Raw genomic sequence first — 135,448 nt, 5'->3', positions numbered from 1 at the left:
CTGATAGGAAATTTGATTTAGAACAATTTTTATTCCCCCCATTTTTGGGCTAGGGCCACAATTTCGGGAGGTATGGGTGAAAAACCTCTGAAAAATCTCATTGGGGCTAAAATCCAGTAATCCACATTAGGGGGAAAAATCACTTGGGATAGGTGGGGATACCAAGGATTCGTGTTTAGGGTATAAAAATAGGCCAGTATACCAAATATTCAGCTTGCCCTCTAGCGTTTCCCTGTGGCCCCCTTTTTTCGACTAATTTTCTTAGGCTACTTGGAATGGTCCAGAAGAAAGGTGGTTAGTATCATGACGATGGCTCTGATATTTTCTTACGTCATATTATTTTGCTGAAAGAAGATTGAAAAAAACAACAGATTGGGCAAATCCAACTTTCTAACCAGGCTATGAATTTAATTCTTTCAGTCCTTGTGAGTTGTGTTCAATTTCGGGGCAAAAAATTTATGGAACCTACTATTTGAAACCTGTAACGAGACAACGAGTCCAATTATTATCATCACAGTCAACCATGATACTACTTCCTGAGTTCCAAAAAAAATAATAATAATACTAGGTTAGAAAAATATGACAAATCAACACACATATTCATATATTTCGGAAAGTTTTGCAAAAATCACATCACAAATCGGAAACATAAATAATTAAGTAACACAAACTATACAACCAGTGATGCGAACTTCAATTAAATTCCATACAATAGTTTATCAAAAAAATATCTACACAGAACACACCACATAAACATTTCATGAAAGCAAAATGATTCTCGAATTAATTTTTTAAAAAAGGTTCACAAACACGATCTATAGGTACTCCACATCGCCATTTCGACTGGTAACTGCTATCACATACACACAGAAACGCATTTACCAAATACCCTGTATAATTTAAGTTACAACAAGAGCTCGTATTGATAAGCAATCGTATACTCCAATAAATAAGTAAATAAAATAAATACAAAAGAAAATAGTACCAACTAACGATTAAAACGAAAGTTTCCAAACAGGAGGCCAGCTCCAAGAACACACGAGTCATTTCCTACAGGTTGGTAGAGTATCGTACGACATGTTGTACGACAGTGTTATGCTCATATCACGTCATTCCTCAAGTAGGTATTAACTGAATAACGTCAACGAGGAGAATTTTACCCCACAATAAACTAATAATCGGTAAGGTAAATCCGTTTCTAAATGTACAACTTTTTTTTCCAAAAAAAATCAATTAAAAAAAGTATAAATTAAAATTCAGTTCATAGTAAAAACAATATTCATTCAGACTATCGACTAGGGTGGTTGAAAATTGAATTTTTTTTTAAAACAAGGATAAAATGATAATTATACGACTACAGCTTAAATAAAATAATAAAATTTGGCTTAATTTTCAATCGGGGTAGGTACAGGTAGGAATTACGAATGTATTTTAGAATGAAAACTCCGGTTCCCGCTCCAATCACCGGTCGGTATAATTGTACGGTAGTATCGCGTCGAATTCTTATTGAATATGGGTAGAAGTTCATTTGCTTCGTTCGATAACGCCTATAAAAACAAAATAATTAGTTACGCGTAATAATGTTTAATTGAAATTCGTTCGTAATGTATTATTTTTTAATTAGGATATTCGACAGTGTTACCAATTCGAGAGAAAAAAAAACACTCATCCTATTATCGACTTGAAACTTGAATTTTAATCATTTCGACGACCTTTACCAACGCGTGAATGCAAATTTACAATTCAAAAGCAATTATACGTATTAAATTATCGCATTTTATCTCGCAGTAAAATGCAATACAACTTCTGTCGTCTACCTACAAACCACTTTCACGTATCTATTGGCAAGGTCGTTGATTTGGCGAGCTTTGCAAAATTTAACTTATGTATGTAGGTATCGTAAATACATATTGATCGTGACTAGAAAATATAATAAAATTGCAATAAAAATTTACTTTTAAATATATGATTGCGTCTGTACCAAGTCCATCGCACGACAATAAAGATAAATCACCGTGGAAATAACGTGCATATAAACGTGAAATAGGTAATCCGTAACCGTAACCTGTAAAAATTCGACAATCAATTTATTACAACTTGGTCAAGAATACATAAAAGGAAAATTTCATTTTCTCGGCCCTGCGTTGAAAAATTTCCTATAATCCATTAAGCTGATGAGGGTGATTATGAGTTTAATTTTTTTTTTTTTAAATCAGTGATGCAAATTTTGAGCAATAATGCCCAGATCGGATTATCGGTTGAAAGTGAAGATACGTTACCCAAAAGAAAAATAGTGCATTTTTCTTTTATTTAACCTCTAACCACCGAGTACTGAATAAGTACCTAATTAGTACTTCAGGTAAAAGAAGTGGAACAAAAATTACATGTAATCAGAATCGAAATTGTTGAACATTGTATAATTTTAGCTCGGTCACATTCGATTATCTTCGGAGTCGGATGTTTACCCAGATGCACGAATAATTCAATTTTTTTGGGGCAAACAAGAAATTAAGATTACAACTTTCAGCTTATCTTTGGCGTAAAATAAATTTTCATCTTGAATCATTAAACCTAATTAAAGCTGGCCTATTTTCATTTGTTGAGACGATCAACTTCAGTAGATTAAATCAAGGAAACGAAAATCATCTTTTTTTTTCAATCAAACAAACAAATAAGTGGTTTATGAGCTAAAAAACTCGAAATGTAGAATTAATCGATAAAATTTTAATTTATTGTTCAAAAAATTGAAAAATTTCGAAAACATTTTTTCCCTTTAAATTAGTTTACCGTCCATTTTTCGAAAAAAAAATAAAATGAAAAGGGAAATTGGAGAAATGTAAAGATAACATGAAAAAAGCTCAAGTATGGAACATGATTTAGCTCCTCAAATTCAATTCTGTTTCATTGTCAATCAATTCCAAAAAAATTTGTGAGCCAAGTTTTTTTTTTCAATTGCAAAAGGAAGTTTTTGACTTTTCTAATAAGTGGAAAAAATTAGAACATTCAAAGCTTTTTTTTTTAATAAATCATAAAAAATTAATTAAACCAAGTTATAAGTCAAAATGTTGAATTTTTCCTAAAATTCCACAGTTTGTACCCCTTTTTTTTCGAGGAAATATATTGCTCGAAATGTTTTGAAATTTTTCTGTTTGATGAAAAAATACTCAACAGGATAAATTTGGTTGAAATAAATTTAGTAAAAATCATAGTTCTTCAAAAAGATGATTCAAAAAAATTTCAAGTACCTAACCTAATTTTTTAAAATTTATAAAAATAAAACAAATTATGTAATTTTTGAGATCATGAAAAAAGAGGGAAAAAATCAAAAAATTATCTGTACGAGTAAGTATACACGTTTCTTTCGCAGTTTGATCATTTTTTTCAGAAATTAAATTTGATGACTCAACACCCCAATTTTGAATATTCATCAAAAAAAGATCAACATGTTCATTTTTTTTCAAATATAAGTATGTACCTATTAGTTTTTATTTAAGTGTAGCAGGGAGGAAGGAAAACAGAGACAGTGAGAATAACCAAAAAAAAAGAGAGAGAAGAAAAGGAAAATTGATCTGAAATTCGAAATTAGCACCACAAAACTCCGAACAAACCTCATGTCGCACGATCTTTACGATTTTTTCGAAATCTGAATCACCATAGAACGCATGGGGGGGGGGGAGGATTAGATTAAATAAGTGAGTTGAAATTAAAAACCAGCACCATCAAAAATCTAATGAACGATGTGCCACATGATTTTAAACTTTCCTCCCAAAACTTCATCAAAATGGGGGGAGGGGGAGGGAGAGTCATATTTCAAAAAACGTTGAATTTGATCGATTTGGTGCAGAGTACGCAGTTTTTCTGAGAAATGATTCGCTCAATTTTTCCGATTCTGAATTACTGAAGACCTATTTCATGACGTATTAAATAAAAAAAAATCAACATCAATTTCTCAACAAAAAAAAAATTGTAATCTCAAAGACTTGTAAAATCTACCAAAAATTATATTTAGAGGACACTCTCCTTTCCCTCTATTTTTTACCGAATAAAATTTGATTGCACATAAATTTTTCAAAAAGTTTAAATCCAATTTCATACACTAAATAATTTTTAAAAAAATGTTTGAGAAAGATTATTCTGATTTTAAGCTTTAATGTCATAAAATTTGTTGGAATTGCAACAAAATTCATTTCTAACTGTTTCACAGATTGCCCAAAGGCTGAGTTTATCAGATTTTGCAATAAGTCCGTTGGAGACTGAAGAGCAGAGAGCAATTTATCCCAAGTCTCAACTTTGTAGGAGGGCCCGACGACGTGTTCGAAAGTTCATAAAATATTCAAATTCATCGAAAAATTTCAATGTTCATAATCTCAAGTTTTCAATTTTGTAATTTTTCGAGGACTAGGACTCAGTTTTTCAGGGTGGAGAGGGGGGAGGGAACAAAAATGAAATTTTCTTTGGTCCTATTGTGGCTTCCGACGGCTCCATTCTGTAGAAATGGAGGGGAGGTAATGGGCTTCGATCATATTATTAGCATAACCCTTAAACCATAAAACTTTCAATGCTTGAATGAAATTCACGCAGCCATAAGCAGCCTCAAGCAATTAAAAGTTGATCAAAGTTTTTAATACTGTGCATCACCGTACCTGCCAGTGGTACGGTGTTTATATCCGAAGCAGCCGGTTTCGGTGCGGTTGAGTACATGTACGTAAACAAACGATCGGTAAGACTTCTCGGAATACCTCCACCACGATCTGAGATCTGTAAATATTACAATGTAAATGACAAAATAAGGACGACATCGAATATATAAACGAGGTTGTTAGTCGTTACTCTATACAGTAAGAGTAATTCTATTAAATGTGACAGTCACATCATCAATCTATTAAATTACACGATAGCGTAACATGATAGGCTGTTATTCAATTAAAAAAAAAAAAAAGACCTATTTACTGTAAACCGGTAATAATTGTAATCGAGTACTACTAGTACATGCAGTCATTACTCGATATGGTATTTACATCGAGACAATTCCTTACCTTGATGCAAATGTCTTCTTTGCCGCATACAACGTACACATTGATCTCTGGAAGATCATCGGCTTCTTCATGATGTTCGACTACGGCTCTCATTGAGTTTTTAAATAATTCAAAAATCATATGATACAAATGAGACGGAACGTAGACGATTTTTACAGGAACATTTGGTTGTAGAGCTGCACATAAAAAACACAGATATTCGGTATATTATAGGTACCTATAGCTTAATTAAAATCATACTAATTAGTGGCTCAATTATTGATTACTCACCATTAACTTCTTTTACAGTCAATTCGGGCGATCTCAAATAATACTGATCACATAATAGTCGAGCATTATCGTAAGCATCTTTAACAACGGCTACAATATCACATTGCGGATCAATGCAACCAATATGTCTAGTTTGAGAATCACTGAGTATTTCATTGCCAAAAAGAAGTGCTGAAAAATAGAAAAAAAACAATGTTGGCGAAATCGCACAAGTTGTGCCGTAGCATAATTTACTTTTATTACGGTAACTTGTATGTACCGTACTCACACATATTTGTAGTAAAAATTTAGAAAAAAAAAACGTGCTTAAACTTGTAGTCATGAGATCGTACGTACATTTTTTCCAAGCAATTACAAGAATTTAATTGTCATAATAAATTGCTTTCTGCATTGCGAGTGCAATTTTGAGAACTACATATAGAATGTAGAAACGTGGAAATTTCCTAATCTTCTTATAAAATAAAAGCAAGTAGGTAGGTAATAAAATTTCCTACGATATTCGTAAATAAAACTCAATTTTTCAAAAGAGATGCTGAGAATCGTAGATTTCAAATCTAAGACTAGAGGATGTCAGTACTTGGATCGAATAAGGAATCAATATGGACAATTTTTTTACAATTTTTATGCCAAATGGACTGATGGAGGAAAGACAATAGGAAAGAATACGCTAATCATGCGAGGAATAACAGGAGAAAAAATAATTATGCCTAATTTTTTCACATAACTATGCTAGATTTCTGGAACTTTTTTTGCTGGTATGAGTTGATTTTGAAAATTTTTGAATGTCAAAGAGAATTTCTGAATTTTTTCTCTCGCTCATTTCACGTTAAATTATGCCAAAATCACAACTGAATTGTTCTAGAAATGTATGCCATTTTTATTTGCATTGTGTATCAGGATTTTTAATCGAGTTCACCTAAAAAAAATTTCGAAAAGCTTTTCAATTTCAAAATCTCATCGAAAAAATAACTGAAAACTACACAAAAAATTATTGTAACTTGAAAACCATTAATGAAAAGCTCGAAATCAAAGAATTTTCGTCCAATTTTTCAACTAAATTCATCTGTCTGTAAACGTTTTCGTAGAGCAGTCAAAATAATGCTAAATTGTTTTGATGCCAGAGGTAAAATTTCTCATGTGAAATGTATTTCAAATTATGCTAGATCTGACCATATTTATGCCCAGATAGCAACACTGAATAAAAAGAAAAGAAGGGTTTACTATCTTCTCCACTTTTGCTGAAATTTTTATTGATATTTTTTCATTAAAAAAAATTTTTTGGACCATTTTTCTACTTTTAAGAGGTTTATATGATAAGTATTTTTCAATTCTTCAGGTTCTTTCTCAATTTTTCCTTTTTTGTTTTTTTTTAGTTTTTAGTTTTTTCTGCTTTTTTGGTTTCGGTTATTTTTTTGAGGGGGGGGGGAGGGAATGTGTCAAGAAATTTTATTGATTTTTATCGTTATTCTTTTTAGGTTTTTTATGGTATTTTTTCGGTGCTTATTTGAACTTTTCTGAATTTGTCCTGATCTTTGGTAATATTTAAAAATTCTTTCCTCTGTCTTTTTTCACTTTTTCTCTTTTTTTTATCATTATCCTACTTTTTAAAAGTTTTAATGTTATTTTTTCGTTTTTTTTTCAGTCATTTCTGCTTTTTGGTTAGGTACAATAATTAATCATTTTTTCACTGTCTTCATCATTTTTGGTTTTTCAAAAAAATTTCATGATTTTCTTCAGCATTCTTTTTTAAATTTTCCTACTTTTAAAAAGGTCTAAGATATATTTTGTCGGTCCAATTTTACTTTTTTCACCTCTTTCCATTATTTTTCCATTTCTTTTTTTTCAATTTTTATGATTTTTATCAATACTCTTTTTCAATTTTTTGCTTGTTTTCTAGTTTTTTAAAGCTATATTTTCAATTCTAATAAATCCTAATAAATATTTTGCAGATTATTTTTATTTCTGTTTTTTTTTTTTTTTTTTTTTTTTCAACAGCACTTTGGAATCAATACGTAAGATTAAGAAAACTAGGCCAATATTGAGTAGGTACATAACGGAAACAAAAAATTGAAATGGATTATTCAAAAATCGAAATAAAATCGAAACAAGAACTCAAAAATTCTGTTCATTTGTACGCTGATTTAGAAGTTTGAAAAAATTTAGGTCTATTGCAAAAGAAAAATAAATTTTTTCAATACTCAAGTGGGTATTTGGGAGTTTTGTTCAAAAATTGGAAAAAGTATGAAAAAATGTGCCTAGCTAATTTTTCAAGAGCTTCTAAATACATACAACCGAACTCTTCGATTTAAAATATTCGTACTGAAATAATTTTCATTAGTTTTTGCATTTTTCAACCCTACAAAAGTTGGGTAGTTACCTAGCTACCTACAGATCATTGCAATTCTGGAATTTTCAAAAATTATTCACACAGAATTTCAGCATTCAAAAAAAATATTCGATGGGTAAATCCGATTTTTAATAAGGTTATTCCTACATTTTTTTCATTTCAGACAGCAAGTATCAAAAATTTTCAGAATATTTTCCTATTTTGTGGACAGAATTTGTCGAGAATTTCTTATTTTTCTCATTCTTCTGTAGAAAGACAATTTCTTCAATAAAATGAAAAAATTCACAACTCTCAAGTCCTCAACACTCCACAAGAATGGGAAAATAATGTTAACACGTACCCACGTAAGCTACACTGAAGTCTCAAATCTGAAAAGTCAAAACATGATAATAATTTCTTAACAGTGCACTTATAACGCGGTACGCCCTTGAACAACAAGTTTTCAGTAGCAACATGAATCATAATGTGTTATTATTTACATGCATTCATTTCCTAAGAATTCTGTGGTTCGTCAGAATTGAGAATACGTATTTCCCGCACGTCAGTCATCGCAATCAACGAATTCGAGTGTGTTTAGACTAGAGACAGAGAAATACAGTACAAATTCTCGACTATCGAAAGTAATCAAGAAAACATCTCTCTTATTGTTTCAACTGATAAGAATAAGTCAAGATAAAAATGAAGTTTCATAAAAAAAAATAATGAAAACGTTACACGTACAACAATGTAACCGAGTTCATTTCCCCTTACGAAAACATTCGACGTAGATATCAAGTACAGGGTGGGGCAAAAAAAAGTTCGTCAATACCTACGTAATTTATTACTATAATTTGCTGAGAAAGCTGAGAAATAAAATTTCCACTTTTGGTAACTCGTATCGAGTTACCAATTATTTTCAAAAAAAAATGACCAATTTTTGACACTTGAAAGAAAGTTTAACTTTTTCAAGAAGTGAACTCGAGTACCTACTGTTTGATTTTTAATACATAAGAAGTTTTGATACGTAACTCTTTCCCATTTGAAAAAAATTGAATCGTTTGAAGGTAGTGGAGAATTTAAAGTTTTATAATTTCTCAAATTCCCTAAAAAAAATTACCTATGCGTCGTAAAATTTATTTCTCATTTTTGTAAAAAAAAAAAAAAAAAAAAAAAAAAAAAAAAAATGGTTTAAAAAGACTCTAGATTCTTTGCTTTTTAACATCATAAGTTCCTAATGTTCTAATTATAAATGAATGTGGAAATTTTGAAACAAAATCAGCAGAATATTTCTTATTTTGAGACAGTTTTTAATCTATGAAAGTTAAACAAAACGTGAAACTTTTTTTTGCCCCATCCTGTACATCTATATAGTCACCAACTACTATTTAGGCTACAACCATTATGTATTTTAATTGAATATACTTCAAGCCTCGATCGAATTTCATTACTTATGTATGCACCAAAACCATAATTTTTCGAATCAGGTTTATTTTTTCTTTGATCTTTATTACGTCATAGTTGATATAGCTCAACTTCTAACGGAGGTGTGGTCCCGGCGAGCACATAAAATTCACGTTCACGTATTTTTTATCTTTTATTTTCTTTATGAAGCAACAATCGACGCTAATTAGGTCATTAAATTTTCTATTTCCTTTTTGTGTTGATGTTGGCGAGCATTTTATTTTTTCACGCATTTATCTTTCAAGATACAAGGATTAGCCATCAACGATAAATAGGCGAGGAAATTCTATGCAAGCAGCTTATTTCAAGTGATAATAATTTTTTAAACTTTACAATCAAGTAAGCAGAGTAGTGAGAGTATTGAAATAATATACGAGTAGGTACTTTGGAGTGAATCTTGAGCCTCCCACTTAAAACCCCTAGCCCTACCTATTTCAAGTACCTATAGGCTGGATCTCTTTGGTCAGGATTGGCTGAAAAACAATCCCTATATTTGGTCCTTCGGGCCGGATTCGATATTTTAATACATCAATTGTATAATAAATGGACCAAATGTGTAAAAAAATGGCTTATTAGAGCGATTTCGCGAAGTAGAGAATATTTCAAGGCAACTTTTTGTATAGTAAATGGTTTCTAAGATCATTTTATTCGACCCTCAGGCCCTCCTTTTTTTTTTTTTGCAAAACATAACTTTCAAGACCATTCTTCAATATTTTGCGAAGGACATTTCAAAAAGTATCCAGTCAAAGAAACACTATTTGTATATAAGTATTTTATTAGTCGAAATCTAATTCCATTTTGGTTCAATCAGAGTCAGCTTAATTTTATTCAGACTCAAGTCAGAGAGAGAAGCCTAAAATAGTATGATGTAGGTATTTCCACTTTCAGTTTTTCCCCCATAGGAATCTATAGGCAGGTACAGCCACTCCCACTCATTCGGTTTAGAGAACAAAAAACCTATTATTTTATCAAGTTGATCGTCTTACAAGGCTCTGACGAGACAGTATTATTTAGCTATTAAAAAAATGACAACTTTCGCAGGAATTTCGCATTGCATACGTATACAACAACGATTCATAACAAAAACAAACAACACAGATGATTCGAGCCAAGGTTGTCGATACTAGGTAATTACATACAAGTTCGAACGGGTACTTCTACTTACGCCGTATAATTAAAAAAAAAAACGAATACACATTTGCCCTCGACTCGAATACACCGGCCAACTATGATCTCGTGATACGTTCGAAAATTAACGAGTATTTTTTTTTTCGAGAATTGTACTTCATTTCACCACAGATGGCAATTTTTCTACGAAAGTACGTAGGCCTACAAGTTCGAGCACGAATTGAATTCTTCGAATTGACATAATAAAAAAAAAAATATTTCAACGTACTGTGCTGATTGATCAGCATACGAATGCTGATACGAGACATGTAAAATCGATCGAGAAAATACTGTATACTGTGTTCGGTTTGATAATCAATTTCGTTGGAATCTTTCAACTCGAGTACACCGTGAGCCATGGTTTGGACGACGTCGGCATGTCTGTTACGTATTTTCACCAAAGACTTACAAAATCTAGATCAACAAAATACATTGTAAAGGGTTATAAAGGTCTGCTAGGATGCGAGTAATTATCGTCATGTCCGGTATGTGACGTAGGTTCGTTTATTTATACTTGTACGATGTATTATTGGCAGTGTTTTCGACTGGGAAAAAACTGAGAAAAAAAATTTCAAAGAAAACGAATAATTAGTCGTCTACCGCGATTAAGGTGAACGAACGTGATCATAAGAAATTATTACGACAAAAATTACACGAAAACAGCGTTGCATATACGTGTAATTACCTGCGTCATCGGACATGTTTCTGTAGGCATAGCAGGGGAATCTCGCGTTATCAGCTGAAATCGCGAGTTTATTTTCCAAACAGTACTTTGAGAAGAAAATCCTTTCTCTTTCAACACGTATCTATGTACTTGTTGTGTTTCAAAACGAGTAAAAATTCAGTCTCAAGCTTGAGATAAAAGTTCAAAGTTTAGCGTAGATAATTTTACGTAATACACACTCGTAATCTCATCATTACACCTCTGTCGCTAGATGCAAAATGTACGTCATTATGAGCGACCTAATGCCGGGTCAAACACGTACATAATAGCCGTATTATGTACGTGGTGTTATGTGGCAACACCGCGAAACTCCTCATTACATACGCGTTACGTTTGGACAAAATTTAACCGGTGAACTGGTGAAGTTTGGTCACTCATAGACGCACATTTTTTGCATCTAAACAACAGAAGTGTAAAATGGTGAGGTTACGAGTGTTTATTATGTAAAGCACCTTACATTACGCGATTAATAAAGTGTGTGATTATGAACTCGTGCAAAGTTACAGCGCTCGTCTTCGACTCGCGCAGTAACTTTGCACTCGTTCATAATCACCCACATTATTAATCTAGTAATGTAATGTACTATTTTTTTCGCGTATGGGTTGAAATTAAAAACCGACCTAATTAAGTATAGTACACGGTTCTTCGTGTATAATTACATATTAGCAAAACATTTTTGCAAAGAGTGTAATCTTTTGGTAGAAATGTATAACGTATCTACCTGTCGAGTGTTTCAGTATCATCAGCATCTGCTTTCTCAAATTCTAATATTTCGGTGAAAGACTGAGCGTACCAATCGTTCAATCGAACTACCGACGGAGTTTTCAATAAATTTTCCGGCAATAAGAGAATCTCCTTCATAATGTTTGCCAATCGAACTGGTAACTCTTTCCTTAGAAACAGGAATGATTTTCTTTCACAGGCACTCAAACCTGTCAAATTAAAAATTAATTAACACAGAGGAATATTACTAGATTACTTCTTGATAGACAATTTAATTTATAGTGGCTTGCTAAACATAGAAAAGAGAATATTACCGAAATCGATGAACTGCTTGATGGAAAGTGACGAAGGACTGAATTGCGAATAGAAGTCGATCATTTTCGATAATGTTGAAATTGTCCTTAATGCACAAGTAAACCTCATTTTGGATAAAATAAGCGGCAAATTTATAACAGAAGAGATATTATGCGGATTACACGATCACTAGAACTACAGCATCATTTTTACAAGAACACGATTAGGTATCTTAAAATATGTATATCACACACATAGAATGGATATGAAGTAGCACGTCGATTAGGTAAAAATACGATCTGAGAGAACAACAAACGAGAAAAATTTCACCGAATCTTGATCCGAACCGAATTGAACTGAAGAAAAATTTCAATTTCTCTGCCCGCTTGCTGATAATCAATTTTTATAAACACAACTTCACGAAAAGCTCAGGTCGGATGTGCGCATGCGCTGTATAGAAATAGCTGCATATGACGTAATAACAGCACAGTTGTTTTTTAATTTTTTTTTTTTTTTTTTTTAATAAAAATTATATTATTTATATATTGCATTTTTGCATTTTTGGTTTTTGATTTGATTTTGATTAAAGTCAAACAAAATTAAATAAGCAATTACATGGTTGGATTATTAATAATTAATGATTATAATTAATAAAATTGAGTAATTATTAATTATTGCGATTATTTGTTGAACATATGTGACGCGGTGAGCGATACCATACCATATGTCGGCAAAAATTTTTTTCGTTTTATTGTGGTTTCTGGTAGTGTTTTTCTTCCTCTTTTCAATGGTGCAAACAGATTTTCAAAATATTAAAATCTGACAAATTTTCAAAATTTTAAAGTTGCGTATTTTTTGAAATTCAAAAACCAAAATTCTGAGAAAAACGTGTTTGAAAGTTTGGGTTATTTTTGTAACATTTTTAAATTTTTTTTTTTTTTTTTTTGATTTTCTTCATCTTTTACTTAATGGTTTTACATCATAATATTTTTTTTTTTTTTTTTGACATTTTTTTATGAAAAGCACTTTTGTAAAACCGGTTTTTCACCACTAAAACGACGTGTTTGAGATCGGTGGGTACACCCATTCCAAAGTATAGGCTTCATAGTATATGAATCGACAAAAAAATTTTTTTTGATATTTTCTGACTTTTTCCATGAAAACGCGATTATCTCAAAAAAAAGTTTTCCGACATATGGTATGGTATCGCTCACCGCGTCACATATTTTAAAATTATTATCTGTCATACGCTGTCATATAACATATGGGTCAATGGGTCATGATTGAAGTTGAATAGATGATTATTTTCTTGAAGAAACTAGGAAAAAGCTGTAAATGAAAAGAGCCACCCTGACGAAAGTCGAAAATATGCGCATCGAACAAACTGAAAGTCAGGACCGATCGACCGATCTCAATCTCAATCTCAAAACTCGAAGATCTTGGTCGTTTGTAATTTGTACCCGTATTTTGAAAATTATGATTGACGAGCTGCCGATCCGCAGCTAGCTACTGGCTACTGCTTTATTATAACACACAGCGAAAGCTCGAAACTTCAAAATTTTGAAGAACTTTTGGTCCAGAAAACTGATGGTTCTACTTCTACACTAAAAAAAAAACGGTGTCAAATAACGCGCAATTTTCAATACCATGAACCCGAATTTGAACCGAATTTGTCAATTTTCTCTATGTTTTAATTGAAGAAAGACGACTTTAAAGTTTAAAGGTTCATAAGAGCGATGTGGTAAGCGGACCACTAGATCGAAAAAAATGAAATTACACAGCCATCATAATCATGATCAATTTTAGAAAAAGATTGGTACAATTTTTTTTTCTGATTTTTCACTCTCCAATTTGCCAAACTATTGGCTAGTTTTACTTTTAAAAAAACATCACATTTGACTCTCCTTCTTTTTTTAAAATCAACCTTCTGATTGTGCTGATTGTGCAATATGGTAAAATTATCTATAAAAATCTAAATTAAAGTAAATTGTAGATTTAATTTAAGTTATGCGATGTTCGAGTACGTTGAAAATAAATTTTTGTGTCGAATTTGAGATAGGTAATTGATTTTGGTAAATATTTTCATCATCTGGAGGTTTTTTCAAACGATTGGATGAATTGATGATACCTTATCACTTTCACGATAGCAAGAATATCAATTTCTCGGAACTACCTACCTATACAAGTTAATAAATGAAAAGTTTATGCCTTCCTCATTGAACAAATTCGTTCATTTGAAACGCGATCGTGCATGAGATGTAAGTAAGGATCGAACCTATCACGAGAACAAGAAACGTGTTATCAACTTTTGCAAACGTAGCAGAGTAAGCATTATTTCAACCGATATACCTATCGTTTATTATTTTTTTTGCAAACATATGTTTACTGTGAATAGATCATAACCGGTTAATTGATAAGGAATATCGTGACTCACATTCACAAATATTTGCAGGGGTATGTGTAAATATGGTATACTTATGCCTCTCACATTAGTCATCGCGAATTTCATTTTCATCCCTGTTATTATGAAAAATATCTCGAAGTTCAAAGGTTGAGGGAACCTATTCGCTTTGTTTTCTCCTTTAAATTAATCTGCTGCCGTTATTGTGCTAAAATATATTGTCAGTTGCGTTTTCTTGAAACAAATATGTGTTCTCATTCAACCGGTTCTTGAAGTTATCGAATTCATCATAAGTTTGAATTTGTTAATTGATCGTTGTCTTCTTTTCAGAATCCGCAAACATGTCCGACGATTACAAATATTTTTCAATCGAAAGTATCTTTCATTGGAAACCGACTCTGAAGAGGGAAAACCTACACGAATTCGAATTCGAACCCCAAAAGGACAACGATTTCAACTTCTTCAAGTAAGCATCATAATCTCTATGAAAGTATTTTGCCTTATTCGTATTCGTTTGTTCATACAGCTAAGTACATGGATAATTTTAAACATACGCATGTAAATTAATGATATGGTTATCTTTGTCTCGTTCGTGATTTTTATCACCTACACCTATCTACTTTTAGTTTTGCAATTCGTCAAGTGAAATGTTATCATATACACGAGGACGATCTGAATTCAGCTTTAGATATAATATCTGATCTGGAAACGGAAGCACTGAACTGGAGCAAAAATAAAAAAGAAGATTTATTCGCGAAAATCAAAGAAGCGTATATTCATTTGATTTTCGCCAGCAAAATGTATCTGTTGAAGAAAAATCCGCAACAAGTGTCTAAAGTATGCAGAAATTAATTACCTAATCAATCTTACGTTTTCATTTTAATTTATCGATACGAATTTTTCTTCGACAGATTATCGGCAAGATAACACCTATAGACGATATGGATAAATTCAATAAGGCAGCTATTTATGCCACGCGGTCATTGGTTCTCATTTTATGCAGCAATGAAGGAATTGAAAAATCCATAGTTTACATAGACAAAGCTTTAAATTTGGACGCAGAAAATGCACAATGGATCTCTTTGAAAGCGTTATATTTACGGAAACATCGTGAAAGCATTAATCCCATCGAACCTCCATCGATGATGGAGAAAGAACTATTCGAATCAGCCTACAAAAAAGAACCAACGAATATTGTCTATAAATTACAAGTCGCCGACATGTACGTTGAATTATCTGAGCATATTTTGAAACAGTCGTCCGATCAATACGATTACGTTTTTCCAAATAATATCTCTCTCAATGATCATACTCGATTTGAAGCTGATTCGAAAATTGGCAAAGCAGTAGAATATTATGAGTAAGTGTTAGCTAGGTTTCATGCCTTCGAAAAATATCGTAATAATATGTTTACATTTTCTACGTACCTATCTTTCAACAGAGGCGCTGCGAAGAAGTATCCTGAAGAAAGTTATGTTTTATTTTGTTGTGCCAGAGGTTTTATTAGACTTCCTTCTCAACACCAAAATATCAAATTAGCTCGAACTTTATTGCATGAAGGATTAAAAAAGAATCCAAAAAGTATTAAAGGGCATCTGACCATGGCACTGATCCTCGAACAATATGATGAAGTAGGTACCTACCTAAGTATTACAGAAACAAACTAAACTTTAAAAAATGTTGATAGGTATTAATTTTAAAAAAAATTTACCTAATTGTTGTTTTAAAATGATATACCTACACCTACTTATGTAATTTATTAATTTTTCATTTTGTCATTTTGTCATTTTTTCACAGAACATTGAAAAAGCAAAATGGCATTTGGAAATCTGTCAGAAGTTGGATTCGTTCGATGCAGATCTTGTCATGATAAGAATTTTGCATAAAACCGAAGATTTGGCATCTTCTGGATTCAAAGCTCTTCAAGCTCTGGCTGAAAAATACACTGAAAAGCTGAAACTCGCTGTTATATACAGTCAAATGGTTTCGTTTTATCTTTTTATCAAGTATGATTTGATAAAAGCATGCCATTACACGGAGAAATTTTATCAACTGAATTCTGCTAGCACTTGTATGAAAGTAAGCCTGCTTTAAGACCGAGTAGGAAATGGCGATGATTGAAATAGGTACCTATATCGAACACTTTTCCAACTGTTTTCAGATTCATCGCAGCATTTTCTTGGACTATCCTACACCATTTTGTCTAATTGACGTTTTAATGGACGAAATAAAGTACAAAAAACGTACTCCACGGAGTCCAGACAGCATTCGTCAAATTTGCGAAGACTTTGAGATTTTCATGTGCTATCAAAATGTGCCCATGAAGAATGGTTTTCCGCTAAACCTTCGCTGGAAAATCCTACAGGGCAAATCGATCTCCAGCAATAGCAATTTTAAAAACGAAAATAATAATTATGATCGGAATACGAATTCAAGAGGCGAACCCAAGAGATACGATACTAATGGCGACCAATTAAACTATCGTTACAGTAATGGCAATCGTTTGCGCCGAGCGGAATCTATGAGTGAATTTCCTCGAGCATTTGAAAATAATAAATCTCAAAACGGTAATAGATTTTCGTATCAGGAACAAAAGAAAAGGAACTCGGAGGATAATTATGGAAATCATTTTTCCAATGAAAACGGCTCGAACCAGAGATCTCGATGGTCATCAAATGAACCTATCAGAGAATCGAATAGAAATTCACCTGTAAACAGTTCCAAATGTGATACATGGTCACGAAATGAACCCATTAGGGAATCGAATAAAAATTCGCCCGTAAAAAGTTCCATATGTGAAACATGGTCACGAAATGAGCCTATCAGAGAATCGAATAGAAATTCACCTGTTAAAAGTTCCAGATATGATAAACCATCGATTCAACCAGATGTTCTTTCAGCTCGTGCCACACCCTCGTGCGAATCATTGGTTGAAAAAAGCCTTCCTACAGAAAAAATCGAAAAGAATTCTAAAAAAGAAAAATCACCCGAACCGGATAAACGTTTAAAAGAGAGTTCGAGAGCTCAAAGCAGCGAATCGATTAATTCCGAAGATGAAAAGTTGGTTAAAATGATCCTGAAATCGCTAAAGAAGATAAAATCAGTTCGAGGAAAAAAATCCAAAAAATCCAGCAAACGTCACGAAAGTAGTTCTAGTTCCGAATCAGAAAGTTCATCAAATGCCAGAATTACCAAAGAAGTCGAACGTGCTGGAAAAAGAAGCAGTCGTAGGAAAGAATATCGCTCTGAAAGTGATTCTCAATCTAGCGATCGAGGTAAAAAAGACCACCACAAAGAATATTCGTCCAGAAAGAAATATCATGCTCATGTGGATTCTGATTATTCATTCGCTGAAATGAAAAAAGTTAAAGGTAAACGTCGAGATTCGCCACGTTCAGAACGTGAAAAAGTGAGGAACGAATATGATTCCAGGGACAAACAGATTGAGAAGAAGTCGTCGAAATACGAAGCTAGGAGTGAATATTCCTCACATAATGAGGACGAGTCTCGAGCAGATAGTCGTAACCCTCAAAAAAATAAACGTAGTTCATCGCGATACCATTAAAGTTTTTAAATAGGTATTTATATATAAGTAGGTACTGTTATGCTTAGCTATTAGTTGTGTTGTGTAGTATAAAAATATGTCATGAAAATTGTACTTTGTAGGTAAAAATGCGTAGTATACTTTACTTGTTGAAATCTCTTCATTTTTTTGATGCTTTTATTGTTCTGTACAAATATTTGCTGTTTCCAAATTTTTTTTTAGAAAGGGCTCAAAATTTTAGAAATGGAAATGGAAGGGTGAGTAGGGTGGCATCGCATCCGGCCGACTACCCTTTGACACCTTTACCTACTAACCTAGGTTTAATGTTTAATTCTTCTTATCACTGCGGTTACCAAGCAACCATTTCAGAAAACAATTATATACTATGAATATGAATACTACGAAAATAATATTCTCGATAATTAATTGACAATAGAAAAACAAAATGAAATTCGAAATAAAATGGAGCTTTCAAAGACTAGATACACATTAACATTAACCATTCAAATTGGATTAATATTCTGCGATTTGTTATTCAACACATTTTCTTATCATTTTTCCTACAACAATGGATTACTCCTGTTGATATTTTTGTAAGTTGCATTAATGCATTTTTCAATTTTATTTTTTATTTTTCAAATGCTTCCTTCATGATTTTTTTTTTTAGGTTACAAGATTTTATTCAATTATTTACTTTCGTTGTAATGTTAATAACTTTTTTCCAAACTAATGTGTTCCAAGTAAGCGTATCATCGACATTACCTACCAACACTGCACCTTTCGTTACACCATATTAAAATTAAATTCGAATTCTAGGCTGGTTTTATGACAATACTATGCGAAAAATTCTGGACAGTTTTAACAGCATCTCTTCTCTATGTGATTCTTACAATCGTATTACACGCTTGGACGTTGATAATTCGTTGGAATGGCGAATCAATTGTGAATTCGTGGCCGCTCGGTTTCTACATATGTTTTACACTACACAGACTAAGTAAGTTTTGATCATCTACACATTGTTCGAGTAGGTACATAAATAACACCGATATTATTACAGTTAGTGTCATTTACTACTACATTTACAAAAGGACAGCTCTTCGAATCAGTGACCAACGGTTGTACGAAGACGAATGGATTAATCATATCGTTCACCATCGGAATTTATAATGACCTTAATAATTAGTCACGGTGGGCTCATCGTGAATAAATCTGAACGCGTAAAGATATATTCTGTAATATACGTAAACGTATGTATATGTGAGGTAATACTTCACGAATGAGTAACATAATTGTATAAACAATAACGAAAAAAAAGACCAAAAAACAGCATCGTTCAGGAAACACTGGAAGTTATAAAATTTTCTAAAAGTACAATTTTTTACGAGTAATATACTTACTACATAATATAGAAACTTTTATATTAATAATACGCATTGGTTCTTAGCAGGTAAAAAAATACCTGTAAATAAATTTTTAAAGCGATTTTTTTTCAACTATTCTATACGTAAAATGAAAGACAAAATAATAAATATCAAGGTACAATAAAACAAATGACGATATAAATATGTAAAACTATCTACTACTATGTCCATTATAACAACTGCAGATATGTCAATTAAAATTTATCATTAAAACTAGATTGTCAACTAATTAAACGAGTAATTAAACTAACAATCATTTAAAACTCTATATTGTCGACATGTATAGTAAAATGGAAAAAAGTAACATGATTAAGTAATGGTAATTTTTGGGGTAGGTACAACGAGGAAAAAAAACAAAAATAACTTGCCTAATGAAAGGAATAGTAAAATATTTTTTTTTTACTAAAAAGATATAAATGGAATTAATGCTATATTAAAATATAAAAATTAAACAATAAGGAGAAATAAATACATTACGCATGTCCTGATGGTATGTACTTATGCGAAAAAGTTGCGAGGTTACTTGCAAGTAGTAGCCCATTGTCTTTCATCTTGAATTCTTTGAAAGCAATCGCTTAAAAATGCGAACTGTACCAACAGATAAGATAGACATTGTAGCGTAAAATAAACAAAACGATTAATGCAGGCTTACGACGATGCACGATAATGCATCTTTGTAATGCAAATATACTCACATAAGGCGTATAGAATTTTATCGATAAGAGATTATCGTTCCTTTTATATTGGAAACTAAATGTACCCCCTTCGTCATCAACTTCCCAGCTTTTGATAACAAGCCAGGTGAACTCGACAGTTTGATTCTGCAGCATAAAAAAAACCATACGCGTTAAGTATACTAATTATATGATGTTTTTACAAGTGTTTGAATGTTCAAACAATAATGGTGACATTGAAAATTGACACAGCAGATAAAAATATGTGTACCTGTGATGCACCATCTTCGGTACAAGCTTGCAGTTTTAAGCCAGCTTCGCCTATAGATATTATGACACGTCCGTATTTCCTCGAATCACAAGCACAATGAGGAAATACTACTTCTCCGTAACCCGGTAATGTTCTGGCCATGGCTAGGTACTGAAATATGCACAAATTAGAACGTATTTCTACTTTGAAAACGTACACCGGAAATACGTACTTCGAGCTTTTTGCCTGATTCTTGTAAGGCTTTCAATTGGTATAATTTATCATTGGCACGAATGTGATTCCGTTCAACGGCTTCTATAGCGTTCCAAAATATATAGGATTTGGCCAGTTCGTCATTTTTTATTAGCTCTTTTTCTATACTCGAAGAGAATAACCATCTTTGTAAACTAAGACAGGTCGCAGTTGCTGTGGTGTAGTTCTGTATGTATAAAGGATGAGGAAATTCTTGTGGATGGAGTTTACGTTCTGTAAGTAATCAAATCGAAACGAATAATTTAATAAAAGACGAACACGATTTGGAAAAAAATCACAGAAAAGTAGATACTTACCGAAATTATATTCTGAAATTTCAAACAAATAAAAATACTCTGCGGAGGACTTGGGTAATTTAATTTTTTCTATCAACTTATTATAAACTTCATCGGCTGTGGAACTTTTACGGATAGATAAGGCAACAATTTGTTTATCTGGTAGCAAAATTTTCACTTCAACTGGAGTAGCATTCTTCTAGAAAAAATGCAATCAATAAATAAACTTCCAAGACTAAGATTCGTTCCGATGTATATACCTGCTGTTCGTCCGTATCAGCGAAAAATTCTTGCATTACGTCGCTTTCAGCTATAACACGTACTGCACAAACCACTTCTAAATACTGTTCTAATACTCTTCGTCGAGAATCTAATTGCTGTTCGTTTAACCTACACATAAAGATATATAAATAACTAGAAAAATTAGTCGAACTTATTATCTAACGAGTGCTCACATAAATGGCCATTTTCCAGGAAATTTTGGAAAATTAAAGTCGAAAAATTCTCTTCTAAGGTTGGCATTTAAATCGGCAAATTCTCTATATCGTCTAGAACAAAGGTGTCTACCAGCCATATAGATATTGTACACCTGCACAAACGTAATAAGATAATGTCATTGTACTCGAAAAAAGGCGTCCAAGATAACACTTTAAACACTTACAACAAAACGTTCGCCGTTCCGTTCTATGTAATGATAATCCGGTATCGAAACTGGTAAAGATCTCTTCTCTGAGTAATCTATGTATGGATATGTAGTATGAATATCTGGTTCTAATTTTTCAGCTTCCTGTTGAATCAATGGAAATTGATAAGTGACCAATTGTTAATTATTATCTATTCCAATACAGTATAGCATACGTACTTGGGTTGTAACTGATAATACCACTAGTTTAAGAACATCGCCGCCAGATTTAATCAAATCCACGACTTGCTTATGCGTAGATCCTTCAACATTTTGCCCATTTCTAAAAGATAAGAAAATTATGTACAATCACTAGGTAAAGCTCCGAGGGAGTACTGTAATCAATCTTACACTTCGAGGATGCGATCTCCCTTTCGTATACCAGCTTTATGAGCAGCGCCTCCTTCCAGTACAGCACTGACATGTTGTAGAGGAGCATATAATTCTCCATTAATACTTTTCAATTGACCGCCTTCGCTGATCTGTCCGCGTACATTGAATCCGAAACCAGATTCTGTTTTATGAATGACAACGACTCTGGGCCCAGATGGCACTTCCGAATTATCGTTCGATATCATTTTGAATCATATCAAAGCTGGCATATTTCTAGTCAAAACATCACACATTTATCAGTATGCAGAATTTCAACGCGTCAATTCACTAAACATCGCGAACTTATTACATAAATGAATACATCATAAAAAGAAAATCACATTACAAAAAATACAAATCGTCGTAATCAAAATAAATAATGCATTTGGTGGTCCTGCCTACATGTAAACAATGACGTCAAAGTCAGCCAACCAATCAGCGGTCGTGTTATGAAAAATCCTACCTGGATGCATAATGAAGTTGGTAAATCACCAAAAACTAAAAAGTAAACAAGAGAATTTTTTTCTTACGTTTTATAACTGAATTTCACAATGTTCACGATGATTTTCTTCAATTTTTAAATTGAATTTTATACGTAATTCTTTCAAAATGATTTATATTTACTCCTCAATGTTACTTACATTTCATATTTCAAATATTGTTTCGTGTTTTTGTCAAATACATTGTGAACGTCGGATCTAACTTCGACTCTGGATCAATGGTAAAATTTGCACTGCTGATTTCGTTTCTCACATCGCTTACATTCCTACGCTTTTCGACTATCGGTACTTTAACGTAGATTAGCCACGGAATAAATACAACTATCCTCTTATATTCCAAGTGCTTCTTCGTATATAAACCACTAATCCATAAATTTTCTTATCTTTCAGTTGTAGATATTAATTTCTTCAAGAAAGAATTGTAACCATGAAACCTTCGAAAGTTGTAAGAATACTCAGTATATTTGTGTTTGAACTGTAGAATATTGATTAATTTTCTTTCTTTTATTCCCAGCTCGACAACTTATTTAGCAGGCCGAAGAAAAATGGCTCTGCTCCTAGGTGTTCCAGTAACACTCTTCCTCATCCAAAATCTGAATCTGATTCAACGGAGGCTGAAGGAGTTGCTAATTACTTTCAAAACATGGATGAGGATGCGGTTGATATAAAATTTGAAGAAATGCTTGTATGTAGATGAATACAAAGTATCTACCTATCACATAATTTTGAGTTGCATACTCAAGTAGATGTTTTTTGTAGAATGACATGAATTTAACCGAAGAGCGTAAACAACCACTGCGTGATAAGACGATGGAATACAGAAGAGAATTATTGATAATGCATCACAGAGGACTTATGCTGGTAAATTGAATTAACAATATTGAAAAAAAAAAAGAAAATTAAATTGAAAACTAAAGCGTTTGTAATATTATAGGAAAGTCGAAGTAAATTTGAAAAACCCAGCGAATATGTTCAGTATTTAAGCCAACCGGATTTAAGTCCAAATAAAATATATGGCTGTGTGGAATCGTTACGAATAGCTTTAACTAATAATCCGCTAAGTTGGGTTCATGAATTTGGTACCAACGGAGTCAAACAACTGCTATCAATACTTAACGATTGTTACATAAAGTAAGAGTCATGATTTAAATGTTTTGAAATCGATTTCACAATCGTAAATATACGTATGTACTTTGTTATTGTTTCAGTCGAGATCCAAAATACGAACGTATACAATATGAATGTATTAAATGTTTAAAAGCGATTATGAATAATACCGTCGGCCTGAAAGAAATATTTGGCCAAGGGGAAGCTTTACCTATCATAGCAAGATCGCTAGATCCTTCAAAACCAGGAGTCATGTTAGAAACCGTAAAAGTTCTTGCTGCTGTTTGTTTAATCCCACCGAATGGTCATGAAAAAACTTTAGAAGCCATAACCTTGAGCGCAGATTGTAATAATAGCGAACGATTTAGACCCATTTTACAAGCCCTTCAGAATACAACTAACGAAGCCCTGCGAACTGCTTGTCTCCAATTCATCAATGCAATCGTGGAAACTCCTGATGACCTGGAATTCAGATTGCATTTGAGGAATGAGATCATGAGAACGGGGTTGTATGATATCTTAGATGTTAGTATTGTCTTCTATTAATTTAATGCTTTGATTTTCGATGAATTCGTCGACTAAACATTTGATATTTTTTGTAGACTTTGGAAAAAGATGCGAATGAAGATTTAATGGTCCAGCTAAGAGTGTTCCTAGAGCATAAAGATGAAGATTATTTCGAATTTATGCAAAAATTTGACCATATTCGTTTAGAATTCGATGATTTATCAGACTGCTTTGAAGTTGTGAAAAATTTAGTTGCTGACACGGCGGCCGAACCTTACTTACTGTCTATTTTACAGCATTTACTATTTATTAGAGACGATGCTCTGGTTAGGTACGTGATTCATAATTATTGGACGGTTTTAGATAATATTTTACTGTTAAGTATGTAATATATCGTTTATTTGCAGGCCATCGTTTTATAAATTAATTGAAGAATGTGTTTCTCAAATTGTTCTTCATCGGAATGGTTGCGATCCTGATTTTCGGGTTTCCAGACGATTCAACATCGATGTCCAACCGCTAATCGATACTTTAGTCGGTACGTGTTGACGTTTAATTAGAGATTTTTAAAAAATACGGAAGTGCATTTTCCGGTTTAATCAGAATGATTACTTTATCTTTGCAATTCCGTGAAAAAATTGCATGGATGAATTTCTCGATAAAACTCGTGATTTGAGCTTACTATTCAACCTGTTGCTCGAGTATTTCTGATAACAACGATGAGTATTTCTTTTTCACAGAACAATCGCGACTAGAAGAAGAAAAAAAAGCAGAAGAACTTTCGGCCAAATTAGAACAAGCCATTGCAGCTCGTCAAGAAATCGAAGCTGAACTGAACCTTGCAAAGAAAACTATTCAAGAACTTCAAAATTCTCCGTCAGGAGTACGTACTCCTCAATTAATTCTTCATTACCTCGAAACAATCTCCTAATTTTTTTCTTCATCTAGGGACTTGGTCCCGGTCGGCAAAGCATCATACCCGGAGGCCCCGGCGCACCACCACCCCCTCCTATGCCTCCTCCGATGCCAGGCATGGGCCCACCGATTGGTAAACCTGGTGGTGGACCACCGCCACCTCCACCTCCTCCTCCACCTATGATGGGAGGAAGAGGAGGCCCACCTCCACCTCCGCCACCACCTATGCCTGGAGGAAGAGGCGGTGGTCCTCCTCCGCCACCTCCGTTTGGTGGTTTTGCTCCTCCTAAACCACCGGATACGCTGCCTCACGGATTAAAACCGAAGAAAAAATGGGAAGTCGAAGGAATCAAAAGACTTAACTGGAAAACGGTAATGAATTCGCAATGAAGCAATAGCCTCGTAACATAGATTGCAAATAAAACGTGTTTTTTCTTGCTCGCATGTAGATTGTTCCTCATAAATTATCTGAAAAATCATTCTGGGTGAAAGTTGACGAAGAAAAGTTAGCATCACCTGAAATATTAAACGGATTAGCTCAAAGATTTTCTTCGAAGCCGGCTCATAAAAGAGCCAATGATGTCATCGATAAGTAAGTATTATCGTAATTCCCATCAGTTCCACTTTTTCATCATTTATTCATATCTGCCATTCTTATTTGTGGGTTGAACAGAGCTGGAACGTTGAAAAAAGTGAAACAATTACGTGTGATCGATTCCAAAGTTGCCCAGAATTTATCCATTCTTCTCGGTGGACCGTTAAAACATTTAAAATATGAAGACGTTAAGAAAAGCATATTTAGATGCGATACGAGCGTACTATCGGCCAATATTTTAGAGCAATTAATTCTCTATTTACCTCCACCGGATCAACTGAAACGCCTAGAGCAATTCAAATCTGAATACGATGATTTAACTGAAGCGGAACAGTTCGCTGTTACGGTTTGTGAATTTTTTTATTGTAGTTTTCCTCTCAAAATTTATGTACGAACCGGAAGTTTTTAAGGATTCATCATTATAATTATTTTCAGATATCGGAAGTAAAGAGGCTGTTACCTCGATTAAAGTCAATTAGTTTTAAGCAGCGGTTTTCCGAAATGATAAACGATATTAAACCAGTACGTATTTGTCAATCAATTTCACTCTGGAATGTTTTTCCATTATGGTGTCAGATTTGGCAACGATATGTCAATTCATGAATATCATTCACCCAACTTTACTCTCATATCGGGAAAGTGTGAATTACTCAAATATCGTTATGATGGGCTAATTGTTGATGATCACGAAGGTAGGGGAATTTCTTAAAATTGTTTTCCTAAAATTTCCCTTTATAAGATTTTTTGTGAAAATTTGATGCCGATTTATCCTACCTTCTTAGGGTTTGCTCGAGTATATTCACACTTTCTTAATCTACACGAGTAAATGATACGGTTCGTGTTACCGATATGGCGTGAATTCTTTCTAATTGCCAGTTGATTCGTGGAAATTCCATTCTCGATAATGGCACGTTCGAACACTAATTATGCTTGTTATCACGTTTAGAATATCGTTAATGGAACGGAAGCCTGCAAAGAAGTTAAACAAAGCAAAAAGTTCAATAAAGTTTTAGAGTTGATTTTATTGATGGGAAACTTTATGAATAGCGGATCCAAAAACGAACAAGCGTTTGCATTTGAAATTAGTTTCTTACCAAAGGTATAATAGTTTGTTTCATTTGCAAGTCTAATTAATAAGTTCGTAATTCAGAACACGGCTGAATAACTCGTATCTCATTTTGTTCGTATAGCTCTCATCTACAAAAGATGTTGAGAATAAATCTACTATGCTGCATTATTTGGTCGATATCATCGAGAAAAATTTCTCCGAAATATTGGATTTCCCCAATGAACTAACTCACGTCGAAGATGCTGCAAAAGTGTCCATCGATACCACTCAAAAAACGTTGTACCAAATTGAAGTGAATGTGAAGAATTTAATCACCGATTTAAATAACAGCCGAAGTCCGCAGTGCGATGATGATAAATTCGAAGAAGTTATGAGCGTATCCTTTGATTCGACTGACATTCTAACGATATGTTTTTTATTTTTTTTTACACTTTTGATGATTTTTCCTTAATTAAGCCATTACAGAATTTTTCCGAATACGCTCAACAACAATGTTCCGTTTTGCAGAGTATGTTCAAGATTATGGAAAGTAATTATCAAATATTAGCCGAATATTACGCTTTCGATAAGACTAAATATACCTTTGAAGAATTCTTCGGTGATTTGAAAACGTTCATTGTTTCATTTAGAGTAAGTATCGATCCAGATCTAATGTTATGTGACAAATATTTGTAAAAATAGCGTCGATAAATAATATAATGTTTAATAAATTAGGACCGCGATTTAAATGAGGGAAAGGCAAAGGGAAAAGCTTATTGTAACAGGTAGTACTACGAATCTGTCTGAATGTGAGCACCGCTTGTAGATATTTTAAGTGGTACTCATCTCGATCGTGTCACGAATTAGTTTAATGCAACGCTTTTTCTTTCCTTGTAGTCCTCGTAGTCGTAGTCCGGTTGATTCGGCGTTTTTTCTGTCAAGTAAAAACTAAGTTTAATTTTTTGACTTGTATGTGTTGTGTACCAAGTCCGAAATTGCAGTCAATTTTGTACCATCTCCGAAGTGTCCGGACCAAGCGTGAATATTACTTTTTCATCGGACTTGGTTTGTACCATGCCCGGAGGGTCCGGACAAAGTGTTCGACTTGGTACAATTGTGTTGTGCAAAGTCCGAAATATGGTTTTATAATGAATGAATTCGATTTACACCCCTTTATACCACAAATATTGAACCAAATAAAAGGAAATTTAAAGATGACTCTAAAATACACCAATGCACCAGCAAAATTTTCAGGTGCTGAAATTCATTTGTTGATTTTTGGGGAATTTTTAAAGATTCAAATATCGCTATGTTCACTTCTCAAGAAAAAAAAATGAAAAGATCAAATTGAGGTACCTAATACTTACTAACTAAAATGCTGAAATTTGGTTTTTACTCTCTATTTTCAACTTCTCGCCGAGTCGTGAAATTCTCGTGCACTAAAACTTAGATTCCAAATTCATTTTTTAATGGATTTTTCAAAGTCAAAATTTTACCAAATTGTCGTGAAAGGCTGAAATTTGGTTTGTACCATTTTTCTGAGTTAATAGTTGATTTCTCCAGTAATTTTCAATGATTTAAAATATTTCGAAAAACTTGAGAAATGAGATGCATGTTTCGTTTTGTTTAGTCGATGATGCATTTCAAAGTCTTGCTTCGATCTTTTGTGAACGTTTTTGGTATCTTCTTGTTCAAGATATTCAAATATTAGTGTTCTCAAACATCTAAGTTTTGAGCTCATGCTTTGCAAATCAAATCAACTGGACTGTTTCCCCTCAGTTTACGATAATTTGTGTTTCAGTGTTTAAAGAAATGTCGTAGTTTATGCATGAAACAGCATGAATTTCAACTTCCATGTATATACAATACTCACTCGTTTCAAGATTCATGGAAACGAAACGATTATTTTATAATTGTGAATTTTTGCGATTTTGCTCAGGATGCGTATAAAGAAAACGTCAAGATACGCGAAACCGAAGAGAAGAATAGGCGAATGAAAGAAGCTCGAGAAAAAGCCGAAAGGGAGAAAGCCGAACGTGCCAGTCGTAGACAGGCGGCGATGATCGATTTCACTGATCAAACTCAGGATGGAGTTATGGATAGTCTTTTCCTAGCCCTTCAAACTGGTTCAGCTTTTAATCGTAAACCAAGAAATAGGAGACCTCCACCAGTCAATGGCCCCCAAGGAGGTTAGTGCACGTTTGTTGTGAATGATTATGATGGAAGTGAACTGGAAATATTAATCAGAACTACCTTATGTATTTACAGGAAGAACGCGATATTCTATAAATAAGCTAGCATCTTCAAGAGAGTTAACTGCGTAAGTATAAGTAGCCTATCCAAGTTGTACATAAAATACCGTATGTGTGAAATACTATTCGATCGATTTGATAATATATATTTTCTATAATATTATTTTAGTGAAGCTCACGCGAATTCGTAGTATTTGCACTCGTGGAGGTTAATTAGAGATTTATGTATTTTTAACGGCTGTTATACGAACGACAACGTCGTAGGCGGTCAATTTGACTTGTACTGTGGTAATATTTCTTACATCATATCATCGAATGATACAATCAAACAACGTTTTCTAGTTTATTATCCGCGTTTCATCGAATTCTTATTAATAAGGTGTTATGGACTTGGAAATCCATGAGATTTTCAATTTAATTCAATTCGTTGCTCAAAGTATCTTAAGATGAAAACCTGTAAGGAAGAAAAGTTCTCCATGATAATTCTGCCAATTTGAAAGTATTATCATTTGTTCCCCTCTTCTTCATTGATTTAATCCGTCTTTCAAAATAGTTGTGTGTTACTTTGTATATTACTAACATGTACAAAATTTTATCAGTATGTGTATTTATTATGTTAATAATTGTGATGTTATCAAAACAATTCCCATTGTTTTTTTTTATGTATTCAAATCCATGTCCGCATGTAACATCATTCATATATGGTATTGTTAAGTTGAATATGCAGTGGTGTTTTGTATTACATTACTTTATTGTGTGAAGTAACTTGATGGATAAAGAAGGCGAGATATTACCAAAGCCTCGAGACTAGTTTTTTTTTTATCGACTGGTACACGAGTGCAACGTAATTAATCAACTCGTCAATATGTTACCATTTTTTTTTTGTCGAATTCAGTTTGCAGTTTTATAAATTGAGATTTATACTCTATTTTATTTATGGAGAAAGTACAAACACCAGTGAAAATAATTGCATTTGTTTTTTAATTCTTTTTTTTTTATCATTATTTTATTTAATACCTACCAAATACAATAAACAGATTTTAAGTTATTTATTTATACCTAATTACCTATTACGTAAATTTTTTTGAAAACTTATGACAGTGAATACGTATTTATTCATCAGCAATCTAGCATTTGTACGTTGTTACCGGTTGCCATTTTTACTGTATCGTTTCGTTCATTCAAATAACTTCATTTACTGTTTTTTTTTTTTTTTTGATAATTTTTATACTTGCATTTGTAAAATTGTTATTGTTATTGAACGATATCGAATACAAGTCGAAACGTGAAATTAATATTGGTCATTTATTGCCTACGATGATGATAGTTAATTTTAATTCAAAGCAGGTCCTAGTAGGTACGAAGTAGGTGCGCGATACTAATCAACGAATACAATGTGATAAGGTGAATGCACCTTGTTTGGCAGTACATTAAAATCTGATTTTATAAGTGATCGATGAATGGAGCTATTTCAGTTCAATATGCTCGATTATGCTGTCGATAAATGATCTTGGCTTTATATGTGCACGTTGGCCTATCGTGTTGATTACGATTTTTAAACTAAGCCATGTTTGACGTTAAAGAAAAAATAGAAATGTGTGAAGGGCGCAAGTTTCACCATCAAATTATTATTCAGTTAAACCGACATAATTGCCAAAGTGTCTGACTTGAAAAATTCCTTGTTTTGAAAAAATTAATACCTACGAAGGAGGTAGAAGGTAGAAGAATTTCACAACGAAGGTAAACAAAGGAAAGGAATGTTTGAACCTTGTTTGAACAGCTGTCTTTCGTGTAGTGTAGCCTGTAGGAGTAAATTGAGAACTTCATTCTTGGAAATTTATGCTGGGGCAGGCTCAAATAATATAATGAACACATTGACTGAATAAATTGACCGATCATTGCACCCACATTATAATTAGCATTAGGTATCTAAATAATTCTAAACCTAAATTAAATAAATTCCAAATCCATAGTCGACGGGTTTGTGGTTCGCCCTTGGACTGAAAATCAATTCAGAAATGTGATATCTCGCTCTGTTTATTTGAAGAGAATTCAAATTTCGAAAAAAATTTTTAGGAAAATTCAAAATGCACCCTCCTCATCAAATAAAAACCATCAAATTGTTCAAAATATCCAGAATCCGTGCTGCAAACTACATCAAAGAAATAAGTAGGTAAGTGAAATTCAAAGATAGGATACGCTTTTTCCTCACCCCGCAGCGCGAAAATCGTCATCAGCCACGCCCCTTTTTCGTAATACTCGGTAATTTTCGCGGTAAAAGTAAACCATTTTTTTGTGGTGCGATTTCGCGTAATGACGTGTACGTGTGTACGAAGTGCGACAATGTATAAAAAATTTTATCCAGTTGAAATGGGTCCGTTAACCGCCGTGTTAGTCAAAGTGGTTTATTTACATTTTGTTTGATATTCCGAGTAAAGAATTGTGATTTTTTATGAGTTAAATTGGAGAATTCAAGGTCTTATGTGTTGGTTGCCTTTAGATCGATAAATTAAATGAAATTCGGGTGATTACATTTAGAAATTCAATCAACGATGTGTATTTCATGATGTCCTAAAATTTGATATTGAATTATGGTAAGAATGGTTTACATTTGGTTTTAAAACGTGTAATTTATCGCGCGACACGGACGTCGTTACGGAATCAATGATTCATTAGCTGTATTTCCCATATTAATCGATGAAGTATTGGAAAATAATCTCATTTCGGTTATCGCGTCGTGATCGTGGAATTTCATAGGTTAAGAACCAGAGTAGCTCTAAATACACGACGTATTCTTATCTGTGGTGCTCCAAACTACCAAAAAATATTGTAGGTGGTGAACTAGAAATACCTATGGTATACTCTTTCATTAATTATTTAACCGCGGGTGTAGTTTTTATACGTTCGAAATACGAAAACATTGTAGTGTAGTTGAGAGGCAGAGGGTCTAAATACGAGAAAGAACGAAAGACGATCATTCAATCTGGATTTTTAGAACTATGAGCATGAAGAGCGTTTTATTAGTTAGCAAAGTGTCGCATACGCCAAATTAAAGAACAGTAGTGTTTGATTCGATAAATACGAGCATGGGAGTTATGCGTTTTTATTGGGTAATTATTTTGAAATTTATTAGTTCGCGGTATTAAAACTCGACACGATGTTTCGCCTTCGCGCAGCATTTGTGTCGACGATCATTTGGTACGTTGGTATATTGGAAATAAAACTCACTAATAAAATCTAAACGAAGAGTGATATGCCTCCAAAGATGAGTACAACCTTCGATTACAAATCGATTTAAAACATTTAGCTTTTACATACACACCTACCTACGAGTATACAACTATAAACCTATGTATTAGCTGTATTGTAACATAGACTTTTGATTTCGATTTACAGATGTTGGGATATGGCGAACAAATTACCCGCGAGTGGAGATTTATTACAGTCATTGAAATCTTCTGCTGGATCAGAAAAGTGTTCTGTTTATCTTTTTCCGATGGCAAACAAAGAATTGCCAGTTCGGAAAATCGAATTAAGTAAAGGCCATTCACGTAGCGCCAGTCACAGTGGCGTTGAAAGTACCATCTCGCCGTCATTCACTGGCAGGCCTTCGGCTCTAAAAAAGGGCCACCAAAGAGCCTTTTCGCAAGGCCAAATAATCGACTCGAATGAATTACTTCTAAGTAATTATCATACTCGTGCACCATCCAAGACAGATTTCATCTTACCGGTAGGCCATCGAGATGCTGATTCCGATTATAATCTATTCGACCGGCATAAAGGACACTCCAGACAAGCGTCCCGGTCCGAATCTGTATACACGCTCAGACATACCACTCCGCCGTCAACGTGGAAACAATACCTGTGTTTTTTCTCGCGCCAAAAACAGGCCTTCGTCGACGACTCTAGAAGTAGAACCATAGTACCGAATCATCTCACTAAGACTAAACGTAACAATAATCAAAAATCCGGCCCGTGCCAGAATAACAAAATATGTACCACGAAGTACACTTTTTTATCATTTTTACCCAAAAATCTGCTGGAGCAGTTTCACAGAGTGGCCAACCTGTATTTTATATTCATCGTGTTACTTAACTGGTACCCGTCGATTAATGCGTTCGGCAAAGAAGTCGCCATGATCCCGGTGTTGTTCGTATTAGGCGTTACTGCAGTCAAAGATTTGTTCGAAGATCGACGAAGGCATGCCAGCGATAAGAGAATTAATAATTCCACGTGTCACGTTTATATCGGGTAAGTTGTTCTTCTCAGATTCATTTGCGATAATTACCACACATTCCGATAATTTTTCCTATCGGTGATGCGAAAAATTTGAATGCATTGTACGCATCATTGGCGAATTTATCGAGCGGCGATAACATAATATGACAGTGACGAATACAGTACGTGAGAAGTTGTTTGTTTGTCCGTTTTTGGTCCGTTCGAATGCAGATTTACGAAATATTGTTTTCTTAGAATATTATTCCAATTCGAAGAATCGAACTAATTTCAAAGTTCTGATCTCATTTATTCTCCTGAGACAGGACCTTGACGCTCAGAGCTATTTTTTTTTCAAAATCTGCGCTAAGAGAGTATTTTTGAATTGTTTTGTAAGAATTGCCCACTAGGCGTCAATTGGCCTATGGTATTATTTGGAGCTCCCAAATGCTGGAAGGGTCTTGAAGGATCACAAAACGTTGTATCAAAAGTCCTGGCAGGGCTCTCATTATTTCAAAGATATCAATGATTCTATTCTCCGAGACGTTTGATTTTCGAAATATTTTGAGCTAAATTAAGAGAGCTCTCATTTACTCTTTAATGAGCCACTATGTTTGATTCTGAGTCTGAGACAATCTATCCCCAAAATTCATTATCTTGAACTGTCATATCATATCACTCCAAGCGACCATTTCTCTAGATGAATGTTTCCTGACCTCTGAATTCTCATGAATTTTCTCCGAAAGATTAATCTCCAAGTGTAAGAATTATTTCTAGGTCATCAAAGTCATCAAAAAGTCATCCTTTTGGTGATAAATTAAACGGAATTACTAAAAATTAAACGAATATTCTCAAAATTGAATGACAATTTGTCAAAAATCCGGGAAGTATTGCAATCATAAATTGATAAATAATTAGAATACGAGTACCTATGGAACAAATTTTTTTTTCAAAAATTGTTTGAAAATTTGTTGAAATAAAATTGGCCAAAAATTGATGAATCAAAGTAAAAATGGAGCAGAATTTCGCAAAAGTGCTCAGTTAGGTACCTATGTAAAAAAAAAATTGTGAAAATTACGAAAAAATGATCAAATATCAAAACGAAATGAAATTGTAAAAAAAATCAAACGCGCAAAGCATAATATTCATTGTAAAATTATCATAAAAGTTGGTGGAATTTCAGCGATATTGAGTAGCGTCATCAACTCTGAAATTTTGAAAAGTCCTGACGTGGTGGAATTTCTTCGTTATTTTTCCCGTAATCTGCTCGAAAAAATTCTATAAAAATCATCCATCAATGTGGAATTTCAAACCTACGTAATTTTAAAAATAGGTCGTTTAAAAAGGGGAAATTTAGTCATTCTAATAAAGGTCATCCTCTTACTTTTTCGATTTAATAGACACCTTGTTCTTGCAATTTTAGTACAGGGTGTCCACAAGCCTGGAAAACCTGGAAAAGTCAAAGAATTTCGTAAATTTCACGCAAAATCCCTGGAATTTTGAAAAAACGATTAATTGCAAATTTTGGATCAGGACCGGTGATGAAAGAAAAACATTATTTTTTACTTCTCGAAAGACAAATTTTCAAAAGCTTTTGCCCTCGCTTCGTTCGGGCTTGTTTTCTTTTCTTTTTCACAGCAAGATGAACATTATTCTAGATAATAAAAATCAAGTTTTGAAACCAAAAAATGAACCCTTAAAAAACCATCGTTTTTATGCATCTCGAAATATAAATTTACAAGAGCTTTCGTCCTCGCTTGGGCGTGTTCTGTTTTCTTTGTCAAAATCAACTTCCTTCGAAAAAAATATCATTCAAATTCTAAAATTTTAAAATCCAAAAAAAACTACTTGTCCTCACATGAAAAAACCTCGATCGTTTTTATGCCTCTCGAAATGCAAATTTTCAGAAGCTGCGCCTATTTTTCAAAAGTAACTTCTTCCAAAAAACATCATTCCAATATTAAAATTTTAGAAACCAAAAAATAAACTCTTCGCATTAAAAAACCTCGTTTTTAGGCATCTCGTAATGAAAATTTTCAAAAGTTTTAGCCCCCGCTTCGCTCGGGCCAATTTGTTCCTCATTTTGAAAAACACAAATTTCACATTTTCAGGCCTCCAAAAATCCAAAAAACAGAAGAAAAATTTTCATAAGTCGTATGAATATTGTATCAATTGGCCAAAATTGATGCATGTTTTATTTATTATTATTATTTATTTATTTTTGATTTAAAAAGTTAATAATTGAAGTTTAGCTGTTTTTTATATCCAAAGATGTATCCAGGTCGAAGAGAAGCTGATGAAATAAAATCACCCCCCCCCTTCCCCGACAAATCCTCTTCAATTAAAGGTTGGGGTAAGCATAGAAAAAGAAATGCCCTGGAAAAATGGGAAAATTGGTCTGGAAAACCTGGAAAAGTCAGGGAAAATCGTAATAGAAGAGAGGGGATTTTTTTTGCAATTTTGACAAACCATGGGCAGATTATCACCAAAAAACTATGTTTTTGAGATTTTTCAAAAAAAAAATGCACGCGCAATTTTTGCAAAAAAGTGCTAGATTTTTTGGCAATTTTTGTCGAGGTTTTTCTAGAAATTTTGGCAAAAAACAGGACTTTTTGACAATTTTGATTAAGCTTGGGTCTTCTTTAATGATTGGGATTTTTTGCAGATTTGGTAAAACTGAATTTTTTGTGACAAAAAAACCAAGAATTTCAGTTTGAAAAAAAAGAAGAACTTCGGCTTTAGGATTTTCAAATGAAATGCAATTTTTGAAGCTCAATTGAGTAATTAGTTTTCTTAAACCTGAAAAATTCAAGAATGGAAGAATTTTTGTTCCAAAGTTCAAGATGATTTTGAAAATGCCAAAACTGATTTAGAAATGCCAAGAATATAATTTTTTAGAAAATGATGCGAGGTTTTTCGTCTCTACTCCCCCTTTCCTGTCAAGGTCGTACAAACTGAAAAAAAATGTACCTATAGGCTTGAAAATAATAATTAGGAATATCACTTTTGAAAACAGGGGTTTTTTATTGACTTTTAGTTCAACATTCAGCTTATGGCTCACGTTGAAAGAGAATAAAAAGTAGGTACTTATCATTGGCACTTTTTTGAAATTGCTCGATTTCAGTTTTAAAAATGTGAAAATCAGCAAAGAAATAAAAAACGGAAAAAAAACTTTGGCTTGTGACATATTGCCTTCATTTTCTGTTACTAACGGAAACATGAAATTTTTTAATCGGTTCAGGAGTTGATTACACATTTCAATTTTTTTTGCAAACAAAGTTAGATATGATGAATTGACGAGAGGATTGAATGGAAGTTGATAATTCTATATTTACACGAGAAAGATTTTGAGTACTTTTGCCGGTTTCTCTGCGAGATAGGGAAAAAATTGCGTTGTAAAAATAAATGTCGACCCTTGAAATTTTGAACAGATGTGTTGACTTTTACTTATCTATAATTTTTAAGTGGTTCTGGAAGTAATTATCAGTATTTTTTAGGATCAAACATATCATTGAAAACTTATTCTATCACTCCAAATGGTGAAAAAATAATTTTTCTCGAAATTCGTTTAATTAGAGTTTATTTTTTGGACATACATGCTATTTGAATCACGCTGCATCGCAGTATTAGTCATTTTGTACATACTTAATGAGCTTCAACTATTGATAAAAATAATTAATCATCTGAATTTTCTCAATTTGTGCCGAAAAATTCATCAATTCGTATTTTTCAACTACCTGTTTAATTTGTATAAAAAGAAAATGAGTTGATTTTTATTAAAGGAATGAATTCGATGATTTGAAATAATTTTGTAGAAATACCATTTCATTTTTTCAAATAATTAGACTGAGCTATGATATCAGTTAAGCAGTTATCATACCTAATCTAATTAAAAGAAAACACGATAAAATCCCCAAGACGAATGTTCGATAATCTTGTAAAATTATTCCGATGAATCATATATCTTCCAAAAATAGACCTATCGATTTCAATAGGTTACGATACGTTTCGATATTTCGTTCATATTGCTGGTTCATATTCTGTATCCATAAATACTACCCTATACACGAATTTGAATATAAATCTGCAATTTCGTCGAATTTATACCCTTATTTTATTTCCCACAGCGAGGAAGAATGTTTCAGGAAAGTTCTATGGCAAGACGTCAGGCCAGGTGATATCGTTCAATTACAAAACAACGAAGTGATTCCAGCCGACATATTGGTGCTGAAATGCAGCGACCCTCATGGTCTATGTTACATCGATACTTGTAATTTAGACGGCGAATCTAATTTGAAACAAAGACAAGTCGCATCTTGTTTCGTGAACAAGGTAAATTGAACCCTGCTCGCTGTATAAGCTTTCGAGCCAAACATTGCTTTTGTTTTTACGATTCATTTAACGTATAAACTTTGCTAGTAAATTGATTTTTTATATGTGCAACCAAATTGATTAGATATGAATAGTAATTTACGAAAGAGAAAAAAAACGTAGCTTAGCGGCGTTAATTACGCCACAGTTGGTTTATCGAATCACGTGCTCTTGTTGAAAAGTTCACGTCACCGAGTTACATAATTATTTTTGTTCTGTTCATATTGTACCTAATCGATTTTTTTTCCTTATCTGAATTTCAGCATAGGACATTTTCACCTTCCCTGTTTCGCAGCAGTATCGAAGTCGAATCACCTACTACTAAAATTTACCGATTTCACGGCGCCATTATTCATCCGAGTGGTGAAAAAGTACCCGTGTCTACCGAGAATCTCCTGCTAAGAGATTGTATCCTAAAAAATACCGACTTCGTCGAGGGAATCGTCGTGTATGCGGGTAATTAAAGCTTTTCGCATTGTTTTTCCCAAACTGCACTGACACAGACTAACCCTACTACCGAAACAGACCGACCGAGTCCCATGTGTGATGAATATTTCTCATTCTGTCAAGGTGTGAAAGATAACGGCGGTTTTTTTCCACCTATCTTTCTGGTTGAAGTTTATGACGCAATATCGATTGTCGGGTGAAATGATGTGTATAGTTTATGTAGTTTAAGGACGTAGGTGTCGGTGGAGAAGTTTATGTGCGTTTGAATAACGTTTCAGTCTTTCAGGGAATTGGATTTCAAAACGAGATGTGATTGGTTTATAGTTAAGAGAAATATGATTCTAAGAATGAATTAAATTATGGGCGTTTTCTTGTACACAAAGAGGCTACAAAATGCCTTCGATATTTGCAGACAGGCGATCTACCTTTGGCGTGTGCTTAACCAAGGGGTCAGATGACGGCTGAGAAAAATGTCGAAACCAATTTTGACCATGCGAGCTGATGGTATTTTGAAAATTGAATGAAATTTTACCATCGTACGTTTTTGCCTACTCTCGAAGTTGAAGGGATTGTGAACTTTGATTTGTTAAATAGTGGGGTAAAAACAATCATGAATATGGGTAGAGTTATAAAATTCTAGGAAGATGCTATTATAATTTTTCTGCCTACTTGACGTTTTCTTAGAATTTGGAAAACAGGGTACCTAATAAGGCCTACAAATTATGGTAGTGTTGAAAAGGTGGTGATAACTTTTTTCATTCAATCTATAAGTTATGAATTTTCTAAATTGAAAAAATGTCAAGATTTGAGTGAAATGAAATTGAAGTCTCCTCTCCCAGAAAAGTTTTAAATCATGGATATGGTTTTTGTTTATATCAGCTCACTGCTTAGAATTCCACAAAAATGTTTGACAAAATATCAAAAAGTGAATTTTAAAAATTTGACTTAATTTAGAAATTATTTATTCCCCCCCCCCTCCAAGTTCTCAAAGTCTGACAAATGACAGAAATTGATTTTTGAAAGTTCCACAATCCACATGTCACTAGATTTATTCTTTTGTTTGACACCCTAGGTCAGCTGTCTGTTTGCCTGTCTAGCCTTTCAAGGTCATTGACCCGTATGTCTGGCTTCTCAGAATCGACTGTGTGTCTGTTTGTCTGTCTGTCTGTCCTCTTAAGGTCATTGGCCTGTCGGTATGACCTCTTGAGGTCATTGACTTATCTAACTAGCTTCTCGAGGTCGCCTGGCTGCCTTATCAAGGTCATTGACCCGTCAATATAATTTCCCAAGGTCGTCTGACCCCGGCATATTAAGGTTATTGACACGTTTATACGCGCCTGTAAGGTCAGTGACCTACCTGTCCAGCCTATCATGGTTCTCTGACTGTCATGGCCTCTTGAGGTTGTCTACATGCCTGTCTGGCTTTCCTAGGTTATCTGTCTGCCTGTTTCTTTGGTCTATTAAGGTCATTGCCTCGCCAATATGGCTTTCCAAGGTCGTCTGTCTGCGTTTCTGGGCTCTTGAGGCCACTGACCTACTTGTTTAGCCTCTCATGGTTTCTAGCGTACAGGATATGGCGAAAATGAATAGAACCCCCCCCCCTTTCAACCAAAAAATCATCAAAATTCTTTTGAAGGAAATCGAAACGCTCGATTTTGAGAATATTGATTTTCTTGTTCGACTTGATGAGGAATCAAATGGCCGGTCAGTTCTGAAGAACTTTGGAAAAAATTCTGCAGATGGAAACCCCCCGTTACCATTCAATTAATACAGTAAGGCATTAAAAAAAATTCCAGTTTTCTACGAATTTTTTTGGAGGAATTCAGAAAAAATAATTTTTCAGGTACCCCTGAAAAGAGAAGGAAGAGTAAATTATCTTCAATAATAATTATTGATGGCTTCAACTTGAATAACAGCATCATTTCTAACATGAAATTCAACATTTTTTTTGGTTGGCATTCCCATTTGGTTGATGCAGGGTTCAAATTCGGTGTTGAAATTTTTTGCTCTGTTTTGAACTCCATTGTCATAACTTTTTTCAAGAAACGTGGATATTTTTTTTGATACTTACAGCAACCCCTTTAATTTGAAAAAAAAAACAAATTTATTTTCAAAAATTATTTTTTTCCTCATATACATATTTCTGGATTGAATGTTAAAATCTAGAGTTACATAGTCTTTTCGTACAATTCATTTGTCCAATTTCATAAAAATTGTTCCTCGAAAAAAAATGCACTGAAAGCTATTTACATTTACGACACGATCCGCCGAAGTATTACGTTAAAAATAATAATGCAACGTCGAACGAATAATTCCTCGATTTGGCACCAACCAGTATATTCTGGATGCCTCTTTCCCCCGCCTCTTGGTTACCCTACTGCTCTTGAAACCACGTCGCGGATTAATTAATCTCTAAATTAAAATGATTAAAAAAACTCCACCCCATGGTGAAATTTAGTTCAACAGAGTAGGTAAGGTACCTAATTCGTGCTATCAAAACGACAGTTGAAAACTGAACGTTTGTAACACCTTCACTGCGTACCTCTATGCTGGAGGGAATTAAAATAATAAGAAAAACGTTGGGAGGAGTGGGAAGGTAGAAGGGCCTCGACACTGGTGACGGTATAGTGTAGCTGCAAATGAGCAAAAACGCCCAATACTCGTACGTCTACATAATTCTCTCGTACGAGCTGGTTTATTAAGCGCCTACATAATTAAGGAATGAAGAGAGAGAGAGAAAGAGAATCGCGACATATCACGCATTTAAATCTAATTACAAAGTAAACGAGCATCGTCGTGTGCGTGTGCATCGTTCGACGACAATGATTACGATGATAATGGAGACCAGAATTATTTTATGGCACGTTGTCGCGATCAAATTTGGGTAGAGTTGAGTGGGTTTGATAGCAAACGTGGGGTACGTCTGGGATTCCAATTTGAGTATATTAATGTGGGTGTTTTGGTTGAGTTTTTTTATTTTTTGGTGGGGTCTGTTCGTTAATTTGAAAGTATGGGAGAAAAAGAAAACTTATTTAATGGTATTTATTATGAATAAAAAATTGTTTATTTAAATTTTGAAAAAATTAAGGTAAAGTTAATTATATTAGGTACATGGCTTCGCGCTTCGATAATGACTTTTCATTGAAGTGCTGTGTAGATTCTCAGGAAGAAATGATTAGGTGGATTATTATGGCAATTTATTCGAATATTGGTAAGATTATAGAGGGAATGAAATATGTATGATTCGATAATACCCTATGGAAATGACCAATTTTGAAAGATAATAGCTGGAAGTATCCATTAAATTTATGATCCTATGATTTGCGAAATTATGGAGAGTGAATTTAATGTTAAAAGGATATGTACAATTTCGTTTGAATGAAAATGGCTTAATTTTATTCACGTTGATCAATTTTATTTCAATTTTTTTTTTCATTTTTATCAGGTCACGAGACGAAAGCGATGTTGAACAATAACGGTCCACGATACAAGCGGTCGACGCTGGAGAAACAAATGAACGGTGATATAATGTGGTGCGTTGTGATATTGGTGGTGTTATGCCTCTTCGGATCGATCGGAAACACCATATGGTTCAAGTCTTTCACATTGTCCATCAAAAATATACCATTTATCCCGTTCGAGGAAGAAGCTGATGTTCCACGATTCGAAGGATTGCTGACTTTTTGTACATTTATTATTATCTTACAAGTAAGTCGTGCATGTATATGCGGTTTGCTTACGACCAAGATACGTGTGCTAACATTGAGCACGATGCAACGAAAGACACAGTCCTTCATGGCGATTAATTCGGTCTTTTTTTTCTCATTCTTTCTTTCTTCCTCGAGAACGGATGATAATTGACGTTGTGCTATCGCTGTCTCTCCATACGCGTTTGACCTTGCGGTTTTTTATTACATTGTTGTACTTTGTTTCGCATCGTGCGCGGTGCCGCCGCTGATACCCCTTCACTCGCTATTGGTTTTCCCTCTTTTCTTACATTTGTATTGTATCGTGTCACTTGAACCGCACGGTGTTCCGAAAATCATTACGAGGGACAGGAAATCAGCTGTTATACGATGACGGATCTGTCGGAAATCGTCTATGTACCGTGAAATTAAACAGACGCCCTACGATATTGTTATTTGATTTATTTTTTTACCGGTCTCGTTTGAGGTGTTTTCGGAACACCCTGTGTATTTATGTATATCGAGAAGAATTTTTCAAAACGAGGAGTTTAACGCTTACGTTCGTGTTACAGGTTATGATTCCTTTGTCGCTGTATGTTACCATTGAAATGACGAAATTGTTACAAGTGTATCATATACATAATAATAGTAAATTGTACGACACGGAAACTAATAAAAGAATCGAATGTCGAGCTTTGAATATTACCGAAGAGTTAGGACAGGTTGGAAATTTTATCCGGAATATTATTATTTTATAAAGCGAGACGAATTTTTTTATCGAAATATCTTGATTCTAGGTTCAATATGTATTTTCGGATAAAACCGGAACGTTAACGGAAAATAAAATGCTGTTTCGGCGGTGTACCATCGCTGGAGTGGATTATAATCATCCAGCACCTGTTCTGGTAAGTTCTAGAAGGTGGCAGTGGAAATTTTTGAGAAATTGTTGCCCTGCTGGAAGGTATGAGGGCCAACAGTAGTTTTAGTCAAAATTCAAAAAAACTTGAAAAGCGATGTGATCTATTGACTGGTACTGATTTGAAGGCATTGAGTTCAATAATTTTTTCGATCCAATCCCACTGAACCTCTCCCTGGTGCCTTTCAACACGATCATCCAAGTTTTTATATCTTCTGATTTTTTGGATACGACTCTTGAAAATCGAAAAAATACTGAAAAATTCCTCTATTTGACTCAGAAGCCTTGCATTTTTCACTTACAATCGACTAAAAATTCATTCAAAAATTTCGATTCGATGCTAAAAAAAATCTTTAAAAATTCATCATTTCAATTTGGAGATTATCTTAGACATCCTGTATCGATTTTTGGAAAAATTCTCCGAATGTTTCGTAAAGGCTATAAAAATAATGTTTTATTAAAAACTGTCAAGTAGCCAGGCGTTTACATATGGGAATTGAGTAACCGGTAGTAATGTATTTTTTTTATCGATTTTGTTCGTTGGTTTTGGCAAATAGCCCAATAATAACACAATTTCTTCGTATCTAATTGCCCTTTCAGTCGGAAATTAAATTACGCCATAATTTGATCCTGGTAAAAATAACTCTAATCTATTGTTTTCTCGTGTTTTTCTTTCTTTCCAGAATATGTTGGCGAAAACGGAATGTACTCCTTTAAATTTAAACCAAAAATTGCTCGAAGACTTGAATAATGTCGATACCACCGAAGAATACTCGCCCAACGAAGGTGAAATGGCTTTCTTTCCGATGAATCAAAATTACCCGCCAAAACCAAACGTGATCCATTCGAAAAGAGTGCAAGAATTTATGTTAGTCTTAGCGCTGTGCAATACTGTTGTGATATCTTCTCATTCCCATAAAAACGAGGTTCGTATAGAAAAAATGTGACGAGTAAAATAATGAAATGAACATTTTTCAACAAGATATTTTCTCTTCGTACAGCTCAGCGTCGAAGAAGAAAAACTAGAAACCAGCAATCAAGACATGGTGATAAGCGAAGAGCAATCATCTAACGTATCTTTTACTTCGAGTTCGGCTCCATTTTCAACATTTCCAAATTCGCAATCGGTTGAAATAGCCGAAAATTTACGATACAAGAACCAAGGAAAAAGGGTTCGGAAGAATCCTTTTCGAAACCTAATGCTGTCCAGCAAAAGTCAAGATTTAACCGATAACGCGGCTATACAAGAAATATGCATGAGTGAAGATCTCGGATCATCGCGTGCCAATCAGAAATTCTCGCATACGGCACCACCTGCCACGTCGTCGTCAGAATCGTCTCCTTCCTCAAGTTCGTTAAGGCAGCGTATCTCAACTTTGGAAAATTTCGGCAGAAATACCCTTCTGAAACCGAAATTTCTCAACATGCCATCTATGCTGATATCGAGCGCTAATCGTAGATGGGGTAGTAGTAAAAATGGTTAGTGGAAGAGATTTGAATTTGAAGAAATAATTATTTGTTACGGAAATTGTAAATGGTTGTAATTATTTTTATTTTGTGTGCAGGTATATCGAAAACCAAGATTAAATCGCCCAACGTAGTTAAACCTATTTTCGAGGCTGAAAGTCCAGATGAGTTAGCTTTGGTCGAAACAGCGTATAGGTATAATGTCAGGTTGATTAAAAGATCTCCTATGATGGCCACAGTCATTATGCCAGGTGAGTTGTTGTTTTATCAAAAAGAATTAAATTGAAAAAATGTATGAATTGTACAAGATTTTAATCGGTTTTATGACGATTGTTACAGGAAACAATATTGCAGAATTCGATGTATTAAACATTCTGCCGTTTGATTCGTCTCGTAAATGTATGTCAATTATTCTACGGCACCCAGTTACCAAAGAAATCACTGTTTTCTGCAAGGGCGCCGATTCCACCATTTTACCTTTGCTACCACCGACCAGTAAGTTTCAATAATGTTTTTCCACAACTGGTTTCGTGAGAATTCTTTTGTTCATTTCTATCGTGCTCTTGTTTAGGCAATCCAGAAACGCAGAAGATAATCCATCGAACCCAGCAGCATCTAAACACATATGCCAAACAAGGTTTACGTGTTTTGGTGATGGCCAAACGAGTCATGTCCGAAAAAGAATACAACGATTGGGCTAAACGTAACCAAGAAGCTGAACTTTCGATGAATGATCGCGAAAAGAAATTAATGAAGTCGTATTCGGAGGTCGAGAAGAATTTCACTCTCCTTGGTAAATTATAATTTTTAGAAATCACATATAAAAAGCACATCGAGGCTGTTTCACTTACATATATTTGGAAAATTTTCAATTTAGGCGCAACTGGTATCGAAGATCGTCTGCAAGAAGGTGTTCCTGAAACCATTCATGCCATGAGGTCGGCTGGTATCGTCATCTGGGTTCTGACCGGTGATAAACCGGAGACAGCTATTAACGTAGCTTACTCTTCGAAACTGTTCAGCGCTCAAATGGAGATCATCAAGTTGACCGCTCGATCGAAAGACGCCGCCGAGAATTTAATAACTTTTTATTTGAAAGAGATCGAAAACTCGGTTGTGATGCGAATGCAAGACGAAAGGTAACTAGCTTCATCGAAGAGTAGTTCTTAATTATAGCTATATTACAGGCATGTACATAGCTCATAAGCATAGGTTTCGATGAAACGCTTATATTAGAATGTAAGATTAGTACCTCGTTTTTTTTTCTTAATTTTTTTCTCTTCTGAGCCGAGGTACCTCGACTTTAGGCCACCATAATTAGTGTAAACATTTTCTTGATTTTAGTGCTGATAGTGCAATTAGTAGTAAAAGTGATTCTGGATTGTTGTCGTTTGTACCCTTATTAAAAAAAACGAAATCGAAAACGTTACCATTTTTGGATCATTCCTCGTCCAGTCGGATTACTGACAAGCAACGAGCTTTGGTAGTTGATGGTAAAACTTTAACGTAAGTAGAATATTGAAAATTGAACCTGTTCCTTTTTTTACGATTTTAGTTTCGGCCAAGGTATTCTTTACTTTTGTCGAATAACCGGATGTTGAAGTAATTCGTGTTATTTCTCTTTTTCAAACAAATGTTACAGATTTATTTTAGATCGACGTTCCAATTTACAAGTTCCTTTCTTAAGATTGACCAAATATTGCACGTCTGTGTTATGCTGTCGATCGACACCGTTGCAAAAAGCATATATAGTGAGAGTTGTGAAAGAAAAGTTGCAAATGCGCACCTTAGCTATAGGTAAGGCAACGAATGAACTATGAAATTAGACCATTTCACGATCGAAGAATTACTTATTCTATTGTTCGGTATATTTCAGGTGATGGAGCTAACGATGTATCAATGATCCAAGCCGCTGATGTCGGTATTGGTATTTCCGGTCAAGAGGGTATGCAAGCTGTGATGGCCTCAGATTTCGCCTTATCTAGGTTTAAATATTTGGAGCGATTTTTATTGGTTCACGGCCATTGGAGTTACGACCGATTGGCCAACATGGTGCTGTATTTTTTTTATAAAAATGCTGTAAGTATACCAAAAAAGGTACTGGTGAAAATTGTCGACGATTGCAGTATTCTAATTTAAAATTCGTTTTGAATTGTTTTTCGCAGATTTTCGTATTTTTAATATTTTGGTACCAGTTATTCTGCGGATTTTCCGGAACTGTGATGATTGATCAAATGTATTTAATGTTATATAATTTATTTTTTACCTCGTTTCCACCGCTTGTGATAGGTAAATAAGATTTCTTGAATTTGCCGAAAACGAGAAGCTTGAATTTTTTCAATAACTCGAATTTGTTTTGCAGGAGTATACGATCAAGATGCACCTGAAGAGTTACTATTAGCGCAGCCGAACTTGTACAATAAAGGACGCCTAGGATCGGTTTATCGATCGTATTCATTCTGGTTAACCATACTAGATGCTATTTATCAGAGCTTAGTGATATTTTATTTCGCATTTTGGGTAATTGGATTGTATTTTGAAATACAAACACGGTACTCGGACAAGATTTACATTGATAAAATTGTTACAGTGTTACGATGGTTCCGATATTGGTATATGGGAGTTCGGTATGTCGGTGGTGACTTCTTGTATGTTCACTATGTTACTACAAGGCTGCCTAGAAATGAGATCTTGGGTGAGTAGGAATTTTTAAAAAATGAATTACGAGTTGTGGCAATCAACTTATGGAAGTCTCTGGGTGGAATTTTGGTGAAAATCAACCAGCGCAAAAATGTCCAGTTTTTTCTGCGAACTGAGACTCCGAGACTTATTTCCAAAATTTGATTACCTACCACATCTCCTACACATGTTTTATATTTGAAATTTCACCAATATCATGGTTGTTTACAGAACATTATTCATTGGATTTCCTTGATAGTTTCCTTGGGCTCGTTTTACGCATTTACTTTTTTTTATAACGCTGTTTGTTTTCAATGTATCGACCTCCCGTCGAACACGTGGGTATTGAAAAATACCTTGGGCACATTTTCTTATTGGTTACTGATCCTCATATCGACGTTATTCGCATTATTACCTCGGTAAGTTACGATTTTTACATTATTAGTTGAAATGCTTAGAATGTACAATATTTCATCACTCGTTTGTTTTTCAGATTCATATTTTATAGTTTGAAAAATTCTTTAATGCCCGATGATGTGACAAAAGCTGTGATTGATAATCGTAGAGCTACTCGGCGTAAAGAGAATTTCCTAGTGTCGTGGTCCAGATCGACTTCGGCATCTTCGATATACAGGTATGATTAAATTTGGATTAATTTTTTACGTCTTCAAGTGATCAATTTTCATGTTAAGGACAGTATTCCTCCTTGAGAATAAAGTCTTGATTGAATGGGAAGGAAATGAAGTCCCTCGTTGAAAGAATGTATCACGTTTTTAAGTTTTAATACTTTTAAGAATAGTTTTATAACGTTTTTCTTTATACGACCGTGTCGAACTGAATGAAAATTTTTTATATCACATAGAGCTTATAGACGTTTATTCGGAAAAACAAAAGCAGACTTGGTTACCCAATTAGATGGTATGTATTCGGTTGAGAAATTATCTACATAGCGTTCTTTTTTTTCTATTTAAAACGTAGTTGTAGCTAATTTTGCGTGTGTTGATCGCGGGTTGGCTTTTTCGAGACAATACCTAACCGAAGTGTGGCTTTTCTTGGTACATGAATATACTTACCTATTAGTATCGCTTTCTAATTCTATGTACATTGACATTCTATCTAACTTATTCATTCTTCAGTGTTCAAATGATCAAAGATAAACAATGCTTGGCTTGTTTTTTGTTTCTTTGAGATAATGCGAACAAAATTATTTTCGTATCAATATCAAAAGATACCGGTAGAGTTGCAAACGTAGAATAAGATGAGTTGGCCACAGCCTTCATTGTTTGCACCGGTTTAGCTCTCAGAAAGTACATCTATTTTACCAAGCTTATTACGTTCTTGATAGAATTTCTACTGATTAGATTTTTGAAAGGTGTCAGATGATTATTTGAGTGTGGTTTGGTTTTTTGTTTGGTTTGAAAGTTTATTTGCATGTGATTTGAATGTACCTACTATTATTCTATTACTACTATTATGCATACTTAATCAAGTTTGGTAATTTTAAAATGATTGGTATTTTAAAGAATGGTTTGGTATTTAATAGAATTACTCGTAATGATTCTTGTAGCTAAAAGGTAGATGGTTGATACTTGATACATCGGTCTCGGTGATGGGTTGATCATTTTCATGTTTTGTTAACTTTTTCGAATTGTAATTGCCTACCCGCGTATGCCGGCTATATTATTAGATGGCAATAGTGAATTTTCAACGTCTGCTGTCCTTCGTTGAAATTTTTCTGTTTTTAGGACCTTTTCTCCCGTCTGTTTTTGCGAATGAGGCCAATTTAGAATGTGTAGTAGATATCAAATGTGAAAATATCTGAGTAATTTCCTGGCAAAACAAAACAGAATATTATAAAAAAAGGAAAAATTAGAAAAAAAAATGAATCTACGCAGTTTCATCAACACTTTGATGTGATAAAAAAATATTTTGAAGCAAAAACTTTTTGGAAAATTTTTTGAAATGAAATTGGTTGAAAATTGATAAATCAAAGTGGAAGTTGACCAAAGTTTTGCAAAAATACTCAGTTACAAAAAAAATCGTATTTTTTTAAAATTTTCATCTCAGAAATTTTGAAGGAATTAATTTTTCGGTGTTGAGAATTGAAAAAAATGGAATGATTTGTAAGTTACCTTTCTTTGTTTTCATTTTTCGATTTTCTAAATCTACTAATTAACCCACTGATGTACTTGATGATGAAGGTCGCATTTTCATTCCGCATAGATTACGTAATCGATGCATATTCATGATAACCTATACCCCTCCCCCCCTATATATTTCATTCCACTCATTTCCCTTTCAAAGTTAACAAAACATCGTACATTTATGTATACCTACGATTGTACATACATATTACATACATGAAATAAACATACCAGTATTTTAGCATCGGTAGTAACGTGGTATTCTGTTATTTGGTTGATTTTCAGCTCCTGACTAGCTTTATTGGTTGAATGTGTTTCAATATTTTTACCCCTAATGCTTCGGTAATTAGTAGATTTTTCTAATTTTTAATTTTTAATTTTTTTTCTGTCCACCTCAGAGCGTCTGAGATGATTGGTAAAGAAAAGAAGCCACCTGGTATTCTGACGGCTGTTGGTTGAATACGTCACACAGGAAGAAGAAATGAAAAGTTACTTGACAATTTTCTAATGTTTGAAAATATTAAAAAACAAAAAAAACTCGGATTTAAATATGTTGAATTGGCTGTGATTATTTCCTGGAGGTATCGTTTCGCTTTATACTTATACTATAAAAATACTCTTCGTATTGTGTATATGTATGTGGGTGTACGCGTATCTGTCTGTGTGAATGTGAACGCTCCCTTGCGATTTTTCAATCAAAAAACTCACCTCCTATAATATTTTTTTATTTACATTTTTTTTTCGTTTTGTTATTTTACTTGTACATGTTTTATCATTTCATTTAAATTATTTATTTATCATCGAAAAGAATAAAAAAAAGTTGTTATAAATGTTTTTATCAACGATATCTTTTACTAGTATATCAAATTTGTATTTGATAAGTTATCGTTATTCTGTAATGTTTTTATTGCGATTTTTTTTCATTATTAAGTTTTTACAATAATTAAAGGGACATTATAGCGTGATATAGGATATACTTTCGGCATTTTTATTTTCATTCGCTCGTTTTAATTTCAAAAACATTAAATTCTCAAGTCTGTGAAAATATAATGAATCACAGTTACCTCTTGGAAGTGTGTGTTTTTTATGTGTTCAAAAAAAGAAAGGAAGGAAAAAATCGAACTTTTTTCGTGTTGCATGGTAATGTTATGTTTTCGTGATGCTAGAGACTCAAAAGGTTAAAGCGAACCATGTCTTTTCGTATATTTTTTTTTCGTCGATTGCAGTTCATTTAATGTTCTGCAATTTTTTTCTCTTTTTTTTTTTACGTAAACCTACCAAGTGTTTTTAAAACTCGGTGCAAATACCTCTTTACAGTGTAGTTCACCTATCTACCTGTATTACATCTAATTGCCTTATAAAGTTACACATGTTGTAAAAAATTTTATTGTTTAGTTATTCGAGATTTAGTCTGTACTGAATAGTGATATTTTTCAATTGTGTATTTTACTGTTTAAAAAAGTAAATATGTTAACCATATCGTTGTTCTAATTTGTCTCCAGATCTCGTCGTCGTCGTCGTCGGTTGAGTTATTCGAAGTAATACGATTTATCGATATTCGCGAATTGTTGGCCGGATCGAAGGAATTGATTTCGTTTCGTCGTCGTGATTTTCGAAGCGTTGTCGTCGACTGAAGAATTTTCTCGCGTGATATTGAAATTCAAATGATCGTCGGTGTTGCATGATCGATTATACGTGTTGAGTCGAGTCGTCGTTTGGTTGAACTTGAGATTGATCGTCGGTTTGAGTCTTCGTTTATACAACCTGGAAAATACGAAGTTACGCGATTGTGTAATTTTAAAAATTGTCGTCGAAAACAGTCGAGGTAAGTTGATTTTCGTGGTTTTCAAAGTGCATGCCAATTGCGTGATTTTTGGTGGAGGAATTGAAGTATTTTTTGGTATATTAAGCATTGTTTTCGTCGATGACGACTACAACTAGGTATAGGTATTTTAATGATTGAAAAGCGGTTTTTTGAAATTGTTTACGAACTTGATTGGAATTACGTCGATCAATAATGATGAAATAAACCGACCAACTGTTCGCGTCTGCTAATTGGATAATTTTTATAGGTTTTAATAATTACTCTTAATTAACACGTTGAAACTTTCGGATGATCTGAAGGATGAAATTTTAATTATTTTTGTAGGAAACTTTTGGAAAAATTTTCATATGACTGTATCAAAAATTGTTTAAAAAATTTTTTCTGGCTCGGGTGATCTTTTGATGTACTTACCTTACACCATGAATGTGTATTAAATGAAAACCAGTTGTTCAATTCTGCATATGCAATTTTACCATCTTGAGATGGAAATAAACTGAAAATTACCTACTTTTTTGGTACTAACAAAATATTTTACGACCTCTTCAATAAAAATTTTCTCCAAATACCTGACTTACTTTTTCTTCAAATATTTCATAAAAGTGGAAAAACACTCAAAAAGATGAATGAAATAATAGGAAAACCTGATCTTGAGATTTTAACATTTTTTGAAAATTGTCAGATTTTAAAATCTAAGTGAGGAAAAGGAGTCGAGAGTTTGGATTTTTGGCTATTGAATTTTCATTAGGTTGTTTTGAGCTCTTGAACTGGATACTCAGATAAGTTTTATGCAATTTGGCCAGTCATTGAATATTATTTTTGAGAAGTTTTACTGCTTCAAAAACAAGTTCTTTTTATTACGGGATTTTGAACAGGTAATCTTTTTTAGGGCCCCAATTCGGGGTTGGGATTTTGAGAAAATTTCAATTTTTTTACTGTGGGATGAATTTGTGAAGTAGACCTACACAGTAAGGAGTCAAGAATATGTACAACCATTCCCAAGTCTCAAATTATTAATAATTTTAAGAAAATATTTTCTTAAAATCTTACAAACCGTGCTAATTACATTAAAAAAAAAGAAAAAAGATTGAAACGATTTTTACCCTCAACCTAACTCAAGTGCAAGGTTAAAAATATTAAAGTTTCAAGATCGACGGTGCTTGAAATTCGTTCTTCGTTTCGAGTTTGTTAAACTTTAACTCGTTTTATTTTTTTCGCGTTAAAAAAAACTTCGCATCTACGAGACAACAAAGGAATACTTTTTGGTCGAAAATGTCATTAGGTTAGTTAACGTAGGTATAACACCATCCTACAGCATCTCCATCAAATATCGTATCACTGTGACGTTCGTCTTCGACAATTTGAACCTGCTCTCCCACCTTTTCTCCTATAATTAAGTTAGAAGTGAAAAATATCAACTATCCGATGACATACGCGAACGTGTGAGTATATCCAGACCACATATGGAGACTAAAAGAAAAACATAGTCTTCTATACCACATACGAGGGAGTGCAACTTTCGAAAAAAAAAAGTCGAAAAAACGAAAAAGGATAAGACGACCTAGGTAGGTAGTACGTATCACATAAAACTCACACTGCCATCACCCCTACAAACACATACTAAAGCTAAAGATGATATACGCTTGTAAACCAAAGAAGTAACGGGCTTTTCTCTAACCAGGAATGATAGTGTTAAATTCCCACTGAGATTTACTGAGTGGCTGCTTCTATGTAGCGGTAAAGACATTACACTGAACTTAATCTCTATATAACTGACGTATAGTAAGCAGAACTTATAACCTTATATTGGCTTTTTCGGCTACTCTCCTCGCCCTCTCTTCTCTTACTGTTGCTCGATCTTTCCAACCGAGGTATGTGTATGTGGATGTGCACATCTCTGGGCGACAACAACAGCCACCGCCGACTCCAAATGTACCTCCTATATCTTTATTACATAAATGATACCACGTTACGTGTACACGGGCCTCGGGTAAGCCAGGTTTTTATAACCATTACGCTATGTCCTTTTTCAATTAGAGATTTGTTTTCTTTGTTTTTTTTCCTCGAGTCGAAATCTTCGTCTTATTACTGTTGTGCTTCCTTTATGAATCTGTCTTGATTGATGAGTTTTGATAAAGATCTGCAACAAGTGACCTTTTTTTTTTCAAACCATTTGTAAAAGTGAAAGTTCCGGTTTTCCAAAGAATAAATAGGGGTTCATCCTTTGGGAAAGTCGTGGAATTTTACCCTTGTGGAAAAGTCATGGAAATATCAGGAAAATTTAAAATTTTCACTCCGAAGTCAGAGAATTTTATAAAATAGCCGTTTCTCTTACTTTTATGTTGCCTTTTTTTGTCGGTGTGTCCCGGTTTTTGGCCACAAAAATCCCCTTATTTTCGCCTTGGTGGTCAAAAAAGTCCAATTCTTTGTTAAAAGTGTCAAAAAGTCCCAATTACGTCAAAATTGCTGAAAACTTACTGCTTTATCGCCTGAAGCCTAAACATCCAAAAATATCGATTTATGCTTTAGATTACTTGAAAAATCCAGATTTTTCTCGCCAAAATTACCAAGTGAAAGTTCTTTATTTATCTAAATCCCCCCCCCGCACTCCCAAAAAAGTCCAATGTTCTGTCAAAAGTGACAAAAAATGTATGTTTTTCGCTAAAAGCCAAAGACACAAGTTTTTTTCAAAATTTTTGAATACATACCAAAAAGTACTGATCAATTTTTGCTTTACATGTCTAAAAAGCCCTGTTTTTTGTGTTTTTTAAAACAGTTTCATGGTTTTGCCAAAATTTGACAAAAAAATTTTGTTTGTCGCTAAAAATCCAAAAATTTTGTTCTTTTGTCAAAAGCATCAAAAAGTTTCTTTTATTTCAAAATTGCAAAAAAAAAGTCCACATTTTTGTCAAAACTGTCAAAAAGTTACATTTTTTGCCGAAAATTCAAAAAAATAACTTTGTAAATTTCAATTTTTTTTCATTTTTTTGAGCTTTTTCTCCTAATTAAAACATTTTTGACCTCAAAAAATTTTAAAAACCCTGTTTTTTGAAAAAAAAGTCAAAAAATCAGTTTTTTTGTGTTTTTTAAAAAAAATATACCTAATGGTTTTGCCAAAATTGGCAAACATTTTTTGTTTTTTATTATAAATCCAAAAAATTTCGATTTTTTTGTCGAAATCATCAAGCAGTTTCTTTTTATATTTCAAAATTGTATTTAAAAAGAGTCCAAATTTTTGTCAAAATTGTCAAAAGTTCTAATTTTTGTCTAAGAAGTTCTGTTTATTTCCGAAATTATGTGATGAAAGCCAGCTGTTTTTGACAAATGTGCCAAAATTGCTAAAAAGTTTCATTTTTTGCTGCTGAAATTGCGAAAGAAATCTTGACTTTTGTGAAACATTCTAAAATAAATCTTTTTGTAATTTTCAATTTTTTTCATTTTTTCGAGTTCTTTTTTCTAAATGAAACATTTTGACCCCAATAATTTTGAAACCCCCCGTTTTTTAAAAAAAATGCCAAAAAACAGTTTTTTGTGTTTTTTTTAAATTTGCCGAAATTGGCAAAAAAATCTTGTTTTTTGTTAAAAGTCAAAAAAATCTCGATTTAATTTGTCAAAGTTATCCAACAGTTTCTTTTTATAATTCATAATTGTATAAAAAAAAGTCCAAATTTTTGTCAAAATTGTTAAAAGTTCTAATTTTTGTCTAAGAAGTTCTGTTTATTTCCAAAATTATCTGATAGAAGCCCTGTTTTTGTCGAATGTGTCAAAAGAAGTCCTGGTTCTTTCCATTGCTAAAATTTTCCGTTTTGTGACGAAATTGGAAATTGTCAAAAAGTCCCGTTTGTTCGGTTTTTTTGCCAAAATTGCCAAAAAGTTCCATTTTTGCTAAAATTGCTAAAAAATTATCATTTTTGTGAAAAAGATGTTTTTTTTCAAAATTGTCAAATGAAAGCCTTTTTTTTGCCAAACTTCGTATCAAAAAGCGTTTTTTAAAACCTAAACTGCTATAAAAAGTCTTGCTATCTAGAAAGAAAGTCCTGTTCCTTTGCTAAAATTACCAGCTTTACTTTTTTTTTCATTACTTAAATCAACCTTTTTGTAATTTTCAATTTAATTTGGTTTTCGTCATTTTTTCGATTTTTTTTTTTGGTAAATTGAAACATTTTGACCTTGAAAAAATTTTGGTTTGAATAAATTTAAAGCTTCTTTTCCACCAAACTCATCTTCCTCCTACTTTTTGAGTTGAGTTGAGTGTTATTCAAATGGTCTGGATTGGAAAAATTGGTCTGGAAAATCGGAAAACATCGAAAGAATAGACTCCCTGCGTGTAGAAGGCTCAATATGCTTCAAGGCCCGTCGGTTTTTTGGGCTAAAAACATTCGTATAAAGAGAATGAGAAATTCTGACTAAATTATACCGGTCTCATCGCGTCATTTGTTCATATCAAAAACATACCTACTCATCGTTTTGGCGAAAATATGATTTCGTTGGCCGAAAAACTTGCTCTCGCGTTAAATAAAATAAATGTTACAGAACCGCGTCGAGGCACAGGACCCAAGAAAGGAGACGCTGCGAAAGCAAACAAACAGGACTTTATCTAGATATACATATAGATTGTAAGCTGCTATACGTTCCGCAATCCACATGTCTCCGAAGACGAAATCAATTTTAATTTCATTTCCAACGATCAAATATTTTCTGCTGCGGGTTGTAAAACAAATACGCCTTCAGAGTCCGAGCCGAATTGAACCGTACGAAACGCCAACATTTAGCTGAATTTTTTTTTCCTCCCTCGTTCGTATACTTGAATTGGCCAGCGATGTGAAATTGCCTAAGCAAACAGTACCAATATTCGCCCTACTTGACCAGAGAACATGCTACTTGTTTACGAATTCAAACCAAACAATACGTACGCGGGATAATTTTAAAAAATCGTCGCCGCGATTCGCGCGACAAATATGGCACGCGTAGGATGAGATACAACAGCAGAAAGCCCGATACTGAATAAAATGATGAAATAAAAAAAGGTGAAAAGAAAGAGAGAAACAAACACTCAAATAATGTACGAGAGAATTGGAAACGTGAATGGAAACGTAAAAGGATGCGAGGAGGGGGCGCGGGTGGCTCGAAAACGCTCACACGGTACAATAAAAGCATTACGTAAATAGACGAATGAACTGTCGAGCAAGAAAAGAAGAGTCGCTTTGCCGTACTGGAAACAAAATAAGGAAAAAATTGAAAATCATTACGGTTAACGAAACAACAAAGGAAAAATTTTACTCGATAAAAAAATTGGATGAAAAATGTTGAAATAAATAAACATCGTGTTCTTAAGATATCTCAACTTTAACGCAGATATTGCTTCTACCGGTACCTACTTTAATTTACCCTATCGTATAGTTTTGATTTGCAACGTTTTTAGCGCAAATTTTTCAAATAAATACGAAATGGTCGTATCTAAAATTAGAATCGCCAAAGCCATCGATGCACGATGTGTAATAAGCAGAACCGTTCATCAGCCCCATGTTGTTGGAGTGTTGGGAGTTTCAACGCGCGTCTTTCCATAACCGTGTAAAGAAGATGCCTCGTCCTCGTCGTACCAACGAGAATGAGTAGAGCTGCAGAGAGACCACGAAGTACGAGTATATTCAAATCGTAAAATGAAAAATGTACCGCGACGAGGACGAAAAAAGCGAGCAAAAATGGTATAAAAAAAGTCAGACTATAGTAAATATACCTCGCTATATATGTACTCGGTGTCGCGAGCGGAAACGAAATTCTCGCTCTCGTCGCGTATACCAAGACGACGCGATGCTTAAAATTGCTACGAGGAAACCTCCAGAAGAGTGCAAGTAATAGGCAATAAGCACCGCAACTCAAATTATTGGGCCCGAGGGATATTTCCCTTAGTCCAATTTCGCAATTTCGGTATTCTTGAACTCTTGTAGGTGCTTTTCAGTCGTAAAACAAAATACGTTCCACCGATTCTCTCGATTCAATGTATTCTTTTTCTCGTCTTAAGTAAAAATAAAACACCGCGAAAGGAATTTTTCACCGAGCGTTGCTCTTGCTACGAGTGAATTCGCCGAGTTCGGAGTTTGTGAAAATTTTCAAGGTAATTTTATCAAAAGCTGAGATGGTCGAGGGAGCTGGAAAAGTGACAGTGGAATCTAAAGAGTAAAGAGAAAAATTATTCATTTTCTTGGTTTTTATTTTTGGAAAATTTTCAAGGGGTTCAAAATAGGCATGATGTGTATGTATAATGTATAGAGCGACAGACTTTAAATTTCTTTTTAAAATTACATCTTGCTAAATCTCGTGAGAACTGAATTCGAATATCTCAACAAAATATGTATAATCGTACATTATTATAATATTGTGTATTGTGAAGTTAGCAGATAACACCCCCAAAAGCATATAGGTAATTTGATATATCACATGCTCCAGAGTTTTTTTTTAAAAAGTTTAGTCCAAATTTGTGGGGGGGGGGGTGCTCCCACACCATTAAAAGATCCCATCTCGAAAATAGAATATTTCGAAAAAGCCTCAAAGTTACATCTATGAGAATTTTTTCAGAATTTTAAATGGTAGCTCCCACTTACAGCGTTATTTTAAAATTTAAACTTTTAATTTGAAAGTTCAGCTTTCAACTTTTGAAACTTTCAAAATACTTGAAAAGTTCAATATGCAATGCCCTTTCGAACTGTGAAATCAGTTTTGATCAAGTAACATATGTAGGTTTGGAAGTATGCGCTTCTGAAGTTGAGTACCTCGAGACAATGTGAAAATAATTGAAGCCCCCCCCGCCCCCTGAGGGAGCTGGGACCAAACTGATATTGGGTAGGTATACGAGTGTATTGTAAACAAAATTTGATGCGTGATATGTAGATGAAAAAAATAGGGGCAACAGTTACGTACAATAATTTATTAATCATGGGAATTTTCTATATAAGTAATTCTGTCAGACCAATCAAATTCAATTCCGATTCGATTTACTGGCAGACATAAAATCATTTCAACTTCTGACAGGCAACTGCGATACCGCTTCGATATATTTTTGTGGTAATCCAGCATCAGTAAATGCATCCACCATTTCATCAAGTACCCGCTTCGAAGGTCTTCGATTTTCAGGCAAAGGAAGACCATAAATCATCTTCTCTGGTAAGACTAATTGTTGGAACGAGTTACATTTCAAGTTTACATAGGTATCGGTTTTTTCACACATGTATGCTTCTACAGGATTTTGAACAAAGTGAGATATTTTTTTGTTATCCAGCCTGCCACCTTTCCTGTGATATCAAATTTAGTGGATGGGATTACTAGATAGATAGGTACATATAATATACTTTTTTCAAATTATTAGGCATACGAGATATTCAGGTTTAGGAACTCACGTGATAACTAGATCGTAATCTTGAACTGGTATGTAGTAAATGGCTCCCCAAACTTCGTACCCACAATCCGGAACTATGGTTGCTATACTACTTTTCTTTTCTTCAGAATAGTAATTGAAATCCAGTCTGTGATACTAAATCACAAATCATCGTATAGGTTAAAAATAAAAATTGCAATCTACATACCTTCGGCCCCTCCCCCATCCACCACTTACCGGTAATCGAGCTATACCAACTCTCCTAGCACTTGGGAAAGTTGCGTTTATATTCGAACTCTTGGCCCATCTGCTGGCTGCAAACAGGCAGAAAACGTCAGCACCCCATGGAGCCCGTATCACTTCAACTGGAGGAATATCTTCGTGATCAGCTTTCACGAAAAAAGAAAATGTGCAAATCACGAAAAAACTGAAATACATTTTTTATTATGTTTTATGTAGGTAGGTGGATTCGATCGCTGTATTTTTTCGAAATGATTTCAATTGCCTGGCTATACCGAGTTTTATAATATTATCAACCTATTGAATTTCATTGGCAATTTCAAATACTTAAATAGCTGCAAAAATGTGCTGCATAAATTACAAAATTTGACTAAAAATGGTTTTTACTACACTTGCGGCAGAAATTTTCGGTTCACATTTTATTGGGAAAAGAATTAATTGCAACACCGCGGTGCCCTGCTGATGTTTCTGAGTAAATAAAGGGAGAAATTTATTGAATTTTCTCTCGCAAATGTATTTTTTAAATGGTTTTTCTAACCTTTGTTCGTTTAGATTACGTAGATACGTAGATATCTCGTGACCTTTACAGTAATCTGTTGTTTGATGATTCAGCAAATAGGTACCTATTTAGGTAGGTACTCAACGTCATACATCGTCTCGATTTTTCGCTTCTGATGATACAGGTAGGAGGTAAACATAGATTCAATTTTTACTATTATATTAAAAGTTGAGCTATATAATAATATTGGTGTCGTTCTCATATACGAGTAAATCAAACACCCCGAACACGAATATGAAGTCAAATTTTATACTACCCTCATCCACACCCCTCCGATGCCTCTGCCCCCACCTCAATTTTTACTGTATTAAAAGTTGAGCTATTTTCATAATATTGTTTTTTTTTCATATGAATCAAACACCCCTAACACGAATATGAAGTCCAATGTAGGTCTACCCGCATGTATCCCCTTCCAGGCTACAGCCAGCTCCTCAATTTTTACTATTTAAAACGCGTAAAACTATATTCATAATGTTGGTGTCGTTTTGGTACGAATGGAAACCTCGAACTCGAAACTTGAATGTTAAAGTTTGAACCTTGCGATGATCATTTTTTTTACTTCTCTTTAGTAATTTTTGTACGTCGTTTAGTTTTCAACATTCACGAAACATACTTTTAATAGTAATTGATTTGATTTGAAGTAATTATTGGTCGAAGATTGATCGGGGTTAGCTAGAAAATTTATTGTTTAGTGGGAGGCAGAGGCACTGTAGGGGTGTGAATGAGGGTAGCTTAAAATTGGATGTCACATTCGTGTTCGGAGGGTTCGATTCACATGAAAACTACACCAAAATTATGAAAATATCAAAACTTTCAAAATAGTATGAATTGAAGTGGGGGCAGAGGCATTGGAGGGATGTGGATGAGAGTAGAGCTAAATTGGACGTCATATCGTGTTCGGGGTGTTTGATTCATATGAAAACTACACCAATATTATGAAAATAGCTCAACTTTTAATACAGTAAAAATTGAGGTGAGGGCAGAGGCATCGGAGGGGTGTGGATGAGGGTAGCATAAAATTTGACTTCATATTCGTGTTCGGGGTGCTTGATTCATATGAGAACGACACCAATACTATTATATAGCTCAACTTTTAATATAATAGTAAAAATTGAGGTGGGGGCAGAGGCACTGGAGGGGTGTGGTTGCGGGTAACATAAAATTGGACTTCATATTCGTGTTCGGGGGGTTCGATTCATATGGAAACGACACCTCGTTTACCAAAAACAATAATTTACACCAGAATCCATTTTACCCCCTCTTCTGTCAGTTTTTTCAATTTTTGACCACGACCCACCGAACATTTTTTTTTTGAAAAAAATATATGTTTTGTAGGGGTCAAAAACACACTTAAAAATGCTATTCGCATTTTTGTGCCGAATCATGGTCATCGCTAAAACAGGCAAACAAAGCTTAAAAACACCATTTTAAGGGGAAAATATGGGGAGAGGGGGGAAGGGTAAAAATTTTTGTGGCGATACCTCTTATGGATGTTCATAACATATCAAAAAATTGAAAAAAATCGGTTCACACGGGGCTGAGAAAAAAATGTCTATTGTAATTTCAGAAAAGAGGGGGTTTCTCATAAACGGTGGGTCTGGGGGAGTGAAACTTTCGTGACGGAAGGTGCTCATGGGTACCCATCTTCCATGCAAATATCAACCCTGAAGCTCTCGGTGGCAAATTCACCATACCTTATCCACATATAGCCTTTCAGGTTAATAAAATTTGAAAGCTTGTAGAGGTTTCCCTGTTGAAAAACAACCACACCTATATAAATCTATGAAAGTATGGCTGCAGCTTTAGCAAATATTGAAAAAAAAAGAGGTAATCGGAGATACTTATCACGCAAATTGCAAAACCAAAAAATTATAGGTAACCAACTAACCATATACGCCGAACAAACAGTTCGTAATTTCATCGAACAACGAAAAATTTCGACGTTTTAAAAAAAAATTTATTCGTACTTCGCCATCTCGTCCAATACCTGAAAATTAAATCAAATTCGACCTCGACACCTCGTCGACAATTCCGGTAGCTCTACCATCATGCAGTACAATCATTCGACATTCGCGTGCACCTATTAAAGAGGAAAATTTTTCTATTGATTTGCAAACAAACGAAAATCAAAATCAAAACCGAGATTAGTTTGGAAGTAAATGACTGCTTTAACCATTAATGGACGAAAAACCATTAGAATAATGTAATAATAGGGAAAAATTACCGCCAAATCACTGATTTCTGGAAACAAGTGATAGCTGAGAAAGTTAGAAGTCAAAAGTGTATTTTTTTATTGGTTTGTAGTTGACCAAATTTTTAAAAATGTATAACCACAAAATTTTTTAAAACATACGCGCAGAGGAAGATGGGGTGTTCATAACAGTTCGTATGAATCCAGTATCCATACCAATGTATCAAAATACATATTAGTTCGTTAAAGTTCGGCTTCTCATCGTACTACAATACAAGTACAAATAGAAACGAACGTGGCGGATTTTACGAGTATATATAGTTTCGGCGAGATACTCTGCCGCTGACAGCTATATAATTCTTTTATTAATTTTTTTCCTCCGATTTAATTGTTCGAAAATGAATCGAAAACGATGGTTCGCGTTCGATATAAATGGTAAAGAGACGAAGGCAAAAATTGATGAAAAAAAAACCATATACATCAACGCCACATGACTGATACGTTAATTTTGTAACGAGAGAAAGTTTTGCCATTATATTTGAGGAAGGAAGTTGGTAATATGTTTTTCAAATAGTATTTCTATCAAAATCACTCGCCGTCTACTGTACGAGTATATAGCCACTTTACATGTGAATTGAAAATTGAACGATTCTTGACAAGTCGTTTGATGATCTCGCCGAAACCAGCGAGCGAAATTCGCCGATATTCGTTTGTAAAAAACGTACGCAGTACGTATACGGTACGTTTCGCTTTACGACGATTGTATCGTTGGCGCCATTGTCGAGCGTTTTTCGCGTTAAATTTCTGGTCGCGGTGTACGCACGACTTGGAAAACTTATCAATTTCAATTTTCACGCGCGTTCTTTTGTTCGCGAAATTCTCTTTTTCACACCGCAGCCCGCATCGAGTTTTCGTCGAGATAGCGATAAAAAGAAACTGCCAAACAATACGCGCTAAGTGTACAAGAATGTTGAAACTGTGAGATGAAAATTTATTAAAATATACGCGTGGTTTCTTCCTTAAAAACTGATTGAGTGTGGAAAATGAAACAACAGAGATGGTGAGAAAAAAGAGTAAAATTTTCAAATTTCAAAAGACTGGCCGAAAAATCAAACAAACGTGTATACGATCTCAACAAACGGGGAAAACTTTTGAACTTGAAAGAAAAATTCAAAATTATACGAATAGATACATTTTAAACACTGAATTTCATTTTTGAATTTTTAGCGGATTTTTGAGCATTCAAATTTTGCTTACATTCGCTTGAAAAAAAAATTATATCACAAAACATCGATATTGTTGTTTTTCTCTTCCCCTTAATTCGTAAAAATCACAACTTTTTTGTGACCCTTCACACAAAATCATGATTTTCTCAATTTTAGTCGGGGGGCCCGTATAAGGATCACTAGCATTCCCCTGCCGATCCTCCGGGACAACTTTTTTCTTAAAGGGGGAGTCCTAAGGAACATTTTTAGCCCTTGTCCTCAGAAAAAAAGTGACCCTACTTACAAAATGGCGGCCATTTTGATTGACAGGTCAGCCGAAATCGCAGATTTTGCGTTCCAGCATAGGACTAGCATAATATTTTTTAAACCGTTCAAAGGTAGATGGAAAGCGCAGGCAAAAATTCATCACCTGTCAAAATTTTAAGTGCCAAAGTGCCTTTTTCGATTTTTGGTGAATTTTCAAAAATCAAATTTTGGCCAAAATATGAGAAAAAATTGAAATTTTACCAAATTGACATAGAAAGCTGAAATTTGGTATATACCCTATTTTCGACCTGCCAAGTCGATTGGAAACTGTTTCAAACCGTTTTAAGCAGTTCTGGAGCCCCCAGCAGATTTTTGAAACTCGAAATTCTCACAAAATTTCGTCAAATTGAGTTGGCGAAAGCCAAAATTAATACTGCAAACTAATTTCAATACGCTGTGAAGTCGACTGCAGGTAAATTTCAATGCGTTTTGGAGCCTCTAGCTATTTTTTGAAAATTACTAGAGCCTCCAGTAGATTTTTGAAACTCGAAATTCTCACAAAATGTCATCAAATGTAGTTGGAAAGCGGAAATTCATGCTGTAAACTAATTTCAATACGCTATGAAGTCGACTACAGCTGCAGGTGAATTTCAAGTCGTTTTGGAGCCTCCAGCGATTTTTTGAAAATTACTGGAGTCTCCAGTAGATTTTTGAAATTTGAAATTTCCCCAAAATTTCATCAAATGGGGTTAGCAAGCCGAAATTTACTCTGCAAACTAATAATTTCAATTCAATGATATGAAGTCCACTGCATGGTGGTTTCAAGTGGTTTTGAAGCTTCCAGCTACTTCTTGGAAATTTCAATTTTCCTAAAAACGCCATGAAATCTTTCAAAAAGTCACTGGAGGTTCCAAAATTACTCGAACCCACCTGAAGTCGTCTACAGAGGGTGTTAAAATTAATTTCGGCTTTCCAACTCCATTTGATGAAATTTTGTGAGAATTTCGAGTTTCAAAAATCTTCTGGGGGCTCAAGAACTGCTTAAAACGGTTTGAAATAGTTTCCAATCGATTTGGAAGGTCGAAAATAGGGTATATCCCAAATTTCAGCTTTTTATGTCAATTTGGTAGAATTTCAATTTTTTCTCACATTTTGGCCAAAAATTGATTTTTGAAAATTCACCAAAAATCGAAAAAGGCACTTTAGCACTTAAAATTTTGACAGGTGATGAATTTTTGCCTGCTCTTTCGATCTACCTTTGAACGGTTTAAAAAATTTTATGCTAGTCCTATGCTGGAACGCAAAATTTGCGATTTCGGCTGACCTGTCAATCAAAATGGCCGCTATTTTGTAAGTAGGGCCACTTTTTTTTTTGAGGACAAGGGCTAAAAAATGTTCCTTAGGATTCCCCCTTTAAGAAAAAAGTTGTCCCGGAGGATCGGCAGGGGGTGATAGTGATCTTTATGCGGGCCCTCCGAATATTTCGTTCGTCCTTAGCTACATGAAACAGGGATTTTAAACTTCAAAACATGATTTTTGCCGGCTCTATACCAGTTGCGCTTTTCCCCCTATTTTTTCGATTTTTTTTTGGTCAGTTGCGCTTTTCAGTAGAAACAATAATTTTTACCCACTTGCGCTTTTCGGTTGTTTAAAATTCCGAATGTGTTCCCAAAATTGAAAGAATTGAAAGATACAAACTGATGAACGAACGAACGAATTATTTTTATTACATACCTAACATACCTAATCCGTCTGATCTCACCAAGGGGAGCATTTTTTTTATTATACTCTCGTAGGTACTGTCTACCTACATACACGGTAATGGGGTAATATAACAGAATCTAACTACCCGCAATTTTTGCAATTTTTTTTTTGAAAATGTAAAATTGCCAGAAATGTGGTGAGGGAACAGAATTTTTGCGGTTCCCTCAATTTTGAGGAAAATACTCAGGTAGTTAGATACTGTGATGCTAACCATTGGTACGCGTCACAATATCTAACTACCTTACTTTTTTTGCTTTAAATCGCGGGAGGATGTGTACGGTGATTCTCCTTAATGACGAGGAACATTCTCGTGATGTTACGAATGCCAAAACAACGAGTCGAGGCTTTTTACATACCTACCTATTATAATTTTGGGGAACATTCGAGCAGAGTGTGAACACCAGATTTGAAGCAATTTATTGCATTTCTTACGTGTTTTTTGATGTAAACTAGTAGAAAATGAGGAACAGAGACGAATATAATGTGAATAGCTGTTACCTGTGATCAATCAAAGAAAAAATTGAGGTAGTTACATACTGTTCTATGCACCATGGGTATCTATCATAATATCTAACTACCTTGATTCATACGTGAATATTCAATATATGAAGAGTGATATTCCAAAACTCGCTTTGTCCATTTTTACAACTTTTCAGGAGAGAGGAAAAACAGTTTCCCTTCAAACGGGTAAATTGGCTTTTTAGGCGAGTTTAGCACTTTATTTGGGTGGATTTATGATGTAGGAGTGTAGGTATACATTTCATCCACTAAATACTGCTGAAAAAAATGTCAATAAAAATGGACAAAGCGCGTTTTGGAACATTATTTTTTTTTAATTTTTAGTGAATTGGCTATTTAGGTGAGTTTAACACCTCATTTTGGTAGGTTGATGATGTAGGAATGTGAGTTAATACTTCATCTACCAGGTACCACTGAAAACCCAACTTTGATAAAAATGGACAAAGCGAGTTTTGGAATATCACTCTTCATATGTACTGGAAAAATGAATCTAATTACGCTGTATTTCAGCATTACGTGATTAATTATACTTTTATTCATTTTTTTTTGAAGAAATACTGAGTAAAACTATGAATTGATGTCAAGTTCACGTTTGCTCGTGAGAATTTCGAGGGGTATCGGTCACGGGGAGGCTGCGGAGGTGCTGAGACCATCTCCTTACATCCACACGGAGAGGACTGACACATATGAATGAACTCTGTTCATAACCAAAAATATCCGAAATTTTGAATAATGAGGCTAAAATTTAAGAAAAGCGACCTTAAAGAGGTGCGCCCCCAGCCTTCCCGTGCCCGGCGCCCCCCGTATTCCCCCCTCGCTTCGCTCGGGGGAATTACGGGGGGCGCCGGATACGGGAAGGCTGGGGGCGCACCGGTGGACCGGTGCTATCTCCTTACATCTAGACAGACCCATATGAACTCTGTTCAAGTATTCATGACCAAAAAAAATTCAGGAATTTGAGACAATGTGACTGAACGGGTAGAAGACATGCGCCGCGCTTGCGCGGCGCGCGCCCGCAGCCTCCCCGCGACCGGCGCCCCACGAAATTCCCCCGAGCGAAGCGAGGGGGAATTTCGGGGGGCGCCGGTCGCGGGGGGGCTGCGGGTGTGCCGGGACCGTCGCCTTGCATCTGCACCATCCCTACACACACATATGTATTAAGCTTTGTTTATAGCAAAAAATGAGGTAGTTAGATTCTATGATGGTCACCCCATAGCATTTGGAACAGTATCTAACAACTTCAAGTTTGCTTTTGAAAGGCATTGGTAACTGCAGCTATAGAATCTTATACTTTGTATTTTATGGCATATTCTTGCTCCTTGCTCAAGAAAACAAAAAAAAAAAGGAATAAAACACGAATTCATGCAACACATTACCTACAGATTTTTTTCATTATTTTTCAAAAAAAAGCCTCGATTCGTTGTTTTGGCATTCGTAACATCACGAGAATGTTTCTCTTCCGCACAGTAATCCAATATCAACGCCATAAAAGAACGACTTTGCACAAACATACTCGTACTATCAAAATTTCCAAACTTTGAGAACCCCTGAAATTGGTTTTTAAGAAGCGCAAGTGGTATTTAAAGAAGCAAGCTTGGAAAAGCGCAACTGGTCAAAATAAATTGAAGGAAAAGCGCAAGTGGAAATCACCGTTTTTGCCCAAGCCCAAAACTCCTGAATTGGAATTTAAAAATGTTCACAAAAATTGATCGGTGGACAAAAAAAGATTACATCCTCTCAATGATTTTTTTACGATATTATGTTTGTAGATGAAGTCAACTGAATGCTCGATTAGACATGATTAGGTATCCGGAACATGTCATCAGCTTCATCTTGAGAAGCCCTGAGCTTCATGCTGAAATGTTCCGCATCTTGACTGCTGACTCAGTTTGACTTATCTGACAGGTACCTGAAGGTCGTCTGTCTGGCCTCCTATGGCCACTGACCCGTGAATCTAAATTCTCAATTTAGCACACTTTTTCACATAACCCCCCTCCCCCTTATTTGAGCTAATTCGCCTGGACTAACTCAGCTGGTGTAAGAAAAACCAAGTTGATAGCTTCATGTGTTGCCAGTTTGATTTTTTCAGCTAATACATATCAAAGGTTTCCTCTTTCAAATAAATACAATATTGCGGGAAATAAAGTAAAAAACACGTGTTGAAAAGTTTCGTCAACGAATCGGCATTTTTGTGGTCTATGGAAGGAAAAAAAAGTTTATTTAAATTAGCGTCGACGCTGCTTTCTCAAATCTGCGTACCTACTTACTCGTATAAAATTTCCACCGCTTTTGGTGTTTTTTTTTTTTTTTTACCTACAGGACATTTCAACCGCAAAAAAAGTTTCATTTGCGTCCGCAAAGTACACACATACGTACAAATACGTAGAAAAAAAACGACTTAGAAAGGATACAGCGGTCAGGAAAAGGAGAGGGGATAAAAGAAGTCCATTCGCATTCCGCGTTCGAGTTGATTATTACGAGGTTGGCGGTAAGATTAGCATTTAATTGGCGAATTACAAGTTCTCACGTATCGACGGAAGTCAATACCGCAAAATTGAATAAAAATTACACCTCGACGTACACACGAAACACATTTCACCTTATCTGATTTTCTTGGGCTGGGGATAATTGAATTCCATAGCGCAGCACAAAGACGGTACAGTGGCGGAGTGGCGGGGCATTCGAACAGATACGCTGGCGTTGAAAAACGTTACCACAAAGACAGAAAGAGTGCAGAGAGAGGAAGGATGCATACAGCACGCCGTGATAGTTTTAGGGTGAAAAAAAACTACACGTACCCTTAGGTTTTTTTTTACGTACACACGAGCTAAATAACGTTTTTCGCAATATCTTCAACACGCTCATTTGGCTACGGCGGAATTCACAAGTGAAAAATACACGCAATCTGTAGCTTTATCATTCGAATATATCCGCCGCGGCACCGCATCGTTTATCCGACGCCGCGATCATCCGCCGCGCTCTTCTCTTATTCTTCGCCTCTTCGGTCTCTTTTTTATCGGCGGCGCGTACTGCACGTCGATATTTTGAATGACAGTTCAATTTTCGATATTTTTATAGAATTATAAAAGGATATTTTCAAATTCAATTTTAACTTTTATTTATTATTATCGTCGACGAAATTAATGTTATTTTTACAGCTGTCAATGCTCAGAGCGAGACAGAGAGATACGTGTACGCGGCGAGAAAAAAGAGAAAATCGTCCCTTCTCGCGCGTACCTACTACCTGCCGTTGTATTTCTAACTATAAAATCAGCCTTCGTATATTCAGTTTTGTTGCAAAAACTGTGTTACTCGCCGATAACGCGTTTTCAATAAACTTACTTATAAAGGACACGACCGCATTCAATAGGTCCAACAATTCGACATTTTGGCTTTAATTTTTATCACGTAAACTAACTCTCGACTCTCTAGACGAATAATGTTAGATGAGGGTTTCCCTGTCGTCGTCGTCGTCGTCGTCGCCTCGTATCCTTCCTTACAGTACTTTTGCTGGCGAGAAAATACGAGTAGAAACGACGCTAATTTCGCGCTTTTTTGAACGTAAGTAGAGCAAATCAACGTTTTTCCAACTGGATTGCAATCCGAAATTTATATTGAAATGTTTGTTATTATTTTAATACAATTACCTACCTTTTTTCGTAGCCGTTTTTCTTCTTCCGTTCTTTTGGATTTCTTCTTCTTTTTTTTCGGATCTTGAAGTCCATTTGTCGTAACCAATGAATCTAAATTCAATCTGTGGTAACCAGGACACAAAATCATAAATTGTAAACGATTCGTCTAATCCCTCTCTGCTGTAACCAACCTAGTAGAATTCCTTTTCATTGTTACCAATGTATCAAACCATAGGAGTATTTGATGTAACCAGTGTTTGAATCCTGTCTGCTGTATCTTATGTATACTTACACTATAAATCGTTCTCATATTTGGGTCATTCTAAATCAAATCAACCTGGTTTTTAGTTGGGGTCCTCCAATTTTGCTCATAATTTTTTTTTCAGATTATACTCTCATTAACCTTCCTTTGAAACAAGTGGAGTAGAGTTGTTTTTGTTATTGAAATTTCTCGTCGTAATACCAATTCTGGAGTTGAATTTCTTACATCTGAGACAACTTGAAGAAATTCTGTTTGCGGCGTTTGGAAGATACTTGAGAGTAAATTTAAGAGTTTGAAGTTCAGACTTTTTGAGAGCTAAATTTTCAAAAGCCCGCAAAATTTTCAAGCTACCCATGAAAAATTAGAAAAAAAATCCAGGAAAAATTTACGATGTACATACAACTAGGTATGTGCTTTTCGTTATGATATTCGCAAAACCACCGAAATTCTGACTGGTGGAAATGTGAAAAAAATGTCGAATATTATCGTTTTTAACATTTTCAAAAGCGCTGAATACGAATATCAATTAATTTTTTTGATTCAATTCCTCCAACGTCGCCTATAAATTGTTTTTCCAAACCTGAAAATTGAAAAATCATGTGACATACGAGTAGCTTCTTCCAAGTTTATCGAGCGACAACATTTTTTTTCATCATTTTTTAAAACTCATTACCTAGAAAGTGGCTGAACCGATTTCGATGAAATTCGAAATCTCACTAGGCCTGCACGATTCCTACAAAGCACTAGACCCTCAATTTTTGGCGAATCATTCATGAACGAATTGATCAATTCTTTAATTTATGAATCAATTCGTTCGCGAATGATTCACAAATAATGATTCAATTTGTTCGTGAATGATCCACCAAAAATTGAATGAATGAATCGATTCATTCGCGAACGAGTCACTTATACGAACCAATTTGTTCGCAAATGATTCACTAAAAATTGTTCAATTCGTTCGTGAATGATTCACCAAAAATTGAGTAAATGAATCGATTCGTTTGCGAATCATTCAGTAAATTATTGATCAACTGGTTCGCGAATGATTCATCAAAAATTGAGTTAATGAATCGATTTGTTCGCGAATGAGTCACTTATACGAATCAATTCGTTTGCGAATGATTCAGTAATTATTGATCAACTCGTTCGCGAATGATTCATTAAAAATTTAAAAAATTGAGTAAATAAATCGATTCGTTTGCGAATGATTCATCAAAAATTGAGTAAATGAATCGATTCGTTGACGAACGAGTCACTTATATGAATCAATTCGTTCGCGAATGATTCATCAAAAAGTGAGTAAATGAATCGATTCGTTCGCGAATGATTTAGATTATTAATCAACTCGTTCGCGAATGATTCACCTAGAAATCAATCAGTTTGTTCAAGCGCGCCAATCGGTTCTGAATGATTCGATTCGATTTGATTCACTTCGCTTGAAAAGAGATCAATTTCTATACAATACCTAGTTTCAAAAAAACCGAATCAATCGTAAATTAATTAATCCGTTTGTGAATGATTCACCAAGAAATCAATCAATTTTTATTTAATCGCCAATCGTTCGTAAATGATTCGATTCGATTCGATTGTAAACCGATCAATTGCTGTACAAAATATGTTTCAAAAAAAGTGAATCAATTCGTTCGTAAAAGATGTTTATTTGAAGAAAAGTCGGTCTTATTCTCACGCTAAATGCGTGAGTGTTTTTTTTTATCTAAAAAAAGATGTAAAAAAGTCTTATTCTTCAAAAAAATTTCTTTGCAAATAATTTCCAAAAATTTCTGCTTTTTGCTAAAATTGTTAAATTTTTGCTTTTTAAAGAAATTTTGCAGTGCGGGAAATTGCCACAAAATCTTGCTTTTTCAGTTGTTTGCAAAATTGTCGAAGTCTTGCTTTTTGTCAAAAATTGTAAAAATTCTCGCTTTGACAACATTGTTAAAAGTTATTGTTCTTTTGACGAAAAATTCTAAAAATCTTACCATTTTCAAAAACCCTGCTTTTTTAGTTTTTTGCATAATAAATTGCCAAAATTTTGCTTTTTTTGTCAAAAATTAAATAGTAAAAAATTCTCGCTTTGATGAAATTCCTAAAAGTTGTTGTTTTTTTTGACAGAAAAATTCTAAAGACTCTTTTTTTCGAAAACTTTTCCGCTTGTTAAAACTATCGAAGTCTTGTATTTTGTCAGAAATACAAAAATTTTCTCTTTATTCCCAAAAATTGCCCAAAAGTCTCGCTTTTTTATCAGAAATTTTCAAAATAGTTCAACTTTTTATAAAATTGAAAAAATACAAGTACAGCATAAAATTTTTAAAATTTGACATTATTATGGTGCTTTATCACAGCTCACAATTTTCGAACTAGGTACTACATTTGCTGAAAATTGTCTCGAAGATTGTTTTCAGATTGAACTTTATGATTCTTGATCAGAGAAAATACAAGTAGACATATTTTGGAGGAGGGGGGGGGGGTCAACTTTAGTCTGTCTGGGGAGTGAAAATGATTCGCAAAATCATATCATATTCTCTGGGATCAACTTTTCAAAATATAATCAAGGTTCCACTTTGATTTTAAAGATCTCTTTAGAGAAGGAACTTGAATCCACATGGAATACATTTGGAATTTTTTTTTGTTTTCAAATCGTATTTTAACCTTAAATTCAAAATTTTAACCGATTTTGCCCCACCGAGAGTGAGACATATGCCTCAAAAACCAATTTTTTAGAATTTTCGAACCTCTCCCTCAAAGTTAAAAAAAAATGAAACACAACAACGATCTTTTGATTCGACTATCCTAATTCCAGTGCATGGTTTGAAGTGCGATACTTACTCCTACTTCGAATAATCCAATCAATGTACCTACATGGACTACAACCTTTAAGTGTACTACAATCGTACACTGTAATCATTCATTTAAATTCGATTTCGAATAATATCTTTACCATTTTCTGTCCGTTTCTCGTATCCATTCTTAATTTTACCAACTTCGACCATCCAATCCATATCAAAGTTGTGTGCTTTTTTTCTCACCATTCATGAAAAATTCTCGCATGTATACGATACTATATCGTATAGTTCGGATACGAATAAATCACACATCGTACACGCGATACAACGTCACATATCCACCTGAGATAACACGGACCATGCCGAACGAAAAAATAAGGGAGAAAAAAAACACGAGAGAAGCCAACTGGCGGAGTGGCGCAGCGGCGGTAATTACAAACTCTCTCGATTCAATTACCCGTCGTTAATCGAATTCTCTTATATAAATTCTCGTATTTGAAAGCTCAAGTCGCTGTATAGTGTATATACACCTAAGAGATTGGCAAAAAAGGAGGGTTTCGTGAGCATGATTGGATATGAAAGCGGATTCGTGGCAGAGTAGTGTATTTCTGAGGTAGTGGTATGAGCGAGAAAAGGCCACGTCCGGCTTCGATGATGAAACAATAGACGCTAATTATCGACGCCGAGAATCCAATTAAAAATTCAGTATTGAAAATAAAACGCTTTATTATAGTAAAAATATTTTATACAGTTTATATAATTCGGTTTATGTTTTTTTTTCGAATTGATTTTCAATTAATTTTTCTTCATTTTTTTTTGTTCAAATCGCGTATAATCAATACATCTATTTAAAAAAATCTACTCCAAGATATTTATGGGCTAGTATGTTGTATAGTAAATTGTTTGATAAGGGAACACAATAACGCAGCTAAATAACATGATAATTTATCATAAATATACAAATAAATAAATACGTAAATAAATTTTAAAAAACTTAACAAATATAAGGTAATAGCGTATTTATAATACACTAAACAATCATTTTTTAAAAGGAGGGAGAGAAAAGGGGGAGAATAGAGCGATGAAGGAGCTAGGCCAAGGTATATTAGGATTGCCCATGATGGAAAAGTTTCAATTTTTGGTGACCATCTTCGATTGTGTATTTTCATTTTTCTCTTGTTGGGGAATGCCATGAAGTTTCCTACGAGTAGGTGAATTTTTTTCACTGACAATGTCAACTCTGAAAGGAAGGATTGGTGAGCTGGAATGTCAAAAATATACTTTCAGGTACCAAAACTTTTTTTTTTGTAAATTTGGACAATCCTTCTGAGCATTACCCCGTGCCAAATGCTGATTGAGCTGAATCATGTTCTGATTTCAGAAATGTATGAAAATGCTCAATAAACAGAGGGTAGAATTGAATAAGGATAGTTCGAGTAATTATGGAGTGACGAGACTTAGTTATAACAGGAAGTAAAAATGTGTGTATCTGGAGCAATTCTCTGACAACAGAGGACAAAAGTTAACTTTTATCAACGGTATTGTTTTTGAAAGGCGTTTCAAAATGATCAAAAATGATCATAAAATCGATGCATGTAACGTAAGCAACACTGTGACTATTTATGATGATTGGCAAATCGTTTGGAAAATTCGATTAAAATATTCGTATTATGGAACGAGCAGCAACCAGCAACACGAGGTATCTTCAAAACTGATTAAAAGAGTACAGGACAATTGGGAAGATAAGAGATGAAGTCGACGCCATCTTATACCACAGCCACTTTCAATGACGCTCCCATGTATTCGCTGTGAGAATAATTTTTTTAAATTACAAATTTCGTGATTTTTTTTTACCCCAAGCTTGTAATTAAAAAACAGAATCTATTGATCTTTACCTTTATAATAAACTTCTTTTTTCATCGTAGGGCAGTGATCTTCACCATCCTGAAAGTGAAATGAGTTCTGTGAGACATGAAACCGTAAATGAGAAAAAAAGGTCTTTATATTCGAAAGACAAAAAGTACAGTTTCGAGGCAGCCAATAGAGGCGAGTTTCCTTTTTTATAAGATCGTTGTGGGTAAAATATTCTCCGAATTCAAATTAGGCGATTTGCTGTCTATTTTGTGTGATTTGGTAAACTAGTCTGACCGAGAGAGTGATCGAAAAAATGATTTTCTTCGTCGATTCAAAGTTCTCGAAGATTGATCCTGTGAAAAATTGTTGAATTTTCAAACGGAGCAATCAACTACCAACTAAGGTCAAATTTGATAAATTGCTGACATTTTTTTTTGAAAAATTGAACTTTTATCAGGCGACGTGTTAATGTATTATCGATGGATAAAATTTCCTTCGTTAAAAAAATAAAATATCTCAATCGATAAATAAATTTATTTTTCCAAAAAAAAATTCTCAAAGTTATTACACCATCGTTGCTTTTTAAAATTTGACAAAGCATATTTTGGGCAATAGCTGCAGTCGCTTTATGGCAAACTCGCTAAAAAAAATGAAAGGGTGACAAGATTAGGAATGCTTGTTACCTATAAGTAAGGTTGCAGAACTTTTTTTTTAAAAAAAAAAGGAACGGAGGGAAGGGCGAAAAGAACTATGTATGTTAACTCGTTTCATCTTGGGGTTTTTTAAACTCGCTTTGTGAAAAATTTTTACGTTTGTGTTTGGCGGCCGTCGACGTATATGATTGCCGGCGCAAAAAATCCTAATAACGACGACGACGCCGCATCAGGGCGCGGTGCAGCGGCGGTAGCGCGGGCGGCGCCTTTGATATGTGAAAGCACTCATGGAGAATTTTTTCGTTGAAATATTCGCGAGGGACTCGGCCTTTTATGGTATTGTTTTTGTTTTATACGTCGTCGCTAGGTATACTGGGTACAGTGGGTACATATGGCCTCCCTCGGATTCCCCAATTTACTTACTTTGTCGTGATTGAAGTCTATATTAGTACGCAGTAACCGGTTATACAATGGTTGAGCTGATCTATAGTTATCGCCCAAAGGAGCCGTAGGATTTTTCGTATCATTCTGAAGTAATTTCCGTAACGCGTGTAGCTGCGGAGAAAAAACAAAAAACAAAATGAAAACGAAAACGAAAGAAAAAAACAAAGGAAAATAAGAGATAATTACACAAGTGACATATATACCGCGTTTCAAAAAGGATTTAGAGGAGTGCCAGTGTCAACAGCGTCGAAAATAATTAGATTAAATAAATCTCACGTTGTGTAACCAACTCACCACCATCCCATAAGAGAGAGCAACAGAGTATGCATTATGAGCAAGAGGAGGACGAGTTGGTTTTTTTTTTTGGGTACGGTGAAGAAGAAAAGACAGGGTGTCAGAAGAGACTAAATCTCGGTTGTTAATTTAAAAGGGAAATTCCTTTTAAAGGCGCTGTTTAAGGAGGAATTATCATGGAAAAATACATACCTTAAATGAGCGACAATTATTCGTGTTTGGATACGCTGTACATTATTCTGCTGTTACAGCGGCGGAAAAACGTTTTCCAAGCTTTTAGGGTTTTGTTAATGGATGGCTAGGCGGGTATAAGGAGCATGGCACGGTCTTACGTTAGTAGACGTATGTGAAACGTGAGAGATTTCTGAGACTAATGTGTTTCGCGATAATTGAAGGATTGATTTAGACTCGTGGAAATTTCCAAGGTGTTTTGCTGTGTCTAATGAAGACTGTTTCGGTGCTCCAAAGTGACATGTTGTGTTATTTTGGTGAGAAGTATTCAAACCGAAAGGAGATGGAGAAAACGAAGAAAATTTTTATTTTTTGTTATAAGATCAGCAGGGAGTCTGAGGGGTGGTAATTCTTGAGGGATATTTGGGAGATCAAGCCTTACAATTTCCCTTGAAATTTTACAACGTTTTTTCGGGGATTAAGTAATGTTCGCAAAATTTACTATTTTTTTTCTCGCTGAAAATGTTGAAAATTATTTCATCAAAATCTTATTAGATTCGCTACTTGAAAAACTTATTTAGAAATGGATGTAATATTTCAAAGTCATTAATGAATATACTGTATTTTAACAAGTATTTAAAGTGACAGCAGATTACGAAAAAAAATTAATTTTTTGCGGACGATCACGTTTCGAGGAGGTGAGAGTAAAACTGTCATGTGAAAATAGGGTAAACGAAATGAGGACGGTGGACAGCATCTTTACGCGGTTCATCTTGTAATGGTTATTTACTCGTACGTTGCTATTTCGTAAGTCGTAGCAGCAGTTTTGGAAGCATTTGAAATACGCAAAATTGCAATTCCGATTCTTTGTGGTTTTACTTTCATGCATGTACAAAAAAGATTGCTGGACTGTACCAATTTATAATGAGAATTTGAGCTTGCTTTGCATATTTTAAACAACCAAACCAATTAATATTTAATTTAAACTGCTTTTCAATAATTTTTTTTTGAGATTTGGTAAAAAATGAAAATAAGTTAAAAAATTAACAGATTATGATGATTTTTCGATGTACGAATCCGTTGGTGAAAAAAGAAAAGATAGCGAGGAAAATAGTTGAATTGTCGTCTAAATATTCTATGTAAAATGCATTTTACGCAATGTGGCTAGAAAACAAAACGAATAAATCGATTTCGAACTCATTTTTCCATTCAACCTTTTCCTCGCTCACCCCGAAAAAATTCTAAAAACCGAATAACCAAAGAGCAAAAGTCGAATCGAAGAATCAATTCGAAATCTGAAATCAGCACCTCTGAAAACCTAACACAGCATAGATGACATGTCTTTTCCCCGTTTTTTCAGATTTCCCGGTTAATTGTGGGTTCAAAAAGTTAGGAGTGGAAAATTGAGTGAAAATTCGAAATCAGCATCTGTAAAAATGATTGCGAAGTTTTTTTCTAAATTTGACTGAAATGGGAGGGGCGCACAATGATCCAGATAAGAAATTCAGCTGGACAACGCCAGACTTTTGTATGTAAAAAGTCGAAAATTTGGTATACTTGGAGGGTTATCAAGGGCGTCGATTTTATTTTTGATGACCATTCGATTCCAAAATCCAAAATGAGCCCCAAAGAGGAGTACCTACAAAGTTGGAACTTTTGAAAAACTACAATATTTATTGGTAGGTATCAAAATGTGGGTGTTGAAGGCGCAGAATTCTCATTTTTGAAGACCATTTTGACTTTGGGTTATTCTCGATTTGTGAGATGAATGGCATGATAAATTTGAAATCAGTGTCCTCAAAACCTATAATTTGATACCTACCCATGTTGATTTTAAAAGTAATTTTTGGTTACTTTTTCAAAACTGTGGCCACTGAAGTTTATTCATTCATTTTTTTTTTTTTTTTTTTTAATTTTCAAAACTTCAATTTTTCCAAATCTTGGCCATACTTCTAAAAATGTCAATAATAAAAAAAAAATAATTCACGAAAATATTCAATTTTTTATTTTTTCCCCCAACTGTTTAAACGGTCTTTTCAGCGTTGGGGTTACAAAGTTCCACATTTGGCTAAAATTGTCAAAGTCTCGCTTTTTGCCAAAAATATCAAAAAATCTAGGTCTTTGCCAATATTGCCGAATATCAGTTTTCTTTCTTGCCAAGAATTGCTGAAAATTGTGGTTTGCTTGTGAAAAATCCAAACGTCTCACTTTTTTCAAAAAATTACCCAAATGTCTCGTTTTGTGGCTGAAAATTGCCAAAAAAAACTTTGATTTTTGGACAACATTTTTCAAGTCCCGCTTCTTGTCTATATTTTTAAAAACAATCACTTTTTCTTCAAAAAGTTGCAAAAAAGTTTCATTTTTTCGACATAAATTTGCATACTTACAAGTAACTGCTTCTTTGACAGTAATTTCCAAAAACATTTGCTTTTTGCCAAAAATTTCCGAAAAGTGTCGCTGTTTTTAAATTTTCAAAAAATGTCACTTGGTTTTAAATTCTCAAAAAGTGTCACTTTTTTAAATTTCCAAAAAGTGCCACTTTTTAAATTTCCAAAAAGTGTCACTTGTTTTTAAATTATCAAAAAGTGTCACTTTTTAAATTTCCAAAAAGTGTCACTTTTCAAATTTCCAAAAAGTGCCACCTCTTAAATTTCTAAAAGGTGCCACTTTTTAAATTTCCAAAAGGTGCGACTTTTTAAATTTTCAAAAAGTGTCACTTTTTAAATTTCCAAAAAGTGTCACATTTTTTAAAGTTGCTGGAAGTTTCATTTCTATTTTAAAAATTGCTTTTGACAAAAAAACAGCGTTTCGCTAAAATTGTCAAAACTTTGCTTTTTTGCCAGAAATTTCTAAGTTTCCACTTTTATTGTTACGTCCAAAATTGCCCAAAAGTCTTGGTTTAATACCAAAAAGTTGAGAAATAGTCTCACTTTTTGGACCAAAGTTTGGAAAAGGTATCATTTTTCTTGCCAGTAGTTGCCAAAGTGAAAAAAATCAACTTTGAACTTTCAAAATTCTCAAAAAATATTTTTGAATTTCCTTTCGACGTTTTTCAACAGATTTACTGTTTTATTGAGCTCAAAAGTTCGGAGTTGAAATGAAAAATTAGAGCTACATATATTATAACATTGAAATTACCCCTCCCTAAGCATCCATACGACTGCCGCTAACCGACTCAGAGACATGAACCTAAAAAGAAATCTTAAAGCCAGAAGGGTTTCGCTTTCTCGTACGCAGATGTTGATGAAGTTGCCTACTTAGTTTGCCGTAAATCTCAATCCGTCGAAGTCGTATTTACGGCAAACTAGTTATGCTATTTTATTAACACGTGATATCGTAGGTGACACGTGATATCGTAGGTGTTCTAGATGACTGTAGGTAGCATGTGGTTGATATTTTTTTGTTCAGTGGTCAGTGGTAAGTGGTATTGATGGTGAATTTGGGGGGGGGGGTGCATTTCAAGTTCGAAATATCCTTTCAAATGATAGTTACTTCAAGTTTGTAATTTTTTCATTTTTTTTTCACGTTGTAGGACATGTTTGAAAATTTGTTTGTTTCGAACTTTTTTCAAGTTGCGAAGTATTTGTGTGATTTTTTAAACTTTTTTCAATGTTGGGAAAATGCTTTGATTTTTCTCCAATTTTTTCAAAGTTTAGCTACGAGTTTGAGATGTGAAATATGTATTGTGCCAGTGTTGCATGATGAAGCTGTGTACTGAAATTTAACCCCTGACCCTGAGGCTATCTTCGAGCCCCAAAAAACTGATTGTCATAATCCTTCGATCCTTGTTCGTTGAGTTGATTCTTATTATGTGAAAGTAATGAGAATCGAATGGACTTTCATTCATTGGTAGTTCCTTAACGTTAGCAGTGTAGAAGCAGACATTTTGCATATTCTTCAAATAAATATGAAAAATAATAACATATATTCGATTTGCCACAAGTCATCATCTTATCATCGTATAACGATTCTAAAATGTACTCGTATTGGTACATTAAGTGAAACCTTACCGTAGATGAGGAATATACGTAGAAAGGGAGAAAGTAAGAAGACTCGCACTTATACGAAGTGGAAATTACATTGAAAGCCCGACGATTCGGTAACGTCGTCGTCTTCGTCTTGGTCTTCTTTGTTGGCATCGAATTAAAAATGGAAAAAGAAACGTTACCAACAACGTTGGGTGTTTCCTTGCGCTTTTTTTTCTTCTTCTCTCCTTCATTCAATTTATATAAACGCTCGTTTGCCGTACATAAGGTAACGCATGGTGGACATATTTGGTACACGAAGGAGACGCGACAGCAGCGATGGTGGAGATTTGGTCGGGATAAAATTCATTTTCTTGCCACACAGTGTGTGTTGTAGTATTCCCAGTTTCCCTATGCAATTGAATACGCGATTTCGTATAGTCGTAGCTAATACGAAAAAGGTTAAAGATTTCGAATTGTAAACATTTTCAAATGCTGGTAACCGTGTACCGAGGAATTTTACGGTGTACGAGCAAAATCCTTTTCGCCTTCGCCGCCTCGTCTGCGATGTGTTTTTTCTCGCTCTCTAAACGAAGCAATGAAATTTATCGCGTCTGGATTCCTAGCTGCTATTTTTCAATGCTACTGCTGTTGGTTGCGGTCGCGATCGCGATCCAGATGGAAGCGACGACCAGGAGGGTGTCAAGTTGATAATAGTTTATTTCGCTGCTTGTATTATGTATCGGCTAATAATCATTCGCTACGTGAAAAGAAAGTTGAAATACTAGCTGTATAGTATGTGAGGAAAACGCGCAAAGCACGCGTACCGTACGCAGGAGCAGGCAACGAGAGGGAGGTAAAGCACATATAATGGGTCTCGACGGTGCTATCTGTTTAACATTGTCAGAATTTTATTTTACTTTCCTCATTTCGTTATATGCACATATACGTAGTACATACGTTCGTAGTACGTATAGTATTTTTGTATCGACAAAGAACGTGCTCTGTATGAGGTTGTTTTGCGGTTCATCTTCCAAGCTCGGCTATACTCGTATAGACGAGGAAACGAACGAGGGGACAGATTTTGCTGCTGTGTTACAAGAGAGACGACAATAGCAACGCGGTGAAAATATACTCGTGTGTCGACACAGAGTTGTCTACCTTGCCCTTTGCATGTTCGATTAATATATTCGTTAACGTTAACCCGTTTAATAAGATGAAAAGCGATTACCTATACTATACATAAGGTAACTTTTAAACATCTGAAACGTTTTGCCTACGTAAGACGATTAAGACGATTATTCACACCGCTTTTCGCGATGCTATAGATTTTACCGATAAGATTCTCGCGGCTCGGCGTTTCTCACATAAATCCGCCGACTCGGCGGCTTCTCGCGACGTTCGAATAATCGAATAAAAGACATCAAGTACTTCCTAGTGTTTCGATACACCGTAAAGTGGCGATGATACGTATCAATCGATTTATAAATGTTATTGCATAGAGAATGTGTTTTTTCGAGCTGCTAGTTGACGTGACGTTGCGGTGATGGGTTTTTATAGAGACTGGAAATTTACACAGAGAAGTTATCCGGCGATGTTTTGCGAAGATACGATAGTTTGAAAAATTTTTCACGTTGTTGTGATTTTGCTCGCGAGAGAAAATTATAGCTTTTAGTTTGGTGGATGAGATTTTTTCGATTATACAAGTTTTTTTTTTTTTTTTGTTGATATGGAGCTTGTATTTTATGTTGAAGTTGAATTGGATGGAATTTTGTGCAAAGTTGACTGAAGTATCTCTGGTATCTGAATTCTGAATTGGTGTTGTACTACTTCTTAAGACTTGAGACCATAGTTTTTTGGGAGGGAGAGGGGAAGGAGTTGGGAAGTCGAAATCTCTCACGTGCACATTCAAGTCCATTCTTGGTTTAGGTACAAAAAAAATTTTGAACTGGCGAAGTCTCAACCAACTTAATTCAACAGCTTTGCTCAATTTGATCTACTATTTTTCCAATTTTGATCAAATTTCTATAACTTTGACCAATCTTGCCAATTTTGCTCACTTTAGCCATATTATGAACGAATTTATTTTTTCTTTGATCAATTGAGACTTTTAAACTTTTATTTCTTTTTGATGACTTATTTACTAAACTTTTACAAATGTTGGTTTGATTTCGATAACTCTAAGTAGCTTCATCAATTTTGCCAAATTTAATACAACTTTCTCTCATTTTAGTCATCTTTGCATAATTTTTGCCAACTTTTACCAATCTTAATAAACTTTCATCAATTTCAGTCAACATTTGATAACTTGTGTGAAACTTTCGTCAACTTTTACTCAACTCTCTCATGCTGTTGTCCGTTTCCAGTTTGATCGATTCTGACCCAGTGGCTAATTTTGATCTCCTTTGAATTTTTGTTGGCTTTTGTTGGCATTCTCTAGTTGCATATCTCATTTTGGTTAACATTATTATTAATTTTGCTCAATTTTCATCCACTTTGATCTAATTCCAGTATTATGTTACGTCATAATTTTTGACGAAACATTGACCATTTTTAACTCAATTTTCTCTCACTTTGGCTAACTTTCTTTAACTTTTGCTAATAATAGTTAATTTTCTTCAACTTTAGTTAATGATTGTTCATTTGGCCACAACTTTCATCAATTTTGGTGTGACTTCAATATCATCTTTAATAAATGTTCACTTTATCGACTTTGACGAAAAATGACCATTTATGTTTCAACTTTCTTTCACTTTGCAGGGTGCTTAACGGTCATAAAAGTCATGAAAAAGTCATGAATTTGGCTTGAAACACACTTGAAATTTTTTTTAAAGGCCATAAAATGAAAAAAAAATAAAAAATTTGTTTAAAAAATCAGAAAAATTAAAAAACTGAAATACCTGATTTTTGATTCTGTGAAAAATGGCAACCTTGTTCGATAACTAGATAGGCTGTTATACCTATTTACTGGATAAAAATTTGAAAAATAGGTCAAGAAAAAGGTCATGATTTTTTGTCTTAGATTTTTGTTGGACATCCTGCTTCAGCGAACCTACTTCAATTAATAGTCCAGTCATTAAAGACATTTTTACAGGAAAAATTATTATCAAACAGATCTTTCGCAAATATTGTTCACAGATGTCCCCTCAACAACATACTAAAAGTCCTGGCCCGTACGGGGTCCGGAACCCCCTCAAATGGGGGTGGAACCTCCCCCAAAATCAGTTTTTCGCCATTTTCTCCCCCGCATTGCATTTTAGCGAAAAACATGTAATAAATAAAAGAATCTACGTCAAATTTCCGATCTAATGATGTATCAACTTTCCTTGTATGTTCAAGGGGGGCGGAACTGCAACCATTTAAATGAGGGGGGTTTTCTGAAAAATAGATAAAGGCTATAGGCGCCTAAGAGGGGTGAAATGGTCCCCGAAAACGTTCGAGTTGATATTAGTATGGAAGATAGGTACCATTGAGAAACTTCTGCGTAGAAAGTTTCAGATCCACACCCCCTCCTCTTTTTGGGGAACCCCACTTTTCTGAAACTTCAATAACATTTTTCTCAGCCCCATTTCAACCGATTTTGAAAATTTTTCAGTATGTTGTGTATATCCTTAGTAGGTATTCCCACAAAAATTTTCAACCCCCTCCCCTCACATTTACCCCTCAAAATGATGTAAAAATGAGTCTTAGAGAGGGTTGGGGGTGAAATGGGAATTTTGGGGAAAATAACTAATAATTAAAGAATAGGGTGTCGTTTTCTTATGATTCGATACCGCTGAGCACGAATATGACGTCAGATTTTTTGCTAGACTCATCTAGCCCTCTCCAGAGCACTTGGCCCCCTCAATTTTTTTTATTGTTAAAAAGCATAAAATAAGTTGAGAAACGCTATTTTGAGGGGTAAATATGAGGGGAGGGGGTTGAAAATTTTTGTGGGAATACCTACTACGGATATACACAACATACTGAAAAATTTTCAAAATCGGTTGAAATGGGGCTGAGAAAAATATCATTGAAGTTTCAGAAAAGGGGGGTTCCCCAAAAAGAGGAGGGGGTGTGGATCTGAAACTTTCTACGCGGAAGTTTCTCAATGGTACCTATCTTCCATACTAATATCAACTCGAACGTTTTCGGGGACCATTTCACCCCTCTTAGGCGCCTATAGCCTTTATCTATTTTTCAGAAAACCCCCCTCATTTAAATGGTTGCAGTTCCGCCCCCCTTGAACATACAAGGAAAGTTGATACATCATTAGATCGGAAATTTGACGTAGATTCTTTTATTTATTACATATTTTTCGCTAAAATACAATGCGGGGGAGAAAATGGCGAAAAACTGATTTTGGGGGAGGTTCCACCCCCCTTTGAGGGGGTTCCGGACCCCGTACGGGCCAGGACTTTTAGTATGTTGTTGAGGGGACCTCTGTGAACAATATTTGCGAAAGATCTGTTTGATAATAATTTTTCCCGTAGATGGGACATAATTGGTCTTTAATGACTGGACTATAACTTTCTTCGGCTTTAGAAAAATTGCTTATTTGACCATTTTTTTCAACATTGATCAACGTTGACCAATTTTTGTAAATTTTGGTCGTTTCTTTGTCTATTTTGATCAAGTTTCATAAATTTTGACCTACTTTTGTCAACTTCTGTTGTTACCTTTCTTCAACTTTTGTTGATGTTTGCTTATTTGGCCATCTTTCACTAACCAACTTTTGTCAATTTTGAACAACTTTTGTCAAGTTTAACCAATTTTTGCCTTTTTGGTAAATTTTTGTGAATTTTGGCTGATTTATGGTGGGCAGTTTCAATAACATTGTGTGTAACTTTTACCAACACAAGTTCATTGGTCTTGAAGTTGGCTTCAACAGTTTTGCAGTCTGATTCTAAAATCTTGTATTTATCAGACTTATCCGTGGATGTAGAGGTTGTTGAGATAGTCGATAAATGTCTTTCATTCAGCATAACAGATTGACAACGATTGGAGGCATCTGGGAGAGACTTTTTTGAGATTTGATAATCCATTGTAGGTATAGACATACTAAGGTTTAGCAGCGGATTTGATGATTCAACATTCGTATTAAGAGGAGTATTTCTTTTTTGGTAAAGAGATTCCAATATTTCAAGTCTATCAGAAATATTTTGTAGAAGCTCGTGGAATTTGTTGAGATCAGAATTATCAGTTTAAGGCTTTTGTATGATTATCAATTGATTTGAATTATTTTTAACAGCATTAATGTATTTGGTTTTTGATTGATATAGGACTTTAGCCTCTTTATAAGTTATTTGGTTTTCTGCTTTAATTTGTAGAATTTTCATTTCCTCTTGGTATCGAGGGCTTTTTCTTGACGACGAAGGATGGTCATCTACGGAATGGCAGTTCATGCATTTCATTGTTTTTAGGCATTTTCCATCATGTTTATTTTCTCCACATTGATAGCATTGTCCAGCTGCTTTACAAAATTTAGCTATGACCAAACAAATAGCAGTTGTTGCAACGTAGAGGATTTACATTATGGTTTCAATTTAACATAATTCATATCCAATACAGATTTTTTCTAGAATTTTTGAAAGGGAGAATGTAAGAATGAACATTGAAATCCGCTTGTAAACATTTGTAACACCTTGCTCAGCAAGTTTGTTTTGGATTTCCTCAACATTCAGGTATTCCAGATCTTAAGAGAAGAAAGTAGCTTTCGATGAATTTAAATAATTATGAAGTTTAATGTCGATGTCATTGTTATTAAACTTGTTTATTGTCAGTAAAAGTTCTTTTTCTTTTGGATTTGTGGTTTGAAGAAGAAGATAACCATTTTTCAAATGTTTGACTATGGTATCTGGAGCATTTCTATGGAAAAAATTATAAATTTCGAAGGGATTGGTAAACAAACTTTTCATCAGGTTTCTTGAATCGTGCTTCCAAGAAGAACTTTGACATAGCTCATTGACGATTACTAGGTAGTTAGAAAAATAGATGTTTACTGTTCGGCGTCTTGTCAAGGAATGAGATGAATAGAAAGACTGGGTTTGCACTATTCTTTAACTTTGGTTGATTATTTTTAATTTTGTCTTATCGTTTATCAATTTTGATCAATTTGTCAATTCTGGACATTTGTATCATTGGAAACAACTCTGGCTCAGTTTTTGCTCACTGTCTTGATATTCAATGCAACTTTCATTTTTTTGACACGCGTATTTTCAACTTCAACATCAAATTACTTGCTCTCTTTTTGAGGATTCAAATTTTGAGTTTGAGCTCTCAGGGTATCTAACAAGAAATGAAAGTAGTGATTTTAAAAATTAGCAGTAAAAGTAGTGAATTTAGTCAAAAAGGTAGTAAAAAATGAAGAAATTCAAACGCGTTCCAAAAATCTTCAAATCATTGAGAAAAAAAGTTCATTTTTTATGAAATTAAAAAATACTTTGTGTACAAATTTTCTTTTAATTTCAATTTTTTTTCTAAATTCTTGTAAAAAACCTGACTTTATTAATTTGTGTTTGTGGGAGGGAGTGGAGGTCGAGTGGAGAGCTTTCTGAAAATTTGGTTGAAAAAAGGTAATGAAAAAAGTAGTGAAAAATAGACATTTTTTCAAAAAAAAAAAAACCATTAGATACCTACCTACCTACCATGGCTCATTTGAAATTGAGCTATAGAGATCTGAAATTTTGTAAATGATCTTCAGATAAAAATAAGACACTAATCTGAATACTTTGAACTTCTTTCCCTTAAATTTTTTTTGAACATTCATGTTTTTTATAAAATATTTTTCTTCTTTCTAACTTTCCAAAGTAAATGCTCAGGAATTTTCCCAACAATTTCCAATACTGCTTCATTATTATTTATTCAACTGTTAAGTCATGTACTAAACTGAACTTTTTTGCTATTATCACAAAAACTTGATTTTCGAGTACTTTGAGTCACAGATGAAGGAAGGAAAGAGACAAAAACACGCTAATTTTACCAGACTAGTATTGATATCGAGTTTCATCACGACGAAGAGCTTGTTCAGAGGAGAAATTCCTTTTGAATTTTCTAGTATTAATTTCTATAAACAATACGCTACCGAGTGACGGATCCGGTTCTGAAGAAATGGCAGTGCAATACATTGTTAGGTTTTTAAAAGAAGATACAGCTCGTAAATTGCGGCTGTTTGCGAGGAAGGAAGAAGCAGGCGCGCCGAATAAGAGACACGAGACAGTTAAACGTTTTAAAAGTTAGCGTGCCTAACACCCAACATGCACGTTTCAACGAAAAGAAACCCAGAGAAAGAGATACGTAGTACAGTACATTCTTATAAGTATACGAGCGCGATACAATGATATACAAGCGGCGTGACGACAGAAATGAAGGGGTAAGGTGGTGGTGGCGACGACTTGTAACAATAATAATATCCAACGGTGGCAAGTCAACTTACTAACTAGCACGATTTATTGCATCCTTCTTTAAAATTCCAACTTTTGTGTTCGCTAACGCGACACAGCCCGGAAAATATTCCGCGATTAAGAATAGCGCATGGCGGCGCGGCGCGCCGCGCCGAAAGCACATAGAAAGCCTCGGCGAAGGGCTCATTTTAATATTCTTAGAAAAGCGTGCCACGTATTATCGTCACAAGGTTACCGCTCCCGGTTGTCGAGCGGAATTAGGTCGATGGGGCACTGGAACCGTTTTTGTGGGCGCCCCCTTCTCGGTTTCGGTGCTTTTTGCAGCGCATATACAATTATAACGGGTCCTCAATCGTGACAAATGGGGTTCAGATACACGATATGAAGTAGGGTAACGCTGGCACGAGGGAAAATAAAGTGAAGATGAGTACTTGAAGGTGATATACTTATACAACGTACCTGTTGTTTGGTGATGTAAATTGGTTTATTTAATATGAGCCAAGTGACTGTCTCGTGACATGCTGGCATCGTCGTGGAGCCATCGTACGTTATGTAACTCTCGGTATCTGGAATTAATTCGGCGATTGATAAACGACGTACTTCCAGCTTGTTACCTACGTTGTAAAATGAGCGGTTAGAGTTGGTATAAGTTGATTAGCTGCTTTGGTAATGTATACCAAAATGTGCTTTTGACCACAGCTTCGCTGCGGTGCTTACTATTATATGTACCCAAGTATCTTACCTCGGTATTTTAATTTCTCTACTTGATCCGTGAGTATTCTCAATTCCGGATTTGATAAGTCGCCGAGCTGAAAGCAATACAGCAAATTTATATAATTAATAATATGAATTTAAAAAGACTATTGAGCGTTTTTAAAATAAGCCTTCAGCAAATTTTTTGGATTATTCAGTGTTTAGAGAATAAAACATAAAAAAAAAAGATTCAGCTTCTTTGAATTCGAATTTTGAATCGAGCCCAGAAACTCAATTTTTTCCATGTTTTTTTCAGATACCTAACTTTTGGAAAAATACGCGTAAAATATCTTTCATGTAATATCAACTAAAACAGAAATGCGCTTTTTACACCATTTTTAATCTTCTGAATGGGTTCATGGCAATTTTGAGCTGTTCTATGGCCTGTAAACATTTTTTGAAGTATCATAAAGAATGGACTTGAAAAATTCAAAAATGTATTTTGAAAGTTTGTTTCCAAATCAATTGAAAAAATTACGGAAACGATCGATTAATCCAAATTTTTGGTGAATTTTAAAAAAATAAGTGTAACTGCGAAAAAAAACCAACAACACATCAGGAATTTTCTTTTTGTTCTTTTTGAAGAATTATAAATTCCAATAAATCTGCTGGAGGTTATAACAGCTCTGAACCATCGTTTATCGACTTGGTATAATCCTTTGGTTTAGTTTTTATCAGGGAAAATCTTTTTGAAGATTGTAAAATCCCAAAAAAACCGTTGGAAGGGTCCAATAGTTTAGAACTATCGTTTATCAACTACGTGTCAATGAACTTGACAGGGTAGACAGCTTTGAGAAGCCAAACACAGGAGACAATGACTTTATAATAGACCAGACAGGCTGACAGACGATCATGGGAGGCTAGACAGGTAGGTAAGTGACCTCTTCAGAAGGCCAGATTGCGGGGTCACGGGTCAATGACCTTAAAACGCCAGATAGACGAATTTGAGATCCCACGCAGACGGGTCAATGACCTGAGGAGGACCGACAGGAAGATAGATGACTTTTGGGGGCCAGACAGACACTCAGACCACATCTAGAGACCAGAAATATAGATCAATGACCTCAGAAGACCAGACAGATATACAGACAGTCTTAAAAAGCCAGACAGATAGGTCAATGACCTTAAAACGCCAGACAGACGAATTTGAGATGCCACGCAGACGGGTCAATGACCTTGGGCGGACAGGCAGGCAGATAGATGACTTTTGGAGGCCAGACAGGCACTCAGACAACATCTATGCCACGCAGACGGGTCAATGACCTTGGGAGGACAGACAGGCACTCAGACAACATCTAGAGATCAGAAATATAGATCAATGACCTCAGAAGACCAGACAGATATACAGACAGTCTTAAAAAGCCAGACAGATAGGTCAATGACCTTGGGAGTGCAGATGCGCAGACAGACGACCTTGAGAAGCCAGACAGACACGCAGACAATCTTGATAGACCAGGCATGGTAGACAGATCATCATGATGGGCCAGACAGATATTAGGTCAGTGACCTCAGGAGGCCAGGCAGACAAGTCAATGGTCTTATAAGGCCAGACAGGTAGACAGACGACATTGAAAAACCAGACAGACGGGTCAATGATCTTAGGAGGACGAACAGGCAGTAAAAGATGACCTTTGGAAGCTAGACCGACACCTAGAGCGGCCAGAAAGGGAGGCAGAGGAGCATAAGAATAATCCAGGCAGGTAGACAGACGACCTTGAAAAGCCAGAGCGACGTGCTAATGAGCTCAAAAGAACTGATCGAGCATTTAGTCAACTTGACCAAAAAGGAAATCCTTGATTAAAACTTTTCTTGGAGAAAAGACTTTACACACAGTTTTTCGAAGAATTTCAAATTGAAAATCAGATCACGATTTTCAAAATTTTCGAAAAAGTGCCATGTGACCTATCGACATTTAACGAAAATGCTTTTTGAGCACTTTTAAAAAATCTTGTGCCAAAAATTGGGATAAAATGTCACTAGAAAGTTATTTTTTTGACACATTTCTGAAGAATTTTGAGATCAAAATTGGATGGGTCATGATTTTTGAAATTTTAGAAAAAGTGTGATGTTACGTATCGGAATGGGTTAAAATTTTGCTGTAATTTCAAAAATGTCAAAAGCATTTTTTGAGCATACTTAAAATGGAAAAATCGTGTGCCAAAATTTGAACTATGGTTTTTGAAATACTTGAATAAGTGAAATAAGTGTCAAGTGACTTATCAAAATGGGTTAAAATTTCGCTAGGACTTCAAATATTCTAACGACGAAGTTTTTTGAGCATTTTTGAAAAATCTTGAGCCAAAAGTTGGGAAACTTCTGAAAAATTGTAACGCGTTTTGTCCAAATTAGTTTCAATTTCAAGATAAAATCAGAAATTTTTATCAAAGCTTTTTTTTTAGGAATTTTTGCATAATTTCGAGCCTTGAATTCAATGAATTTTCAAGTATTTGTTTTTTCGGAGTTTTGATTGATTTAGAAAATTTATTGTTAGAGCATGAACGCAGTGAACTCCTCCACGATTATTACGCATCCTCGAGCTTTTACAGGATACTAGTTCGTGTGAAGAGTAACGAAGGAAGAAAATTTGATACTTCATACGACAAATTTCCATTTTCTGACAATGGTATACCAAAGTAAACAAACTATTAAACCTACGTTAATTCGCCACGGGAGCGTAGAAGGCAGTCTGCGTCGCCGTAAGCCCCAAAACCGCAATAAATTTGACGGCGAAAAGAGCCAACTAAACCGCAAAACCGCGCGAATTGCCGAATCGTCGAGACACAATGTCAACTAAACGAGAATTTTTTCGTCAAAATGAATCCAACGAATAAGGAATAAGGTCGACGAACTCGACAAACAGACGTCCCTCGTACAGATGTACGTACAATGTGCATACGTGTAATCATAACGTTCAATATGATTCCTTTACGTTACAAAAGATACATACATTTGAGAAATATGCCCAAGTGTGGAAGAAGAAGACGAAGTCTCTTATTAATATCGCAAGGTTTTACTTCTCACATGGTGTCGACGAGTATCAAACCCTAATCATACTATGAGCAAAACATGCTCTCGTGTTCTCTCTCTCTTTCGAACTATGTAATAAAACCATACCAACGAAGGGTTAGTCCTCGCTATTATGGTACTTGAGATGATGTCGCTCTTCGGTCGTGTGGTACCCATCTACATAGACACGTCTTTCGAGTTGTAGGTACACTCGTATTTACCAAAAAGGCATACTGTATACGTTTACTGTTCGCAGAAGTCGAGCGTATATACGATTAATGAGCTAGAATACGCGACACACGCAAAATAGCCGACAGGCGAATACCGTCAGATTTAGACGTCAACGTAATATTTGACAAGATTCCGCAATTCTAATACGATTTGTGTAGATACACACATACCATACCAAAAAGAAGAAGAATACAAGGCTGCCAAAGGAGCAGAAGACGGAGTAAAAGTAAGCATACGAAATGCTCTCTTGCAAAGGTACACCTACCCGTATAGACGTATATATTTTTTGCTACTTTAATAAATCTTTTTCGCCAACAATATTTATGTATACATTTGTATACAGAGTAAGACAAGTGACACGTATGTATCTGCTGGTTGGTGCGCCTCTCTGCGTAGTACATATACGAGTACATATAAGGAGATTCGCTCAACCATCGCGTCGTTTTGGGGATTGGGCAATAAAAGAAAAACTATCACGTACTTTATGACACACCCGGCGTGTGGCAGCGAAATTGACGTATAGCATTTGGAAGCGATATTATCGTAATAAAAAATATACACATATATACTCGCCCGCGGTCAAAAAATCACACCGTATCACGTATGCCCGAAAAGAAAGCAGAAAAAAACCAACAAATATACCTCGAATTGTTATTCAGTAACGTACACCGTAACAAGGAACCGTTTAACGATACGCAGCCACCGTATTATGGTCGTTTTCGCAGCGCACCACATGCAGCGGTGAGTGGTGCGTTGCGGTTTGCCAAAAAAATACACATTACAGTCGTACCGGGTGTTCGGAAATTATGCCTCGATATTTTTATGGTAATTTGAATGCTGATCTGTGTACCGCGTGGAAAAAATAATGGCCAAATGGGCTACTGCACGAAGTGTATTTTACCGTTGCGAAGAATGCTGTGAAATAGGTTCGCTTTGGAAAAATTTGAATGAATTGAATTCACTGTTGTGATTTTCAGTTGTATTTATGAGGTGTGAAGAGGGATTCGGGAGTGCTATGCTGCAGAAGTCGATTGAGCTAATTTTTTTTTAAATTCTTAAATCAGGATTTGTAACAGGTAGTTGAAGTAGCGTAAGTTGTGAAAAAGTACGTACAAATTTAGACAAAATTTCAATAATTAGAGATTGCGAAAAAAATGAAAAAACTCGAAGATACAATATACGAGTACCTATTTTTGAAAAAATTACATAAATTAGTCATTTTTGAAAAAATACTGACAATTTTTCACGAATTGGCAGCACTGTCGGAATATGTGGCGAAATTTAAAATTTCTTCTGTGGTAAAATGACCTTGTCAATCTTTTTGAAGAAGCATCGATTAAAAACTTTTTGAACAAATTGACCCGGAATCACATTTTGGATAACAATTGAACAAAAAAAATTAAAAATTTTTACTTATACTCTCTCCAACATGGCCTATTTTGAATTTGAAGTCAAAATGATCCAATAAAAAGAAATCAGGATACTTCAAAAATTGGGGAGATTGAGTTGAAAGTTTTCTGAAAAGTTTGTAAAAAAAATCGCCAAAAAAACGATTAGATAATCTGAGAAAGAATGGTGATGAGATGAGAAAGGGGGGAGGAGGATTAACTCATTTTCAATTTCAGTGTGAAACCAGTTTTGCAGAATGTCAACTTGTAAAGGATAAAAAATGCGGTACGTACGTATACTTAGCTACTTACGTACACGTTTTGAATTGTTTTTTCAGTATTTTTTTTTTCAAACGTTGAAAATTCAGTTCTTTGGCGTGCTCTTCTCATCTGACAGAAGTTTTTATAAAATTCAACATAACGAAATCAGTAGGCTCAATTTTGAATCAATAACAGCCAGAGAAGAAATTCGATAATTTGCATTATGGAAAAGACGATGAAATAACTAAATGAACTGAAAACCAGTAAAATCTATTAGAACATCAGAAAATTGATCAATATGATAATGGTCACTAATTTTACAATGTTTTTTTACTGATTTTTTTTATATAGTCACTGATTTTACATTGATGGAATTTTTTCCTGTGATTTCTTTTTGTGCTATTTTTACTACATTTCTGTATAATTTTATCTGAATTATGAAGAACAGTAAGATCGATGGATAAGTTTAAGGTCTCTTGATTCTGAATTCGTTCGAATTAAAAAAAAATAAAAATTATCTTTTTCTTGAAAAAAAAAATCAAATCGCTGTTGTGTTTTGGGTTTAGAACTTTAAAAAACCAAAAAAACATTACAATTCATAGAAATGAAATTATTTGAAGTTTTAAATTAGTGGGTGTGTTCACTTGAGACAGACCCAAGTAAGGACCTGCGGTTGAGACAAACACAGTTTTTGATCAGTGATTGTTTTCAGACCCAATTAAAGACCTGTGGTTGAGACAGACATAGACACCATTTCAATCAGTGGGTGTGTTCGGACCCAAGTAAGGACCTGAGGTTGAGACAAACACATTTTCTGATCAGTGGGTGTTTTTAGACCTAATTAAGGACCTGTGGTTGAGGCAGACACCATTTCAATCAATAGATGTGTTCAAATCCAAGTGAAGACCTGTGGTTAAGCCAAACACGGTTTTTGATCACTGGTTATTCCAAAATTTCAAGAAACCTGCTTCGTGGACTTTCTGGCCAATATCAGACTATCAGAATTGAAAAAAAAACAGTGGTTGAGACAGACACTATTTCAATTAATTCAATCAAAAAACATCTGGAAGCAAACAGTTAGCAAATTTATTCCTCACAAAAGATTATTCGACCTCAAAATTTTGAAATTGCATTGCTGAGTTTTGAAAAAAAATTCATTCAAATAATTGCAAAAAATAAGTTCGTTTTATAAATTTTTGCTCATAATCAGAAAATATTTCATTTTTCTCTAAATCAGGGAATCTAACAAGTAGTGAAAAAATTAAAAAATTCACTATTGCGCTTATTTGCATTGTTTTTTTTTAAAAATAATTTTGATTGAAATTAAAAAATAGTTTACCTGTATGTACAAAATTTCTCCCAATTTCAATTTTTTTGCAAATTTCCCTGTGAAAAATCTGACGTTGTTGATTTTTTTATGTGTGGGGGGAAGTGGGTCGAGTGGAGAGTTTCTTAAAATTTAGTTGAAAAAATGTAGTGATTTGATTTTTTTCAAAAAAAGTTCCGTTACTAGATACCTCTTGGTAATTTTCAATTATTGGAGGGGGCGTGTCAATTTGACAAATTTGATGATACTTTCTGCAGTTTTGACAAATCATCATTCAATTTTGAGAATTTCTTTTTCATTCTTGATATTTTTCAATAATATAAGCACTTAAGCAGTCTGTGCAAAATTTTACCCAAATGAGACATTTTCTCAAATGTTGTTCGATTTCTGATGGTCCATCAATTTTTGATATTTTTGAGTGATTTTCACAATCAATTTTACAATTTTTATGATACTTTCTTTGTGAGTATTCATTTCTGGCTCTGTATTAAACGTCGAGGTCGTCAAAGTTTTTACTTTGGCCTACGACCATTATTATTTCATATACTTACATTATATTCATATCTGTTGATTGATCAATAATTTTATAACTAACTAATCTACCTTAAATTTTCTTTGTTTCAGGTGAGTACAAATTTCCATCCAAAAATGATAGAATATTGAACTCGCGTATGAGAATTAGAAGTCACTTCTACACCTGTGGCCTTTTATTTTCAATGGTGAATCAAAAAAAAATTCTAAAATCACAAAATTTGAAAATCAGCTGAAATAGAGTTGTCCATCGAGTTTGAATTGAGGTGATCTGATTTTCCGAATACGATTTTGAAAACATTAGATTGAATTTTTAAGTTCACAAACGAGTTTGATTTTTAATGAATTTTTGAAAAATGAAACTTGGATCAAAAATGGAAAAAAAAATCAAAATTTTACCATAGACCAAGAAAGCTGAAATTTGGTGTGTGCCCTGTTTTCGACTCTCCAAATCGATTGGAAACGGTTTCGAACCATTTTGAGTGGCAGTTCTGGAGTACCCTAGCAGATTTTTGAAAATTTAAACATCATGATCAGACAATACTTGTTCTGAATCTTTTCAATTCCACAATCTGCAATTTTTCGATTCCAGCAAAAGTGATTTGCAGTTAAAAGATCAATGGGTCAGGGGAAAAAAAGAGTTCTCAAAATAGTAGACTTTTTCTAAAAATAAAAGATAATTTTGCAATTATCTCCTAATGAACGACTAATTTCACATTCATACGTGATAGTAAATATCAAAAAAATCACCTAAACTAAAAAAAAAATTAGAAAAATTAGAAATTTTAAAGATTTTACAACTTTGAGCTGTTGCCGGAGAAGAGGAGGTGGGTTCTGACCTAAAAATTAAAAAGTTTTTATTCGTCTTGTTGCTGAAAAAAAAGTTGGAAATTGAAAGAGTATCTAAAAAAGTAGCCTGATGGAATTTCAAGTACAGAATTTCATTTTTTCAAAAATTTGGATTCTATGTAACTTACTTTTGCTTCCCAAATTAATTCCTTGCAATTTTGAGCCATTCTAGAGTCAGCTGCAGATTTTTGAATTTTCTAGTGATGGAGGAGAATTTTGAGATACTATCCAACTCGCGTTCTTATTTATTTTTGGAATTTTTGAGTCATCTTGTAGCACGTGGAGAAAGTTGAAACTTGGTGGACAGTTCATATTTACGTAGTTTCGTTCCATATCACGTTTTGTTTAAAACCTTTATAAACGTATCGGTATATGTATCGCACATTTTCACGCCACCGATTCATCATTTCGGTGGTTTTCAGATGATTTTTTCCCATACGAGTGTTGAATGTTCTAACACGAATCCGCGTCCTGTAGCTTTACGTATAGGTACACGGATCGAAAAAAAGAAGAAAGGGGTAGTTGTAAAAGTCGGTGAAATGGAAAGGAAAACCTTTGCATACAGTTTAATGTGTATTCTAAATAAGATTTACGGTTTCACCTTACTACATACACCTTATATGCTTTGACGAACTTCGAATACAAATGTACAAATTATACCCTTTCGATATTGGCATCAGCCGAAAAAAGCGATGATTGTTTGGAGAAAAAGTTGGCGAATGTGAGGGTGAGGATGACGGGAGATGGAAGTTATAACGTCTAAGGACATCGACATTCGGATTAAGGAGAGCTATAGATACCTACCTATTATATAGACAATAAAATTATGGTTCATGTAAAAATAGTATAATCGAAAAAAAAAAGGTTGTTTTACCTGTATAAGCAGTGAAATAGCCACCACACCTTGAGACCGTGTTATCGCATCGGTAAAATTACGATAAAGCTGAGAATTATAACCGTATAATTGCAGCTGTGGACAAAACAACATCGACAATAAGAAATTAGCGTAATTAAATGATTTTACAGTCGGAAGTAGGACGATTATCGATGACAGAATTCGCTACTCCATATTGCATTAAAACTAATTAAGCTTTTATAGGCGCGCAGAATTACCACAAACTAAGGGCGAATTTTTTCGCATCAAGCCAACGCAAGAATTATCGGTTAATAAAGCTAAATTTGCCGCGTGAAGCCGCGAAAAAGAACGAAGAGCGAGGAGGGTACCTACGGTAAAGACGAGGCGTAATTTTACACTAACTTCGGAGTCATTGTCGAGAGAAACAATTAAAAGCAGAAATATGCTTTATTTTATGAAAATAAAAGAAAAGACTCTAAACGAGCAAATTATATAGAAATGGCACACAGCCAGTAATTTTCACTAAACTGAGCACACAGTTAACAATAATTTTTCATTTTCAATGAGCGACGTTCGAAATTCCGCAAATTTGAGTTCGCGCGAAGGCGAAACGGCGCAGCAAAAAAATTCAAATCATCTTGGAAATATGAACGAAAGTTTCAATTGTTTCGTCGCGAAAAGTTACACCAAACTACGCGTCGTACACGTTAAGATGTTACCTTTTATTTTTTAATATGGTGAAGATGAGGAGAGAGGGGGAAGTGTATAGGATCTGTGCGAGCTTTATGTTGCAGAGTGGCTCTTTTTCATTACGAAGCAGGTAGAATACATCTTTTGAAGAGTAATACGAGTAATTGAACCGGTTCACGGAGGCAGGAAGGAGGAGGGTTGAGTAGAGCCTTATATAAAATAAGAAGAGATTTAAATACTTTAGAGACTAATTGTCACTTTATACCTTTTTGTCTTTACAGTGCGAAAGAAGACAGGTATATGTGATGGGAATTAAACGACCGCGTGTGCGTCCTACGCTTACATTTCTTTTCCTTTGGTCACTAAATCACAACCCTGCGCCAAGTTATTTCTATCACGTAGTGGTTGCTTTTTTTCATTACATAAAGGCAAACACTACGCTCTGTACTGTACAGTTTTTCTCGTATTCTGTTATACTAGTACGAGTATATTTTTAAGTCTCTCGCTAGCCACCAGAGAAATATTGCAGCGTATATAAACGAATATAAAATTTTATTCAACTTTTTAACAGTTATTTCGCGTTAATAATAAGAAAAAAAGCTGCGCGAGAAGGACGAAATAAGAGTAGAAAAAAAACTGCCAACTTTAAATGTAAAGTTCTTGTACAATTAAAATGCTTAATTACCTCGGCAGGAAAAGCGTATCCGTTGATGGTATGCTCGGAGCCAACTTTATCTTGCATTCCGAAATGTAAATGTAATTCTTGAAACTGGTATCTGTACGATAAAGGTCCTCCGGTTATGTTAATCGAATAACGGTTTATACTTTCCGGAATGAATTTTACGCTGTGACCGGTGTTTATTATTTCGCCATTGATCTGAAAATGATACGAAGGATACGATTGAGAGAGCAATGAGGCGCATGAATTGGGTCTGAACCTGAAGTGGCTCGTAGTCGTGCGTGTGTTTCTTGAAGATGTTGGAAGAAGTCAGTTTTGGAAATTTTACTATATCTGGTGGTTTTTTTTGGGGAGGGCGAAGAGAGGGTTATAAAAATTAAGCAAAAACGTAACCTATCTGTGTCCCCCCCCCATAATAACAAATATTTTCAAAATTGATTTTTCAAAAAGAGCCACGAAATGAGAACTTTTGTCATTTTTGGTCTCAAAATACGAGTATTCAAACTCTGTATTTATGGCTCAATTTAATTTTAAAAACGACGAAATTGGGTCAAAAGAGGGGGTAAATTTTTAGGAGAGTGTGTGACATGAAAATTGTGTGCATTTTTGGTTCAATGTGAAATTTCAACCTATTTTGATGGGTCACATGATTTGTTTTGAAAAAAAAAAAAAAAAAAATGTGAAGTTATAAATGAGGAGAAACAGATGACTGAGCAACTTTATTACTCGCTTTCAATTGCAACGAGTTGTGCAAGTCAATTTCGACGATTTTCGGAATAAATAAGTGTCCTCTCATTTTCATAGTTAGCAAATGGCAAGGTATCTAACAGGTAGTGAAAGTAGTGAAGAAGTAGTAAATTTAGTCAAAAAGGTAGTGACAAAATGGAAAACTTTGAATGTGCAATTGACTTTGTTATTTTTTGGGGGGAGGGGGGGTTCAAGTACAGAGCTCTCTCAAAATTTGGTTGAAAAATAAAAAAGTAGTGAAAAAGTAGTGATTTTTTCAACAAAAAAATTCCTTTAGATATCATGAATGGTCCAAAAAATTGTAAGTGCTTCGAACCCTCTCCTTCTTGTGGCAGTTGTGCCAGTGTTTATTATAAAATGTCACATTCTTGGCATCAAAAAACAATGGGTCATGAATTAGAATTTTGAAAAAATTGGTTCTATATGTGAAAATTCTTAAGTACTTATTGCAATCAGTTGCATAAATAAAAAAATCAATTGTTTCCTGTTCGCAAAGAAAATTATAAAATTCGCACGAATCTATCTGTATCCTAGTCAAAAACCAACCCTCAAGTCCGAATTTCAGCATTTTGAGCCATTCTGGAGCCTCTAGGAAATTTATCCACGCCTTTTGGAGCAAATTCAAAATTCTAGAGAAATTAAAAATCACGCAGGAGGCTCCAGAATGGCTTGAAACAGTGAAATTTCGATTTTGAAGGGTTGAACGAGTTTCCATCAAGACTAATTTTCATCATTTTTGCTGATTAAGTACGTAATAGGTAAAATACCCCTGTCCTCGGATTTTTGAAATTTTAATGAAACCCTTGTTGGGTGTTGGGTGGCTTTTAATAAAATGTTGGAGTAAAAAAAAAATTCCCCCACCTCACCCCCCGCCCACAATGGCCCAAAAAACTTTTTTTAGGGGGGAAATCATACTTCAAGGATTTTTGATTAAAAAATTTTGAATTCTTCAAAAATATATGGAGTCATAGTGAGTCTATCAACGTGAATTTTTTCAAAATTTTTCGGCTCCTCTAGGGGGGAGATGTTGGCAAAAGAAAATTTGAAACCGCCGTATCTCCAAACTTAATTCTTCTGCACATATCTTTTCTTCTTTCAAAAATATATCTGCATGAGTACTATAATTGCATTTTTTTTTCAATTTTTTTCTCCAGGTAGGTCATCTTCAAAAACTTAAAAATCACTCAAAAATGTGTTTTTTGTGTCATGACACTTCCAAAAAAAGCGATACTGCCAGTGAAATAATTCTGAAATTTTGCATGCGGACCTCTAAAAACAATAGAAAATCAACCAACTTCTTGAAACCCCAATTTCGGGGCCATTGGCACCCCCTCCCCCAATTTTGGGGCGAAAGAAGATCGACAATATGGGTATCGTTATCTTATGAATCGAACTTGCTGAACGCGAATATGAAGTTAGATTTGCAGTTGGACCCTCCCAAGGGTCACATTGGGGGAGGGGGCTGCCCAAAATCTTAATATTGTATAATTAGTCAAAATACATTCAGGTGTATCTTACCCGACTTTTATCGACGTGAAACGGTCTCAAATTCGGATCGTATAGTAATTTATCTGGTTCCAAATTGACTGGCGATTGTCGTCTGCCTTTACTGCAAAGACTCCACTCCGGATTAATTAACCCCCAAAATGCGGGACCTGTAAGCAATACACACTACACAATGTATCTCGAATAAAATACCGAAATTAAAATTCCACTCGAACCGTTCAATTTTAAGAAAACGCAAAAAAAACTACAGACGAAAGAAAAATATATGGAAATTAAATTGTAAACCCGAAAAAGCAGAACGATCGAGCTCGGTAAAGGAGAAAAAACGAGCTCTAGACTGGGGTTTGCATGTACAAGTTAGTATAGTATACGGTATACTAGCGAATTATACACGATTACTTAGACACAGCTCGAGTAACTGAATTGGTTTGTAAAAAATAAACCTACTACGTGGCGGATAGGTCGACATTTTGGGAATTGGGTAAAAAAGAACGGCAGGGCAGACCCCAGAGTGCCGACGATTTGGTGGTTTAATCCCAATCGCCCTTTCTAAAAGTGTCTGTCATTCGCTGTTCGTTTTTATTGGTAGTGGCGTTTTTTGACGGAGATAAAATTGCCCCAGGTGGATTTACTACTGCACGACAAAACGAGTACCATGAATAACAATATGGAAAAACAGCGAATTTTTTCTCTCGATTTGTGTTCGTTCTCGGTTTAGAGATTCGATAATAAGGGGAATTATATCGAGAGAGTCGAGAGTCTCGGTTAGATTGTTGAATGCACGTAGTGAGAAAAAGTAAAAAAATACACGACACTTTTTGATTCAAGCTCTATCTAATCTATCGATAAGAATCTTAACTGGCAAACTCAACTGGTTCGTAATGAAAAAGTTTCACTCGCTAGACCCGTTCAAACTGTCAAAAAGAATCGATTTCTAAAACATACTTATGTAGTGTATGTGTAGGTACCTTACAAGCTCGTATATACGTAAGGAACTTTTGAAAAGAGAAGTCTTTTTGTCTCTCAACGAAAGAAAAAAAAACATTAGCTCGAGAAAAGGAAAGTTTTCTTCTCTTTGCAAATCGGATCAAAATCTCTGGTATATAAGAAAAAAATCTTTCCAACACACGAATAACATAAATAACAAGTGAATATAAAATGTAAACCAAATTTTTTTTATTTATGTAAACGGATATGTATCACACTCTGCCATGCTTCCGATTTCGATACCTAATTGAATATGGCAGATGTTTATAACTCGCTTGTATCCGCGCGTGCAGATGAGATGTATTTTAAATTCATATCGAATACGGAATTTTATTTTTACATTGTTTTTTTTTTCTTTTTCTGTTTTGTTTATGGTAAAAACAATCTCGCGAGGTGTTTGAGGTTATCAGAAGTTCTTATTGTGTAGAGTTTTCGTTATAATTTATCGGCGTAGCGATTTGTACATTTTATGGTAAACAGAAGAGTGAGACAATTTTTTCAAATTGGAGATTGATGGGAAAATATTCATATGAAATAAATTTAGAGATTTAAGGGTATGGTTTTTAAAATTCCATGTATTTGAAAACGTTTTTAAAAAAAAAAAAAAAAAATGAAGTCTGTATTCAAAAATGTATTTTTTGGTTAGCTAATATTAGGGTGGGCTGTTTTTTTATTTTTCTCGAAATTTGATGGAGCCTAGCAAAAATTATGGCCAAATTGTCCTCAACTAAAATCAGTGATTATAGTGCCTTCCATTGTACTGTGAAAATTTGGACTGCTTAGGTCAATTTGGAGGAGGTACAGGCTGTCCTAAAGGTCAAATAACACATAAAATTAATAAAGCAGTCCGAAAATACACTTTTTTGACCCTAGAGAGGGGTCAAATAGAGTTAGAAGGCTAGAACCTGCAAAATGCACTCAAGGCACATCCTGTTGTTGTACTGTAGAAATTTGGGCCCTGTAGGTCAATTTGGAGAGGAAGCAGGCTTTCCAGAATGTCAAAAAAACAAGGTAAAATAGACCAAAAATCCACTTCTTTGACACTGGCACGGAGTAAAGTAAGGCACTAAGGCTGGAAGGTCGAAACCTGCAAAAGACACTTTAAGTACATTCTTCCACTGTACTGTGAAAATTTAGACTTTCTAGGTCAATTTAGAGTGGTTGTAGGCTTTTCTAAAATTCGAAAAACATGTAAAATAGCCCAAAAATCCATTTTTATGACCCTGGAAAAGGCCCAAATAGGGTTGGAAGGTCGAAACCTACAAAAATCACTCAAGTGTCACCTCCCATTGTATGCTGAAAATTTGGACTCCCTAAGGCAATTTTAGGGGGGATGATGGGGTCCAAAATAGGGGTAAAATTAGGGCTTTTCCTCCTTAAATGGGGTGTGAATGACCTAGGAAGCTGAAATTTGGATATATTGATCACAATGGGGGTACTGACCAATGGTATGATTTTGGACCTTTTTCATTTATTTGGGACCATATTATGCCCCTCCAAAGAAATGACCTTTCTGTAATTTTCAACTTTGACCCTCCTCACTCCAGGGGTCAACTCTAGCTCCCAAAAGAACTCCAATCTCCAAGTTTGAGTTTATTTGATCGATTAGAACAGGTTCCAAGTCATAAAATGTAAAAATCTCAATCGTACATAAAATGAAATATCAAAATTTTCGACCCCACTTTTTTTTTCCAAAGTCGGGCCTACCGCATATCCATTATTTTTTACAAAAATTTGGCTAACAATGAATTTTTGAAGTAGCTTATTTTTATTAATTCGATCTCTTGAACCCTTCTCCTCCTCCTCCTTCTCTGAGTAGAATAGACCATTGGCCCGGTGTTTTTATAACACATACCTATATAATCAATGAATTCATTCCAACAATAAATTTTCATTTTCAACACCGGTCATCACGTTCAGGTCACTCTACCTCCGTTTGAAAAATCCTTTAATATTCCAGCCAGATTCATTTTTCCATACATTCGTATATGTATGTACCACGAGAGTCGAACAAAATTAAACTTCTCTCGTCGCTCTAGTCACGTTAGGACTCCAATAAATGTGACAGAAAAAAAAGGGAAAGAAGAAAAAAACCTTCAAACTATACAAGAAAAAGAACCCGTCATCATAACTCGAATACCGAATAAGGAAATCACCGTATAGTAGTAAGAATATAAAAATAACTTAGTTTTTTCTTCGCCGTCTTTTCTTTCTCTGTTTCTCGGCCTGTTGTCTCACACGTAGGTGGGCTTATACGCTTTGCAAAATTTATAAACTGGGAAATATGTAACTTATACAAAAGTGAATTGAATGTATTATCTGTTCCCACATGACTGATAAAACTTTTTCTCTGTGTGTTTTCTTCTTATTCTTGATATTCTTTTACTTTGAGTTTTTTTTCTCTCTCTTATGCTTTCGAGCCAATATCTCGCATTCGGCATACCAATATGTAGAGTATCGCCTTCGTATGCAAACCACCACCCAATATACTACTCATCGTACAAACTAGCAAAATATTTAGTTCAATAAAAAGTTGTTTTTATTGATACACCATCATTCGTATTGTTGTAATTCTTGGAAAAGAAATCCTTACAGTTAGGGAAGAAAAAAAAAGAGACTTGATGACGTTGACATGACTATTTTCATGTGTCATCGCTGCTGCTGTGCTGTGACATTTCTCATTAGTTTGGGTATGTTTCCTTCAAATGCCTAATAATTACATATGCGATGCACACGTGTTAATAAAATTGCCTATACGGTTTGCCGTAAATACGAGTATTTCAGCTGACCTGATGATGACTTGACGAGGCAGCGGGACGTCTTTAAAGTATGCACAGGATAGCGTTTCATTTTCCATGAATTTATAAATGTTTTTTGGTAGATGATGGAAGAGGAAAGGTGAAGTTCAAAAATACGTACCGATTGAAATTTCGACAAATCGCGTATTCTATGTCGATTTGGTTTAACAGACCGTGTTGTTCCATTAGGTATGAACATCAATACAGTTATTTTAAACAAAGCTTCGGCGACGTTCATTTGATTAAACAGTCGTTTCATAGCACATTGTTGGTATAAAACCGAGAATATCCTAATTACACGAATTTAAACTAAATCTATTCGAGCTTTTTGTTTTCTTTCAATACTTTTTGATATTATTTATCAACTCGTCGTGTACTCGTTACATATTCAATTAGGTACCTATTTGCAACGAATTGCCTTGATAAGTGGAATTTTGGGAACCCCTTCTCCCTTTGGTCTTTACTCGCCACAACATCTGAAACTAGTGCTATCTCTGGATAGAAATATTTGTAGTGGACTTGAGTCAAGGGGAGGAAGAGGAGTGAAGCAAGGTGCACGAGAATTCAATAGATGCCAGATAATCTTTTAATATGCCTCTCTTTTCATCCTAAATTCTGCTTCACATCTCTCCCCATTCCAGATTTTTAATTTTTATTTAATTATTACCTATTATTATTATTATTTTTTTAATAAAAGAATGTCTAAATTCGGTGATTTTTCAAATCTTCAGTTTAAAATGATTTTGAAATTTTTTAAAATTTTTATTGCTTTTCCAACTCGAAAACGATTAATTTATTTAGTAGGTACAAAAATTACAAAAATTCAATTTTTGAAAAAATTTTGCACTAAAAAGCACTTGGTAGGCTATTTAATTAATTTTCAACACGTTTACTTATTCAAAACAAATAAATAAATAAATTTTAAAAAATACGAATTTTCCATTCTTCAAAAGTGAGGATGCAAAATTTTTGAAAAATATTTTATTTACAACATCAATTTTATTTAAATGATCGATACTATAATTTTCATCGTACTTTTTCAACGTAGCAAAAATGAAGATAATCGTGATTTAGACAGAAAAAATTTTTGATTTTGTAAGAAGTTATTAAAAAGTCACAATCGTGGATCTGATGTGATTTCAATTTTAGCAAATCTAATGCTGATTTTTGAAGAACTGCCCAAATAATTTTCAAACTTACTCAAACAAGGCAGATCAGGTCTGGATTTTGAAATAGCTTATTTTGTGAAAAAAATCTGATGTAGAACCAAAACAATGCTCCAGAAAGTGAATTCTGTGAACTTTTTCATGGCAGAAAATTTATATTAGATTTTTACAGATAGGACTCCAAAGTTGCGAAGGAAAAAATTTGAATCTCAATTAAATTAAAATTTTTTTTGAAACTCCGTGAAATGGTTGTATTCATAGACGCAAACATTTTTTTGCAGTTTTTAAAGATCCCTGCATTTTTTTCTTGAATTCATCTTTCAATTTTCTAGAAAAAGTCAAAAACGACTGGTGATCCATCTAGTTTTAAATAATATGAATTGAAAGTTCTTAAATTATCCGGCTCTTTGCAAATCTGTGTTTATTGCTCTTCAGGTCCACTGTTTAAGCAACTTTTGGGTATTTTTTCGCCTGAATACGTACGGGAGGCTATCAATACAAAGAGTCCTTCATTGGTAAAACCAGTGCCATTGACAAGGGGGACAGGTGGGACAATTTGCCCCGAGCCCGCGTTTTCTAGAGGGTCACGTTTTTTAAAAAAAGTTTGTGAATTTCATTTTTAGCAGATGAGAATGATAACAATATGTGATCGTCAGTTTTGAACTGAAAACTTCAATTTTGAACAGAGAATTGAAACGTCATTTTTGAACAGAAAATGAAAACTTACTCATTTAGAAAATATGCAAACGTTATTTTTGAAAGGAAAATACAACCTTAATTTTGAAGAAAAACTGAAAACTTTATTCTTTTAAGGAAAATGAAAACTTCATGGGACAAAAGCTATTAGGCTAAGCTTTGCTGGTAAAAAAAAAGTTTCTAGCGAAAAACTATCTGAAAAAAATTCTCTGTAATGAAATTTTTTTTGGAAACGAAATGATTATTTGGGAGGGAGGAAATCTTTATGGAGAAAAACTTGTGAAAAAATTCTATTTTCAAACTCAATTTTTGAAAAAAAATTACCTACTTGCTTCAGAGGAGGGAGGAGTAAATTTTTTTTGCCCCAAACCCACATTGGCTCTCTGTGGCACTGGACAAAACCACGACTTCCCCGATAATTTGAAATAAACTATGGGTACAATAGAATTGAAATAACTTTTTACATATGATAAACTCTAAAATAGTAATGATTTTTACTTTGGGCCCATAATTACTTACAATTTTTAGTTCTGAAAATGGGGATTTCTTGTGAATTTCTGATATGCAGGTAAGGTGTTTGCAAAAACTATTCTTGTAACCAATTGAAATGACTTAAAATGCGTTGAATTTAGAAATGGAAATAATTTTTATTTTGGTTCGAAAATTGACATTTTTTTGTGAATTTTTTTATCATCTCAATAAAACATATCTTTTGGACTCATGGAAATGGGATAAAATTTCACGTTGAATTCAAAACAGCAATGATTATTACTTTGACCCCAAAACTGAAAATGTTAGCTTCGAAGATTAGAATTTTTTGATAAATTTTTACGATAATTACAAAGAGTTGCAACCTGTTGAAATGGATTTAAATTTTCATGTTGAACTTGAAAACGATAATAATTTTTTCTTTGATTTTAAAATAGTAATTTCTGGATTCTGTTCGAAAAATGACAATGATTCCAACTAATTGCCCCGAAACTAAAATTTTCAGCTCTATTTTTTTTCAAATTTTAGTAGCCTAAATTCTAATATGTATTAATAGATATATTATTGCGACTGAAACTCTTCGAAATGAATTCAAAAGTAATTTAATGCCCTGAATTCGAAAATGATGACGGTTTCAACTTTTGTCTCAAATCTAGATCATTGTTTTGTTCGATTCGATAGGTGGGTGAGTCGGAGGGGAAGTGATTAAAATAAGTTCGATTATTATCTAATCCTGAAAATAAGTGTAAAATAATCAGTAGCTTAAGTGACATCTTACCTGAAATTCCGTCGTATGTCCACCAATCGTCCCAGCTAACGGAGGCAAGTACTGTAACAGAAAGAAATCACATCATGACTTATTGTGTATCAGTGTTGCCATCACTGTTACATAGATAATGCTTAAAGCCATAACGTGTAACGAAGGTGTGAGAATTAGGTACTTATAAGAAGGTGAACTGATTAAGCTGCCTGTAAGTCTCAAGAAACCACAATCATCCTTCTCATCTACACACGAACGTTTGAATTAACCATGGGAAGATTCACAGAGATAGAGGAATCTAACGAGGGTAATCTCGTATAACGAGCATCGTGTAGCCGCGATACTTCAATGTAAACAAATTTCTCTCGCGTGCAAGTCGAATACCTACGTCGAAACGGAATTAAAACCCCCCTCTGTGTAATGGAGAAACATCTCCGATCAAATTCTCAATAAAATACGTCGGTTCCAGTCCTAAGCGAATCTTGAAGCTGCTTCACATGTTTCTAAAGGTACAAATGCAGACAGGGTCAGACTCGGGGTAGATCGTAAAAAGTAAATGTATACGAAATGGTTAACCACTTATCGATAGATTGACGCTAACGTGTGTTTGTGTATTGTGTATGTGAAATGTACATAGGTTAGGTAGGTACTATACATATAGGTATAGGTATACGTAGGTGTATATAAATAAACCTAGAATCGAGATGGGGAGAAAAATGCGCGACGACTGCGAGAACATGTATTTTAAACGTGCGGCGGGCTGTGGAAAAAGCTCGTTAAAAGGTGTGTTGTAGATTAACGGATAAATTTTCCAAATTGCGGTTACTTATGTACTGGCGGCGGCGGCGTTTTAGTGTACCTCCGGCCTGGGTAGAAAAATTGGCCAGAAAGTCGTATATTTCGCGTAAACGGCGTATTCAAGTCCGCGTATAGAGGTACCTAGCCGTAACAAATGTTGCCATTAATTCCACAGACGTTTGTTAATGAAGAGACCGTAGTCCATTAGCCCGAAAAGAAGGAAACTCATTTATTCCGCTTATCCTATTCTACAATTGGTAAACATTTACTTCTTTAGGCGTGGTTCGTGTCTTCAACTAGGTTCCCCCTTCTCTCTCCCCCCTCTCATCCACTCGAGTCGACATGCAGGTATTTCTTTATTGCCACATTTGATGGTGGCCTTTTTAAATACCTGACATGACATGAGATCGACGTGACGTTTGGTCGTTATGACGTCATTTCGGCGTGATCTTCTTCTACTGAAATCGAAAGTTTTTTTTGTCGTGGTCAGGCTCGTTTAAGGAAAAAATGAAGGTCGTACTTGAACAATGCTGAGAGAATTTTTTGCCAAAGAAACGGAGCAATTTGTTTTTTTATGGGTTATTTTTGGTAATGCTAATAGAAGTGTAGTAAATTTCACTTGAAAATTCATCGATCCTTACTCTAGTTTTGAGAATCAAGTTTGACATAGAGTATCATGGATGTTTACTTATAAACATAATTTCAAAATTAATTTCTACTTCATCTCATTCAAGGTGATGCGGACGGAGGAAAAGGATAAAAAAATGATATTTTTGGTGGATTCATGGCTCGAGAAAATCAGCTTAAATTCTTCTATTGGAACCAGTAAAAATTCTAAAAGTGATCTTTTTTTGCAATCTAAGTATATAAAAAAAGAGCTATTTTGCAATTATCTACATAGTAAACAGCGATAGCTACCTACGTTTTGGTGGGTAATTTTTGACAAAAAAAAGCTCAACTTTGGAGTGCTTAGTTGTTGAGAGAAAAGTGTAATTTTTCAGTAAATTTGCTAGAAAGCGAAATGTTTTGTCAATTTTTTGCAAAAAGCAAGACTTTTGCGCATTTATTGACAAAATGAAGTCATTCCTTTTTTTGAAATTTTTGTCAAAAAGACAATATTTTATCAGGGTGTCCACAAGCCTGGAAAACCTGGAAAACCTGGAAAAGTCAGGGAATTTTGTGAAAGGTTACTTCAAACAGATTTTTTCATTTCTCATAATGAAAAAATTCACCTTCGCTTTGCTCAGGCAATTTTTTCACTGGTCAGTTTTGTCATAAATTTCCAAATTCCTAGAAAGTCTCGTTTTTTGCAAAAATTGTTGAAGTCTTGCATTTTATCAAGACGAAAAGACGAAAAGACGAAAAGACGAAAAGACGAAAAGACGAAAAGACGAAAAGACGAAAAGACGAAAAGATGAAAAGACGAAAAGACGAAAAGACGAAAAGACGAAAAAACCAAAAGACGAAAAAACCAAAAGACGAAAAAGACGAAAAGACGAAAAGACGAAAAGACGAAAAGACGAAAAGACGAAAAGAGGAAAAAGACGAAAAGAGGAAAAAGACCAAAAGACGAAAAAGACCAAAAGACCAAAAGACCAAAAGACGGAGAGACAGAGAGATGGAAGAGGAAGACACTCATGTGAAAAAATACCAATATGAAAGATGTTTGAGGGTTCAAATAAAAATTTTAATAAGTTTTTGGAAAGTGATGTTCTTCCATTGTTTCTATGCTTGAATGCGAATTATTAATACAATTTTTGTTCTTTTAACAGAACGCCTCACTTTTTAAAAATGTTGATACCATCGATTGAGCTCTGCATACTAATCTTCATTATTATCGCACTAAGAAACCCAAAAAAATTTCTCACCAAGTTTAAATAAGGGCCACCTTATTGAGCTCACAGTCATGCTTGAAAAAAAAGGGCACAACTGTAGATCTATTAACGAACTCCCCCACCTGATCGCATGAGTAATTCATTTTTCAAGAATCTGGAAAATTGGAGAAATTGGTCTGGAAAACTAGGAAAAGTCAGGGAAAATCATTTCCAGAAATGAGTGGACCCCTGTTTATTCTTTTTTTTTGTCAATTTTCAACAATACAACATATGTTAAAAAAGCGAAACTTTTAGGATTTTTTTTGGAAATAAATTAAACTTCTTGGGTCACAATTTTTCAAAATTTTTTAGCAAAAAACGGGGCTATTTTGAAATTTTGAAAAATGCGAGATTTGTTACCATTTCAGTGTGTTTGGCACAGAGGGAGACATTTTTTCTTGTTTTCTTCACAAAGTGGGGCCGAGTAATTTTTTAACCAAATACGAGGTCTGCAAACAGAATAAAGATCACTTTTTCTTAACCTAACCTAATTAACTTGTTCCTCAAACACAACTAGAAAAAGTGATGTTTAGTCTGTTTACTGAATTTCGAAAATTAACTGAACATCCGCGTGACTAATTTTTGAAACAAATTGATATTTCATTTTCAAACTTTCATTCAATTTCATCCACAAGTTCTGTAACGCGATGTAAATCAGGTTGCCTATTAGACCTGCAAAAGGCTATGTATAAATCTCCAAATCACTTCGTATATATTTCAAACAAAACTCTCAAAATGTACAACGCAACGACGAGTCCAGTAGTGCACTCACGCTTATGTATAGGAAAACTCTCACCAAAAATGTCAGAATACTGTGGAAAAATCAACAAACTTATCCTCGTGAAAAAAGGTTTGTTTTTCTTCCATACAACTGCGTATTTACTTTTTATCGGCGATGCTGCTCGAAAGGATGTTTTCATAGAAGGCGAATCGCCTTCGCATGAGTTCCGACCCTGGTTAACATTTTTGACGGTAACGCGAAGAGAAGGGAGCAAAGGGTCAATATTAAGAACCATAAACGACGAATAAAATTTCTTCTACCTATTCAAACTTAACAACCGGTAGTTTTGAAAAGGCCTAATAGTCGTAATAGGTTAATTTTTTCATCTCGCTATCGCATCCAGCGAAAGAATAACCGAGACAATGGGAAGAATTTGAAAAAAATTTAGAATGTTGTAACAACGGCGAAGAAGGAGGTTTCCTCTCGCATCTTAAAAAAAAATACCTTCGTGTCTTACAACATAAAGAAGATATAACTTGCGGTGTGGTATGTTGGGAAGACGAGACGTGGGAAAATTAATGTTTAAAAGAAAACTTACGTCATAAAAAAGTAATACGCGGCAACAAAGCCACATACAAAAATGTATCTTGTTTATGGCATTTCTCCACTATATGCGAAAATTTTTTGTTACCGTTTGGGACACGTTTTTATTAAGGTATGTAAATGGTAGAGGAAGAAGGAGAGGGGGCTTTTTTCAAATAACAGAAATAACTCAGCGAAAATGGGGAGTCGTATGTGCGAGGGAATATTTTCATCGTGTTGAAATTATCGGTAAAAGAGAAGCGGCTGATTAATTTGACACATAAGAGGGGGCGAGGAAGAGAGCTCTGTAGAGGTGCATTTCGGCGAGAGGTAGCAATAACGGGAGGACGCTGTGCAGAGCAGAAGACGCTAATAAAAACGTTATGTATGAGAGAGGTGAATCGTGTTGGTGACATAATGAAAACGAATTACAAGGCTGCGAACCGTGTGCTAACTGCTAATTGATTAATACTACAAAAGAAAAACTATATAGTGGTCGTCGTATGGCCCTCTAATAGCGTTGGGAAGCTTCGACCATACTACGTATACGTGCTAGGTACACGAAACAGGTGCCAAGAATAAAAAATTGTAATGGATGGCCATCTCACACGCGGCCAAGTTCAAAGTTTCACTTGATGAATGAGCATGTACGCGAATTAGCCATAGAAGCTGGCTACCAACCTTACCAAATATCCATAAACTTTTAAAGTCTCGATATATATTATGAAGCGTAAAAAGTGTGGGTGGAAGGAGAAGGTGAGCGAATTCACTTTTTCTTTTTTCAACTCGCCTGTGGTCTTTTTTCCAGTGTTGGTATCTTTTGCGAAATGTGCTGTGGCTACCTATATAGACCTACAAATAGCAGAAGGGGGTTTCTTTGTTGAGGTTACGAGTGTGAAATTAAACAAACCATATAGTAATTCGACGCCCGAGTGTTGACATTCGACTCGATGAAATGCTTTCCGAAGCATTACTCGTTCGCATAGTGGCGAGTAAATTACGCTCGTGTGCTCGAAGAACCACCCGCATATTGTGTTATCTGTGTTGGATCTCCCTACATGCTATGTCCAACTTTATTATGAGTGTAAAAATAAGAACATAGCTGGAGTTTCGACCACAAGCTCGATTAAAAGTGGTGAAATTCAAACGTAAGTCGTTCTTTTGGAAAAAAGACGCTTATATGAGATGAAGAATGAGATTTTGGATTTCAAATCGCAAGTTTGCGGATAGAACTTCTTGAGGGTTCACCCTCCGATTTGAACGAAACCATGATTTTTGGAAAAAGGATGGTCTAAAATCCCCAAACCAAATTTTCAGCTGCCCAACTTCATTTTTCGATTTTTGGCAAACGTTTGTAAATTCAAAATTGGCTGTTTTTGGTGTTTTATGTTTTTTTTTTTTTTAAAAAAGTGCGTTCTTGATTTGTATAAATGATCAAAATAAGTCTTAAAACTAATATCAATTCTCGAAATCCAAATTTCACCATTTCCAGCCATTCTGGAGCCTCCAGCGCGATTTTTCAATTTGTCCAGAACTTTGAATTTGCTCCAGAAGGCGTGAATATGACGTTGCACAGCTAAAAATTGAGTTGTTGATAAAATTGAGGTAGGTAGAAATGTAAATAGAGTGATGTTTGGCTTATGGGTAATTCTCACAAAAAAGGTCAATTTTGATGTGCATAATTTTGAAAAATAAAAATCATTTTTTTGGAAAATTTCAAGTGGGAATCATTTGTATAGGTGTCCCAGATCCCCGTTCTAGTGTTGGCCTCAATTCAATCCCCCCCACTGTGGACCCCGGCCCCCCTAAAACAGGGATAATTCCTCATCGATGTGTAATATGCCGATTGATATGTTTTCGAGGTCGTAGAATTCGAATCTGAAGTTATTTTTTATGTAGAGGTGGAGGGTGAGGCGTGGGGACGGGAAAAATGTCAAATTTTGCTTATATTATCATGTAATATGCCGATTTATGTTTTTCAGGCCGCAAAGTTCGAATCTGGACTTATTTTTTTGGTAGGGGTAGAGTTGAGGTGTGGGGAGGGAGAAAATGTCAAATTTTGCTTGTATTATTGTGTAATATGTCGACTAGCGCGATAAAAGTACAGCTGTCTGAAATTTGGCTAAGTCGAAGGACAAATGGGCGCTGGACAAGCCGAAGGACAATCTCAACGTTTTTTCGTTTCTAGCCTTACCTACTGGATATTATTCGATTTTTAACACGTAATAAATGTGTACTTATCATGTAGAATAACTTCCCTTTCTCAATTATCGTTTTTGGCTGGTTCATCAGGGTAAATAAAAAGGCAAGCCGAAGGACACCGATTTTGCGAAATATCATATTTTCAGAGACAAGTACGATCAAAACGAGCCATTGCGTAGATATTGAAAAAAACATTGCGGGGTAACATTTTTATGAGGACAGTGAACCAGTGCAGCCACTCGCCAGAAAAAAATGTTGGATTGGGAAGCTACCAAAAATAATTGAAAATTGGTCTAAAATTTGCGCAAAAAGTGTGTGACAGTTTTCAAATGTGAAATGTGAGCTTCCTATGGACTTATTCCAATTGCAATTTGCACAATAATGGACCTTCGTGTTCTATGATAATGAGAATGTGTCAATTTTCCCCCAAAAAAATGAAGTTCATGACACTTTATAACATTCATTTTCAAAAACATGGTGTGTGACAGCCAAGTCGAAGACATTTGGGGTATAAAATCGAATGTACACCAATGAAAGGAGGGGCTAAAAATCTCAATACCATATGTGAAATGTGTGGGGGATGATCCTTGAATGGACCAAAAAAAAAAATAAAAAATTTCATGCAAAAACCTTTGAGAAATTTGCCATGTACACGATTTTTACCTTTTTCTGAGAATTACCCATATACAGATGTAATTTTTGACCTCTCAAATTGATTGGTGGTGATTTCGCAACATTTCGGAGTCCCGTGTAGGAGGCCTCAAAAAAGTACAAAACCACTATTTATCGATTAAGGGTACCAAAAGTAAGTTCATGAAATTTTGACCTTTTTTCGTGGAAAGTAGATCATTTGAATTTTCAAAAATTCGCGAAAATCAAATAATGAAATTTAACCCCTGAAATTTGATTTTGGTCTAAATAAGTAAGTATTTTTTTTTAGGTGTTCTTTCAATTTTTTTCTTTCATTGGGTTTAAAAATTTTGCGGTCCTTTAAAGTTGCAGCCCTCGGAAAATTCCTTTGAATAAATAAAAAAATAATAGGAAAAAAAAGGTTTAAAAAAAGGTCGAAAAAGATCAATATTGTAACTTTTTTTGAATTCTAAATTGGTTATGAATGTTTATTTTCCATTCTCCATGAAACCTGGTAAACTGGTTTCTTCCTAGTGCAACCAGACTCAAGATATGGGTCTTAAAATTTTGGCTATTTTGCAAAACATTGCAAATGTTTAAAAGTTACGAGCTATCCCTCCCTGCTCTTCATAGAAGGATCATTTTATTAAACGTCATCAAAAGGAACTTGTAAAAAAATTTGAGCAAAATTGAAGACCCTTCCCCCCTTCTATTAAAAAAAGGCCTCATTTTGCGAGACAAAAACGATGCATTTATTTTACACATTTCGACATTTATGAACCTGTCAAATTCGTCGTTTTTCCACACCCCCTATACGCCTAGCCTACGCGTGTTTTCGAAATTATGATGTTTGATTTCTATCTCTCTGTGTGTAGTGTGTACGTAAACGTCGTTATTGTTTACTGAACTGTATCTACTCGGGTGGAACAAACATTTAAACGCAAACGATTTATGATGACAAACGTGTAAACATTTTTTGATTTTTACCCGGTGACATATTTCCTACCAAAAAAACACTCCCGGCTACCGCTTGCGAACGTTAAAGTTGCTCATCTTTTTATCGTTTATATCTCGAAGCTTCTCTTTCTTTTTATACACCCCTCGAGTGGGTAGGAAATTTTAGGATTTCGTAAATTGCATTCACATGCTCGTATTTTGTCTGAGGCTGTATCGAGTTGTTTCCATGTTCAATGAGAGCGAGAGAGAGAGGTAAAGAGGTGTGAAACGGATTTGATGGACGATTGTATAAGAGTAGGTTGGTAGTAGGTACTCGTTGCTGAATTGTTTATACAGCGTTCGAGTGACTGGTGCTGGCATTCGAAATGTTTGTTTTGAAATTACCGGTATGCGACATGATGGAATATGTCGAGAAGGAGGAAAAAAGCAACGTGTGTCCGTGGACTTGCCGCTCCTGCGCTGATTGTCCGAGTGTGATAAGGAAGTGAAAAATCGTAATGAGTATTCGCCTGACTCCAAGAAACGTGATAACTGATAAGGTGTCTTCAGAAATGTCAAAAATTTGTTTTCATTTCAAATTGAAAATACTTATCATTTTCATTGTTTTTACTTCGAGTTGAAAAAAAATTCCGGTAGAGTACCTAATACGAATAAAACCAAATAGTTTGTTTTTTAATTCTTTGAAAATGCATTTTTCACGTTTTGAAAATTTCTAAAGACTCGAATCCAAACCCCAAACCATAATTCAAGTCAAAAGAAACGACTACGTAACTAACTGATCTTAAATGGGCGGGGCAGTAGCTTGGCAGGCAGGGTTATCGGTATACATTAATGAAAAACTTTCTCAGCAGGTGCTTTCTAGCATTGAAAAATCATGCTGGCCATTTTCCTTTCAACATATGGACCCATAAATCCTAGATAGCAATTAACACCTGCACTCGTAACCTTAGTCTGGGTTGGTCAAAAAGCATAGGCAATAAATCAGCAAAAAAGAGAAGAACCGAGAGAGCAAGAGAGAAAGAAAAAGCCCTTCAGAAAAGTACCCATAACTATACATATCAGCACTTACTCGAGTCTTCATTTCACTATTTTTGCTTCTTTGTGGTAAAATTGTTGATGGATAAAGAGCCAACAACGACATCAAAAAAAAAAAGTTTAGCACGCCTATCGATACTCAATCGAGCACGTTTTTGACCCAAAATTAACCCATTCATGTTCATCGATAAGTGTGTTTGGACGAGATTCCCTCGTATAAAGAGGCTCGTACCCGGATGTAGTAAACCATAAAACGAACGACTTTAGCCATATTAACCTTTACACCCTAAACGTCTTTTCCGTTCATACGAAAATATACACATATCAAAAAAAAAAATACGAGTAAGAGTAAAAAAGAAAACTCCAGTCTCTGCTCCGACGAAAGCTCGATTTAGCGAATGATGTAGACTCGTGTGTGTATAATGAATAGCAAAATGCAGTCTGTGTGGGTTTCGTTTACATTCAAATAAAAGTCGAAAGGACCCGAAACTCGATGAAATGAAAACTTTATCATAATCAATCTAAATAGGCTGCTGGGGGTTTTCCTGAAAACGTCAGCTTGTTTTTTTTTTCTAGCTCTCTTTGTTGAACAGATGACGACGAGATTGTGGCGAGTATAGTCTGGATAAGTGTAGTTGTACAGAACGTACCTACTTGGCTGGTTAGTTTTACCAATTTCATACGAGGTAAAAAAAAAATCATGAAATTTTTCGATGCAACCCACGTGAAAAGTTGATGTTTATTTATTTTTTTAAAATTTATATAAAATTTCATTCAAGCGTAACAATTTTTTTAAACATGAGAGGTATTTCAAGCAGTAGAAAAATTTTTGAACTTGACAAAGCAAAATCTAAAAAGCATGCAAAAATAGGTAAACACTTGTTTTATTCATATTAAAACTGGTCCCCAAAACACGAATAACCTAGATGAGAGATTCTCAGCGTTGACTGCATTTAAGTTTTAATTTTTTGCATAAAAATTTTACTTCAGAATTTTTTAAAAGCTAGAAATTTATGAATGAAATTCTGCTTTTAAAATTTGGCTTGTTTACAAATTTTTGTATGATCTTTCGACTTTTTAAAATATTTTATCAAAAAATTGTCTGCTGATAGGGGTTTTCTGAGGTGATGAAAAAAATGGTTATCCAGAGTGAAAAAAATGACCATTGACCATGCCATCTCAGCACCCTTGAGAGGTAGGTACAATGATCTCAAATTTTTGTCAAAGTTCGAAAATAAAAGGACTTATTGACTGTTGCTACTTTGAAGACGTTGAGTTTGAATATTGACCCATTTTTTAAATTTAACTCCGATTGGCCCTCTCCTTCGCAGCACCATTGCCCTTGAATTTCAAAATACCTACCAGAAAATAAAAAATGAAAAAAATCCTGCTTTTTGCAAAAAATAGTCTGCCAAAAATGCTTACTTTTTAGCAAAATTGTATAAATCGTTAAAAAGCTCATGCCTTTGGCCAAAATTACTGTCGAAGTCTTGTTTTCTGGAAAAAGTAGCAAAAAGTCTCGGCTTTAGCATGAATTTCTAAGAAGTCTCAGAAGCCCTTTCTTTTGCTAAAATTGCCTAAAGTTTTGCTTTTTGCCAGAAATTGCGAAATTCTCACTTGGTTGCTCCAAATTGCTATTTAAAGTTGCAAAATCAACTTTTTCAGTAAGTAAAAATTTTAGTACAGTGATTTTAGCAAAATTTTTAGTCGAACCTCGGAAAAATTAGGGGAAAGCTGAATTTCACATTATTTGTTCAGATTGGTCTCTAAAACAACTCACCAAAAGTTGCACCCTGCAACTTGTCGGCTACCCCTGCAAGAGGTCATTAACCTTTGTCAATACTGGTTTTTCGGCTGTATCGCCGACATGAAGGGTCCGAGAGGAAAAATGTTCAAACAAAAATTGTTCTACGCTAAATTTATCCCCAGCATGACCAGTTCAGCTTTTCCCAGAATGGCGATTTCACCCTTACTAAGGGGGGGGGGGGGGTGAAGTTGTCAATTTTATCAAAATTGTTTTTAAAAATGAAAATCGACAATTTAAAACGTGAACTCGATTCACGGTAAACCCGAAAATATTTTGACCCAATTTGCACACTGCAACTTGTCTGCCACCCCCGCAAGAGGTTGTTAACCTTTGTCAATCTACGTTTTTCGGCTATATCGCCGAAATTAAGGTCGGAGATAGGTGATTGAACTAAAATTTGACCTACAAGGATGAAATTTGGGATGTATCCTATTTTCAACCTGCCAAATCGATAAGAAACTGTTTCAAACTATTTTTAGCAGTTCTGGAGCCTCCAGCAGATTTTTGAAACTTGAAATTTCCACAATATTTCATCAAAAGCAGTTGAAAAGCTGAAATTCATTCCGTAAACTAATTTCAACACGCTAGGGAGTTGACTGCAAGTAGATTTCAAGTCGTCTTGGAGCCTCCAGTGACTTTGTAGAAATTACTGGAGCTTCCAGCAGATATTTCGATGCTCGAAATTTCCATAAAATTTTACCAAATAGAGACACCCTATTTTTGACATTATTCTGAGGTGGATCGCAGGTAGTTTCAATCTGTTTTGGAGCCTCCAGCAGATTTTTAGAAACTTCTGTTTTTAAAAAATGTCACAAAATCTATCCGAATCAACTTTCGGCTTTCCAGCTCCATTTTATAAAATTTTGTAGAAATTGCAAGTTTCAAAAATTTACTGGAGGCTCTAGTAACTTCCAAAAACTCGCTGATGTCTACAAAACAACTTGAAATCTACTTGCAGTCGACTTCATAGCGTATTAAAATTAGTTTACAGAATGACTTTCAGCTTTTCAACTCCATTTTCAAGTTTCAAAAATCTACTGGAGGCACCAAGAATTTTCAAAAAGTCGTTGGTGGCCACAAAATGACTCAAACCCACCAGCAGTCGACTTAATAGCGTGTATGAATTAAATTGCAGTGTCAATTTCCGCTTCCTAACTTCATTTGATGGAATTTTGTGGAATTTTCAAGTTTCAAAAATGTGCTGGAGGCTCCAGAATTGCTCAAAATGGTTTGAAATCGTTTCCAATCGATTTGGCAAGTCGAAAATAGCGTAGCCTATATCCCAAATTTCAGCTTTCTAGGTTAATTCGGCAAAATTTTGATTTTTTTTCTTATTTTTGGCCCAAATTTGATTTTAAAAAATTCACCAAAAATCGAAAAATATATTTTAACCGAAATTTATATTGATGGAGTATGATGAGTCTTTCACGATACGCTGCGAAAAAAAATTTCGAACCAAATTTCCTTTTTCAAGAGGAAGTGGTGAGAAAATCAGTTTGATGCATTTTTGAAGACCTTTCCTCCGATTAAAAAACAAAGATCTGAAGAAAAGATTTGTTTGAAAAAATGTCCAAAAATTTTCATGAACGACTATTTACCTAATCATTATTTTGCCAAGGAAAGAAATTTACCTCATCAAGTCATCATTAATAATATAAATCGTTGACAAAATTCTCAGATTTCATTTCTTCGACATTCTTTTGAGCTCTAGTAGGTGGAAAAACACCAAATTTTAATTGTTCTTTCTGCAGTATGAGTGTTAGTGTTACAGCTTGTAACCACACGAAGCATAGAGGAATTATAAGAATCACTCCGCGCCGTGTACCTACATGTTCAAGTTAAATCTTGACAAAGTTTCAAAGCTCGCAGCTTAAAGCTCCAAAATGTGCGGTCGTGATCAATGTGAAAAACAAACACCTGCATTCGTATTAGTATGTACGCGTTAAACGTTCTCTTAATAGCGTCATTAATCGCGTTAATATACTACAAAATTCGTATGTACTCTTTTCTTAATACCGACCGTCGTTAACCCCTTCTTCGCCACCCTTACATCCTCTCACCTCAACGTATAAACGTTTCGAAAAAGGGAACCCTTTTATAAAACGGAGCTAATAATTGTATCGCGCTGCTCGGCGACGAGCAAATAAAGCGTTAAAAATCACGTGGACATTATTTACGATAGTCTTCGTTTCTTTCGGGGTTGGAAGGGTCGGCTGGTCAAAAGGGTTTATACACCCGTTAAATAATTCACTTTGGATTTCTTTCGGATTTAAGATCATTATTTTAATTTTTTTTAATAACCGGAATGTTTGAGTCTGGGCGAGGGCATCGAGGCTGCATTTTCTTCGAAATGAAAAGAAAAACGTGTATAAGTTGGCGAAATTTACGGGTCCCGAATGTAAAGTGCATCATTACCATTTCTTACGGAAGGCAATGGATTGGTGAGGCGGGGGGTTGGCAACATCGTCTCGCGTATTATAGGTGTACAGAGGCCGGCAAAACTATCGACCGAATTGCCACGCAGTCGACGAATAACTTAAGAATTTTGTAAGAAGTAGAAGAAGAAAAAAAAAGAAAAGAAAAAAGTGAACCGAATAGTAGTACGAGTAGAAGAGAGACTGCAAACTACGCTAGAAAGAAAAACCTTCGTCGTTCGATTATTTAACTTTGGAAATAGAATACTTTTTCAAATTTACTTACACGTTCGCTTTTCAGCATTGTTGGTGTCGCGAGGCGACCAAGAATAAAAGCGTCGAGAAAAATACTCTGGTTGCGGGCCGCGTAGAAAAGAGGAAAAATATGTTTCCGAAGTTCGATTCAATCTTTAATCTTTACATCGTATAGCCTATACTAGAACTACGACTACTACTTGTCTTCTACTCTAGTACCCCTCTGTTGTCTCGTTTTGCCTGCTCTTCTTGCACCAAGTCTCCGGTTTCGCCTCGACGAAAACCTTACAAATACACGCCAAATCCAACTTATAAATTGACTCGCACGACTTATGTAGCCTATAGTCGTATAGTAGTGTACACTACAGCTATATATACTTTTATTACAACCTTCAACCACTTCCCTATTCTGTTCTGTGGGCAAAAACTTCTTTTTGAGGCGCCCCCTGTCAACTTTTATTGTGTATTAACGATACGGCGGCGGTCACTTCGACAACTACACAGAGAGACTGCGTGCAAAAAAATAACTCGAGCAAGTACCCATCAAATATCCTCGTTCTACTTGCCCCATTCCATTCCAATACAATACAAAAGGTAGGATATTCGAGCATACCCAGTAATGCGATAAAACACAGGTATTAAGGGGATTGCGTGAGCAGCGGCTTTTTTTATCACTCGACGACAGCAGCACGCGCTTTGTTAATTAATTAAACGTAGCTAGAATTCCAAAACAAGCTCTACTCCTTGATTAAATTGAAAGCTAACGTGTTGGACAGCGTATGTATGTAGTACCTTGATCAGTGAATTCCAGTGATTCTTTGAGGTATAGGAGTGTCTGGTTAGTGGATTGGATGTCAAATAGGATAGATGAAATGAAGAAAACGGTTTGGATTTTGATCAAGTTCAATGAGAAATTTTACTTCCTATGGGAAGTATTCCATGAAAAATTTGAATAAAAATCGTTCACTCTCAACTCCTTCAAAATGAACCGAAATAATTTTTATGGCAACTAAGGGGAGACGTGAAATCAAACAAAACTGATTTTTTAGAAATCCCCCCCCCCCCCTCATCATCACGATTAGAAGCTACAACTTTGCTGACAAAATATATTTTCTGGTATGGGTAAAAAGAAAAAGCAACCAAAGGTATACATCATCAGGTAAAATTAAATGCTGAGTTTTCAAATTTTTGACAGATTTTTGCAAATCGAAGTGGGGTTTATTTTCTTTGAAAAAAATCAAAATTTAATCGAATTGAAATAAGAAGCTGAAATATTCAATTTTGATCCTATTCTCGACCACTATATAACCTAATGATGGTAGTTTTGAACTGTTCTAGAGCCTTCAGAAAATTTCTAGGAGTATGGATTTTAACCTGCAAAACAGATTTTGAAAAAATTATATGTACCTGCTCAAATTGATCAGTTACAGGAGTGGTCAACTCAAGCATTCCAAATTTTATTTGGACTTTTTTTCAAATTAAAAAAAAATGAAGTATTCAAAAATTTGTTGGAGGCCTCAGAACGGCTAGAAACTGCCATAAAATTATTTGGATGATCAGGAATACAGTTGCATTAAGTTCTAGCTTTTTCGTGTTGACGTTCGTGAAAGATGAATTCGTCATTTTTTCTCAAACATTACCTATCACTGGAAAAAATATGAATTTGAGTTGGCAGAGTTGGATCTTGAGAATTTGAGTTTGAAACTGATAAAGGCACGCCCAGAACACTTCATTTAATGCTCCAGGAGGCATAAATTTCTTTTGGATTTTAAAGAAATTTTTTAAAAACTGAAAAATTGAAGCATTTGCTGAAAATTCTCGGGCGACTGCCAAAAAATGAAAATTTATTGGTTATTACGATGAAAATAAATGCTGTGATGATTATGTGGAGCTCTTTTCTAATTAGTGTTTGATTTTGTTCTTTGTTTCAGGTGAGTACAAATTTTTGCCATTTGAATTAAAAAATTAAGTGAGTAATTTTTCTTTAATATTTGACTCTCAGAAAAATACCTAATCTTTTGTTAAAGGTATTTAATTTAATCGATAAAATTAAGGCTTAGAAACTTGATAGAAATCATAACTTTGCGTTTTACCCCCTCCCCTCTCCTACTCCTACTGATCCCAATAGTGAAATTGATTGGTGATGACCAATTCGGTACTTTTCAAGCGAATTTTTAAAATTTCATCTTCTACCATAAATCGTTAATATTGAGCTACACATGCAGAACACGAAGCTTTGAAAAAGAAAAAACGATAACAAAATGATTCATTTTTATTTTTGAATTCAAAATAGGTTTTTTGAAAAATCATACAGAAATTGAAATTTACAAAAAATGTTGTATGGGAGGTGAAGAAGAGATAAAAAGATGCTTAAAATTGGAATCGGAAACCTCCTTATCTCATTATCCATAAAATCGGTGTTAAAAGGTTTCATCAATCAGCAATTTTAATTTAGAACCAGATAAAAGTGAAGAAAAAATCAAAGAGCATTCAAAAAAAATCTTTGGATCAATTATTTTGAAGTGTGAAATTTCGTTTTTCGATTTTTGGCAAGTTTTTATAAATTTTACTGTGTTTCTCATTGTAAAAAAATAAAAATTCGATCAAATTACATATATATGTAGGTATACGATATAATAAAAAGTTGAAAGGGAAATATCCTTGTTTTAACATCTCAAATCGATCTATTGTGACTTCTTATCGTTCTAGAGCTTGTAAAATCTATTGGATTTTTCAGTTTTCCAGTTTTGGAAAAATTGAAGGAAATTGACATAAAAAAGCTTGAACAAAATTTGGCACCTAAAGACTAGGATTAACCACCTTGTCCACCTTTATGACCATTTTGACCATTTTAGGCCCAAATTTTCAAAAGCCATTTTTTTTTTAGCTTCAAATCAAAAATTTTTCGTCTATAAAAATTGAACAGACATTTTACGAACGCGTCATAAACCTGAACTTTTGTTTATGGTTTATTTTGAATTTCTCGAATCAATTGATATTGATTTTTAATCGTTCTGGAGCCATCAGCGAATTTGTGGGTATCCAGTTTTGAAAAAACTTCATGGTCCAAATAAGTTTGAACAACAATTTGTACAAATACAAATTATCTTCGTGGTTCCTTCGTTTAATTTATTCATGCATGAATTTTCAAGATATGTACTTTTTGCTGTTTCAAATCTATATTTTAATGATTCTCCCCCCCCCCCCCATTGAAAAATTCGAGAATTAGCTCTGAAAGGAAGGTGAAATTCCGAGAAGAACAGTTTGGAATTTCGCTATCAATCGATTTGAGGGATTCAAAATAAGACACGAACGACATTTCAGCTTTTGGCCTCAATTTAATCAAATTTTGATTTTTTGTGATGAGAAATAACTCAAATTTGGATTCTTAAAGTCTTCCCCAAATTTAAGCTCGAAATTCAGTTTTCAAGTTTTACCTTAAAGGTGTATTTTTGGATGCTCTTTCAATTTGCTTTTGATCGTTTCAAAGTTGAATAATCATAGGCACAAATTACTTACCAACTGGTAATAGTATGACAGCAAAGGTGTACACTCCGTTGATGGTTTTCATTCGGTCGTAATTTCAAGTCGCGCGAACGTTTGGATGCGAATCAACACATCAATCTGAAAATCAGAAAAATACAAAAAATGAACTCGAGTCACCGAATCATTAAAAATAGGTTAAACTACGAAAGATTGTCATAGGTAGCGTAAGTAGTAGGTACCCATTTTTGGAACAATTGAACTTTCAGAGACCATTGCTGATATACGTACTACGATGAATTATACGTACTCTCGTATATGTATTTGCATTACATGACCACGTAAATTTACACGTATCGATGAAAGAACCCCCATCACGAAGGGGGCATCTCTTCGAAAACGTGCAAACGACGAACAATACGTTTCCAAACGATGTAACGCGTTTTCGCGATAATTAATTGTCCCTGTTTCTGTTCTACTCGTATATACCTTGCCCTGAAGCTCTATCTGAACTGAATGGTGTGATGTATTGTCATCATGTATACGACTGCGAGACTTGCGGTATTATTTTTCAAATTCGAGGCCGGGATGCTGATGCAAATCTGAGGTGATTACACTGATTACGTATATATTTTCAAGGTAAATCGAATGTGAAAGAATCTATACGAGTACGAACTGCGATACGAAGAAAAATACGTATAAATGGATAATTGGGTAGCATATGAAGTACGAGCTGATAGTTGGCTTTTGCTTTCGGTGCGTTTGTATAGGACATGGACATGACGACGACATCAATTAGCTTAATGTAATGAGGACGCTGTTACGCACGCGAGGGTGATTGCGATTTCCTCCTCGTCGTCAAAGTACGTATACTACGTACTATATAAAAGTGGAAATGGACCTTTTCGGCTTTATAATCGATTTTAAAAGCTGTTTTAATCGAATGTGTGTCGACACGACGAGCTTTTGAATTCTTATACGAAGGATTTTTTCCCACTTTGAACGTATAGCCTAGTGTATGCAGATTATCTTGTACATACAAGATAGGCGTAAAGAACGAGTAAAAGCTGGTGAAGGAAATAAAGAGTTGGTCTGCATGGTTTGTCACGTCGTGTGTAAGATTTATAGGGTGATTGATGAGGCATGCGGTGTTTTACCAATTTTACTTCTTTCCTGAATGTATTTTTAAACTGTAACGGATATGTTTATTATGGGTAGGGAAAAAAAGAGTGCATTATTTTAGTTCATTATTGCCTATTGGCCTTTTCTCGACTAATGCGAGTAATATGCTCATATTTTGCGGTGTTTATATTGGAAAAACTATTGCCTATGAAAATGTATTACCGTGATGTATGATAATGTTACCGATTGACATTTTACAGTAAATGATTTAGAAAATGACTGCAGGTTTCTGATTATGTGAACTTTATTGGTTTATAGAAATATGATCTATTGGCCGAAGGGGTAGTGAATTAGGAATGTGTGTCGTAGTTTGGGTGCCTAATTTAAAAGTAATGATGGTTATTGGTCATTTAAAGCGATGTGCTGTTGAATCAGATTTTTTCAATAGTGTCGTAGAATTGTAATTTTGGTAAGATGGAGGGACTGGAGGCCTTAAATTCTTCAAGCTTACTGGGAATATATTTTAACGAATTCGAATTTGATTTAAATGAAACTTGAATTTTTGGAAAGGGCATTTTTCAAAACCATCTCGATTAAAATTTCAGGCTACCTAATTTCAATTTTCGTATTTTTTTTTTTTTGTTGAAAATTAGCACTTTTTCAAGATTGGTGACTTTATTTTGACTTTCCCCATTCGTTTCCAAAATCCTCCTCAAATCTTGAAAATTTATACGAATTGCTAAAAATTTTATTTCCACTTATTTTTGAGGGACCCGAGTGGAAAAGCTGTTGTTCCCGGTAATCGAGGAAGCTCAAACTAATTACTTTAAAATGTGCTTTTTGACCGATTTTTTTTCAATAATTTCAAACTTAGCCAAAGAATTACTTTTTAAATGAATGAAATCGCTGGAATAATGAATGTTTGGGTTCAATTGAATTTCAATCCAGAATATCAGAAAAACCCAAACTTTGAGCTGTCTGTGTTGATAAATCAAAATCTCTCCAAACTAGTTGGGATTTGGGAAATCTTGAAATTAGTTTTGAAAGTTGGTATACTTATTACCTAGGAATAGTAAACATAATACATATTTTTATCGATTTTTCTGAAGAAATACTTTATTTCAATTTTTTGGTGGAAAAAATCATTCTAAACTTACTACATAAAAAAAATCAATTTTCCCAAATTCACTCGAAATTGAAAAATGAATTCGGCACATTTATGATGAAATTCTGGTTACGTAACAAAAATTCAAAATAAGCTCTTTTTAGAAATCCAGATTAATTCTTGTATCAAGGGGACGATTGTCTCATCTTGAGTTTCATTTTTAAACGTTATTAGCCCAATACATACTTTTAAGAATTTCTTAGGAACATTTTCTATGTATAGTTTTTAGGTTAGGTAATTGTATCGCTGTCATTAGATCATTTTTTGGAGTCGGATCCTTTTCTTACTAATGCAATATTTTTTCATCTATGAAGAAAAATGGGAAACTAATTTGTAAATTTAATTTTAAAAAAATTAGCTTGATTTGAAGTTGGAAATGATAAGTATTTGGGTGTTTTGTTGACTCAGTTTTCATATTATTTCAACCTAAATCTCAAAAGTTGCCAATGCCAAGTCTTCCAGAAATAATCGCAAATCTCAATTAAGATATTCAAGTTATCAGGAAAATTTTCAAAATGTGACTTTTAAAAAGAAGAAAATATATATCTACCATCTACCTGCTTTTGTAAGAATGGACTAGCTATTTGAAAATTGTTTTGAATTCATCTGTAGCTTGGTAAGATAGTCCGAGTTCATCTGTTAAGCTCAGATGTTGAGTTGATCATGGAAATTATAGGAGGAAAGAACAGAATTGTAAAATTTTGAAATATATTTGACAAAATTTGAGAGAAATAACCTAAATATTGAACAATAAATGGCCAAATCGGTTGCTTTTTAGATTAAGCTCAATATCAGACAATCAGACATCTTCCAGTGGAATGGAAAAAATTATTTCAAACAATTTTTACCATCGCACTACTTGTAAAACAGTTTCAAAATAGACACCTTTCACCTTTAAAAAAAAACTTGAATTTTTACGTCCTCCTCCTCCTCCTGTCCTCTTTCTCGTACGTTACCTTAAAAAATTATTCTACACTATCTTTGATAGCAAATTTTGGTGCTAAGATTCATTTTTGGATTTTTTTGTTTTTTTTTTAAATTCAAAAAAGCTGTTTTTATTTAGATTTTTAAACTTTTCCATGAAATAATAATATTTGCTTTTTCAAACAAAATAAAGCACTATGAATGATTAATTTATACCATCCTTCATCTCCCACCTCGATGATTATTGATGTTAGGTTATGCTGAAACTTCTAGAAAATTTTTAATTTCTCCAAAAATTTCAAATTATTCTGGAAAGTGCAAAACCGAATATGAGCCCTCAAAACTTTGGATGGTGTTTATTGGACACCTTTTTGGCCATTTTTGGTGGTTACCCCGAAATTCCAGGAGTGTCAGTTCAAGAGTAAGTTTCGACTTATTTTACGAATTTCAGAGAAAATTTTTGAAAACGAGCGTTTTTCTTGTTAAGATAAAATTGTGAAGTATGTCTACATCTACACGACCACTCAACTCAAAAACATTCGCTTTTCGGTCATTTTGGAGCCTCTAGCATAATTTTGATTTTCTCCGGGAATTTCAAATTGTACGGAGACTTCAATAGGCACATCAGAGTTTAAAATTTTAATTTACAAGTTGATCAAAAATTCACTTTTGAATTGACACTCCTGGAATTTTCCAGTAACCCCTTGAAACGACCGAGAAAGTGTCTAATAAGCCTCAATCAAAGTTATATAGGTGTTGACCCATTGGGATTTCAGTTTTTACTCTTCCAGAGCAGTTTGTTTCTCGAAAAAATTTAATACTCACTGAGGGCTCCAGAATGGACCGAAACTGGTTGTTTTCGAAGTGGTGGAGGGGAGAGGAGGGAAGGGTTTAAATGAAGTACTTATTCATGCATTATGCTCGATTAATTTTTTTGAAGAAAAAGATGTGACAAAATTTCAGAATCACCATTAGGAACAGCTTTCCAAATTTTACAAATTTTTTCAAAAAATATAATCTGTGGCGTCCAAAATTTTTGTTTAGTTTTGGATGCGTTCTTTCGATCTCGTTTGGTTTCGTTCAAATCCATTTAGTATCAGCTCAAAAGTGAAGACGTTTCCCCTACCAAAACAGTCTGAACAATCCTTTTTTTAAAAAAATATTTTTACTTCTCTCATGGTATGTCGTACGTTGAGAAAAAAGGATTTGATCGAACCCCCTCCCCATCCTCCTCTAAAAAATTGGGACATAATTTCCCAATGAAATATTCGTCCAGTAATATCACTAGAACTATACATATAAGAAGAGAAGAAAAATTGCCGAAGGTACCGTTTCCTTTTTTTTTTTGGTTTGTCTCAGCAAACGACGAATAATCATTCAACAAGTGTGTGCTATGAGGACGGCTGCACAAATGACGTTTTCGTTGTAGATAGTAGTTCGATTTAATACCTCTACATAAAGCAGCCTTTGCCGAAGAAAAAGAAGTAATGCCAGCGTTTCCGTTTTCTTTTCTATTTTTTTTCTCATATTCTGCGGGAAAATACACACGTTTTGGAAAATACTCGATTCGTTTTTGGACTCGCCGACGAAAAACACCCGTCGTCGACGAATAGATATTTTATTCGCGTAAAGAGAAAGAAGCGAGGATAGGAATGTTCGAACCGACTATCGGCGAATAGAATGGATTTTTTTCTTATTCGTTTTCCTTTGCAAACGCTGAAAAATCGTGTGAGAAAATTTTCGGCGAAGCGTTCGTCGTTGTGTTGTGTGTACGGAAAACACGACTCGAGTGGTCTCAGCGATCGCCTAATGTACCTATCGAAATAGTGTCAAGTTCGTTGGTTCGGTATGAGATTTCGTTACCCTGCTTCGTCTTGTCGCAGTCGTCTACGAAATGGAAATACCATGTTTGGAATCTGGTTATATACAACCTTTGAAAAGTACCTATACGACGATAGATTCTAGCCATATTATGTCCGCGTGATTTAAATCAATCCACAAGTGATATTTGTTTTGACAGCTGCGAGATATATTGGCACGAGGTAACTATCGCCTATAGTATAATGAATCCGATAAATCATTTCGACTCGGTTTTCCGCACTTGCATTGCAGGTGTGGGTGGTGTTTTTCATTCAACTAAGGGGAAGTTTACTCGTTAATGAAATGGAAGAGGAAATGTCACGAAAATTAAAACCGACAAATATTACTCGCGTTGAAAATTATTATCTCGAAATAAAATTCAAATTAACGGATGGTTTACCCCTTTTTCTCCTCCCTGTCGACTCGTCAAGCCGGATCAGGCCCAATAAGGTGAATTTATACGCTCATACGAATACCTACGAGCAAAAACAAGCCGAAGGATGTTCATATGAAATTTATCGTGCAACCAAGTCCTACAAATTATGAAATTTTTTGACAAAACATCGCGATCGCGACGAGAAGTTGGCGGGTACTCGGTTAGGCTCGAGCTAATTGGTAAAATTACGAGTAAGATGTAGCGAAATTTACAAAATATATCTTAATTCGCGCCTATATATAGGTTCAGTTGAACGTTCTACAAACGCAAGAAAGTTTGCAACATAATCTCGAGTGAGGAGAGAGCAAAAATACGCATAAACTATAATAAATCAATAAATTAAAAAGTTAACAACGAACCGAAAAACTTGGCTGCCGAATGAAATTATCCGGCTTACGCTCTCGATAAGGGATTGAGACAGCGGCTCGTCGTCCATTGAGCGTGAATTGTAATTAAAATTTATTAGCCGGATTGCTTTGTTTTAGCACACGCAAATATGTAATTCGACGGTTGGATTTTTTTTGTCGTTGTGAGAATAGCCGTGTTTTCAGGAAACATGGAGGAAAAAATCACGTTAAAAGTCTGATAAAATGTATAGGTATTTGTGCAATAGGGGTTGATGGAGAACTTGTCAGGGAAAGAAAGTGCTGTGAGTTTTATTAAAATAGACAAAATGAAACAATTTAGTCTACGGAAGAGGGTTCCTCACAATTTCGTTATCATTTTTTAAAATGTTGGTCCTGATTAAACTCTTCCTCTCCCCTTCATTGGGTAAAATTTGGTGGTAATTTCAATTTAAAAAATACGTATGCTGGAGGCTTCAGAACTGCTCAAAACGCTTCGAAACTGTTAGCAATCAATTGGGAGATTTTAAAACAGGGTACACATGCCAAATTTTATTTTCTATATCAATTTCGTGACATTTTGACTTTCTTTCTTTCGCATTTTTGGCCCAAACTTGATTCTCAAAAATTCACAAAAAATCGAAAAATACACTTCAGTGCATAAAATTTTGGTTTTTCAAGATTCTATCTCAATTTTGCTTTGCCCAGTTTGAAAATTTTTTTGCAGGTTAGGATACATTTTGTTTGATCAATTTTTGTCCAATTTGTAGAAAAAGTTTGTTGAAAAAATGTAAAAAAATATTGTAGGTTTTCCAAGTTTAAGCATTGATGACTTTTTGAATTTTAATTTTCTCGATCATTTGTTAAACTACGATTTTTTCCAAAATCTATTTGTAGAATTTTCAAGTTCCTGAGTAGGCAAAAATTCTATAATTTACATAGCAAATTTTTATTGTAGAATCTCACAAGGGTTTTATAATTTCAAAGTTGAAGATTCCAATCTAAGCTCAGGCGTTCGACGAAGTAATTTTGAGGGAAGAATGAGGAGTTGAGCCTCAAAAACTGTAAACCTTTCATAGATTTCGCCAATGCTCTTTCCCCAAGCATCATAAACTGGAAAATAATTTCACAGGAGCTTGAAGAGGCATGATTTGATTAATTTTTTGAGATTTAGAACAGAAATTTACTGTCTGATACCTACTAGAAAATAAAAATATTGCCAATTTGAAAATCTCCAAAAGTGATCGTTCTTCTTCTTATAAAACTGCAATGACTAATTGAATATTTTTCTATTAGGTACTTAAGGAGAAGAGGAGGAAAATTTTCAAAATCCAAATTTTCATAGAAATAAAATTTCGTGCATTCAATAACTTGGAAATTCGATTTTTGGATTTTAGATCTTACTGATTTATCTTTGAACGTTTCCCACTAATAAAAAAATGCTACGATCGAAACGAGAAAAATCGCGCTGTGCTTGCCTAAAAATTCTATTAAAATTTTTGTTGTTTTATTTTTCAAACTTTGAGAATAATTTACTTGATGGTTGATGGTGGAGGCTCCAGAACTTTTTGCTTTTATTGAATTTTCAAAAATTATGAAATAAAAATTAGTTTTATAATTTTGATTGAACGAAAGTGGTAGGATCCTGTTACGATTTTTTTCTACTTCGACTCTCTAATTTTTTATCGGTTGGGCTCATTGAGTTGAGATGCATTATCTTGTGAATTTCAAAAAAGTTCAATGATGCGGTTTTTGGATTGGAAAATCAATTCATTTTTTTCAGCTGTAAAAAAATATTGAGGAGATTTTTGACAATTTTTCATGGTTCAGCCAAGTTTTAAATTCTCTGAAAATAGATGCTTTCAATTGATCAGAGGCATTACTTGTACCCTCTTCAGGGTGTCTACAGACCGAAAAAAGTACGAATTTACGAAAAAGGTACAAAATTGGAAAATTACCCAAAAAAGTACGAAAAAACGTCAAAAACGTACTACGAAATTTTGAAAGGATTTAAATGTTATTTAGCCGACAAAATTACCATAATGTATCCTCAAAATTTTTATTTTTTTCAAAAGCTTTTGCCCTCGTCTCGCTCAGGCCTTTTCTCTTTTTTTTTCAAAGTCTATAAGTTTTCAAGTCTTTTGAAATCAAATTTTCAAAAACTTTCGCCCTTGCTTCGCTCGGGCCAATTTTTTTCTTTTTTTAAAGTTGAAGAAAAATCACTTTTGGGCCCCCAACTATTCAAAACAGAAAATGAACATTTTTGTAAGTCTTATTAAATATGATATCAATCAACAAAATGGACAGTTTTTCCCTAGTTCTGTTGACAAATTTTCAGTCAAACCCTCTCCCCCGCTCTCAAAAAACCTCTATGGGCTAATTATATGTATTCGTTCCGTGCTCGTATCGGCTCCCGACTACCCAGACCAGACTGCTCAGAACGTTAAAATTTTGATTTTTTTAGCCGAAATAACATGATACACCTCCTCCCTCCAATGTACCTACAAAGTATAACTATTAAAAATATAGTGTACGACAAAAATACGATAAAAGTACTAAAAAGGTACGAAATTTTGTTTTTTGGATTTAGTAGACACCCTGCTCTTGTACCTACTCCTGACATTTTTTATCTTGTGAAGTAAAATTATTTGTATTGAAAAAATAATTTGCTAAAAATTCAATTTTGAAGTTTTTTTTCAACTAAATTGAAGAAACAGTAAAATTATTTTGAAAATTGAAAAAAAATATAAGTAGGTGTGTGCAAAAATAAACGAAAACGTAGAATTATTACCCTGAAAAATTTCTTATGAAATATTGCATCAAAATAATGATGTGATGGAAATGAAAATGAATGTAGGTACATTTTAAAATAAAAATGAAATTTTACATGTATGTATTAACAATGGAGGAAATTGAAAATTATTAGGCTACCTGAACTGTATTTGTTGTCTTTTTCCGGGAGTAGGTAAATGAATTCATAAATTTGGTAAATTAGAAAAATTAAAAAAATATATTTTCCAGTCAAAAATAATTTTTGAAAAATTATTCATGTTTGTGAAACAATATAAAAAACAAAAAAAAACTTAAAATTCTCAAATTCAAGCATTTTAGCGAAGTATTTTTTCAGTCGATTCAAAATCCACAAATAAAAAGTAGGAAATGAAAGAGCACCGAAATAAGCAATATTATTTGAATTTTTTACCTGAACGTATTATCTATTCAACTCTTTGACGAAATCTGTCGAATAAAGTGCAATGAACTGAACAACGAGAGATTCTTTTCGTTTTTGAAAAATAATAGTAAAATATTACGAATCGAATGACAATTTTAATGAGCTGAGCGCGCTTTTATGCATCTAATAAATTATTCGGTAACGCGTCCGTCAAACAGTAGAAATTCTTGTGCTTAAAATGATTTAATATTTAATATCGAAAAAATATCCTAAAGTTTATAACAATGAAGTTAATTCATCGCAAAGTCATTTCAAAGAAAAAAAAATATCCAGAATTCAAAATTCGAAAAACACTGTACAAAGTTTACTGTTCTTCCGAACACGAGTAAAATATGGAATCGAATTTTATTTCTCTTGTAGAAAATATTCATAATTCAGAATCACCATAAAATCTCTCTAGAACCACGTTTTCGATTATTTTCTTCTCAAAATGACAAAAAAATTATTTTCCATGCTATAAATTCATCGATAAATTATTTTTAATACGTATAATAAATAATTTAAATTTTACCAATGTTTTTTTTCTCATTTTTATTTTTAATAATTACCTGTTCTTGGGGGTTATAATTACGTACATAGGTATTTCGAATTATTCTGCAAAAATTCACATTTCGCTTATACAACTGTGATAATTTTATTGGAATTTAAAATTTTTGCTCGTTTAAATTCTAGTTTAAAAAATATCAACACCGATCGCGTCGTGCTAAGTACATTGATAATTTATAATTTTACGTAATGATTGTTTGAAAATCATCAAATTTTACGTAAGTTCAAGTAGTCGACGCGATAACGGATACAGCCACGTTGTATCGTTCTGGCAATTGCCGGCAAACTGAAGAGTTAATATTTTCCTTTCGGTGTACGCGATGTTATTATTTTAAATCATAGGGTTACGCATGCTCGTTTTACAAATCGTTTTCGATGTTCATTAAAAGGTATATATATACGAATTAGCGATTATTGAGATTAATTCTCTCGTATATTTTTACTATGCTTTTGTTATTCGTTCTACTGTATTAGAGCTGCGTAGTAGGTTCGAGATATATTCTAGTTAATGATCTAAGAACGAATGGGGCGAGAAGAGGGAGACAGGTGAAATAGTGTGAGATGTAAAATGGGAATTTTTTGGAGGAATTTTGAATTTTTTTTTTTTTTTTTTTTGGAGAAAAAATGTGCGGATTGTTATAATTGAAATTTTAGGAGCTCAAGTTCATTCTTATTGGATTTTTGGCGAATTTTTAAAAATTTTTAAAGCTGAAAAATTGTTTGAAAGGCGATTCTCAACCTTTTTTATGGGACATGAATTTTTTTAGCAAAGTGAACCAAAGTTCCTCGAATTCAACTTCCCCACATCAAGATCTACTATTTTTGGGCCTTTCCTGGAGTTTCCGGCGATTTTTTAATTTTCTCCAGAAATTTTAAATCACTCTGAAAGGATCAAACATGAACTTTAGCTCCCATAACTTTGGTTGATGCTTATTTAATACCCTCTTGGGCGCTTTTGGTAATTACTGCGAAATTTCAGGTGTGCAAGTTCAAAACTGAATTTTTGAGCAGACGTGGATAAATCTCACAAAGGGAGCTCTTGAGGTGTCACCTTCCGATTTGAACGGGACCGCGATTCTTGGCAAAAGTTTGGTAATTTAAAATTGACCATGTTTTTGGTGATTTTATGCTTTATAAAAAAAGTACCTATGTACTTGATCAGTAAAAATGATCAAAATAAGTCCTAAACTGATAATAATTCCCCAAATCCAAATTTCACCATTTCCAGCCATTCTGGAGCCTCCAGCGTGATTTTCGGTTTCTCCAGAATTTTTAATTTTTTGCTCCTGAAGGCGTAAATATGAGGTTGGGCAGCTAAAATTCAAGTTGTGTGTTATACTCAACCTGTTTAAGGAGTATTTGTACATTTGAACCGATTTCGGAAGTGACATCTCAGGAGTGGTTTTTTGATCAATTTTTTGCAGAAAGAAAATGGTCAAAAATCAAAAATTACCCATGTGCGAGGAAATTTTTGAAATTTGCGAAAATAGCTGTATTTTGTCCAGAATTAACCCCCCGAGGGCGAATTTCGCCATTTCCAGCCATTCTGGAGCCTCCAGCGCGATTTTCAATTTCTCCAGAAATTTCGAATCACAATGGAAGGGCTTAAAATGAACTTCAGATCCTCGTATTACATACTTTGGTCGATGCTTATTGAACATCTCCACCATTTTTTGGTCGTTGCCACAAAATTCCAGGAGGGTTAGTTCAAAACTAAATTTTTGACCCAGTAAATTCAAAAAAAAAAAAAAAAAAAAAATCAAATTTTTAAAGAAGGTACATAACAAGCAGTTTTTTCGACAAGATATCGTCTGGTATGTCTACATAATCACCAGACTCGAAAACTATCTCAATTTGATCTTTTTAGAGCCTCCAGAAAGTTTTCAAATTTCTCCAGAAATTTCAAATCTACCAGTAAATCATTTCTTTTATTTTTTTCCTGCTTGGAACCACGATTTCATTAAAAATAAATTTTTTACAAGCCCAACTCGTAGAATGTATACGTAAGACTTGTTCGCTATTACACCCTCGTCACCAATCGTGTTCGTTTTCTAAAGTAAGAGTAAACTACACGCACGTATGGTGTGCCATTACTCGCGCTATACTTTCATATGCCACGTATTGTATGCGTAGGAAAACATAGTAGTGATATTCAAGGTCAAAAGATGATGAGTTAATTATTGAATATGAAAACGTATACTCCTACGAGTACAATACGGTATGTAGACGTACACTAGGATAAGCGGAAGGAGCAGGAGTACGCCACATACCAGATACACTTCGCATCGCATACTTACTCGCATATAAAGATAAAACGATATCGTATTCCTACCCTTTCCTCGTATTCTTTTTCTTCTATATACGTACGTAGGTATATGGCTGGAATATACACAATATACATACATAAAACACTATCATACACGTATATAAACTCTCTTACGTGTATGTGGTATCCTACGCCCCCTCGCCCATTACTTTACCACCCTTTTTGCACTACTGCATGTACATAGTTGGGTTAAGACATACACGGCGCCAGGGCGCGACGCTGGCGCGAAATTTACCTCGCGATTTGAATAATTTTACGTCCGATTTCATTTCACGTTCGCTTTTAAATATTTATTCAATTTTTGCCACCGCACTTATCGCCCCTTGTGTTGCATATTTTTCTTTTACAACGCGTATGTAAAATTTATCCTCATCTGCTAACCAACCTATAGTATGTACATCTTTACGTGCGTGTTAATTTTTCATATGTCGCGAGTTTTCAAAAAAAGCCCTCTATCTCTTCTCCCCTCCTTTTGCATTTCATCCCTATATTGTGTATTTTTCGTATGTAGGATGGAGACGTGTATAGCGTAGCATCTCGTAGTCGTTTTTTTTTTTGGTAGCTTATCCACGAAATTATAATATTTTCTATCTCTCGGTGCAAGGATAATAATATACTGGTTTACATTATCTCATTTCAAGTTCACTTTTTTTTCATTTTTTCCAGACGAGTGGTTTTTGTGAATCATTTAGATAGGTTTGAAAGTTACCTACTTTTTTTTAGAAGGGAGCAGCGAGTTTGTTTTTACAAGGGAACCTTTTTGAATTCGTGCACTCGGATTTGAACGAAACCCAGCTAGATCTAAAGAGCATGTTTTGAAATCCCTCCTCCCCTGGTGACCCAAATTTTAGGTGCTAAAAAGTTCATTTTAAAATTTTTGGCCTGTTTTTGAAA

The 135,448-nt window shown here is 34.5% G+C and overlaps 7 protein-coding genes across 18 annotated transcripts; 4 read left to right on the top strand and 3 right to left on the bottom strand.

Moving 5' to 3' along the window:
* Positions 1-587: 587 nt before the first annotated feature.
* Pdk (pyruvate dehydrogenase kinase) lies at positions 588-12,374 on the bottom strand. Of its 2 annotated transcripts, none has more exons than XM_065364570.1 (8): positions 12,022-12,374; positions 11,706-11,916; positions 10,490-10,674; positions 5,307-5,477; positions 5,037-5,212; positions 4,629-4,758; positions 1,956-2,065; positions 588-1,547 (listed from the first exon to the last, which is right to left on the bottom strand). In XM_065364570.1, the coding sequence occupies exons 1-8, from the start codon at positions 12,128-12,130 to the stop codon at positions 1,419-1,421; spliced, it is 1,221 nt and encodes a 406-aa protein (XP_065220642.1). In that variant the 5' UTR covers positions 12,131-12,374; the 3' UTR covers positions 588-1,418. The 2 variants fall into 2 exon arrangements, with proteins under 2 accessions (XP_065220642.1, XP_065220643.1); XM_065364571.1 differs by having other exon boundaries at positions 4,644-4,758.
* A 1,790-nt stretch (positions 12,375-14,164) lies between these two features.
* Positions 14,165-18,105, top strand: LOC135845746 (uncharacterized). Of its 4 annotated transcripts, none has more exons than XM_065364561.1 (7): positions 14,165-14,325; positions 14,733-14,868; positions 15,029-15,239; positions 15,314-15,762; positions 15,844-16,033; positions 16,200-16,481; positions 16,564-18,105. In XM_065364561.1, exons 2-7 carry the CDS (start codon positions 14,744-14,746, stop codon positions 17,965-17,967), a joined length of 2,661 nt encoding a protein of 886 aa, XP_065220633.1. In that variant the 5' UTR covers positions 14,165-14,325; positions 14,733-14,743; the 3' UTR covers positions 17,968-18,105. The 4 variants fall into 4 exon arrangements, with proteins under 4 accessions (XP_065220633.1, XP_065220634.1, XP_065220632.1 ...); XM_065364562.1 differs by having other exon boundaries at positions 14,314-14,455; XM_065364560.1 differs by lacking the exon at positions 14,165-14,325 and adding an exon at positions 14,485-14,551.
* A 147-nt stretch (positions 18,106-18,252) lies between these two features.
* Positions 18,253-19,475, top strand: LOC135845755 (transmembrane protein 138). Its single transcript, XM_065364576.1, has 4 exons — positions 18,253-18,539; positions 18,614-18,686; positions 18,763-18,940; positions 19,004-19,475. The coding sequence occupies exons 1-4, from the start codon at positions 18,409-18,411 to the stop codon at positions 19,111-19,113; spliced, it is 492 nt and encodes a 163-aa protein (XP_065220648.1). The 5' UTR covers positions 18,253-18,408; the 3' UTR covers positions 19,114-19,475.
* Snx27 (sorting nexin 27) lies at positions 19,165-22,266 on the bottom strand. 2 transcript variants are annotated; one of them, XM_065364567.1, is made up of 10 exons: positions 21,873-22,266; positions 21,702-21,804; positions 21,501-21,626; positions 21,295-21,428; positions 21,100-21,229; positions 20,861-21,038; positions 20,524-20,777; positions 20,313-20,462; positions 20,063-20,188; positions 19,165-19,955 (listed from the first exon to the last, which is right to left on the bottom strand). In XM_065364567.1, the coding sequence occupies exons 1-10, from the start codon at positions 22,097-22,099 to the stop codon at positions 19,887-19,889; spliced, it is 1,497 nt and encodes a 498-aa protein (XP_065220639.1). In that variant the 5' UTR covers positions 22,100-22,266; the 3' UTR covers positions 19,165-19,886. The 2 variants fall into 2 exon arrangements, with proteins under 2 accessions (XP_065220639.1, XP_065220640.1); XM_065364568.1 differs by having other exon boundaries at positions 20,861-21,035; positions 21,873-22,265.
* Positions 22,267-22,417: 151 nt separating this feature from the next.
* dia (diaphanous related formin 1) lies at positions 22,418-30,108 on the top strand. Of its 3 annotated transcripts, none has more exons than XM_065364557.1 (19): positions 22,418-22,614; positions 22,784-22,838; positions 22,908-23,078; positions 23,153-23,254; positions 23,328-23,524; positions 23,602-24,025; positions 24,103-24,338; positions 24,415-24,545; positions 24,748-24,890; positions 24,956-25,294; positions 25,372-25,514; positions 25,596-25,863; positions 25,953-26,039; positions 26,464-26,616; positions 26,708-26,962; positions 27,052-27,216; positions 28,505-28,754; positions 28,834-28,885; positions 28,987-30,108. In XM_065364557.1, exons 2-19 carry the CDS (start codon positions 22,821-22,823, stop codon positions 29,006-29,008), a joined length of 3,156 nt encoding a protein of 1,051 aa, XP_065220629.1. In that variant the 5' UTR covers positions 22,418-22,614; positions 22,784-22,820; the 3' UTR covers positions 29,009-30,108. The 3 variants fall into 3 exon arrangements, with proteins under 3 accessions (XP_065220629.1, XP_065220630.1, XP_065220631.1); XM_065364558.1 differs by having other exon boundaries at positions 22,418-22,678; XM_065364559.1 differs by lacking the exons at positions 28,834-28,885; positions 28,987-30,108 and adding an exon at positions 27,301-27,350 and having other exon boundaries at positions 28,505-28,711.
* A 998-nt stretch (positions 30,109-31,106) lies between these two features.
* Positions 31,107-50,221, top strand: LOC135845744 (phospholipid-transporting ATPase VD). Of its 3 annotated transcripts, none has more exons than XM_065364553.1 (23): positions 31,108-31,411; positions 32,214-33,068; positions 37,160-37,364; positions 37,667-37,859; positions 41,296-41,558; positions 42,109-42,258; positions 42,334-42,441; positions 43,136-43,378; positions 43,454-43,931; positions 44,018-44,170; positions 44,259-44,414; positions 44,491-44,712; positions 44,797-45,058; positions 45,264-45,425; positions 45,562-45,716; positions 45,796-45,998; positions 46,085-46,208; positions 46,282-46,439; positions 46,510-46,614; positions 46,830-47,017; positions 47,092-47,232; positions 47,461-47,516; positions 49,141-50,221. In XM_065364553.1, exons 2-23 carry the CDS (start codon positions 32,224-32,226, stop codon positions 49,152-49,154), a joined length of 4,584 nt encoding a protein of 1,527 aa, XP_065220625.1. In that variant the 5' UTR covers positions 31,108-31,411; positions 32,214-32,223; the 3' UTR covers positions 49,155-50,221. The 3 variants fall into 3 exon arrangements, with proteins under 3 accessions (XP_065220628.1, XP_065220625.1, XP_065220626.1); XM_065364554.1 differs by lacking the exon at positions 31,108-31,411 and adding an exon at positions 31,698-31,927; XM_065364556.1 differs by lacking the exon at positions 47,461-47,516 and having other exon boundaries at positions 31,107-31,411.
* Positions 50,222-72,102: 21,881 nt separating this feature from the next.
* Positions 72,103-132,501, bottom strand: CARPB (Carbonic anhydrase-related protein B). Of its 3 annotated transcripts, none has more exons than XM_065361586.1 (11): positions 132,231-132,501; positions 122,636-122,740; positions 105,860-105,910; positions 98,958-99,094; positions 96,699-96,890; positions 95,342-95,437; positions 86,864-86,930; positions 86,581-86,735; positions 74,289-74,420; positions 73,254-73,302; positions 72,103-73,164 (listed from the first exon to the last, which is right to left on the bottom strand). In XM_065361586.1, exons 2-11 carry the CDS (start codon positions 122,685-122,687, stop codon positions 73,142-73,144), a joined length of 954 nt encoding a protein of 317 aa, XP_065217658.1. In that variant the 5' UTR covers positions 122,688-122,740; positions 132,231-132,501; the 3' UTR covers positions 72,103-73,141. The 3 variants fall into 3 exon arrangements, with proteins under 3 accessions (XP_065217658.1, XP_065217659.1, XP_065217660.1); XM_065361587.1 differs by having other exon boundaries at positions 132,258-132,501; XM_065361588.1 differs by lacking the exon at positions 132,231-132,501 and adding an exon at positions 131,653-131,750.
* Between the last annotated feature and the right edge of the window lie 2,947 nt (positions 132,502-135,448).

The sequence above is a fragment of the Planococcus citri genome, chromosome 4, assembly GCF_950023065.1.
Source record: "Planococcus citri chromosome 4, ihPlaCitr1.1, whole genome shotgun sequence".
In the NCBI taxonomy this organism is placed as follows: Eukaryota; Metazoa; Arthropoda; class Insecta; order Hemiptera; family Pseudococcidae; genus Planococcus; species Planococcus citri.
Note: the sequence above shows the minus strand (reverse complement) of the source record. Positions and strands in the feature narration are given on the sequence as shown.

Coding starts and splice junctions, on each gene's coding strand:
- LOC135845744 (XM_065364553.1), top strand. CDS start 32,224: ATGGCGAACAAATTACCCGCGAGTGGAGATTTATTACAGTCATTGAAA. Junction 37,860..41,295: donor GGGAATCGTCGTGTATGCGG/GTAATTAAAGCT, acceptor CATTTTTATCAG/GTCACGAGACGAAAGCGATG. Junction 47,018..47,091: donor TTATTCGCATTATTACCTCG/GTAAGTTACGAT, acceptor TTTGTTTTTCAG/ATTCATATTTTATAGTTTGA.
- Pdk (XM_065364570.1), bottom strand. CDS start 12,130: ATGAGGTTTACTTGTGCATTAAGGACAATTTCAACATTATCGAAAATG. Junction 5,478..10,489: donor TATGCTGATCAATCAGCACA/GTACGTTGAAAT, acceptor TCTATTTTTCAG/CACTTCTTTTTGGCAATGAA. Junction 4,759..5,036: donor AAGAAGACATTTGCATCAAG/GTAAGGAATTGT, acceptor TAATATTTACAG/ATCTCAGATCGTGGTGGAGG.
- LOC135845755 (XM_065364576.1), top strand. CDS start 18,409: ATGGAGCTTTCAAAGACTAGATACACATTAACATTAACCATTCAAATT. Junction 18,687..18,762: donor TCCAAACTAATGTGTTCCAA/GTAAGCGTATCA, acceptor TTCGAATTCTAG/GCTGGTTTTATGACAATACT. Junction 18,941..19,003: donor TTTTACACTACACAGACTAA/GTAAGTTTTGAT, acceptor ATATTATTACAG/TTAGTGTCATTTACTACTAC.
- LOC135845746 (XM_065364560.1), top strand. CDS start 14,527: ATGAAAAATATCTCGAAGTTCAAAG. Junction 15,763..15,843: donor AAAGCAGTAGAATATTATGA/GTAAGTGTTAGC, acceptor ATCTTTCAACAG/AGGCGCTGCGAAGAAGTATC. Junction 16,034..16,199: donor TCCTCGAACAATATGATGAA/GTAGGTACCTAC, acceptor ATTTTTTCACAG/AACATTGAAAAAGCAAAATG.
- Snx27 (XM_065364567.1), bottom strand. CDS start 22,099: ATGATATCGAACGATAATTCGGAAGTGCCATCTGGGCCCAGAGTCGTT. Junction 21,805..21,872: donor GGAGATCGCATCCTCGAAGT/GTAAGATTGATT, acceptor CTTATCTTTTAG/AAATGGGCAAAATGTTGAAG. Junction 20,189..20,312: donor CCGAAGATGGTGCATCACAG/GTACACATATTT, acceptor TTTATGCTGCAG/AATCAAACTGTCGAGTTCAC.
- dia (XM_065364557.1), top strand. Junction 24,339..24,414: donor AGAGACGATGCTCTGGTTAG/GTACGTGATTCA, acceptor GTTTATTTGCAG/GCCATCGTTTTATAAATTAA. Junction 24,546..24,747: donor GCTAATCGATACTTTAGTCG/GTACGTGTTGAC, acceptor TCTTTTTCACAG/AACAATCGCGACTAGAAGAA.
- CARPB (XM_065361586.1), bottom strand. CDS start 122,687: ATGAAAACCATCAACGGAGTGTACACCTTTGCTGTCATACTATTACCA. Junction 86,736..86,863: donor AGAGAAATTAAAATACCGAG/GTAAGATACTTG, acceptor TTTACAACGTAG/GTAACAAGCTGGAAGTACGT. Junction 74,421..86,580: donor TTTACATCACCAAACAACAG/GTACGTTGTATA, acceptor TTTTCTCCGCAG/CTACACGCGTTACGGAAATT.